The sequence below is a fragment of the Bombyx mori genome, chromosome 11 (assembly GCF_030269925.1).
Source record: "Bombyx mori chromosome 11, ASM3026992v2".
NCBI lineage: Eukaryota > Metazoa > Arthropoda > Insecta > Lepidoptera > Bombycidae > Bombyx > Bombyx mori.
The window spans coordinates 15,367,736-15,498,531 of record NC_085117.1 but is presented as its reverse complement, the minus strand read 5'-3'; the positions used below and the strand labels follow the sequence as shown (position 1 = coordinate 15,498,531).

The 130,796-nt window shown below is 37.1% G+C and overlaps 1 protein-coding gene and 3 long non-coding RNA genes across 6 annotated transcripts; 2 read left to right on the top strand and 2 right to left on the bottom strand.

Moving 5' to 3' along the window:
- Window positions 1–45,574: 45,574 nt before the first annotated feature.
- NGR-A10 (neuropeptide receptor A10) lies at window positions 45,575–103,265 on the top strand (the record flags this gene model as incomplete). Its single annotated transcript, NM_001134235.1, is given in 3 exon segments — window positions 45,575–45,752; window positions 97,840–99,384; window positions 103,205–103,265. A coding segment is annotated over 1 exon segment (1,314 nt). The 5' UTR covers window positions 45,575–45,752; window positions 97,840–98,063.
- On the bottom strand, window positions 85,372–115,172 carry LOC134199732 (uncharacterized). The gene is made up of 3 exons (XR_009974347.1): window positions 114,920–115,172; window positions 114,346–114,530; window positions 85,372–85,814 (listed from the first exon to the last, which is right to left on the bottom strand). It is a non-coding gene; the product is annotated as an uncharacterized LOC134199732 (long non-coding RNA).
- On the top strand, window positions 108,222–109,672 carry LOC119629178 (uncharacterized). Its single transcript, XR_005245244.2, has 3 exons — window positions 108,222–108,303; window positions 109,116–109,180; window positions 109,265–109,672. It is a non-coding gene; the product is annotated as an uncharacterized LOC119629178 (long non-coding RNA).
- Window positions 110,153–113,426, bottom strand: LOC101743707 (uncharacterized). Of its 3 annotated transcripts, none has more exons than XR_005245230.2 (5): window positions 113,056–113,426; window positions 112,665–112,915; window positions 112,055–112,283; window positions 111,613–111,744; window positions 110,153–111,539 (listed from the first exon to the last, which is right to left on the bottom strand). It is a non-coding gene; the product is annotated as an uncharacterized LOC101743707 (long non-coding RNA). The 3 variants fall into 3 exon arrangements; XR_005245229.2 differs by having other exon boundaries at window positions 112,055–112,241; window positions 113,056–113,425; XR_009974346.1 differs by having other exon boundaries at window positions 110,153–111,284; window positions 112,055–112,241; window positions 113,056–113,425.
- Window positions 115,173–130,796: the final 15,624 nt, after the last annotated feature.

Genomic DNA, 130,796 nt, shown 5'->3' with positions numbered 1-130,796 from the left:
TAGTTTCGCAACTAAAGTAAACCGAATCATAGTATATAAAGTAAGTACGATATTTTATCACTGTAGGATTTTATTTGAGATGAGGACGGGTACTGGCGACGGCGAGCCTTCGGCGCGCACTGTGCGGTACCGTGGGTTTCGTGGAGTCGGAGTGGTGGGGCTCGATGGGGTTTAGTCGGTAGTCGGTTTTGCGGGGTAGCTCTTGCGTGGCTGACTGATGCCGTGCAGTGCCTCGCGCTCCTTTCTCAAGGCGTAGTCTCCCGGCAGGAATTGGAAGAAGAGGAGGTCTTCCTTCCCCGGTCTTCTTTTTCTCCCTGTTCTTTTCTGGAGGCGCCGGAGTCCGACATAACCCGGTCTCTTACCCCTCTCGACCGAGTATCCGTAAATGGATTCCACAAAGTTAAAAAAAAATGGATATTAATTGAGTCTCGCTTTAGAAGCCTTCATGGCTTGTCGATTATTATGTTCGGTGTACTCGTGTCTTGGCTATATACTATATCTTCAACTCTATGATATCAACTGCTAAGCATAGGTCTCCTCCTCTTTATGCTATAATATTCGATAGCCCGCCATTCTCATCCGCGTCCGCCCTACCGCCCAGACTGTGTCATCGGTCCTCTTCCATATTCACGTGTAGCTAAACCAGCATTCAAATTCATATCCTAACAAGTGCTCACAAACGACTTCAGTAATTAAGGGATTCGTCCAAAAAAAAATGGTATAGTCCAAAATCTACAAATTTGCGTAAATACTAGTGGTAATGCGTTTCGGCGTACGCGAGGGTAAGAAAAACCTATCGATATCAAACCAATACGCTCAACCTTTACTACTACGAAACACGTGATTTCGATTATTGATTAGATCAATATTTACATAAGCTGTAAGTTTATTTTTATTTTTTTATTATTTAGATGGTTGGGCGAGCTCACAGCCCACTTGCTGTTAAGTGGTTACTGGAGCCCATGGACATCTACAACGTAAATGCGCCACCCACCTTGAGATATAACTTCTAAGATCTCAAGTATAGTTACAACGGCTGCCCCACCCTTCAAACCGAAACGCATTACTGCTTCACGGCAGAAATAGACAGGGCGGCGGTACCTACCCGTGCGAACTCAAGAGGTCCTACCACCTACCATCTACATTCAGAAGGTTACACTTTATGTTTCTAGCATTGATTATAAACTGAAAACACGATCGAAAGAGACAAACGCCGCGTTCATTAACAATCTAATAGGCAGTACGATTTTAATAGGCAACTCTCAAATTTAGAAGGGCTATTACGCGATGAAACACTGTAACTACGTTAATACCCATCAACATGGTTAGGCACGTTTAACCTAATTAATTAACGGACTCCATAACTCTATTATCCAGCTTAAACTTTCTCTGACTGAATCGATTATAGTCCAAGTCGGTATGTCCATTCAAGTTCACGAATTCAGTTTCAATTGTTGAGACCTTCTTAACTTTTCTTTTTTAAATTAAAACTGTATCTTGAAGTCCCTTATATAAAATAATCTCATTTGCTCGCTATGATCACATTGCTTAAACTAATGAGAAAATCTCAAAAATAAATAACTTAAATATCTTATCGACCAACGATATACGACGTACATTGCACCGCCCGCCACCGGAGTAGAGTTCATCCATACTACCTGGAGCCACTGCGGTCATCCACAGTGCGTTTCCAGAGGTCTTTGTTGTCACGTACCATCCGGCTATGGTATGAGCTCCCCTCCACGGTGTTTCCCGAGCGCTATGACATGTCCTTCTTCAAACGAGGCTTGTGGAGAGTATTAAGCGGTAGGCAGCGGCTTGGCTCTGCCCCTGGCCTTGCTGAAGTCCATGGGCGACGGTAACCACTCCACCACGGTGGGCCGTATGCTCGTCTGCCTACAAGGGCAATAAAAAAAAACGTAATTGACGTCGTCGTGGCCTAAGGGATAAGACGTCGGGTACAGTCGTATGTAGCGATACACCAGTGTTCAACTCCCGCAGGCGGGTACCAATTTTTGTAATGAAATAACGTGGAAGTCAATCGTGAACATTTGTTAAGTACAATAAATGCTCATGATTGACTTCCATGGAGAAAGAATAACATCAGGTAATAAAAATCAAACCCGCAAAGCTATACGAGTCATTTGCGTAAATACTGGTGGTAGGACCTCGAGTGAGTCCGCACGGGTACATACCACCACCCTGCCTATTTCTGGCGTGAAGCAGTTATGCGTTTCGGTTTGAAGGGTGGGGCAGCCGTTGTAACTATACTGAGACCTTAAAACACCCATATCTCAAGGTGGGTGGCGGCATTTACGTTGTAGATGTCTATGGGCTCCAGTAACCACTTAACACCGGGTGGGCTGTGAGCTCGTCCATCCATCTAAGCAATAAAATATATTTTTTTATTACTAAAAGCAAAATTATCTGTCCTTTTTTTCCCTATTTAAATACAAAAACGATTCTATCTTTCAGATCTTGCTGTTCGATTTCCGGTGAGATATTCTAAGGACGCCCACGAATAATCTATTCTAAGCAATTTCTGGGAATGTCCTTGTTGATACTATAATCTTGATTTGTTTTATTGCGTGAATGGGCGAATGAAATCACCAGCGACCTATTGAGGTGAAGTCTAAGTATCAATTGTACAGTTATGGATAATGGCTGTCCTATACTTCAGACTGGAATCCATGACTGTTTTGCGGCAGATATAGACAGAGATTTTAGTTCATAGCCGCAACTTTTACAATGACATAGCTCGTCCGTGCGTCCTTAAAAATCTTGAAATAGCCCCTTAGTAGTCTAAGTCTAGCGTCTGACGATTAAATGGGGGAAAAATTGTCATACTTTTAAAGCCTTACTGAATATTATAATATACTAAACGCTCAGCTAACGATGACATGCCATGTCAAATTTCATTATCGTGCATCTATCAATTTTCTAAAACATCGCTCACATTAAGAATTTTCCTCGAAGTTTATTTACGTAATAAAAGCATTGACATCGGGCAATTTTGAAATTATTTTTCTCTTTAACCTTGTATTGGTATAAATGAGCGTCTTAAATAAATTTAGTGCTTTCTTCGGTAATCACGATATACTCAAAACAATATTTACGATTCAATATCACGTTTTTACTGCCATTATTATTGTTTTGGTCGTTTTGAAATACTTCCATCTTTCGTCAGACGACACGTCTACGTCGAATATATTAAGTGTATAATCTATGCGTCTACGCGTCTGTCAGTCCGAAAACTGTTAAATAAGTTTATTCTAAAATAATTGTAAAGAAAAACTTTTAGTATTTAAAACCTTTCAAACTCTTTAGTTTTAAAAGAGATTTGTCTTAGACGGATTCACCTCACCTGCCATTCAGTGAAGAGAGTAGTTTAGTTTTGCATAATATTATAATACTTTTTAAAACATTAATTTAAAAAGAGATTAAGGACTTTAAATGTTGTTTTGTTATTTATTATATTACAGAAAATGCAATTAAGCCTTTTATTGTTAATTCATTCTGGAGTATTTGCTCTCATTATATGTATGTATATAAGTTTTCTTCTCTTATATGAGTAGTACTTCCATTAATATTAAATATAGTAGATTTTCTCAGTCTTCGGTGTGCTTATTGCGAGTTTTTTAACGTTCTCGATAGCGTAAACGTTAATTCAAATTTTTGTATGCAGTTGGAACAGCGCCCCTAGCGGCAAACGTACGCAAACGTTCCAACTCCATACAAATTTGAATTAACGCTTAAGCTGTCGAGAGCGTTAAAAAATCGCACTAAGCACACAAGTTTCAGCACTATCCTTTGCCGATTTTTAGTGGTTCGAAGCATTCGAGACTATCTGATTACGGTAAACTAAATGAGTTCCCCAATGAGTCGGCTAACGTTCATGAACTTTCTTCCTGAATATACCGGCCCAGTCTTGGAATGTATATATTTGCAAAGCAATTAAAGCCTGCAACCTCGATCAATGCAGTCGTTAACGTTGTGGCGTGAACAGACTGCAATCAGAGATGTGAGCTCGTTTGTCCATTTGTGTATTTCGTTTGGCCTAAATACCTCTTTATGATCTGCATTTATCAGTATTTAAATTTTCATTACTAACGATAATAATTAAAAATAACGAGGTTGAACATAGGATTTTCTGCTGCAAAATGCTAAACACATACGAGATAGCATTCCTTCATATTGTGAATAAAAAAACTAAATACCTTCCAAATAACGAACACTATTATTTACCCGTTATCTTGGCGCTTAAAACAGCGCTGAAATATCAAGGACTCATTAAAGTCGTAAGTGGTAAGGACCCGTTAAGCCCGTATATATATTACATAGATAGCTGCGAAATTTTAAGACAATTCGTACCTTTCACGTAGATGCCGACGCCGATCGACATTCCAACTCAAAATACGTATGGAACTTGAGATCTTTAAGCATTTGACAATTGTAGCGATCACTACAAGCATAACAACAAGCTCATTTTTATTTTATTACTTAGATGGGTGGACGAGCTTAAAGCCCACTTGGTGTTATGTGGTTACTGGAGCCTATTGACAACGTAAATGCGCCACCCATCTTGAGATATAAGTTCTAAGGTCTCAGTATAGTTACAACGGCTGCCCCATCCTTCAAGCCGAAACGCATTACTGCTTCACGGCAGAAATAGGCAGGGTGATGGTACCTACCCGTGTGGACTCACAAGAGGTCCTACCAAATTCCAACCACATTCACAGCAGCATAACATATAAACAAACAAGCCGTAAATCTAGGCCATAATTATAATCAACACTCGTTCAAGGGACAGTAATGAGGTGTTTGTAGGCAAATGTAACTGCTTTACGTAAATCTGCGAATGCCAACGACAAACGTTTTGAAAGAAAAAAAGATACAAACAGTTTTAGCATCATTGTTTATTTTTGTTGACAGTTCTTACATGGATGCCTTGTTCGATGGCCGTTATGTCGACAATAATTCCATATATCGTAGATTGGGGGGAATCGGGACCCTTTCCAAATCCAATACAAATTTTCAATGGTTTTTCTTAGGGTAATACCAATAAAATTGAGATTAAAATGGTTGCGGAGGCTTAAATTTTTATATACGATGCGGTATTAAACATAGTTCATTACCACATATACACAAAAACTGAAAAAACCCTTGGCTTTGGGGTTAATCAGGTTACGTATGGGAACAATAGAATTTTTCGATAGGGCTGGCACTATTAAGTTTTTAGGTAGGTACCTAACTTTAGGTAATTATTAACTTTTTAATATATTTAACTCAAACTTTGACGACTAAATTAAACTATTTAATATTCTTAAACACTAAATAAAAGTAATTTTCAGTTCAACAAAGTTATTAAATCTAACAACTCAACAAAAGTATTATGACATCCCAGATTTGTCCCTATTCCGACTCTAGTCTATTGTAGATTTTAGAATAGCAAACAACTAATTACACTATAGTTCAATCTTAAAGAACAAAACTTTCAAACGAATTTACCTATCAGATGAATTGCTAATACTTATAATACTTATATCATCTGATACAGTGGTTATCGTTACGCATAGATTGAGAGGTAGTGTCATTCGTTTCATATAATTGTACGTTATTTTTATATCTTAGATTGATAGACAATCTCGCGGTGGTATATGTAAGTTGGTTAACGGGGCCCATAGACATCAATAACGTGAATGTTGGCACCTTGGGACATGAGTTCTAAGCCTCAGTTCTTTTAGTAGAACGGCTGCCCCGCGCTTTAATCCGACACGCATTATTGCTTCACAGCAGGAATAGGTGGCGTGGTGGTACCTACTCGCACGGGCTCACAAGAAGCCCGACAAACAGTCAGCAAGACGTGTGTCTTACTCAGACTAAATTCTGATTTCAAACTGAAATTCTTAATTACTTTCAATTGGTTAAGCTTGATACTTATGATGTTATGTCGCCATAAAGAAAAAAGTAATTCGGTAACAAAAAATATAATATGAAAATAATTCATAAACCAAAGTGGCAGTAAAACCTAGGACAGAGCCTAAATTAGCGGATTAAGTTTATTAAGCAATAAGACGTTTATCAGCAGCGGGGGTCTGTTATCACGGCTCTTATACTGTCATCGTAAAATGACCTTTATAGCACGACAGAAAATTACGCGCCTAAATTCAGAATATCCTTTGTTTATGATGTAATAAATTAATTTCTATCTTACTAAATACAGAGAGGATGGCTTCTTCGTCAGCAGTAAACAAATTAAAACCGTATACTATATTTTTTGGCGCCGTATGATTGGCGCTGCGTATCTTGGGAGGAAGCTCGAAGTCTTAACACCTTCATTGCGAATAGGCTCATATCAGCCCGCCACGGTACTTTCAGCTGGTGCGGACGAAAAAAACCATGTCTGGCCCTATCGCCTGTTATTTCAGGTAAGAGCTCCACGCCGACATATATATGCTATAAATTGTATAGAGTATATTTTCGCAAAGTTATAACATTTTGATCAAGCCTAGTGTTATTGGGCCGAGAAAGACCTTCCATGCGCTTTTTTTTTTGCTTAGATGGGTGGACGAGCTCACAGCCCACCTGGTGTTAAGTTAAGTAGTTAAGGCTACTGTAGTCTATATACATCTACAACGGAAATGCGCCACTCACCTTGAGATATAAGTTCTAAGGTCTCAAGTACAGTTACAACGGCTGCCCCACCCTGCAAACCAAAACGCATTACTGCTTCACGGCAGAAATAGGCAGGGTGGTGGTACCTACCCGTGCAGACTCACAAGAGGTCCTACCACCAGCGCTTATGGCAATATGGTTGGGGGCGCATTCCGACCCGCCGCCACACCAGATGATAGTTTATCATTTTACTTTCCGCAGCTAGGCAGTTAACAGCATTAAATAACAACTCATCGATTGGGATAGTCTGATTGTTTTGAAGCATACATTACCATGCATTACGTTGAAAACAAAGTGAGCGCCTTACCACAACCTAAGTTCCAGTCATACACTGACATCATTTTGCTATGATTTACAGTTATCAAATTATTCTAGATGATTCCGACGCCTGATTCTGTCATGACACCGTTCGCCATCAGAGCGGAATTCATCCACACTCCATTTCCAGAGATCACTTTTGATATGTATCACACGGGCTTAGAATCACCCCTCTACGGTGTTGTAAAGCGCTATGGCATATTCAGTTTATGAAACGAGATTTAAAACATTTTTTCTTAGGCATTTTTTTTAAATGAGAAACCAATGAAACACTTTGGATTGTAAAATTAAATTTTTCTCGTTAAATCTAGCGGTCGTCGAGGTTAAAATTCATTGGATCTACTATTGTAGGTATTCATGTTTATTTTGAAGTTTCGAAATCGTACAAAACACTCAAAATTAAATGCTCCCTGATTTGAATATTATAATACAGTTAGCTGTGTGGGAAACCCCACAAAACCATTTTAATTACAAGACCTACATACTATTCCAACGAATTCAATTGTTATGATATATATCGATATCAAACGAATGCTTACTTTAATAAATTTATGGGTGATATCGAAATGTTTTCTTAGATTACACGCCTACATATTACTATATGAAACTTTTTCTTGGAATATATTAATTTAAAATTCTTCAGATGAAAAACGGTAATACAATGAACAAAGCTGCTCACCAAAATGTAATTTAAATACTTAACAGGACGTTTTTTTTCTTAGATGGGTAGACGAGCTTCACAACCCACCTAGTATTAATTGGTTACTGGAGCCCATAGACATCTACAACGTAAATGCGCCACCCACCTTAAGACATAAGTTCTAAGGTCTAAGTATAGTTACAACGGCTGCCTCGCACTTCAAACCGAAACGCATTACTGCTTCACGGCAGAAATGGGCAGGGTGGTGGTACCTACCCGTGAGGACTCACCAGAGGTCCTACCATCAGTAAGAGACTGGATATTAGGCGGACAATAAATATTAATTTATTATTATTTACATATATTACGAACAGACAATATTAATCTAAGCAGGTACATGGATAAAATACAGTATTTATTGTACGCTTGTTTCGGATTTATTTATTGAAATTTATTGAATACATTAAAGAAGTTTAAAACAAAAGCATCAAAACCGAGATACATGTAAACATAAAATTATATCAGTTTTCATAGAGCTTGCAAAACAAACACATTTCTGATTTAATATTTACGAATTTATCAAAAACTAGCGACACGCCCTCGCTTCGCTTCGGAAACATTAAAACACACATGAAACAAAAAAACAAAAAAAAAAGTAGCCTATGTTCATCAGGGACAATGTCGGCTTCTAATGGAAAAAGAATCTTTCAAATCGGTCCAGTAGTTTCCGAGCCTATTCGAAACAAACAAACAAACAAATCTTTCCTCTTTATAATATTAGTATAGATATTAATAATAAAATATGACTACAGATCTAAAAGGTTTCAATTTTATAAGGTCTTTTTGTATGTTATTTTTGTATGTTATTTTTCTTGGGTGTTTGTTGCCAAAATATTTTTAATTTTAATTTTAAACACCCTTATACATTTGAACATTTTTTTATTGCCTTAGTAGACAAGTCTACGGACTACCTGATGGTGACTGAAATGAGCATTGCAAGGTATACTGCCTTCAGGTACTTCTGAGTTTTATTGGAGATAATCAAGGTTTGAAATTAAAGCAGCGGCTTGGCTCTGCCCCTGGCATTGCTGAGGTCCATGGGCGACGGTAACCACTCACCACCAGGTGGACCGTATGGCTCGTCTGCCTATAACGGGCAATAAAAAAAGTCAGGCTCCCAACAATCTGCTACCAGAGGATCCTAAGCTACTTCGGCCACATTGCCCGCCGACAGTCAGATAACTTGGCCAAAGTGACTGTGACGGGCAAAGTAGAAGGAAAGAGACCCCGCAGCCGAACACCTAGCCGCTGCTGTGTGAATACTAATTAAAAGTAATTATCGTGTTAAGGATCCGCGTAATAATAGTGTTTATAAGGTACATAACCTCGAAACCTTAAAACAATACGTAGAAACAGAATGTCCTTAACTGTGGATGAACAATAAAATCAAATTTCAAAAATGATTTAGCTTGAATAAAAATTCCAATGTTTCTAATATTTCTTGTCATTTAACGCAGACTATTTTTGATTAATTTTCAGATCCAGTGTGATCTAGTGTAAGATTAATTTTCATGTGTGTGAGGGTTAGAGAAAAAATAAAATAGAATAGGGCTTCGCACGAGTGAATGAAAGTGCTGGAAATACACTAAAATTTAATGTGTATTATTCAAAAATATATACACCTAAATTGTATTTTATAACGGAAATTTAAATATAGAATTTCATACTTTTTTCAGAAACTTACCATAGAAAATTTCAACACCAAATTCGTCCTCTTAGGGATAACTTTTTTAAACACCTCTATTTAATAATATGTAGGAATACATTGATTTCCAAAATCAGAAGTAAGTATGTGAAATTTCATGGTTTAATGTTGAAAATAACGCAACTTCCATACAATCTTTAGTCTCTTATTTTAGGGTAAAATTTCCGAAAATAGATCCAGCATTTAATAAATTTGCCTCATTAGTATATGCTTACTACTTGTACATAAAAGGCATCAAGAGTGCCAAAATTTCATTTTTCAGTTTTGTAATGCAGATATAAGTCGGTAATTTTATCTGTATACATTGCCAATAAAGTAAGTGACTCATTAATATATTTTCTTAAAATTTTATTCTTTTTTTCTAATTACCTTGGAAGGAAGACGTGTGTACACTGCCCACCTAATGGTTGCTGTCACTCCTGGATATCAACAAAGCGGAGAAGCTATCAAGTCAATGCTTATCGCTACAATCACAGACCTGGAAAAATAACCCGGTTTCTCCTTATAAAGCGAATAGTTTATCAAAGCTTTGTCGACTGCAATTTCTTTCAGCTCCTAAATAAGTCGGACTCCGACACTCGTTTCTGAAAAGGAATTCACTTGATATTTCATTTGGTTCTATGCAAATAGAAAATGTCTAACTCTAACTCAGATACAATATATCGCTATTGAAAAAGAATCCGTAATGTCCAGAGTTACATAATTTTTACCTGTTATTACTCATTATAGCTGATCTGATTTTATAGCAATCGGTTTTTCACAGATGCAACGCGAACAAACCTGATGGGAGGGTAAATTTTATTCTAAGACGAATAAATACAACCATCCTGCTTATACGAAACACCAAGCAGTCCTGCATTGCGGTTCGAAGAAGATTATGATGAGCATGGACTCACGAAATCAATTCAATCGATACACGCGTATCTCTTGATATGAGAGTCATGACATACTCTGCCTAACAACGAATAATGATATATTTTTTTAAAAACCGAATTGATGCATTTGAGGTGTGGTGTTGGCGAAAGATGCTAGGAATTCCTTGGATAGTACATCGCACCAACGTGTCAATCCTCCTAGAACTCCAAATAAAGACGAGGCTTTCTACCATCTGCCTACGTAGAGTTCTAGAATATTTTGGCCACTTTGTAAAAAAGGATAACGGCAGCTTGGTGAAGCTAATAGTGACTGGCAAGGTGGACGAAAGAAGACCACGTAAAGGCCCGACACTTTGGACTACCCAGATTCGCACTGCTCTCAACACCACAGTTCACAATGCTCTACACTTGGCGGTAGATAGGAAAAAATAACGTGGAATGATCCAGAATAAACTCTTGTTGCAAGGAGGTGGTCACGACCCTCAGTATTGAGGAAACCGAAGAGAGAAGACGATTTACATAGAGATATAGAGGTATTTTTAAGCTATTGCATAGCTTTTATCGCGGGCTTTGAGCGCGTTGACCGAATCAAGAAATTCCGTAACGAAAATAAAACCTAGCACCCCCCCTACTCCGCCCACCATGTAGCTCGTGTTCAACACATTGACACGTTGCACTTGTGTAGTGTTTATGAATAAGCGCGCGGCGTGACGTCGCACTGTATGCGCATCATGAAAAATCTGCCCATCTCTCTCTCACGCGCTCTAGCTTATGAGTGTGAAGGGAACAGTTAATTTTTTGCTTTTGTTAATGTTTGTAAATATAGTGTGGTCCTATTTTATTATTGTTGTAATATGAAATTATTATTGTCTAATTATAATTGCATAAGTTGATAAAAAATGCTATGCAATAGCTTTGCCGCGGCATTCTCCGAGTGCCACACGTGTTATTTATAAATATTCCATATCTTTTTGTATGCTTTGTATTTTCGAAATTCAATGTTTCTTTGTTACCTACCACGAAAATAGAATTTCAGAATCAATCACTAATTCATTACGAATTAAAGTCCAGACTAAAATTCATTCACGACTTCAAATAAAATAATAGTAGAAAATCTTTTGATTAAATTTCGTCGTGCACCTGAAAAGACTAAATCAACCGCAACTAATTTAAAGGAATGTTGAAATAGCTGCCATGATGTTTAACAGACGGTTTTCTTTGTGCAGTCAGAACTGAGGTCTGTCGCAAAGCCAAAGCAAATACTTGAACACAACGACCCTCAAACGCTCTGAAATTACCTCCACATTTTCTCCTTCACTGATGTTCATTCGCTTTAAAGACAGGAGTTTCTTTTTTGTAAGATTTTCGGAAAATATTTTTTTTTACTAGCACTGTTATTTATCAATTTACTGATTATATTATGTTATATAGTATATTATATTACTAGGAGATATATGGAAATGGTAGTGCAAGGTAGAGGGGGAAGAAGTCGACCGAAGAGTCATGAATTGAGTGTGTGAATGACGATGAGAGAGAGAGAGGAGTGAGTGTTGAGATGACGGCTGGTAGAAGAGAATAGAAGAGAAAAATTAGCTGTGCCGACCCCACCTAGTGGGATAAGGTGGAGAAAAAGAAGAAGATTGCTTATATTATTTCCAACGCTTCGAATACTTAAAAGTTTTTGTGGTACTGACCCTGAGATTAAACCGTTAAAATAATTTTAATTGCATTAATAAATTACGACTGCAAAGGAAACCCAAAAAAATAATCAAAAAATAAAGAAAACGAAGGAAAATAATACTACTATTTTAATGCAACGTAACTTTTGTCTAACTTTCTCTGCCTTAATAATTGACAGTATGGACGTTGGAATGTCTTTGGGGTCCGGTACCTATATACTATCAAAAAAGCGACAAGCCACTCTTCCCGTATAGTAATATACTAGATGATGACGGAGCTTTGGTCGTTTTTTTTTTTTTTTGATAACGCCATCTTGTTATGTCTTTAAAGCGGTTAGTTGCCCTCAATTAAGAAAAATAGTATTATTATTCGCCAATAGATGTCGGGAAGAGTTGATTATTGAAAACACGAATAAAACAAAATTTTCTGAAAATAAATCGTAGTTAGATCGATTTATCGCCCCCCAAATCCCCCGTATACTACATTTTATAAAAATCGTTGGAGCCGTTTCCGAGATTCAGATTATATATATATATATATATATATATATATACGAGATTCAGATTATATTTCAGATATCGATTTATTTTCAGAAAATTTGTATTATTATTATATATATATATATATATATATATATATATATATATATATATATATATATATATACAAGAATTGCTCGTTTAAAGGTATAAGATAAAAATTACAAGACAATATTTTACAAAAATTAATTAAATTTATTGGAACATAGGTACGTCATAGTATGAAACGTATTGTTAAATTAGAATGCTCTATAAATTTAATGACATATTAACACGAAACGTAATAATACGTCTTGTTAACATGTTAATTTATTTTAATTAAGAATTTTCTCTACACCCAAGAGAAAATACGTAATTCAATTCAGTAAGAGCCGGGACACACTACCTACACGTAACATGGTAATGCGGCATGGAAATTTCCTTTTTTTTTTTCATACAAATTTGATTGCTTAAATTTGTGCAAGAGGCTTTATATTGTACCGGAATAGCCAATTTTGTTAATTTATGTTTTAATATAACACGAACAAGCAAGAACTTTATGACGGAGGTAAATAATTTTTATAAAGATGAATGAAGGTCTAAAATATAAAGGAGTCGTGTAGAAAATCCGGGAAAGGAGTCATGTAGAAGTCGTCGTAGCCTAAAGGAAAATACGCCCGGTGCATTCGTATCTATCTAGCGATGAAACGGTGCTCGAATCCCGCAGGCGGGTACCAATTTTTCTAATGAATAAATGTTCACGATTGATTTCCTCGGTAAAGGAATAACATCGTGTAATAAAAGTCAAACCCGAAAAATTATAATTTGCGTAATTACTGGTGGTAGGACCTCTTGTGAGTCCGCGCGGGTGGGTACTACCACCTTGCCTATTTCTGCCGTGAAGCAGTAATGCGTTTCGGTTTGAAGGGTGGGGCAGCCGTTGTAACTATACTTGAGACCTTAGAACTTATATATCAAGGTGGGTGACGCATTTACGTTGTGGATGTCTATGGGCTCCAGTAACCACTTCACACCAGGTGGGCTGTATCCAGAAACAAACATAGCACAGGGAAAATTCTATAATTCTGTTGCTTGGGGCGGACTAATGTACTTTTGTGTAAAAAACTTATTTTTACTACTAAACCTTGTGCCATTGTCTGGTCGAATAAAGCCCCTTGATATTAATAAAATGAAATGAGTGCCTGTCGAAGATTCATTGAACAAGAACGGCTAAGTTTTTGGGTATTCTGAAGTAGGTATAATTATGTACCCGATAATATGCATGCAGAAGTTTCTAATAACATATATTGATGTATACTGTAAATTTTGTATGCGCTGTACATATATTTGATAATGGACAAGCCCTGAGTTTTCCAATTCTCCTCAGCAACTGTAACTCGATTCAACGGTATTAAAGTCACGACGATTTGAAATCGCACGTATAGACAGACCGAGAGCTTTTCGATTTTTATTTTCTTCACTTTTAACAGCGTACCCGTGGACTACCCAAACTTCACTGAATAAAAGAGATCGGTCTCACAGTGTTCTTTAGTTTCATTAACGGATTTTATGAGCATTAGTCGAATTTTTAATGAACGTAACTATTATTTGATTTCTAACTAGATTTTGCCCGCGACTTTGTCCGCGTGGAATAGTTCACAAAGAATACTTTATTTTAGAACAATTTTGGTTAGCATAAAAAACGTTATAGTGAGCCAACCTTAACATATAGATATATGCTGTCGCAGATTTTTTTTTAGATCTTTTAAAGAGGAACAATTCTGTCATACATTATTTTAGCGAAACTTTAACCGTTTCTGCAGCGCACGCAGCCGAAGCTCTCAAAAGGAGAAAAAAAACCCGATTTTGAAACATTCTTCATTGGTGCTCCGCTTGTATTGGTCTTAGCGTGATGTTATATAGCCTAAAGCCTTCCTCAATAAATGAACTATCTGACACTGAAATAATTTTTGAAATCGGACCAGTAATTCCTGAGATTGAACAAACAAACAAACTGTTCAGCTTTATAATATTAGTATAGATGTTTGTTTTACTAATCACCGGCGAGAAAGCAATTTAGAAAGGTGTGAATGGGATTGGCCTTCCGTTTGCCGTTGGATAAACGAAACGCAAATACATAGAACATAGAACAAGCAGTAAAAGAAATTAGCTTTTTTATTTATTGCGTAAATGGTTAAAAAAACTTATCTCCCATCTGGTGTTAAGTAGCTATCAGATGTCACAACTGAACACCGCCCAACTTAAAAATTGACGTTGAACTCTGTCCCACTATTTAACTATTTATTTACTGGTGGTAGGACCTTTTGTGAGTCCGCGCGGGTGGGTACCACCACCCTGCCTATTTCTGCCGTGAAGCAGTAATGCGTTTCGGTTTGAAGGGTGGGGCAGCCGTTGTAACTTACTTGAGACCTTAGAACTTATATCTCAAGATGGGTGGCGCATTTACGTTGTGGATGTCATGGGCTCCAGTAACCACTTAACACCAGGTGGGCTGTGAGCTCATCCACCCATCTAAGTATTAAAAAAAAAAAAAAACAGGACTTACACTGCCGTAACTTCTAGAAAATCATACCTACGTAATTATTCGTAAATTATAATTTTATTACGGTGTTCGTTGATTCCGTATTTTCGTATTACGAACATATGAGTAGGTTGGTATGAAGCTGCCTATTTCTGCCGTGAAGTTGTTTCCAGGGCGCTATGATATGTCCTTCTTCAAACGAGGCTTGTGGAGAACACTTAACAGTAGGTAGCGGTTTGGCTTTGCCACTGGCATTGCTGACGTCAATGGGGCACGGTAACCACTCACCATTAGGTGGGTCCTTTGCTCGTCTGCTTACAAGGCCACGAATCTGTTTGGGATTAGAACGTCAGGGTTCAAGATTGGTGGTGGCATTCGTGACCATGCTATAGCGTTGTCTTCTGAATGAGCTCCAGTAATCACGTGGGCAGTGAACTCGGCTAGCCATCATCAATAAAAAAAACTATGGGGAAAATTGTGACGGCGTCCCATAGTCTTCGAAAAATTTGAATGAATGCCAAGGTCACTGCGTTAAGATCTATCTCGCTTTGATGACATATAAAGACGCTGTATATTATCGCCAGTCGCCAGTACCGGAGATGGAACTTAAGCCGGAGAAATTAGATAACTATGCTCCAAAGTATATTCGTGCAAACAACTTAAAGGTCTTATTGGAAAATTGCGATATGCTATTTTGAGATTTTCGTTACGTTCGTTACGTGCGTTCCAATAAAGTATTATTTATTTACATGTATGTATACATTTAGTACATGTTATAATAGCGCGAATCAGCTAATTCATAAATGAATATTCGGTTAGACGGTTATTCTGTGGACAACAATCATATTAACACAAACAATATCGTTATTTCGTCGGCTATTCACATCACGTTTTGTGGCTGGCAAATTGTTTCACACAGATCCCTTCTCATGAAAACAGTTATTATTCAAAATTCCGCTGATGCACGTTACAGAGACAAATGATTACCTTGTTTTTTTCATAGATCTTGAGACACGGAGTCATATCTCAGATGTAAAAAGGCTCTATTGCCGTTTCGCTGCAGAAATAGGCAGTGTAATGGTACCTACCCGTGCCGGCTCGCAAGACGGGCGCCTAATTCAAAAAGAAAATGTACCAAATTTAAAAAAATTACAGATTCCATTTCGGAATATATTACTATGCGCTCATTCTAAAGTAATTTATATGAGATAATGTAACGGTTTATGTTAGACTAGCGACCCGCCCTCGCTTCGCTTCGGAAACATTAAAACACACATGAAACCAAAAAAACAAAATAAAAAATAAATAAAAAAAAGTAGCCTATGTTCATCAGGGACAATGTCGGCTTCTAATGGAAAAATAATTTTTTAAATCGGTCCAGTAGTTTCGGAGCCTATTCGAAACAAACAAACAAACAAATCTTTCCTCTTTATAATATTAGTATAGATTAGTATAGATAATGTCTTCAATTAGTTATGCTTTTATTTATAGTCTGGCGTAAGCGAAGTATCAAGCTTGTTGTGACACAATTAATTAAATTGCTATTTCAGTGTGCAGTGACGTCACGTTTTCAACGCGAGAGCTTTGCAAGTGAATTATTTTCAATGCTTTTATTAATATAGCACGTTGCACTCTGACGCATTTCGTTATGAACGCACGAGTGGGCCGACAAGAGCCCTTAGTACGGTTCAGGCTATAAAACAACATACGAAAGGTGTGTAGAAACATCCCGTTTTCTATATTCCAAACGTGCTTTGAAAAAATAAAAACAAAATGGTGGCACTCGGGAACTGCCGCGGTAAAGCTATTGCATAGCATTTTTCATCAACTTATGCAATTATAATTAGACAATGATAATTTAATATTAAAACAATAATAAAACAAGACCACGCTATATTAAACACTAATAAAAGCAAAACCTGAACTGTCCCCTTCACACTCATAAGCTAGACCGTGCGAGAGAGAGAGATGGGCAGACTTTTCATGATGCGCATGCAGTGTGACGTCACGCCTCGCGCTTATTCACAAACTACACAAGCGCAACGTGTGAATGTGTTGAACGCGAGCTACATGGTAGGCGGAGTGAGGGGTGTAAGGTTTTTTTCGTAACGGAATTTCATGATTCGGTCGCCGCGCTCAAGGCCCGCGATAAAAGCTATGCAATAGCTTAATAATAAGAATGGGAACAAATCACGCACGGTCATCTGTCCCCAATTTACCTGTTTAATGAGTACCAGAGACTGACAAGCATACTTATCAACGTCTATATATATACACTATAATATATGTATATAAGTACTATATGTCGGAGAAGCCACATTATTAATACCATCGTCAAATATCATAGGGGCGAATAGGGTGATCGAGCTAAGAGAAATATTGAGTACACCAATCACGTTTGTTGTCTTAGAACAATTTAGGAATCTTCTCTTGACGTTAGCAAACGAAAACGAATGACAGTTCTTAGGACGGAGGCATAACTCTTCAAGAAGGCTGGTTGGTAAGTGTTTAATGGCGTCTACGCGCCTCCATCGGCTAGGCTCTGTCGTAGCACGCAGTTAGCCGAGTTCCGACGATACCGCAATCTTGCTGCCATCTCTCGGGAATCGTATTGCGTTTCGTTTAACTACCAAAGTAATGACCGTCTTTAAGTCGGATATATGTATACATATTTATAATAAGCACCCAGTTTATCACACAATGTTTGCCCAATGTGGATATCGAACCGACGACTTTCTTTTTTTAGTGCCTTTGTAGGCAGAAGTTGTTTGTAGGTTGAAGTCGTCGTGGCCTGAAGGATAAGACGTTCGGTGCATTCGTATCGCAATTTTTCTAATGAAATCCGTACTTAACAAATATTCACGGTTGACTTCCACGGTGAAGAAATAACATCGTGTAATAAAAATCAAACCCGCAAAAATTATAATTTGCGTAATGACTGGTGGTGGGACCTATTGTGAGTCCGAACGGGTGGGTACCACCACCCCGCCTATTTTTGCCGTGAAACAGTAATGCGTTTCGGTTTGAAGGGTGGGGCAGCCGTTGTAACTATACTGAGACCTTAGAACGTATATCTCAAGGTGGTTGGCGCATTTACGTTGTAGATGTCTGTGGGCTCCAGTAACCACTTAACATCAGGTGGGCTGTGAGCTCGTCCACCCATCTAAGCAATAAAAAAACCAGCATACGGCCCACCTGATGGTAAGTGGTTACCGTCGCTCATGGACGTCAGCAATGCCAGGGGCCATGCCAAGCCGCTGCCTACGAGTACTATACGTATTTCACTAGAAAAAAATGTACCTGCCTTCAGGATTCGAACACCAACACGGTCGCGTCAATCGATACGAATGCACCGGGCCTCTTGTTCTTTGAGCCACCACGATTTCAATGTTATAAAAAGGATATGTGGTGTCGTGGGACAACGGATAGGAACGAAGTTCCATATAAAAAAAAACAAAAAAAAAACCATTACGAAAAAAAAAATCGCGCGGTGAAATATCGCTGTGCGGAAAACAAGGCCTTATTCCACGGACTTTTTCTTACGATTTTTACTATCACATATTCAGTTCGGTCGCGCAGCAAAATTCCTATCTCCTCCAAGCCTGCCGTAAGGAACTTCGTTCTTCTACAAGTACTTCATGACATTACGTTTATATTGGGGCCGGCCAATATTAAACTTGCTGGATAATGGTTACGAACAATTTTTCTAATACACGACCATTTATATTTCACATTTTGATAGTGATGCAAGACGACCTTGATATAGAGATCGAAGTCTCAAAGCATCCGCTACCTAATGAGTAAAACATCCGGCATGATAATTTTTTACGGTCTTTGTAACCTATCCAAGATTAATTGTTAAATAAAATCTCACTCTAAATTGATCACAGATATTTAAAACACGTTCGAAATGAAAACGTAGGTGTGGTCTATGAATTTAAAAAGTCGTGAATTATTCAGTAGCGCCTACAGCTCATTCAAACCGGCGCCATCTAGGCGGGCTTCGGACAGCCTGCCGACCGAGAGGGCTGGTAGTCGTGGCGCCGACGATCGCTGGCCCGGCGTCCTAAGGGGGAGGATGATAGGAGAGATATGCTAAACTAAGACTAAACGCTTCACTCTCCCCCCTTTGCCTTTTCATGAGTTCTGTCTCATGCGAGGCTTGGACGTGGGTTGTTGAGCGACAGGAGGTTTTAGTCGGTTCGACTCCGACATACCCCGCCCGCCATCCCCAGTGGAGGGTGGGAGTCCGGTGATTTCCTCCTGACCAAAGAAAAAAAAGCGCCTACAGCTATTTCAACGATGCATTTCATTAATTCTCAATAATCAGGAGTTAGTTTTTTAAAATCGTTCGTAACCAAGAACAACTGTAAAACATTTGAAACGTCAGAAATAATAAAATAACATAATGTCAACAATAGAAACGCGAGATTAAGCGTTAATAATAAAAAAAATCGCGCAAATAGCTGGCTATTTAATGTGTGTTCTAAAATTGTACGGATAATTTTTAATACAGAGCCATCTATTAGAGTTAAAGCGAACTAATTTACTGAAAGTTTTGATGTCAACAAGTGGTTTTGACAGCCGCTTTAAGTAATATAACTTTTTCTGTGATGGAGGTCGCTTAAAGACTGAAACAAAATTAAATCGCATTCAAGAAAAAAATAATAGTACGCTCATGATACAATTTGCGGTATAATGATTTTTCCTCTTGAGCTTTATTAGTGGAGGATTTAACAGAACGAATTTAATAAGAAAAACTTATTTTTATCATTGACCTGTAAATTTTTCAGATCTGCGTAACAAAATTACATAAGTGTAAAGGTTTAGTTTAAAAAAACTTTAGGTACATATAATATAGAAAAGTTGAAGAGAAAGAACTTTTATTGTCGGGTACAGTGAGTCTGGATGGGTAGCTGCGATAATCCTGCCTATTTCTACCACGAAGCTGTTATACATTCCGTCGTGAAGGTGCGACCGCCAGTACAAAATAATATTGACGTTTCAACCTCATGACTCAAAAGGGCTCTAAGGGTAACTCAAACTCCTAAGCACTTGAACAACTGCCTAATATTTCTTGAGTGGTGAACTCATCACACCTGTCTATCTATGTAATAAATAAAAACAAGTGACCTTATTATAACGATTCTGTGACTTACCTTCCTGGTTCACCATCAGATCAGCTCGATAATTGTTAAATTTATTTTTTATTTGTTAGACTCATACAACTGGATAAATTCTACACAATATATTAACTTTTAACTCCTTCTTCTTCTTCTTCTTCTTCTTCCTGGCGTTTTACCAGTCTATTACCAGGACCTACTTAAACTCCTTCACTTTTTCCGGTCTTCGGCATGCTTCATCCTTCCTAACTAAATAGAAAAAACGAGTGCAATATTTAATCCACCCTTGTGGATGTAAACACATTCGGCGTAGGGATAGGATAAAGTAATGTGGTATTGTAATTCGAAATACGGAATGATGGTGTAAACGACATTTAGAAATATATTACAGGTAAGCTGAATCGATAGATTCCATTACATTTACCCATACCAATAAAGCCACAGAAATGTAAGTAATTATTTAATAATCTAAGTAATTATTTAGATTCGTGTAGACGAAATTAATATTCAGCGCGACATATGATCTAATGAATAGGTATGTACGGATAAATTTCACTCAACCGAAAATATTAGCTTACCGTAGTAATTGTTAAAAAACAATTACAACAATTCACATACGAGAATAGATGGAGAACGAATTACGCCCGAAATATTTGGGATTTGTAAAGCAAGGCAAAATCGGACACCTCACCAAATGGATTCTCGTTCTTAGCATAACTTTCATTCATTGTCCTGTAAAGTAATTCTGCTTTATACTAATCGCTTAGGGGAGATTTAATATTAATAAACGAAGGAATGATACGGTTGTGCCGTCAGGCCGAGGATGGTAATTTCGATTTATAAACAGGTTTATTTGATATTTGTGTTTTTTATTATTATTTTATTGCTTAGATGGGTGGACGAGCTCATGGCCCGCCTGGTGTTAAGTGATTACCGGAGCCCATAGACATCTATAACGTAAATGCCACCACTCCTTGAGACAAGAGTTCTTAGGTCTCTGTTTTTACAGTACAACGGCTGCCCCACCCTTCAAACCGTAACGCCTTACTGCCTCACGGCAGAAATAGGCAGGGTCGAATCGAATACCAAATATCGAATACTAAATATTCTTAAAAAAATACTGATTTCGACATGAAATCATAATGGATCGTGCCAAAAACAAAACCAAAAGGTCATTATTCCGTTTGAGTAACAAAGCGATTATTATTATGTACTAGCTGACCCGGCAAACTTCGTAGTGCCTCAATCGATAAATAAAAGACCAAAACTTTTGTATAAAATAAACTTAAAACAAACAAAATGAATCCGTCCGACGGAGGACACATCAAAGGAAAAACAAAATTGTTATTTTTATTTATTTCATTTTTATATTTTTATATTTATCTACCTTTTAAACCTTCCCTGGACTTCCACAAATAATTCAAGACCAAAATTAGCCAAATCGGTCCAGCCGTTCTCGAGTTTTAGCCGGACTAACGAACAGCAATTCATTTTTATATATAGAGATAATTCACGTAGCTGACGAATGCAATATGAATAGTATTCACGTGATTAAAAACGCCATTTTTAAATGATAAAGTATGTAGTTTGTTTATTTTATTTAAACTTCAATGATATTTATTCGTACGAAACAGCGAACCGATAAATCGCAATTTCTTCCCGTTTAAATTTCGTGTGCTCATTATTCATACGGTACGATTGATTTTCAAATGAACATGGAATTATGAAAACCATCAGACCATTCGAATCGATGTCCACCTGTTCCGAAACGCATTGTACTGTTCCGATTGTTTTGGGCTTAATTGGTAAACGGATATGCACGCGTAAGTTCGTGAAATTGCTTGCTCCGAGAGGACATCTATTGTGTTTAAATTCTATTGAAATTTTCACTTCAGGAAAAGTCCTACTCTCCTGTTTCGGTCACCGTCCTCGCCAAACTTGCTTGCGAGGGTTCAACGAGTAAATTAACCCATAGACACTGCGCACCGAGTTTCTCGCCAAACCTTCTCAGTGGGTCGCGTTTTTTTTTTATTGCTAGATGGGTGGACGAGCTCACAGCCCACCTAGTGTTAAGTGGTTACTGGAGCCCATAGACATCTACAACGTAAATGCCCCACCCACCTTGATATATAAGTTCTAAGGTCTCAGTATAGTTACAACGGCTATCCCGCCATTCAAACCGAAGCGCATTACTGCTTCACGGCAGAAATAGGTAGGGTGGTGGTACCTACCCGCGCGAACTCACAAGAGGTCCTACCACCAGTAGAGCGTTTCCAATCCGGTGGTATATTCTGCAAAGCATTGCTCTTTCTAGGGCCAGTGTTAGCAACAATCCCGGTTCGAGCTCACCTACTAGTTCGGTGAATCTAGAATAACCCCTCTTGGTTACTAGAATAGACTCTTGTGTTTCACGGTAAACGTCAGAAACGTCAGCTGATAAGTTGAGGTATTGAATTATTATTATTTTAAATACTAAATTGGCGCAATGGTTACTTTAACCTAGAGACATCATAACGCAAATTCCACCACCTACAGTTACCAGTCCTTTTAACTGTACCGAATTAATTATTTCTAGCAGTTAGGGTGGTGGAACTTACCCGTGGAGGTTTATAATACCTCCTACCACCAGTACAAGATAATTATACCATAGATTCATATTTATTGAAATAATGAATATTTTTAAGTTTGCACTCTTTACATAATATATTCCTAAATCATAAATTCGGTTGTTATGAGTACAATAATTCTAGATAAGTCTTCAAGGAAGCTTTGTCATAGTACCATCAACATTTCCAACAAATTCCCGTATGCATAGATTAGCCACAGGCAAGATTCAGGGTACTAGTCCAGAGTCAACTTGTAGTTTTTCTCTAAACACCACTAAATACAAAACTAAAATGTAAGATACATTATGTAGTTACCATCCTCTTTTTGTTGCATGTCGTAATCTCAAAACATATTACCTTAATCGATGCATTAGCAATGCTATTTACAATATAATGCATTGTTTGATTTGTTTTAAATAATATTCGTGCCGTCACAACAATGCCACCAATACAAATAAGGACGCGCGATTGCAATCGTTCAAGCACAACGATTTTATCTACAGCACTTATTACATGATAGATGATATGGCTTTGAAAGCCGCCGGTGAATAAATGCTGTTAGTCGTATCGATACAACAACGTGATAAGATAATACATTGCCGCTAAAAGAATCTATAGACAACCGAATATTAAACATGTCCGTGTTTTTATCTGTCAAAGTACAAAAACGGTTTATGTAATGTTTATATTGTTAGGTAACAAACTTCTGTTATTAGTTTGTACTTGTTGATTCTGTGAGATGATTCTCCATCAGTTGAGACGTGCACTCTGTTCGCTTCTTTGACCAAGAGGTCACGTTGACCACCTCGAGTTTCGCGTTTAATTTTCGGCCGGAGTGTTTCTTAAAGATTCATTGTTTCCGTTTTGTATTCGTAACACGGAAATAAATCGTAACTCAGAGCCGCTGAATTGGAATTTCGGTTAATTAATAATTTAAAAAGCTTTAACTAAAAATATTGAGCAGCTACTGTTTTGATGTTGTATTATTTAAAAAAAACGACCAAGAAGGAGTTTGCGATCTGCAACAGGGATTATCAGTCGCGATTGAAATTTATGGTAAATAAGTAGATATAATAAAGAAAATTTCAACTTGATACTAAACAGTGTGTTAACGAAAATGTACAAGTCTCAAAGCTGTTCAATAATAATGAATATCTCATAGATACAATTGTTCCCGCAAGACTTATTTTAAGCTTTAATCTCAGTTTCCTCAACTAGTGCTTGTCGAGTTAGATGAGGCGATACACTTTTTCAAGGTCAATAGTAATCGATGATTACTGAATTTGTTTTTTACACATAAATTTAATACGATTGTTTTTTAATCTGTCTAGTATATATACAATACCTCATACCCATGTTCTTCTTGTCTATATCCCACATTATGTGAGGTCTCTGCAACATGTCTTCTTATCATCCTACACGATTTGGCATTAGTTTTACGACCTGTCGTCTGCCTGATATTAACCTTCCATATATTACATCTTCTTATTATGTGCATTGCAACGTACCATAGAGAGGGGCTTTTTCTTATTCTTCTTTTGGTGTTTCTTTTAGTTTATCTGTTTTTGATTCTACTATGAGTTGCATCTTGTTATATTTATCTCACATCTTCATCAGATTAAATTCCTAACTCCCAAAAAATTGCCTATATCGTAGCAGATATAACCATTGATCTACCTGTTGGACTTCCCTACGATTTACAACTTACACTGTGCAAATTCGAATTTTTAGCACGAAATCATGACTTAGTCATGGCGGTCATTTGAAGCACGGAAGGTTATTCGTGATATAGTCTGTGCTATGCGAAGACAAGAGATCGTGTGGCTAAAAAAACTCTGGGAAAGGAAGTAGACGGTAACGTGAGGAGGGGGCATCCTAAAAAGACTGAATATGCGAGAAAAGGCTGTGAGCACGGAAATGACGTATGATATACTTGTAAGGAAAACGAAGACATGTTGCGCCGATAAGAAGAAAAAGAAAGTAGTTTCTTAAAACTCGGTTCGCATGTACATCGTACATCTCCATCCTTTAGTTTTTAAATTGGTGCATAATGGTTCATAAAAAACTCATACAAAACATGACTGTAATATTTACTAAATCAGCCAATATTACTGTCGGGAAGTAGGAATTTTGATTGGCTAAAATGAGGTAGATAGAGTGTGGCGAGCATACCGAGTGAGGAATGAGTAACATTTTTTATCTTTAACAAAAATACCCTTTTCAAATTCAAATTATAATTTGGAACATTCTTGCCAAAGAGTATTGTTACGCCAAATTTCGATATTTTTTATATTGTTACACTCTCATCCAGTGTCTAATGTCTTTTTGGTAGAAAACTTATGAATCAGTTAAGCCTATATACTTATTATACAAAATATATAAGATGTTTTTAGAACGAAGTTCCTTACGGGACGATGCGGAGGGGTACCCTAACCGGGAAAAAACGTCCGTAACGTAAGATTTTAATTAGTAATGCACACAGTGTAAGACTTAACTTTGTAATAACGTACAAAAAATAACATATTTTTTTATCATTAATTGACCACGATCTCAGAGCGTTCGTTTGCGCAATACACTAACTCTTATGCAAGCAACCGTGAATGAAGTGTGCCACAATAAGTTCGCACGTTACCGAATGACCGTGGGTTGTTGCGAAACCTCCAGTTTTATTTTCTTTATACCTCGAATAGAACTTAAAATTTATATTTTTATAATAAGGAACTTCGTTCCTATCCAGTGTCCCACAATACCATACATCTTTTTTTTTATATTTTCATTTAATTTGTAAATTAAACAAAACTGAAATTTAATCACTGTTCCACGACTGTTACATAAAAAACAGACAACCAAACGAGGTACTCGAATTAATAATTTTTCTACTTTTTCTATTTGACTACGGAACCCTAGAAGAATAATTTTCCTGTTTGGAATTTGTTTTATTTGAACAACATTGAAAAGGCTGGCTTCCGCCTGAGAGGAAAAGTTTTACAATTATAATTAAAATTCTTTCGCTGATTGGTCAGCGCGTTAACAGTTCAGAAGTAAATTAATGTAATCTTTATTATTTACTTAGAAAAATAAGATTACAGCTAACCCAGCTCTATATTGACCACTTGACAACAGTTGGTTGACGCTTTGGTGGGAATGCGAGGTGAGAACTTATGTAACATGTTATTGTGTCAATTTGATTTGGATTAGATGTTCAATAGTGGCTTAGTATCTAAAAATGCAATATTAAAAAATGGGAAATTAACAAAAATTGCAGTGAAACGGCATCATAAATAATAAAAAAATAAAGATGTTAGATCCTACTAGGCATCGAACGCGGATCACGCGGTATGAAATTCGGGGTCATTAACTACTAATAACTCTTAACCAATACGTCTTTAATAATAATTTCATACGCAACTCAAAATGCTAATTACATTTAACCTCAACTTATAACTCATAAATTACGTTAAAGGTAAACAAACTTAAGATAATACGCGCCTCGGCCATTCACTGGCTATTACTAATTAAACATAAACAAAACGAAAGATCTGTAAACAAATCGGTAAGTGGTCGTCGAAATTGTTTACACTGGTAATTTCAGACTATTGAGCTTTTAACCGATATTGTCTCAAAAGCATTATAAAATTTAGGGAATTTTATTACAAATTATCTGTAAACAAGATCGTGAGGCAAACCCGTTTTTATCCGAAGTAATTTTTTTTTTATTGCTAGATGAGTGGACGAGCTCACAGCTCACCTGGTGTTAAGTGGTTACTGGAGCCCATAGACATTTACGACGTAAATGCGCCACCCACCTTGAGATATAAGCTCTAAGGTCTCAAGTATAGTTACAACGGCTGCCCCACCCTTCAAACCGAAACGCATTACTGCTTCACGGCAGAAATAGGCAGGAATAAATTGCTTGGGTCACTCCGTCTAGTCTATTACCGATCAATATGTTTGTTGGTTCGTAAATATACCTACCGCCATATTTGTTGTAATCGATACACCTGGTATTCATGGGATATGGGATATACCTGGTGTATCATTTACCAAAATAAAAGGTACATACCACATGTGCTAAATGCTAATTATAAACTCTTTTTTTGCGAAATTTCATCTAAATCTTTTGCGTAATTGAGCGACACATTCATAATATTAATATAGATGATCATTATAGTATCTCTTTACCGGTTAAAAGGTCCCGCCGAGTTAGTCTGAATTGCTTCGAAGAATCCGTTGATGTGGAAAACGTGAATGCCCTCTTGGGTATAAAGTTGAAGTCTCAACTAATTTATATTACAGACTGCACTTGTTCCATCCTTCAAACTAAGGCAGACGCTCTAACCATTTCCTTTCAATTTATACAATGGCACAAGTTGCATTGACCCTTCCTAGACAGGTTACCTGCAGACGATTACCGATACGATAATATTCATCAAATTCTAAAGTTTACATTTTTCAAACAAACGTGTAGAATGGCCGACTACCATCTCATTGTAGACATTACTTTTTTTTTAATAAATCACAGCTAGCTTATTCCTGATTCGAAGACAGTTTACCGAATATCAAAAAAAGTACAGCGATAATCGAAGTTGTTATAGAGTGAAAAGTATGTACACATAGAGTTAATAGTGTTCAAATAATCCCCTAACAACTTCCGACTGTCTATTACTTTCTGTTTGCACAAGAGTTTTATTGACAACGTACGTTTTTCGTCAGATCATCGTTTTTCTTTATAATTCCGCTAACAAGATAACTGTCTTTATGATCAACGCGGCTGTTAAATTTTCAGATGGAGATAAACGAAGATTACGGATATTATGCACTGTGTTATCTTGCAAAGAGTCATTAAAATCGTTGTAATCCTTCAACGCATACGCATTTCAAAACGAGGGTAGTTTTATGATGAAAACGGGTAAGATCGAATTGGTTCGATCACTTAAAAATACGATTATCATGCATTTGGCGAGGTATTTCATTAAAATGACTTTTATGGCTTGACCTCGCGTCTCGCGTATTAAATTTCAGATGTTTAAACCACTTTACAGCTTTCTTTGACACTGCGACGAGATTAAAGCGCACTCTAATAACAAAATGAAAAGCTAATGAGTTTTTTTTTTGTCCGTTTGTAAAAAAAGTGCCAAATAATTATACACTTCCTTCACCGAAAAGGAACCAAACCATAAACTGCGAATCGGAAGCGAAGACTGATTGATGCTACATTTATTTACTAATATAAGTAGATGAACTTACAGTCTAACTAAAAAGTTCGTGGACACCATAAGGTGGACATAGGGACCAATTGCTTCGTCCAATTTTTCGTTTCAATACCTCACACATTTATTTTGTGTACCCTCAGGTTCCTAATGCTGTCAAAACTTATTTATATAGCCCTGAACGCAGAAGCATTGAATCACCATGCAATTATTCAAAACAGGTGCAATCCAATCTCCAGAGCAATGAATAGTGTGAGCCCTGGAGATCCGCTTGAATTTCCCCATATATCAAACAGATAAAATTGACGTCAAACCTGTGATTCATAACAGATGTTTATCGAAGCGCTCAGGATATTCGAGACATATTTATTATATTATCGTTGGTGGTATGAGAAATTATAAATAATAGTACAATACAAAAAATAAATCCGACTCCGACGAACGAAATAAAAGGAGAATATCATCAACGTATGTAGTCGACGTCAATTACTACTAATGGAGTACTACCATACTACCTGGAGCCACTGCGGTTATCCACAGTGCGTTTCCAGAGGTCTTTTTTGCCATGTACCATCCGGCTATGGAATGAACTCACCTCCACGGTGTTTCCCAAGCGCTATGACATGTCCTTCTTCAAATGAGGCTTGTGGAGAGTATTAAGCAGTACGCAGCGGCTTGGCTCTGCCCCTAGCATTGCTGAAGTTCATGAGCGATGGTAACCACTCACCATCAGGTGGGCTGTATACCCGTCTGCCTACAAAGGCAATAAAAATATATATATGCACCATTAAGTATAGATAAAACACGACTGGTCAGATCTTCATAAAATTTAAATAGTACCACCAGCTTTTTATCCCCTGTTTATTCGCTGGTAGCCTAAGAAGTAATTCCAGTTCCTTGCGAATTTAGTCGTAGCGAAGTAGGTAAGCTCACGGGTTCAACCTCAGAGAATTTGCTAACACTGGCCCTGGAAGAGCAGTGTTTCGCAGAATCTACCACTGGGTCGGAATCACGACCCACTAAGAACATCCGGCGAGAAAATCAGTGGGTTCCCTTTTTGGGAATAGCACCCCATGAGAAGCACTACATTTCAAATAAAATTAATATCAAATAAAGAAAAAAGTTCCGAAGTAACTAACATAAATAATAACAGCTGTTTTGAGAAAATCCACCATTTTTATTACGTTTTTTAATGTAGAAATTAGCGCTATTTTTCCATTTCACATTTAACGTTTTTTTTTTCAACATTTTACCAGCAAATAATCATACATATGTCTGTACTTACATACATGGTATATACCAAGCTAATAATATCGTCGTAAATTCATTTTTTTTCCTTATGCATATGATGTGTTTATCAACTAAATAATTTATTGCATTAGAATTTCATAGACGTTACTTCAAAACACTTGAGACTTAGATTTTATGTATCACGATGCGTGCTGGTGAATGCGGTCCGTTAGGCACTTAAAAACAGGTGGGTCTTAAACTAGTCAGTACGTCTACAGCAATAAAAACAGTGTGCAGAAACAATTATTCCGAAAAAAAAAACAACAGTACGCTTTAAAATTTATGCGAACAGTAATAATTTTTATAGTTTACATGTGAAATCGATAAATAAGTTAGTTTTCACACACATGCCTAACGTTTTATCATCAAATACATAGCACATACTAACAAACAGAATGTCCAAACATTATGATTTAAGTTCAGAAACTGTTACTATTATAATTTTATTGCAAACCTATAAATATTCAATAGTTTCGAATATAGACGTTTGGTGTTACTCAAACGCGTTATAATTTATTTTCTTTCCACGAGTTGTAAGCTGTAAACGTTTTTTTTTTTTTACATTCCAAAAACTGTTAATAGTGAAAAGTTTATACTGTTTAGATATCGGGTTTGCATGTGCGTATTATCCAATTTTTTTTTGTCGACGTTACAAAGTATGCATTCCGTTTCAAAAAGTAGAAGGACCGAGGGACCTGAACAATTGAGAATTTTACATCATGTATCAAGATGTGAAGTGAAATTGGGACCGAAGAGTTATCGAATGGCGACCGCGTACCGGAAAGCGCTGAGTTGGTAGACCTCCGATGAGGTAGATCGACGACATGCTAAAAAGCGCGGGAATCCGCTGTATTGAGGCTACGCAAGACCAGTTATTGTGGAGAACTTTGGGGGAGGCCTATGTCCAGCAGTGGACGAGCATGAACTGAAAAAAAATTAAGATCGTCAGTTTCATCAGATGCCATATATCGGGACGTCAGGAGTCGGCACTCTTCCATGATTATTGATTCGTAAACTCGTCAGTAATGGATTCCATGGTGGGCGTTGAGCTTCAGAAAACGTTGAAATATATGGACCATAGTGTTGACTGTTCAGTATTTTTTTACACAAACGGTTAAATTACTTAATCGATTAGTGATTGCGAGACTAATCAGTGATTTAGAACCAATGGGTAGGTATATGAATGATTAAAACGTGCGAGTGCAGTAAAAAAAAAAGAATAAATGACTTGGCGTTCCCCCGTCATTCAAATGCTACTTCGTTCGGTGTTACCCGCTCTTAATTATAAATTACCATTTAGTCGAATACGCAAAGTTTAATCGTTATCAAAATAACAGAATAATTTACGAGCGATTTAAAAATAACAAGCGGCCCGCTACGGCTCCGCTCGGGTCTTTAACAAAAATTTCAACGATATTTGACGTGGGTTTATTTTTAAAATAAAAGAACAAAAGAACACTTATTGCGGCATAACTATAATAGTTAGACATATGCTGTTGCCACACTTTTTGTGAATAATACTTTGTTCTACAAAGTCGTAGTACATTATTTTATTCTATCATCAATAGTTTTCGCAGGGCACGCGATGTAAAGAATATTTGAGGTAATTTTTTTACACCTTGGGTTACATTATTGGAGTTTTAGTAAGGATCCCTAATTTTTTTCAAAAAAGATTATAGCGTATGTCACTCGGAAATAGTGTAGCTTCGAAACAGTGAAAGAATTTTTCAAATCGGTTCGGTAGTTTCGGATCCTATTCAAAGCAACCAAACAAACAAATGACACAAAACGGAAGACAATGTCGTGGCATGCTGGTGTGGAATGAAGACTAAAATATTTTAGGTCAGCAATTTATAAAAAATGCGGTACATATTGTTGTCTTCAATTTTACATGTAAGAATTTCGGTAAAGTGGGTCCAAGTGTTGGTGTTTAAGAATCTGTAGAAATAATTCAGCCCGATTCCATTCTAACACGCATTTTTCTTATTTATCTAATGGAATACGTATACTTAAAGCACGATAAAGTAATATCATAGTGGTGAAGTAATATCATACTGGTGGTAGGACCTCTTGTGAGTCCGCGCGGGTAGATACCACCACTCTACCTATTTCTACCGTGAAGCAGTAATGCGTTTCGGTTTGATGGGCGAGGTGGCCGTTGTAACTATACTGAGACCTTAGAACTTATATCTCAAAGTGGGTGACGCATTTACGTTGTAGATGTCAATGGGCTCCAGTAACATCTTAACACCAGGTGGGCTGTGAGTAAAAAAATGTATCTTACATACTATACACACGTATGACGTCCCAACTGTAAGTATCGTGTTTAAATAATCGAATGCAAAGAAGTAGTGTACATTATCCTAAATAATATAAATATTATATATAAGGAATTCTAATTCTTAAGGTGTCTCTGGTCGTGGTCGAGTTCCGATCATGCATCAACACTATTTTTAGTACATACGTATTTCTGGGAACAACTTCTTAAAACATCTGATTTCTACTCGTACCGCGTATTTGCCTAATGCATTTTTCTCGATAAACTTATAGCCTTCACGTATCGAAGGTAATCAATCGTGAAAGTTCGTTCGAGAGATGTTACGGAAAATATAATGCAATCCATACGAAACACGTAAGAAGCGTCGATGTTCATTCAGCATAAGTAATTCAATGTTTCTCAAATTTTTGAAATGTACTTTGTTTTTTTTTGTATTTGTTATTTATTCTTCATATATTGTTCCAGTTTCCAATTTCAAAATTATTATAATATTATTTTTTTATATTATAAATAAATATTTTTTTTTATTGCTTAGATGGGTGGACGAGCTCACAGCACACCTGGTGTTAAGTGGTTACTGGAGCCCATAGACATCCACAACGTAAATGCGCCACCCACCTTGAAATACAAGTTCTAAGGTCTCAAGTATAGCTACGACGGCTGCCCCACCCTTCAAACCGAAACGCATTACTGCTTCACGGCAGAAATAGGCAGGGTGGTGGTACCCACCCGTGCGGACTCACAAGAGGTCCTACCACCAGTAATTACGCAAATTATAATTTTGCGGGTTTCATTTTTATTACACGATGCTATTCCTTCACCGTGGAAGTCAATCGTGAACATTTGTTGAGTACGTATTTCATTAGAAAAATTGGTACCCGCCTGCGGGATTGGAACACCGGTGCATCGCTTCAACACGAATGCACCGGACGTCTTATCCGTTAGGCCACGATGACTACACTTACCACCAAAGTACAGTTTTGCAATAACTGATAACAAGACAATAGTATTAAAGTCTTTTACTGGTGGTAGGAGGTCTTGTGAGCCCGCACAGGTAGGTACTACCACCCTGCCTATTTCTGCCGTGAAGCAATAATGCGTTTCGGTTTAAAAAGTGGGACAGCCATTGTACTGTAAAAAATTTGGCCTTAGAACTCAGGTGTCACGGTATTTACGGTGTACCTAAATCTCTATTCGCTCCGGTAACCACTAACCACCACCGCCACCACCAGGTGGGCCGTGAGTTCGTCCACCCATTTAAAAAAATTAAATAAAAAGGCCTAATCTAATATACTAGTTTGTTTTACTAAAAAGTAATCTAGTGCACTACTTAATAGTAGAGCTCAGTATTCATGCTTAAACAAATTCCACTTTCTGCATAATAAAACTGGAAACACTGTTTAGCAAATACTTTCCACTGATTTACATTTTTATCTGAACGTTATTCAAATTCGTTTGAAATGTCAATAAGTTCAGTGGTAAATTTAGCGGAAACATGAATATGTGAAGCAAGAATGTGTGCGTCTTTCCATTGTGTTTTTAATGTGTTCTTTTATGAGCGTCGATCTGCAGAATAACAAATCACCCACTCGTTTGTGATTAATAAATATAAAGGCGTAAAATTTTAAAGCATTTGCAGTGCTATTCTTCACTTTTTCAGATTTAGATTTAAATTTCCGTATAAATGTGCGAAATGGATATAGATCCAACAGTATTTGGGCCTCGCCTAACAATATCCACGTTATTCGGTTCCGAGTATTTGCCCTTCTGATGTGGAGTCCTCGAGCATCTTTTTTTTGTTATTTTTATTGCTTAGATGGGTGGACGAGCTCACAGCCCACCTGGTGTTAAGTGGTTACTGGAGCCCATAGACATCTACAACGTAAATGCGCCACCCACCTTGAGATATAAGTTCTAAGGTCTCAGTATAGTTACAGCATCGCATCGTATAGCAACAGTATAGTTAGCATCTATTCCTCCATGAGTTTTCCGAGCCGTGCGTCCTGTTAGCAGTGGTGGATTTACACTAGGGGCAGTCGGGGCAAGTGCCCAGGGCGGCAAATTTCTTAGGGCGGCAAAATTATGAAAGTAAAAATTTTTTTTAGTCTTATCAAAATTGCTCAATATAATTAATTGATTATAATAATTAATAATTTTCTTTTTAATTGATAATTCAATAAATTCAATTCATTCATTCATTGTGAATTATAATTTGGGCACTTTTGGTAAAAATGAATAATTAAAATGATTTAATCAATTTATTTCCTTGGTTTCCTTCATCTATATCCTTAGATTTAGAATAATAATCGATTTTTCTATTTTCTGTAATTAAAGAAATTTAATTTAATAAAAGCGAGACATAGACCAAACAAACCTGTTCATCACACGATGTTTGCCCGATGTGGGAATCGAACCCACGACCCTCGGCGCAACAGTCAGGACCGCTAACTACTGCACCATCGAGTCAGTGAGAAATGTAATATAATGGCAGTAAAAAGTGCGAGACCTAATAGTTTTAAAATACATCGATATAATAATATTACACGAGTAGTTTTAAAAAACATCTTGCCATTTTACGGAATGAAACTTTCTGGTGGCTGTGTTCTGTTCTACTTTAAAACCATTGCTACTTTGGTACTCGCAAAGATATGTAAGTTATGCCGCAGGGACGGGCTTATACTGTCAGGACGATAGCCTTAACAACCCCGAGTAATCGTTCGTTATCACGGACGGCTCAGGGGACAGAAACCTGACTAAAACCAATGTCACGTAGACGACAAAGGTTTTACGTTTGCACAAAACTTACTACTTCAAAGATAATGTGGCAAGAAATTTCGAATTCGATTTGTTCAGAAGAATTCGGAATGTAAGAAACAACACGAATACAATTCTATTCATTCATTCTTTTAGAGTTTTTTTTTGTTATACATTATTTGTTACATTACAATTTTATATTATTTACCGCTACCGAAAACTGATTAATGAGTTATACTCATCTTTGTGTTTGTTTTTTCTATTTTTCCGTACCTATTTGTTGGGAGCCTTAGAGGTTATTCCAACTGCGCTATGGCTGGTAGATAGATGTCTTTGTACTTTGGGGGTCGATTGCTTCCCGCTTCCGTAGGTTTAACCCGCGATTCCCTACAAGTGACCCCTGGGTGGTGCTAAACGGGAGCCGAAAACATAATCGGTGGTAGGACTAGTCCGACTGGCTGGCGACCACCCTCCAACTAGAGTCCGCCGCCAAATAGCCTAGCTGTGTTCCGGTGTGTGGGTTGGAGAGCCAGTTTTATTCCTTTCCTTTCCTCTTCCTTGTTGGGGGTGAATCTTGATGACACCTGGAACATGCGGATCAGACGTGCGCGCGAGCTTGCGGGACGTGATTGTTTGACAGGGGTATAGGGAGACCCAGTGAAACGGTGTTTGCCGCCGCCCGCCGGTCAGTAGGGGACCTGAACCCGGGTGTCACTACTAAACTCCGCCCCGGGAAGCTGTCCCGCCAACCGGTGTAAAATCCTGTCGTGCGGTCGTCGTGCCGGAGTCGGAGACCGGAGTGGATCCCGGCGATCGTACGCAGGGTGGACTGGGGGCCCTTCCATGCCCTGCGTCGGACTCTCACGGAACCCGTGATCGACCGCACACTATGTTCCGCGCTTTATTCAGGTGTTGTCATGTTTTCACTCCGAACATCCTACCTCATCTTATCCCACTCTCCAAAAAACAAAATGAAAATAAGAAAAAGAAAAAGGGCTATATCGGCGATCCCCTATTCCACATTTAATGTGGATTTCAGCAATGTCAGGGGCCTACATAGCAACCTTGACGCCGTACACCACCACCTTGAGACGGCGCAGCCTGCCCTACTGTTTCTGACGGAGACACAGATATCTGCTCCGGATGATACCTCTTACCTTGAATACCCCGGCTACGTATTGGAGCACAACTTCCTGCGTAAAGCCGGGGTGTGTGTATTCGTCCGGGCTGATGTTTGTTGTCGCCGTCTACGAGGCCTCGAACAACGGGACCTGTCCCTCTTGTGGCTGCGCGTAGATCACGGGGGTTGTACCCGAGTCTACGCGTGCCTGTACAGGTCCCACAGCAGTGATGCAGGTGCAGCTCTGATAGAGCATGTGCAAGAGGGGACTAACCGCGTGCTTGAGCAGTACCCATCTGCGGAGGTGGTGGTTCTTGGAGACTTTAACGCTCACCACCAAGAGTGGTTGGGGTCCAGAACCACTGACCTCCCGGGTCGGACTGCCTACGATTTCGCCTTGGCCTACGGCTTCTCCCAGCTGGTGACACAGCCCACCCGTGTCCCAGATATCGAGGGGCACGAGCCTTCTCTGTTGGACCTTCTGCTGACCACGGATCCGGCCGGATACAGTGTGGTTGTCGACGCTCCGCTTGGATCGTCCGATCACTGCCTTATCCGTGCTGCCGTACCACTCTCTCGTTCTGGTCGTCGAACGACGACCGGGTATCGAAGAGTTTGGCGGTATATGTCAGCAGATTGGGATGGATTGCGTGAATTTTACGCATCCTACCCATGGGGGCGGTTCTGCTTTTCCTCTGCTGATCCTGACGTCTGTGCGGACCGTCTTAAAGACGTGGTGCTCCAGGGGATGGAATTGTTTGTTCCCTCTTCTGAAGTGCCCGTTGGGGGTCGCAGCAGACCCTGGTATAACAATGCCAGCAGGGATGCTGCACACCTCAAGCGGTCCGCATACGTGGCATGGGATCCTAACATCTCAGAGGAAAGGCGGAAATATAACGCCGCCTCCAGGTCCTACAAGAAGGTAATTGCCAAGGCGAAGTCGGAGCACGTTGCTAGAGTTGGCGAGCGACTAAAGAGCTATCCCTCTGGGAGCCGTGCTTTTTGGTCGCTCGCCAAAGCTGCAGAAGGAAACTTTTGCAGGTCTAGTCTCCCACCACTGCGCAAGTCCGATGACACTCTGGCCCACAGCGCGAAAGAGAAGGCTGACCTTCTGGTCAAACTCTTCGCCTCGAACTCGACTGTGGACGACGAGGGTGCCACACCACCGAACATCCCCCGGTGTGATAGCTCCCTGCCGGATATCTGCTTCACACAGTGTGCAGTCAGGCGGGAGCTCCGACTCCTGGACGTCCATAAGTCGAGTGGGCCAGACGGCATCCCCGCAGTGGTTCTGAAAAAGTGCGCCCCTGAGCTGACGCCTGCGCTAACGCGTTTGTATCGCCTCTCTTATTGCACTAACAGGGTTCCGTCTTCATGGAAGACCGCCCACGTCCACCCTATCCCCAAGAAGGGTGACCGGTCGGACCCATCGAGCTATAGGCCTATCGCGATAACTTCCTTGCTTTCCAAGGTGATGGAGCGAATAATAAACACACAAATCCTGAAGTATCTTGAAGATCGCCAGCTGATCAGTGACCGACAGTACGGTTTCCGTCACGGTCGTTCAGCTGGCGATCTTCTTGTATACCTTACTCACAGGTGGGCTGAAGCCTTGGAGAGCAAGGGCGAGGCTCTTGCTGTGAGCCTTGATATCGCGAAGGCCTTCGACAGGGTCTGGCATAGGGCGCTTCTGTCGAAGCTACCATCTTACGGAATCCCCGAGGGTCTCTGCAAGTGGATCGCTAGCTTTCTGGATGGGCATAGCATCACGGTCGTTGTAGACGGTGATTGTTCTGATACCATGACCATTAATGCTGGCGTTCCACAAGGTTCGGTGCTCTCCCCCACGCTTTTCATCCTGTATATCAATGACATGCTGTCTATTGATGGCATGCATTGCTATGCGGATGACAGCACGGGGGATGCGCGATATATCGGCCATCAGAGTCTTTCTCGGAGCGTGGTGCAAGAGAGACGATCAAAACTTGTGTCTGAACTGGAGAACTCTCTGGGGCGAGTCTCCGAGTGGGGTGAATCGAACTTAGTTCAATTCAACCCGTTGAAGACACAAGTTTGCGCGTTCACTGCGAAGAAGGATCCCTTTGTCATGGCGCCGCAATTCCAAGGAGTATCCCTGCAACCTTCCGCGAGCATCGGGATACTTGGGTGTTGTGTATTACAAATGAAAGTCGGAATTCCAAAGCAGACTGATTTATTTTTGCAACTACCTGCCCTTTTATAATGTGACCTAATATCTATACATAACATTGTCCTCCTCTTAAATTAATGGAATACAAATTCCCGAATGCTGAATAAATGAGAGAACATGGTTGAAACAACGCGTTACATGATATTGCTTACACATGACAGTAAAAACAGGCAATTTCAAAAGTGAGTGTTCACAGGAAACAAATATTGTATGATTATAACTAACATAAAAAATACATATACACAAATGATGTTTATACCGCTATTTCCTAACCAAATAATATGTGAACAATAACCCTATAAGGCTCTAAACACAATTTTCATGTTGTTCTTATTCTCGACATTTAGATTACTAGTATACCTGTCATAAATACAAGTATATAATCTTATACACACATATGTAAATATATTTAGTAATTTTGGTCCTTAATTCTCTGAATACACGTTAAAGCAGCTTTACGGCGCTGACGCGATGGTTGCAAGACATTCGGCGCCGGCGAGTGACTAGGAGTCACAGGTTGTGGACTTTCCGGTCCCGTGTCATAGCTGGAGTTGAGCTCCTTTTCTCCGGTCATACACGGACTTTCCCGAACTTCACCCACACTATCATTTACTGATTTTGTCTCGAAATCAGTGTTTAATTTGGACAAAGAATAACGTGATTTTCGACTATTGTTACTTATTAAAATCTGGTCGATGTGACGTTTGTGTACCCGCCCGTCATCTGCTGTTACCCTGTATGTCACCGGACCTGAGCGGTTTTTTATTGTTCCTGTGGTCCATTTCTTTTTTCCCTGTGTGAAATCTTGCAATAGGACCGAGTCTCCTTCTGCCGCCTCCCTATATCCGGCTGTGCCTGCATTATAGCTTTCGCTTGCCAGCTGTGCTTCTCGTACTATGGAGCTAGTATTTGGACGCAACAGATCCAGTCTTCCACGCAGGCGACGTCCGAACAAAGCAACTGCTGGTTCGCGCCCTGTAGTGCTGTGCTCAGAATTTCTGTACATAAAGAGAAATTTTGTCAAGGCGGTATTGTCGTCTTCCTTTTCAATTAAAGCCTTTTTCAACACTCTTTTTATGGTTTTTACGGCGTTTTCCGCTGCACCATTGCTAGATGGATGATACGGAGCCACCGGTAAATGTTTTATACCGTTTTTACTTAAATATGTTCTAAATTCGATCGACGAGAAAGGTGGTCCGTTATCAGTTACTACCTTTTTTGCTAAGCCAAATCGAGCAAACAATCGTCTGAGACATGCGATTACTGCCGTGGCTGATGTACAGCTCAATTTTTCCACCTCGATCCATTTTGAATGAGCGTCCACTATAATTAAGTAATATTTGTTATTAAACGGTCCCAAGAAATCAAGATTAAGGCGCGCCCACGGCTCTTCCGGCCATGGCCACGAGTGCAGCGGCACCGATGGTGGTGCAGCGCGCTGAGATCGACAGGCCTGGCACTGAGCACATACACGTTCAATGTCTGCATCGACTGTCTCCCACCATACGTAGTTCCGGCTTAATTGTTTCATCTTAACAATACCCGGATGTCCCTCATGTAACTCCTGTAACACAGTCTCTCGCAATGAAGTTGGAATTATTATTCTGTAACCCCATACAAGACAACCGTGATCAATATGTATGGATTCTCTTCTGTTAAAATAGGGTTTTTCTGCTTGTTCTTTACTGACAGAGGGCCAGCCAAACATGACGTAACCGTAAATTTTGTTTAGTAAAGGATCCTTCGTAACTTCCTTTTTAATTTCTTTAAAACTGAGTGGAAAGCTTTCTTGAACGAAGTTTAGGTAATTATACTCCTTAATATTATTCTTAAAATTAGTATCCAGTGGAAGTCGTGATAGCGCGTCAGCCTGGCAATTATCTGTAGAACTAATAAATTCGATCTCAAAATCATACGCAGCTAGCTTTACAGCAAATCGTTGCAGACGACTCGCGGCGGTTAGAGGTATACCTTTATTCTTTCCAAGAATATAACTCAAAGCCTTATGATCACTTCGTAAAACAAAACGTCTCCCGTACAAATACTGATGGTGTTTAGTAACCCCAAACATTATAGCCAAAGCTTCTTTGTCCAGCTGAGAATAGTTAAGTTCGGCTGGCGCGAGAGTCCGTGAGGCACAGCTGACGAGCCGCTCAGTGCCGTCGATGTGCTTCTGAGTGAGGACGGCGCCCAGTCCGTACTGGCTGCTGTCAACGGACAGCACTAATGGCGAATTTGGGTTATAATGTGCCAGTACCGGAGAGCTGCTTAACACTTTTTTAATTCGTATAAATGCTTGTTGACATTTATCTGTCCAACACCATTCTACATTTTTTTTTAACAAATTATATAAAGGTTTCAAAATATCACTCATATTAACAACGAAGTTCGAATAAAAATTAACAAGACCCATAAAACTTCTCAATTGAGTTAAATTCGTAGGTGCGGGGGCGGCCACTATGGCATCAACTTTCTTTTTGTCAGTGTGTAAGCCCTGTTTGTCTATTTTATAGCCTAAATACGTAACAGAACTTTGAAAGAATTTACATTTGTCATAATTAATTCTTAATCCGTTTTCTTTGAGTCTCCTCAACACTGCTCGTAGATTTGATAAATGTTCAAACCTGTTTTTTCCGGTTACACATATATCGTCCGCAAAAATAACGGTTGACGGCAGACCACTTAGAATCTCTTCCATAATCTTCTGAAAGTTTTCCGGAATGCATTTAATTCCAAACGGAACGCGCTTATAGACAAAAGTACCAATGTGTGTCGTGATCGCTGTCATCGGCTGGGATTCTTCGTCTAAGAGGCATTGCTGGAATGCATTAGATAAATCCAATTTTGTGTAATATTCACCACCACCTAAAGTGGCAAACAAATCTTTAATGTGCGGCAAAGGATAGTGATAATCCTTCAGACGTGGGTTTATTGTGATTTTATAGTCGCCGCAAATACGAATATCGCCAGTTGCCTTAACGACTGGTACGATAGGCGTGCCGTAATCAGACCTATCTACTTTGTAAATAACTCCCTCACTTTGTAAACGATCAAGTTCTCGCTCAACGCGTTCGCGCAACGCCAGTGGCAGCGCCCGCGCCTTTACAAATATTGGCGTCTTTTCTTTTAAATGTAATTTTATGCGTGATTTACATGTTCCTAAACCTCCAGCAAACACTTCTGGAAATTCGTTTCGTAAAGCCTCCACCGTCGAGGTCGTCTCAGAAATCGAATGACATTTTAGAAAACTTAATTTTAATATTTTAATCCAAATTCGGCCTAGCAGTGGCGGGCCGCCGTTTTTAATTACATATAGTTTTAATTTGGCGGACTCACGACCACAAGATACGTCTACCATTATATAACCGATAGTCTCAATTACATCGCCTGTATATGAACTAAAATTCAAGATTTCGCTTTGTATAGGAATACACATAAAATGCTTTTCATAAAAAGCTTTAGATATGGCCGAAATTTTACAACCCGTATCAATCTCAAATTTACAAGGAACATTTTGAACAAAAATTTTCACGTAATATGGTCCTTCACCCTCGCTACTGATCAGGTCATTTAAGTTATAAAAACCATTATCACTAGAATCACAGTCACTATGGTTTAAATAGTACTGACCTCGGTTTTTTTCAATCTTTTGGTTACCTTTACGGTTCCGACACATTGATTTTAGGTGTCCCTTCTCGCCACATGAGTCACAGGTGTAGTGCTTGTACCGACACCGACCCTCCGCATGGCCCAGCTTGCCGCAGCGTCTGCAGGCGCAGCGAGCCTCCGCGCGCGCTCCGCCGACCCGATGCATGCCATCGCTCTCGGACGCAGCCTGTGAGCTGCCCCCAGTGCCCCCAGCCGCCATCGCATGTCGATCCGCTGCTTCCAGTGCTGATGCCAACTCAACAGCGCGCTTGTAATCTATATCTTTTTCAGCAAACAGCCTTGATCGCATCTCCTCACTATATAATCCTGATACGAATTGATCGCGTAGATTAATTTCTAATGTGATGCCGAAATTGCAAGTTTTAGCCAAATGTTTCAAACTTTGTAGGTAGGAACGAATGCTTTCGTTATTTTGCTGCTTTCTTTGCCTGAAGATATGACGTTCTGCTATTTCCGATCTTTCAGGTTCTAGATGATCTTTGACTAATTTTACGAGTATGTCGAAATCCTTTTCTTCTGGTAAGTCCGGAGCACACAAGTCACACATTAAGTCATAGCACTCAGACCCAACTAAGGTTACGAGCGTTGCAACGTGAAGTCTCTGTTCAATGTCGTTGAGTTCCATGAATTGTTTTACACGACGAATGTATGTGTCCCAATTTTGAGATCCCATATCAAAACTTTCAACTTTCCCAATCGGCATTATTACAATTTAAGAGAAAACACGCGTCGAAAATGTTTTTAAATGATCCCATCCTCGTCGCCAGTTGTTGTGTATTACAAATGAAAGTCGGAATTCCAAAGCAGACTGATTTATTTTTGCAACTACCTGCCCTTTTATAATGTGACCTAATATCTATACATAACATTGGGGTCGACATTTCGAGTGATGTCCAATTTCGGAGTCATTTGGAAGGCAAAGCCAAGTTGGCGTCCAAAATGCTGGGAGTCCTCAACAGAGCGAAGCGGTATTTCACGCCTGGACAAAGACTTTTGCTTTATAAAGCACAAGTCCGGCCTCGCGTGGAGTACTGTTCCCATCTCTGGGCCGGGGCTCCCAAATACCAGCTTCTTCCATTTGACTCCATACAGAGGAGGGCCGTTCGAATCGTCGATAATCCCATTCTCGCGGATCGTTTGGAACCTTTGGGTCTGCGGAGGGACTTCGGTTCCCTCTGTATTTTGTACCGAATGTTCCATGGGGAGTGCTCTGAGGAATTGTTCGAGATGATACCGGCATCTCGTTTTTACCATCGCACCGCCCGCCACCGGAGTAGAGTTCATCCATACTACCTGGAGCCACTGCGGTCATCGACAGTGCGTTTCCAGAGGTCTTTTCTGCCACGTACCATCCGGCTATGGAATGAGCTCCCCTCCACGGTGTTTCCCGAGCGCTATGACATGTCCTTCTTTAAAAGAGGCTTGTGGAGAGTATTAAGCGATAGGCAGCCGCTTGGCTCTGCCCCTGGCATTGCTGAAGTCCATGGGCGACGGTAACCACTCACCATCAGGTGGGCCGTATGCTCGTCTGCCTACAAGGGCAATAAAAAAAAAAAAAAAAAAAAAAAAAAAAAACTCATACAATCCCACAATCATGAACTGTGTGCATAACAAAATATGTCAGCCTTTGGAATAAACACGGGTACATCGAACCACCTAAATACACAGTTATGACTGATAACATGCTTAAACAAAGCAAGTTGCCGATGAAACAAGAAAATGTCTGAAATTACAGATTTTCTGTATGAGCAATAAAAAAAAATGTGTGCGTGTACTAGTGTACACACGTAAGAAGTGAAACTTATTTATGGCCTTATTTTTCGAAAAATGATCTACATGCAACTTTCTAGAAATTGGTTAAATAAAGTTAAATTAGATAAAGTTTAAACAAAAGGATTTTATTATCATAGACATGAATACAAAAAAGTTAAATTAGATAAAGTTTAAACAAAAGGATTTTATTATCATAGACATGAATACAAAACAGATGGCGCGTAACGGAAAAATGTGACGCGTAACCGAAAAATGTGACGGTAAATTTTTTTCCAACGCCGATAAGGAAGTTTCACTTCAAAAAAAAGTGTTAAGTGAAAACTTAAACTTTGTTTGCCGATGCAATAGTGAAGGCGTAAGTAAAACTAAAACTATTGTGCATAAACAATTTTATTCATTTAACTTCGAACTATTTCAATAAAAAGTTGTGCGATCTCATCACCACAAGGAAACTCGCATAGGGCTGCCATCTAGTGACAGCCTTTCGGACTAATGCTTTTACAGCATAAGAGCATAACTTAAATAATTTTAGTTTAGTGTTGGACAAACTTCGCCTTTCACGTTCAGTGGCTGCATATGAATGGAAGGATATTAGAGCATGAGCACTAATATCTTTGGACTGTAATAAGCACTTAATAACAAGTGGACTCAGTGCTTCAAAAAGCTACCTATTGATTTAAAAAAAAAAGGAAATTCACCATTTAAACAATTATGACAATAGTTCTGCCTCGCGTTAAATATGCAAAATGAATATAATGTAATTTGTTATAATGTTTTTTTGAAGCTCTAGTCTACTGATCACTCTATGATCCCGAAATCTATCCATTTCCACAAAAAAAAAACGTCCTGTCTCTCCAATATGTCGTGAATATCGACAAACAAATTAACTGTTACCTTTTCATAGCATTGCGTTTTATTATTACGAATTCTAAGTTCGGTGTGAATGCACGAATTGAAAGATTTTAGCGAATAAGGCTTTTGATGTAATTCATCGATTTAAATCATAAAAATTCTTTGTAATAAATAGCTACCAGAATCCAACGACATAAAAACGAGAGTCACGTGATTGCTTGCGGCATAAAGGGCGGAACAGCTATGCGGAATAAGGGGAAAGCACACATGCCACCAATCTGAACTCACAATAGCAATGTAATATGAAAGTTATTCTTGATATCCAATAAGAAAAGATGGGTTTATTACACCAGATCCGGGCTTAGGTATAGATTTCATCAACAAGGTTTTCCCAGTGGACGCGACCGCACTTTGAAAAGCGCTGCGTTATGGCGAGCGTAAAATTTTTGCAAGAAAAACCTTGTGCTCCAAATAAAGCAGTAGTGTACTTAAACTAAAACCAGGTACGCTGCGAGATTATCTCTCCATATATCTCTCCATCAAGAACAAAACTGAATATACGAAAAAAAAAAATATGGACAATGATGATGAAAAAATTCAATATTCGATTAACACATTTCCACCGTCGGTCATTACTCGGAATAAATAAATTTACTTTTCTTGATAATTGTAAATTAAACTATTAAAGTCTTTATATTGAGAAAAAAACCTGCATTTTGTTTGAAACCCCTTTCTTTACTAGTAATTCGTTTACGTATAGAGTATAAATAACATTTAATATAATTATTAGATAACATTATTTTGATAAATTAAACATTGAATTATCTTTCGTTTTCGCGAATACGAATACGCGACATTGCACATCAAACTGCCAAAAACGATATTAAACGTTTTAAACTAGCAGAAACTTGCTATGAAACCATAGAAATTCAAGAGTTTTTAATACTCATGTCGTATATGACACTTCGTCTTTTCGCATTAAAAGTCTACAATTTCCAAAAATATTCGAGATATAGGTAATATGCGGAATCATTTGGTATCACCAGTATTTTTCTTATAAATACTATCAAAAGAGCGTTTTTTTTTAGTTTACATATGTTTTGACTACTATTGACAAAATTAATACATAGTTTTATCTTACTTTAAAAGACACATAATGTAACTGGTAAAAAATAAAAAAATAATGTTGCAAAGATGATTAATATTAAAAACTAGCTGATCCGGCAGACTTCGTAGTGCCTCGATCGATAAATAAAGAACCTAAACTTTTGTATGAAATAAACTTAAAACAAACATAAGGAATCTGTCCGACGGGGGACACATCAAAGGAAAAACAAAATTGATATTTTTATTTAATTTCGAGCATTTTCATATTTATCTACCTTTTAAACCTTCTCTGGACAAATAATTCAAGACCAAAATTAGCCAAATCGGTCCAGCCGTTCTCGAGTTTTAGCGAGACTAACGAACAGCAATTCATTTTTATATATATAGATATCTCAGTTAATAAGTTTAGAGATTATACAGTTTTAATACGAGATGATGACTTTTCCTTGATTTTTGCAGTGCCGTAAAATGTTGTGGTATTCCAACCTATTTTGTGTGATCGTACTACCGGCCGGTGGCTTCTGGCTCAGTCTGAGTCGGCACATCGCTGCGTAGATACGAGTTGGCGGGAGACCTGTCGATTGTCGCGATAACGCACCCTATTCGAACTTTGTGAAAATTTAACTTAAATTTCGAATTACTAATCGAAATTTGTATTTTTTCGCGGGAAAAGAATACGTTTTAGCGACTGAACGTTGTTTTAAACTGTTTTTATTATTATTATTATTCAATTAGCTGCAGTACCTGGGTAAGTTCCTCATTTAAAAATACGCTTACATAAATAATAAACAAATTAAAGTATTTTATTTGTAACTACTATTTAGATTTATGTATTTAATTTTTTCCTATTTATATTAATTTATTATTTATAGATAATATATTGGATAATATTTCTTATACATATTTTATGTATTTATTTATTTAGTAGTGGTTTAAATAAAAATGTTGATAACGAGAATTTAACTTAAAGAATGAAATGTATTTTATTAATAATGAATGTATGCTTTTTTTTTAAATATGCTGCGGTGCTATATATCCTAATTGTTTTTTACGTGCTTGTAGTAAACAAGTCAATGTCTTATCGAAGCCAACTGACTGCTCACAAGTCAAATGTAATGTAATCTCGATCAATCGAGATTTTATTGGAGTTTGGTCGTCTCGCAGACGCGGCAATCAACATAATGTAATAATCTTGGATTTTTTTTACATTATCAATATTCCTAAGTTACAGAGTTTTAAAAAATTTTAAAGAATTCAATTGAATTATTCGTTTTTCATATTATTTAGGTACAATATATACCAAAAGTTAATTTAGGTATCTTAAAATAGACGTTTTGTGCACATTTTGTTCAATGACTCTTCTTTATCATGCCTGAGACTAGGAAAAACTCAAATATTTCAATTTATTTTTGTAGCTTCAAAATTACTGTTCCCGATTTCAACGGTGTTCTTTTTTCAATTCATGAAATTCGTGTGATTGCCGGAAGTGCCCATTGTGAGCCCGCACACATAGCTGGGTACTTCAGTGCTGACCATTTCTGACGCGCAGTACACATTGATACAAAAACCCAAGATGCACAGTCTCATACAAAAGTAGCACTCGAAGCTGTCCCCAAACACTCACCAATTATATCATTTACTAGGGTTTTTTAATACATCAATGGCAGTACAGCATTCTAGTTTTGAACGTACGGCAACAGTTACTAAATAATACGACCTAATGTGGTGATGGAGTGATTACATCTGTCAACTTCAATTAACCCATAGGGTACTTTTTATCATCATAAATGACACGACGGGTATATCTACTATTATAAACACTATAATGTAGTCATTCGTTCATGATTCCACGTAGCCATAGATCTACAAATCGATTAGTAATTTGCGGGGTAGAGCAGTAGCAAAAACAGCTCTCTGTCCTGGGATAACTAAACAGATTAATCCCTTCATTTTTGTTAAAAAAATTAAGACAAGTGAAACAGCACGGCGCGTCTTTTATCGGATATTTACTAATGCCAATGAAGAGGTACGAAGTTTGTTTTAAAATAAAAGATTCACTTTAAATAAACCTTTCGCGCTTGCAGCAGATAATAACATTAACAAACTGATTAGGAATACTTAAAAAACAGTTCTATTTTGAATATTGGTGACGTAAGCGAACCATCCATGCATAAGTTATTTATTAGATAGACCCAGCGTAACATTAAGAAACAATAATTAGATCATATAATTTCATGCATTTTAAAAACTCTAACCCTGTTTTTATTTAATTTTTATGTTATGGCTACGAACAGTAAAAAGCTTTTTTTACACACTTTTTTCTGTTATTTCTTTAGTCGGTCAGATAATTTCACATCACGTCTAATGTTATGTGGTTATGTACCATGTATTGACCATGCCATTCATCAAAACAAAATGCAGGCTACTAACGTGACAGACATTGACTTTTTTTTTAAATTTCAGCGATAAGAATCGGCTATGCCATTCCTTCATCCCGTCAGGCGAAAATCTAAATTTTGTTTATTTTCTTACGCCAAAATATTTTTTTGCTTTTAAAAAGTAAATCGTTTTAATTTTTAACTAAATAAAAGCGTCTATTGCAGTGCTAGCCCTCATTAAAATCAAGCGTTCATTACATTTTCACTGTCGTTAAAGCCAGACTTCAATTACAAGTAGATTGCAACAGTGTCAATTTTGAAAACCAATAGGAGAACTAACAGAAACTGTCTTTGGAATCAGTCTAAATCAATATCACGATAAGGAAGATGGTAGGTGGTAGGTGAATTGAGTTTTGTATTTAGCCAACTATAGGATATATTAGTTTTATGTTCTATTTTAGATCAGGATATTAGATACCGAATCACTACCGTATGATTCCAATTTCGATAACAAAAACTAAAATCCTTTGACTGCTTTTCTTATAGATCTAGTACATTAAATGAATGCTAAAACATTTTTTATTTATTTAAAAAAACGTGCAGCGCTGAGAAACGACATCGTCACGACATTATTTATCATCTACGACGTCACTTACCTTGATGAAGGTGAAAGAGTTATTCGTACAATCAATCACAAATGCGGTATTCAACTGGATAAGATGGAGGGTGATTAACTTTTGAAAGAAAACAAGGCATATGTAAACCATATTTAGGGTTTCAATTCGCCGTTTTTTTTGTAAATCTGTAAGAATTTATTTAAAATAAGACTCGCGAAAACCAAAGAAAATGCTAAAAATAAGCCATTGTTTGCTTTATAACGTAACGTCAAGCCTCCAGTACTTACGTCATTGACTCAGTTTTGAATTTTATTATAAGACGAACGTGTCCCAGCAATTTGATGCGGACAAACATGTACGCTATAATTTAATAATAAATTTATTATTAAAAGGATGATGACTATAATAAAGCCAAGTCTTCCAATATCTTCCCCGATCATCATAACAAAACGAAACATTTCATATTAGCAAGTGAGGGATTGTTGGAGCAAGTACATATTTAAGAGTCTCATTAAGGTCACAACGACCTTTCCAACCCCGTTTTCAGGATAGTGCACGTATCCATTTCTGCCGACACAAGGATCAAACTCATCTCGAAGCCGAAAGTCAACTATGGAACTTTGCTAATGCTGCTAAATCAGTCGCAGGATCACGAAGATACACGAAGAGCAATTACCAGACGGTGATCAAATGTTCGATAAATATTCGGCATTTGCAAGAAGCAAATATCAACTTGCAGATAAATCGGATCAGAACTATCTAGCACAAAAGTATATTGAGAGAACCGATTTTCCTGCAGCGGCCGCAGCGCGCCGTTGCCATCAGGATCATCCGTGAATATAGCACCGTCTCCTTCGAGGTGGCGTGTGTGTTAGTAAGGACGCCGCCATGGGAACTGGAGGCGGAGTCGCTCGCTGCCGATTATCGGTCGCGCAGCGAGCTCCGCGCTCTGGGCGTGGCGCGTCTCCCTAAAAGTGAGCTCTAGGCGCGGAAGGCCCATTCTTGGCGGTCCGTGCACGAATAGTGGCCCACCCCAGGCGGGGTCTACGGACCGTTGAGGCGGTTTACTCTGTCTTTGATACTGGGTGAATCGTGGCCGAGGACGCCACAGCTTTCGCCTGCTGCAGGTGCTGACCGGGAATGGTGCTTCAGGAAGCACCTGCACCGGATAGAAGCTGAGCTGACGACGAAGTGCCACCATAGTGGACACGACCTGGACACGGCGGAGCGTACGCTCGCCGTCTGCCCCGCTTGGGAAGTGCAGTGCCGTATCCTGGTCTTAAAGATAGGACCGGACTTATCGTTGCCTGGCGTCGTGGTGTCGATGCTTGACGCCGACCAGTCCTTGAAGGCTATACTCGACTTCTGCGAGCGCACCATCTCGCGGAAGGAGATGGCGGGGCGAGTGAAGCAAAGCTCTCCTCACTACGCAGAAATCCGTCGCCGCCGAGCAGGGAGTCGGGGGTGACCCGGCCCCCTAAGAACTTCTTCGGGCTCCACCTGCTTTGTGCGGGGTGGGAGCCACGCGTGGGGCGGCGTGCCCGGCACGCTCGCCCGTGATAGGAAGTCGGGTGATGGTAGGCCGCGTTCCCCCGACCGTTCCGGAGAAAGGTGCAGCGCGCGTCGGGCGCCGACTGTGAGCGGCAGAAGTTTTTGGTGAGGTTCCACTCCCACATACCCCAGACGCCGGACGGGCGGGGATATTATGATTTTCTCCGGTACAAAAAAAAATTGAACCTACTACAATCTAAATGCTATACTATAACTTAAAGACTCTTCTTCTATCTTCAAGCACAAATTTATATTATTAGATAAAAGATGCATCATATGTGTATAACTATATGTGTATAGCTATATGTCGGCCAACATTATTAAATCTATTGTTTTGTTTACCCCGCCTCTTTCCACACTACAAATAACACTACTTGCTGAAGTTCAAACTGTCCAACACATTATGCAGAAACACACTACTATACACCGCACAGTTTTCTAGTTTAGGTACCGGAAAGAGGAAGTTCGAAGTTCCGCCAACAGTTCAAACCTTATTTGCGGAACATGTTCATGATTAAATCCAAAGTATGCATTCATTAGCGCACATAAACGCACCTTTCAAAACTAGGGTAGCGAGGTCTTTTTAACATGCATTTATTGGATTGACCTACATATGTCTATATCTATACGAGTATATGTAACGGAATCTTTGAACATAATTTTCAAAAATGTCATTTTAAACTTGATTAACATGAAAAACTGAACCTGATGATTCGTAATATAACGCAATAACAATAATTTTATAACTTTTTCCTTAATATCTCGACCTGAATAATCATTATTATATCCTTATAAAAAAATCGGTTGTTTGTAAAGTCGGTTTACTGACGATAGTTGAACGTGACAACGTCATAAGAAAATACGCCTCAGAGCGAGGTAACGCCGCATGAGACATTTTTTTGTGCGTGCAGCCGACTCCATCGAATTATAAGACGTCACGTCAAAAAATATTTAAATTTTTGATTATACATTTTTTCAACTACATTTATATTACAAGATTATTTTACACGATAAATTAACAGTTGCTCTAAGTAACTGTAAATGGCGGAGTATGGAAGGAGAAAATATGTTTCGCCGACTCCAGGAACTCGACGTAAGGAGGAGGAAGTAAGGCAGGAGAATAATGAGGGCGATTTTTACTGGTGGTAGGACCTCTTGCGAGTCCGCGTGGGTAGGTACCACCACCCTGCCTATTTCTGCCGTGAAGCAGTAATGCGTTTCGGTTTGAAGGGCGGGGCAGCCGTTGTAACTATAATGAGACCTTAGATCTTATATCTCAAGGTGGGTGGGGCATTTACGTTATAGATGTCTATTGGCTCCGGTAACCGCATAGCACCAGGTGGGCTGTGAGCTCGTCCACCCATCATAGCAATAAAAATAATAATAATAATGAAATTAACAGTGTCGGAAAGTAAACAATAACACATTGTAATCCTCATTACTGAAACTTAAAACGGTTGCACTTAAAATTATTAGGCCGTGTATTTGGCTACAAGCAGATCGATTTGAAGTGTAGCCAATGGAATCTAGACTTGACTCCACTAATTGGGCTGGTAAATCAAATAACGACTTTAGCCCTGCACGGATAATCAATGTAATCCAATCAATGTGATCAAATCATAATTTTGAAGTCGTCGTGGCCTAACGGATAAGACGTCCGGTGCATTCGTGTTGACCGATGCACCGATGTTCGAATCTCTGGCGGGTACCAATTTTTCTAATGAAATACGTACTCAACAAATGTTTACGATTGACTTCCACGGTGAAGGAATAACATCGTGTAATAAAAATGAAATCCGCAAAATTATAATTTGCGTAATTACTGGTGGTAGGACCTCTTGTGAGTCTGCGCGGGTGGGTACCATCACCCTGTCTATTTCAGCCGTGAAGCAGTAATGCGTTTCGGCTTGAAAATAATAAAAAATAAAAAAATCCAAACCCCAACGTACAAACTTAAAACATAAATTGCTTCGAACCTCCATAAGAAAAGTCGAATAAACATATTAGTACGTACGTACTATGTACGTCGTGTATGTTTGCACTGCCAGAAAACCGCGTTCCGACCGCAACAGCACCTGCTTCATGTGAAACTCGCATTTCAGTGTGTCAAGTCAGAACAATCAAATTTCAAATCACGATACAAAAAAAAACAATAGTTTAAAAAAACTAACAAAATACACTTTTATACGCTATCAGTAGTAAGTAGTACCATGCACCCCAGGTTTTTTTTACAATAAAATCATTTTTTCTTACACTATTTTTAATTCAAATTTATTAAAATTTATTTTCTATTTTTTAGTTGGATTTTCTATAAAAGCGTATTTTGTTAGTTTTTTTTAAACTATTATTTATTTTTCATTGTTTAGTTGAATTTCAATTTTTATTTTTATATTTTTTTTATATTGAATTATCATCGGTCCTTAATAAGTATACCAAATTTCGAGTTAATCCGTCGTTTTGAAGGAGATCAAAATAATGTTCAAAGATTCCGTTACAAACATACGTCTGAAGCTAATAAAAGCGCATTAATTAAATAATTGATCCACATTCGTATGTATGTACACAAAGCACTGTTGTTTAAAAAGCATTTTTACAATCTAACAAACACAATGTGAACTCTAGCAAGATTTCAGAAAATACAATTTTTTTAACGTGAACATTCTAAATATGCGGAGTTATCACTGTAATGTTGATTTTCTGATTAATGCTAATCTCATTGAAACCTTCGAAAAAGGCTTGTTGGAGTGCGTCAACATTTTACGCTTACGAGAACCAATTTTATATTGTTGACGCATCGTACATTTTTGTTTGAAAACACATTAAAAATACTAAACTAGCCGCGTTGTATTGATAAAATGGACGAAAGCTCTGGGATTTGCTTTTTTTCTACTGCACTGAGCTGCTGTGGAACATTTACAACCGATAAAGCATTTTCACATAAACTCAGTCAACATGATTTAATTCTTGGTAGTAATACCAAGATTTCCTGCTTTTATTTTACTGATAACCGGTTACGAGCAGAAAGAAGTATGGTTACACTAAAATAAATCTATTACTTTTATTTAGCTCAACTATTTTTTTTACAAACGAAGTATGTATATATCAGCTTTAGCTCGATGGGTAGATTAGTTCTCACAGTCCACCTTGTACCATCCAGTACCTTGAGACTTTCGTCTTTTGAATTTAATTATACCTAGTCAGGTCATAAATTCTGTCACATGTTTAATGTAAAATAATTGAAACAAGTTTATTCATTATGTAATCATTCATATACCAAAATGAACTTAACAAAACATAGATTCTTATGATACTAAAGTTTATTCAAAATGACCTCCGTGATTTTGAATACAGGCCTTCAATCTGCGCGGCCAGTCGTCTATCGCAGCACGAAAGAGATCCCTGTCAATATCGGCGGCTGCCTTAATCAAGGATGTCTTGAGTGACTCCAAATTGGGATGAGGCTTTGAGCACGCCTTTTCCTCCAAGTGTTGCCATATCTTGTAATCTAACGGATTCAAATCTGGACTGGAGGAGGGCCAGTCTTCGTGCCGGATGAAGTCGATTTCACGCGCCGCCAGCCAGTCTTGTCTGCTCTTCGCTCTATGAGTTGGCGCCGAATCTTGTTGGAATACCCAGTGCCTGTTATTGAATATGGTATGAGAAACAGGTTCCACAAGGTTCGTCAGGACTGTATTTTGATACACAACTGCATTCGTTTTTACACCTTTCTCACAAAAACGTACCTCTGTTAAGCCCCAATAAGAAACTCCCAACAATACCATGAGCGAGGATGGAAAATGACCTCGTTGGACAAGCGGAATACGGTTGCTCGCTTCTTCACTACTGTGTGCGTACACCTTATCATTTTGTTTGTTGTAGCTCTCTTCTACGGTAAATTTTTTTTCATCCGAAAAAAGAATTTCGCGATATTTTTTTCCCGCGTACCGCTTCAACAAAGCGCGGCATCTCTTCAGTCTCAGGTCCATTAGACGAGCATTCAAACGATGTCCTGTTTTTCTTCGATATGCCCGAAGCCCTAAGTCTTCATTTAACACCCTTTTCACCGTGGTTCTGCTTAACCCCATCTGAAGGGCCAACAGTTTCTGCTTACGTTTGGGATTTCTTTGAATTCGCACCTTCACAGCTTTTATCACTGCTGGAGTCCTAACAGACCGAGGGCGACCACTTCTTGACCTGTCATCTACACTAGAGTCTTCATTGTATCGTTTGATGGTACGATAAACGAATCTTTTGGTTATATTCAAATTTTTCAGTATGTTAAAAATTTGAATTGGCGCGTAACCGCAACGATTGAACGCAATAACTGCAACACGGTCTTCTTTAAGCGTCCACTCCATATTTAAAAATGAGTAAAATTCTAAAAGTATACATTTTTATTTTCATGAACAATTCGAAATTCGAATTCAATAAACTTTTTTGTGGCCAGCATTCTAAAAGAAAAGTTTTTACTGTGTGACAATACTTATGACCTGACTAGTTATAATGACCCATTCATCAATTAATATTATTATGATTAATACACGACACGTGATATATACCATACGGCCTCAATAAATACAATAAATGCGTTAAATGAATCTCGTGATCGTGAATGCGTTGTAAAAAGGGATGTATAGAGAAAATAAAATAAATAACTTTATGTCTATTGAATTTCAAAGCAAATACGGATAAGTACATATAAGTAGTAAAATTATAAAATATAAAACAAATCCACGTTTAAAAAAAAACTATGTTGTAATTAGTACTTTTATACAAATCTATTTTATTCATTGCTTGAACAGTTCGATGACAGCCCTGAATGAAAATAACAAAATCATTTCAAACAATGAATACTATTATACCAAAAATGCAACCATATTAGGTGCCTTATAAGGCTCAAATATTCAAACAAACAAATTTCAAACTTATTGCGGCGAATTTCACTAAATTTCACCTTTATTATAAAGACAAAAGAAGCTGTTTGATGTCCCAACACAAACGAAACAGCTAGCGGCGCCAGCAGAGTCTTGTAATTCAATCAGCCGACGTCACGTGACCGTTTTTAGTTCTTCGAACTCAATTAGCTGGCCGCACCATCGCGTTTCCTTCAAACTCCCGAAAGCAATCCGAAGTTGTTCAAAAAAAAATTAATTTGTTTTTTGGCTCCGGTAACCATTTAACACCAGATGGGCCATGAGCACATGAACCCTTCTAAGTAATAAAAGGACAATAATCGCATCTTTTCATTAATGGCCAGCCTTATTTTTTAGTACGAATCATATTACAGTCCCTTACGTAAAACACAATTCAAGGGCTGGCAGAATAATAGTTTGCTCGTAATGTTCAAGTACTCTGTATTCCAAAACTATTTACTTAGGATTTTTGTTTTCATCGAGTACAATCTTCTTTCAGAACACTATCTACAGTTTTCGGCTTGATTTTAGACCTTTGTGGAACACCCCGTATATATATTTTTTTTATGGAAAATAAGTGAATTGTGTGAATACGATTCCTGTAATGTTGGAAATAACCTATTCTTATTCTCTTAATATCACGCACGCTTTCTATTAAATTAATTCAGTTCAATGAACATCCAGCATAAGTCGTCAATCAATCATGCGTCAATGAACATCAAACATGAGTTAATCATCAATCATCGTCAATGCCTATTGTAACACTGGACGTACTGTTAATCTACCTAATTCTAATTTAGAACATGGCATATTTGCGTCTTTTATTGGTCAGCAGAAATATAAGTGCTTTAGTTGCGATAAAATTTATTATTATTTTTGAATGACAGATATTTTGTTACTAACAAACGATTTTATTACCTATCTATCAAATTTTCGTATCAGGAGCTTTAAATGAATACAATGAATACATAAGGAGCACACTACCATAAAATTTACTAAAATTTATTAACTAAAAAAAAAAGACGTGTGGTGTCGTGGGACACCGGATAGGAACGATGTTCCTATCCTATGTTATTATAAAATATTAATTTTAAGTTCTATTCTAGGTATAAAGAAAATAAAACTGGAGGTTTCGCAACAACCCACGGTCATTCGGTAACGTGCGAATTTATTGTGGTAACACTTCATTCACGGTTGTTTGCATAAGAGTTAGTGTATTGCGCAAACGAACGCTCTGAGATCGTGGTCAATGAATCATAAAAAAATATGTTATTTTTTGTACGTTATTGCAAAGTTAAGTCGTACACTGTGTGCGTTACTAATAAAAACCTTACGTTACGGACGTTTTTTCCCGGTTAGGATACCTCTCCGCATAGTCCCATAAGGAACTTCGTTCCAAAAAAAATTGTAGACCGCGTCTCAGATGTACCCCTGACTTTTGACGTGCATGAGCGACGGTAGCCATTCACCATCAATTGGGCCGTATGCTCGTCTGCCTGCAAGTATAATAAAAATCAGGAAGTTATAAAATTAAAGTAACTTTACAACTTTAACACAAATCGGTCTACTCAGTGCTTAAGATTAGGTTAATCTTTAATTTACTCGTGTTCTTAGAATGTTGCTACAATTAGTTCTGAACTATAGTAGCGCATGATCTCATTGGAATAAGTCCACGTTGCCATCAGCGAACATTCCCTTTGCCTTGCGAAACCGAGGCAATCCAAACAACATCCTGAACGTATTATTTTGCGTATTGTATTGCATCCGTATAGCCTAATGTGTTTGTCATCCACAAGCGGCACGACTATAATGTCAGCCAATAGGTTCGAAATCAATTTGGTTTTATTTGTACATCGTGCCACATGCAACAAGGCCATGGAATCGCAGATTTTAGTGGAATAATTTTCACTTTTGCCTATAAAAATAGAATCATTTGTAAAAATATGGTGTTACCGAATATTTTTTTTAATTTTCATCAATACTAAATAAGAGATAGTAAAATAACAAAAGAACACGTTAATTTTAGTTTAGGAACATTTTTTTGTTCCACAAACAACTAATGACTTTAAAAGAAGACAAAGTTCTCGACAAGATTTCAACAGATTTTATTTTTGTCAGCAGCCAACAATATTAATATTGCGCCTCTGCAATATCATCGCGTTTAAAAAAAACAAGAGGCCTTTTCCTCATTAAAGAATATTAAGTGTAATACTTTTTTCGTCGTTTACAAATGTAAATGAAAATAATTCAACAACAGAGGAAAAGTCTTGTTCAGAAGGAGGCGGCGTCCTTAAAGAAATCAGTTTTTATTTCATTTTTTGGATTAATAATTTTTAGATTATCAAAAGAAACTTCCTTACTTAATTTTATGTATTTCTTCTGTTGTGGGCACTGAAACTGGTTTTGAAGAATACTGAAATCATCATTATAATACACCGCCTAATTTTATACAAATTCTATTTACATATTCTTAAATTGTTTTTTATTACTCATGGTGACGGATGAGGTGAGGGCTCACCTATTTATTATTGCTATTGTAGGCAGATTAGCATATGCACTATTGGATGGTGAATGACTTTCAAAAATAATTTTTTTTTTTAATTTATGTTTTTTTAGAGTGAATGATTTTAACCATGGAGATACGGAATACCTCTTAGATAATAATACCCTCTCATTTGACCTTCACGTCCGCTAAGAAATCATAAAACCCACGAATTCATTCGAGTGCCAAACAACGTCATAACGAGACAACAACAATTTTGCTCAATTTTATTGCTGGCATGGAATTGTACTGACTATTATATCCCCTAGCTGGATTACGGTTATGTTCAAACACATTATCATAATTATAAAAAGGTCCTAACGAATATTAAGTATGCCGAAAAACCAACGTATTAGTGTATTACTTACACTTTGTGAAAAATTTGCTTAATTTCACTTGCTTAAACACTTTTTTCTTACCTACATTTTTGACGTGACAACGTCTTATGATTCGATGGAGCCGGTTGCAGGCACGAAAAAACATGACTCATGCGGCGTTACCTCGCTCTGAGGCGTTCCACGATCACGTGGCTAAACTGCCAATAAATTTCTCCAATTATTTGACGACAACAAAAACGCGATTATGGAACGCCCCAGTCAATTCGAGTCTAATTTGAACATTGAAAACGTCATGAGAGAAATTGAAGCGTCACGATCAATTCAATAGTGATTTCCGTTTACCTCCTCTATATCCATACAAAATATCTATCAAACAAATAAAATTAAAATTTTCTTTTGAAAATGAAACCATTCCATCAGTATTTTCTTATGACGTTGTCACGTTCAACTATCGTCAATAAACCGACTTTACAGACAACCGATTTTTTTTTACCTGGTCATTTTGGCTATTGAAAAATATTACATTAAAAAAGTCTCTACGAAGTCCTCCCGCATCATTTCTCGTATGTTAATGTTACTACATATAGCAAAAACTTTCATTGAAGTGCTACTAATGTTTGTACAAAGTTCCAACTCAAACGTCCAAGCGACGTGCGAATTCATTGAAGACAATTCATTATGAAATTCAGCTGGAATTGGTTAATTCCGAACACACTCGGCCGTAACAATCTCAAAATCTACGAATAATACCCATTTGCTAAAACTGCCCTTGGCCACTTTTTTTATGGCCTAAATGGGTGGACGAGCTCACAGCCTACCTGGTGTTAAGTGGTTACTGGACCCATAGACATCTAAAACGCCACCCACCTTAAGATATAAGTTCTAAGGTCTCAAGTACCTAGTTACAACGGCTGCACCACCCTTCTAACCGAAACGTACTACTGCTTCACGGCAGAAATAGGCAGGGTGGTGGTACCTACCCGCGCGGACTCACAAGAGGTCCCACCACCAGTAAATTTATCGACTGTTAGTGGCACGTGGCTAGAATCGTCTAAAGTGCCAACAACAACTATAAAGTTTAACAGAATAGGATAAGACTTACCCGAAAGCACCAAAACCCAAAAATGTTTTTAATTTTATATGTATCTGTACTAATATTATAAAGAGAAAATATTTGTTTGTTTGTTTGTATCGAATAGGCTCCGAAACTACTGAACCGATTTGAAAAATTCTTTCACTGTTTGGAAGCTACACTATTCTCGAGTGACATAGGCTATTATAATATTTTTGGAAAAAAAATAGGGATCCTTCCTAAAACTCCAATAATGTAACCCAAGATGTAAAAAAGTTACCTAAAATATTATTTACATCGCGTGCCCTGCGAAAACTACTGATGATAGAATAAAATAATGTATTACGACTTTGTAGAACACATTATTATAAAAAAAGTGTCGCGTAGTTATGCCGCAATAAGTGATATTTTATTTAAACTAATAAAACAACGTCAAATATCGTTGACATTTTTGTCAAAGACCCGAGCGGAGCCGGAGCGGGCCGCTTGTTATATATATTTAGATTTATATTAAATTATTTTATGTATATTTTAAATTTCTATATTAACGATCATTTACAGTGAAAAATCTCTATATCCTCAGTTACAAGTAGCAATTACTTTATAACGAACTCCATTGTACCTACATAAGATAATGTCATAGTTACTATATCCTACCGCTTCATGGTATTCCAATAAAACAAGCGCAAAGTTCTCAAAGTAAGGTTGGAGATGCTAAATTAATCAAATCCTTAGCCCTCTTTGTGATTTTATAAAAATATTTGTTCTTGTAATTTTAATATTGTGAATTTTTAAGAATATGTTCAATGTTCAATGTTTGTAAGCTCTCAATGAATCATGCATATTGCAACGAACACAATGACAACGTCTATAGTTTGGTAGAAACTTATTCGTTACAAATTTTATTGAACTTTCTAGAAAATTCTGGTATATTTAATAGATTAGTTCGACATAAAACGATATGACCTAACTAGATGTAAGCGGCGTGTCTTAAAAATAGAAATACCCTCTTGAATATTATGAGAAATGAACACGTCTAATACTTGAGCTCGGAACTGGATATGAAAATTGTTCCTTTATTTTTTAGAGCTAAGCTAAGGGAAACAATTACTGGTGGTAGAACCTCTTGTGAGTCCGCACGGGTAGGTACCACCACCCTGTCTATTTCTGCCGTCAAGCAGTAACGCGTTTCGGTTTGAATGATGGGGCAGCCGTTGTAACTACACTGAGACCTTAGAACTGATATCTCAAGATGGGTGGCGCATTTACGTTGTAGATGTCTATGGGTTCTAGTAACCAATTAACATCAGGTGGGCTACGAGCTCGTCTACACATCTAAGCAATAAAAAAACATAGCTCGGTAAAAATATACCAAAATTATGATCTTTAGACTAAAATGTTAAATTTTGCAAATTAAACAGGTAAATGCGATTAGGAGAGCCTTGTTTATGTCCAAAACCGATTATGTACGGTACACCCATCGGTCGCACGAACATAATCTGGCCATGCACAATAAAAAGAGTACTTTTCTTAAATTCTAACATGACTAACAAACTAGATTTGACGACTAACAGTTCATCTTCACAATTCCGTGCAACAATGTAACTTTAATTAACTGATCAGACGTATAAAGTTCTGATTAAAACATAAAATGTAACTAGTTTTAGGAGGACTGTAAAGTTAACATCATTTAGTTGACGAAGCGTTGTTTTATATACGGATACGCATCTGTGAATCGATCCGAGGGCAGCTACCAATCAGGCGATTCCACAAACAACTTTCCGGATGAAAGACTAACATCATGGATATTGTCGAGATAAAATCAAACATGGAATATATTGGAATTTGACGTACCTAACTCGCATTACTTTGTTCCGCCATCCAGCGTGCTTACATTAGAAATAATATTGCAATTTGAAAAGCGTAAGCCGTAATGTCGAAATTAATAACGATTTTAACTCAAATCTCACTCGACTACCTTTCTTTTTATTGTAGCCGCTTAGCCGTCTTGAACCTCGTACCCGTAAATAATAAATAATCGTACAATAAATAGTAACAGATATTAATTTAATCAATTTCACATTCGCATTATTTTTACATTATTTTGTAGCTTGAACATTCCGTTGAATATAGATGGTTAATGATGAAATAATCTTGATTATTAAGCTATGATCACATTACGTATCGTATGACTATTGAACTAGTCCTGTATTAAAAATGTTGGCTTATAATTTTATCTTCCCAGAGGTGGGTGACATTTGGGTAAAATTGATTTGGGATGACTTAGAATATAATAAACTCTAGCAAATAAAAGAGAAGGTGTTAAACTTTTCGTGAAAACATTTACAGATATAAATCGATTTAATATTATATTTTTATATGCATTCTAGAAGTATATACGGCATGACCCGAAGTCGAAATTTCAATTGGACTACATAACGCATGCCTCACCATACAAACTCGAACATATCACTATTTGATTAAAACCACTTTTACGGTTCAACCCCGCGTTTATTATAGTTATTATATTATTTCGAATATTTCAAATGCTCAGTTTTCGTGGTCACGGATTAAATGTACATAGATAATTATGTCTAGAACTCGCGGAAACCGAAGAAAGTAATGTATGACGGCTTCCCGCCAAAAATATACAATAGCACAATAAAACACAGCGCTGGAAATTAATGAACTTCGCTTTTGCTACACGATATTCTATATATTATATGTAGAAGTCGTTCGAGATTACAAGCCAGTTACGTATTTATAAAAATAGGATCTGAACAACTGCATAGACGGCAATAAATTTCACGATAATAGCGACAGAAATTCATAGGGGAATTAGCATACAATGATACTTTAACGACACTAGATCAACATTGATTTAGTATTGTGTAAATTTCACTTGACCCACTTCCACTTTTTTTGTTATTCAACATTAACATTGAGAAACATCGTAAAATTTCTTCCTATTTTTGATTTGGTCTGTTTTTTATTTTAGTAGATTTTAGTCTAGTCTTGTCTTAACGTGATTTGAAAAAAAGAAAATCACTGAATTGCTATATGTTTTTATAAATTTTAATGTACATTATTTAAGGTCAGTACCGTTGTAAATTAATTTTTAATTATTATTTTAAGTTTCATGAAAAACAGCGACTTTACGAAATAGAAATGTTTTTTAAACGCCATAATCTTATCATCGAAACGGAGTCTCCAGATAAAAAAAACAGCGGCAGTTCTGCCCTAATAATTTATTTGTTTTGAACAAATATTGTGCAAAGCCGACATTTTCAATCTTGCAAATCAAAAATGTGTCACATGTCTACAGAAAACCCAATTTCCTTTTAATCTTGGAACAACAAGACAGGTATTGAGTCTATCAGAAGCTTCCAATGTCACCTCGTTTTACCCTAGAATTAAGGTAAATCTCCCCGAAACAGTTTGACATCCGTGGGCTGACTTCGTTCGTATATTTTAATTTTAAAACAGGTCATGCTCGCGTTTACAAATCCTCGTTACCATGTTAATTTTTATTTTAATTATAATTTGAAATTACGCATAGGTTGTTAAGGTTTTCACTTCTACTAATGCGATCACACAACTTCAGACATGTGGATGAATTTGTAATTTTAGTTTTTACACTAAAAGCAGAAATAAATTGAATAGTCGTGGACTCAGATAACATAATATAGTTACATACCATGGACAACACTTAATGAAACGCTACAAACTCATATATCAATATACACAGAGGAACAACAATACAGATAAAAGTACAACAACACTTAATAAGCACAAATTCTTTTCTATAAACAAAAACTAATGTGTTTGATGTTCTTTTTAACCGACTTCAAAAAGGAAGAGGTTCTCAATTCGACTGTATGACTTCGACTGAGTGAATCGATTTTGATGATTCTTTTTTTATTAGAAAGCTGACGCTTCCCGTGTGGTCCCATTTCAATTTAGTCCAGTCCTGAAAATGGTTGCATTAAGTACGTGCGCGACAAATATGAATAACTCAATAATTCAATATCACGCCAACCGATTTCGATGATTATTGTTTTTTAGTGTATATTAATTTGTTTTGGAATATCTTTTTTTTGATATTTGAAGTCGGTTTTCGTTAAAACTTGTATATTTACAATTATATTATTAATTCGTGTCGATAATACTCAATGGCAAGGGTCATAGACTCTCTGAATAACCTTCGTTTATCCACCGCTGCGTGGATATCATTGTAGACTAAGGCGTTGAAGGCAAAGCGTATCTCCTCCGCCCAGCTTATTGGTATTAAACAGTTAAATAAACATTATTTGAATAAGCCATTCAGTGTCCTTTTCAATCGACGTCCCCTAAGCACGTGCGTGAAGCCATACGTAAACTAATTAAAGCAAAATCAAATTACTCCCGTAATTCGAATCAATCAAACTTGGATCTTAGAAAGTCGTTATTGTACTGCACATGTCAATACACAAAGGACTTGGGGTAATAACCTTAGTTCTGCGTGTAAAATCTTCAGTTAACATCTTGTTTTGTTTTATTAATTTGCTTAAATGTTGGAATTTTTATGCGATGTTTCAGAATGAAATTTTTCTCGATCAATGAATAGCCTGATGTTTCAATAATGACTTTATGCCTATTGAATTTTAAGGTACAAACAAGTGAGAGTGTTAATAAAAGTGCTTAGTTGGGATTGTATTTTTAACGAATTAATAACTTCAGTTATTCTTATCTATATAATTTAAAACGTCATGTTTTTTTTTTCTCAAAGCCACTGCGTAGACTAAGTTAGGTCACGATAAGATATATTTTAATTACACTTAGGCTAATCTATTCTCAACTTAGATGTTTAATCTTTTTATTATTTTAGGTTAGAAAAGTTTCAAGTAGTTGTGGAACTAGTTGGTTTTTTAATGGGGATGAAATTACTGACTGGAATGGAAAATATTTTACGAAGAAATACGTTAATTCGTATCTGCTGTATTAGTAATAATAATAATAATAATAAAGCTTTCTTTATTCCTGGAGTTTCTATTAACTGGAGCTTTCTGCTGGCTTTGAACCCAACGTATTCGCTTCAAGTAAGCCGTCCTATGTTTGAAACCATAACGATATAGATACTGAATGGTGTTGGACTATTGAATGAAAATGATACAAATAACCTAGGTTCCACTTAGGAGGCCTAACGCAGTTTAAAGTACCCCGATCCACGATCCCACGTAATGGATCAGCGCTGCACTTACCTACCAATTTGCATTTGATAGGTATTGCCTCATCTGAAATGCTGATAATGCCTTGATGCTGGAATTTTTTTGCAAATACAATTTTTATTGCATAAAACTGTTTTTTACTGGCAACGTAAATCACGGTCTCTTTTAAGAAGGTAGAACCCATAGATCAAAGCATGATATATTTTAATTGCATGAGGTTTAAAACATTGTAACTGTTAATGATATTTACATATGAGTCGACTATTATCAAAGCCGGCAATGTGACTTTTGGACAATTATTGGTAAATCAGAAAAACGAATTATTGACTTTGTATTCCATTGGTAGTCACAAAACTCTTCTGAACGACATCTTAGATAAATAACAGGTTAAGTATTAACCTTTATTTAATGCAGGTTTTGAACCGTATTCTTTGAAGGAGACGATTATATTCAAATCAATCTGTATTGACATATCAATAATTTTTTTTTTGTTCAAATGCACAGATTGCCGCCTTTGATAATAGACGACTCATATATAATCATATGGTATGGATTAGAAGAGGTCTATGTCCGGCAGTGGACGACTGTAGGCTGTTGATGATGATGATAGTTATTGATTCTTACATGCACTTAGTATCGGAAGGTATCGGCAGGTTCGGTTGTTTGCACACAAAAACTAGGCAGGTAATTGGTTTAACCCATAAGGGCTTATGAACCATAATGAGATGCATCGTATTTATTGCGCCTATTTCGGTCGCTAAACACATGTTCACGTTCACATGTTACACGTTAAATACACGTTCTGCTTTGATAGGAAACTTCGACCTCAAGTGACAAGTTGGAGGGAGAAATTTTATTGTACTGTCTATAGACCCTTTCTTTTTTTTTCGGGCAGGGGGCCAAACCTCTTACGAGGTTCCGTGCTTAGAGGGCATGCAGGGTATGTGGGACTTGACAGTCTGCAGATGTTTGGAGCAGACCGCGGGCCCAAGGATATTTTTAGGGCCGTACCAAACGACTTGCACTCTCTCAACCGAAATCTGATCACCAGCCGAGGTCAAAGCCCAGTCTGTTTAGGGAGGTTCCCGTGGTCAACACTACAACCAGACTCGCGGCGCCACTTCTAGGAGACCAGACCGACGGGTCGTCGAGACGATAGTCGACGACTCCCTTGGTAAATAAGCAACAGAAGATGAATAGTGACCAGATTGAAAAATAGTACAATAAAACAATATGATTTATCCTTCATTTGTCGAGCAGTCCGAATATCTGCTACGCTGCAACAAATATCTGGTAGTAGCGAATAGTCGTAAGAAAAGCGACAAACATCAAACGCCCAACCTTGATATCGCTGAGCCATTAATGAATCACACTTGTTTTTGACTGAAAGTATCTCTGTTTGATGCAATACGGTCTTTACCTATTTGTAGATGAGTATTATGAGTAAACTATTGAAACATATCTTTAAAAACGTAACATTCTATTTGCATTCGTGTTTTTAAACTAAAATCTTAAGAGCGTGGGCTGTATAAATGTGTGTGCAGTACAATAGTGTTTTGCCTATAAAATAGATTTAAACAATCTCATTTAGAGAGTTATATAACAATTTGATATTCATACACCACTTACAACTGCATTTTCAAACTCTTTTTAATTCATAATGATTTTACGGTTTCCCTATATTTTGTCTTTTTTCGAACTCCAGATCGCGGCCACTAATTTAGGACAGTGGTTCCGGGAGTAGCGCATCGACATCGATTCCACCAAAAACACAGTCGTGGTCTCCAAAGGGGTCGCCCTCCCGAGACCACCAGTGCCAGTATCTCGTCACGACTTACTCCATTCCCGGCATCAAAATCTTTGGCCAGCGCATACTATGGGCTTCGAAGTCCTAGAACCCAGGTGTCACCCTCGACAGAGGGATGAGATTCGGTCCCCACATAACTTAAATGCACACATAATAAACATGCACTAAAATTCGCATGTCAAACAATAACAAAGCATACACGCTGCTTTTAACTGATGTAATAACTCATTTTCAGTATGCTTAGCGAATTAATGATTTCTTTCTTTCTTTCTTTCTTTCACATTAAACCAATACGCGACCGAGCTGTGTTCCTACTCGGTCGACTCTACCACATAAACTGCAAGCGAAATAAATTGTCTTTTCGCAACAAGGTGACACTCTACAAAACTTGCACACATGGAATTTCTTACAACTCAATTTATTAAAAAAATTAATGATGTACCTCACTGTGAATGTTTATCAAATAAAAGTAATTTTGATTGAAGCAGCCAATTTTAAAGTAGAAAAACAGGAGGCAAATTGAAGTGGAAAATACCATTCAAAAAACGATAGAAGTAAAAATCTACGGTATCTTTAAGATGTAAAATTTGGACTATCTAGTGTATAGATAGCATTCCTTCATAAGCCATGGAAGCTAAACGAAATGGTTTCAGATGTAGAAAATTAATATTTTACTATGCATTACGTAATAGAGTACGTCGCCTCTAATAATGCTGTCGTTTGTAATAATGCCACAATAAGCGCGTTAACGGATTTTCTGTGTCAGCACACAAAATTATCAGATAAACGAATACGCTATATCAAAATGCAGACCAATATAAATTTTATTCCTCTATTAGATTGTGGTTTTATTAGCTGGTAATGAGCGGTGGCAATTTTATGCGTTATTTTAGTTTTTCAAGTAGTTTTTTACTTTGTTATCTCTACTCTGTTATAACGTTGTAATTAAAGTTGAAATGTCTCCAGAAAGAGAAATGGGCGCTATAAATGAAAAATGTATCGGTGAATAAGCTAGGTTTATCTTTCCCCCGGTCTGGTTCGGATGAGTTCTGCCTCATCTGAGGTCCGTACGCTCTGTTGAGCGACAGAGGGTTTTAGTCGGTTCAATTCTGACAAGCCCCGCCTACCGATCCCAACGCGTCGGCGGAATTCCGACGATTTCCTCCTTTCAAAAGTTAACATCTTGATTAAAAGTAATTTTCTTAAAAACGGCATTTTCAATTTAATTTTTTTTAAAAATAACAACCTATCATCCAATTGTAACCTTTTTAGTAATGGTTTTAAAAATTTCAATTCTAAAACTTTATTATTATGCCATTTCAGATTTTGTATTTTGCCAACAATAAAATTAGCTTAACTTACAAGTTCTTCTTATTCTTAATTATTTCTTAATTGTTCACTGCTGAGGCTCGTGACTCCATAACATCGTTTCAACATTATGCCTCCATTTGACGGAGTCAGCGACCTGGTGAAGTGCGATGCTAATAGATATATCCAATCGGTTGGATAACTGATACGTCCAAAGTGTTGGGCTCCGACCTCTTGGCCTTTTTCCTTCCACTTTCCCTGTCACTAATAACCGTTCCAGCTAATGAGGACTGTTTGGTAATTTACAATACAATTGCGGTAGGCAGCGGCTTGGCTCTGCCCCTGGCATTGCTGAAGTCCATGGGCGACGGTAACCACTCACCATCAGGTGGGCCGTATGCTCGTAGGCCTACAAGGGCAATAAAAAAAAAAAAAAAACAAAAAAAAAAAAAAAACAAAGAAAAAAAAAAAAAAAATCGCTTTACATGCTTTAGGAAGACTGATGCGGACGTTGACAGTTTTATATACATATATGTAAGACCTTCAGAATCGACACTTTTGCAGTGAGCTGTCCATCGTATCCTAAGCCATATACGGCAACACAACAATTCGAAAGTGTCACTTCTTGCCTATATGCAGCTTTTGACATCCACATCTTAGCTTAGCATCCAATTAACTAAAGCCCTCGATACTTTTGAACAGCGTCGATGAATTAAATTGATCCGCCATCAACATGTAAGTCGCTTTGTACTCATAATTTAATTTGTACATTGCCTTTCATAACCGAACAGTATGTAAATCGATTCAATTCGTGCGTCATGTATTTGTTAAAGCGAAAGTCTCGTTTTATTAACGTATATCAATGGAATCGTGCAAACAATGATAGCTATATCGTATTCGGGAACGTTTCATTGTCAACAGCAAAATTTCCATTCGATGACGTGGGCAAAGTAACATTTCTGTTCTGCCAATATAAAATTTAAAGCGTGTTTAATCTTCATTCGAGATAAAAATTAATGCAATCGATATCACTGTGTGATAGGACTTTGAATTGGAAACAGTGAAAAAATGTATTTTAATAAATGTTAAAAGTTAATTTGTTTCCCTGAAACCTTTTAAATCGATCGATTTTTGTCCATTTTGTATTTTTTTTTTTAAGGAACTGGAAGTGTCTCTTTTGGCCCGGGGGCCTTTTTAATTTCACTAGGACAGGCAGACGAGCACGGGCTAAGCTAGGAGGGGTGGGATTTACTAGCAGCCGCCCGAGCGCATCCGAAGGAGACTTAACAGCTCAAGGACAGCTACTTCGCAAATGTATCTGCTACTGGATCGGAATCGCAACCCGCTGAAAAGACCCGGTGAGAATCTCAACGGGCTGATGTATACGTTAGGTTGTACGTCGAACTGCATGCCTGTTCCTAATGCTATAGATGTCTGTGTTTAAAGATATTGGATCGAATGAATTCAAAAGGACTTGTCTAGGGTGTCGACGGTGACTAGCTCCTGCGTGAGCTAGAGTCGGAGAATAGTCAGCGGCGGTATCAATGTCGCGATTATCATGACGCATGGCCTTATCGAAGCACCATGTCGACGCTGACTTGTTTCTTGATCGATTCAAGACCCAGATCGTCGTACAGGTCGACGTTCCTCTCGGACTACGACGCTAACCTGCAAAAACGAGATTGGAGCGATTGAACGGTATCTATGCGAGTCCGGACCGCGCGAGCGAAAACCAGTTGCGTATGGTATTGTAAGTCGTGAGCTAGTTTTGTAAAGGTTCATCTTGCTGTGAAGGCACATTATACTTACTTCTCTTACAAATCACGGGATAAAGTTTGCGGATGATAAAGTCGCACATAGACTTTATGTGTGGGTGAAATGTCATATACGCACCCAGATTCATCCACTCCCAGATATTTGACCTGACCCAAGATGTAGTTTGAATGAAGAGAGTGATCGAGGGGCTGAAATGCATACCATTTACTGCAATGTAGGATTAACAATTTTTTTTTTATTGCTTTGATGGATGGACGAGCTCACAGCCCACCTGGTGTTAAGTGGTTACTGAAGCCCATAGACATCTACAACGTAAATGCGCCACCCACCTCGAGATATAAGTTCTAAGGTCTCAGTATAGTTACAACGGCTACCCCGCCCTTCGAACCGAAACGCATTTAAATTAAACTGTGTCACACATTCACAGCGAGATTCAGGGAACTAATAATGCCACCTAAATACTAGGTACTAGGAACGCGCGTAGTTTGTTAAAACTTTAATATCGTTATAATAAACTAGATAGAGGATTAAGAGTTGCATATGTCACTCACAATGTAATGTATGCACAAGTCCTAAATATATGTCGGAGACGGTCATTAGTTTGGTAATTAAACGAAGCGTAGCACGATTCCCGAGAGATGGCAGCACGATTGCGGTATCGTCAGAACTCGGCTAACTTCGTGCTACGACAGAGCCTAGCCGATGGAGGCACGTAGACGCCATCACACTTACCAACCAGCCTTCTTGAAGAGCGATGCCTCCGTCCTAAGAACTGTCATTCGTTTTCGTTTGCTAACGTCAAGAGAAGATTCCTAAATTGTTCTAAGACAACAAACGTGATTGGTGTACTCAATATTTCTCTTAGCTCGATCACCTTATTCCCCCTACGATGTCTGGCGATGGTGTTAATAATGTTGCTTCTCTGAATATATCATGGCAACTTTTGCCATGACTATGAAATGCTATTATGTATAATGCGATGGAAAATGAAAAATTTTGAAGTTCTAGAAGGCGTAGTTTAGAATTCACTTGAAATTCATTATTCCTAACTATATATCACGATGATTTAGGCAGCGGCTTGGCTCTGTCCCTGGCATTGGAGATTTCGTGATGAGTGACGTAGTTTGCTTACTGGAATTCAAAAAATCCAAATCTCTAATCACTGTTATGAAGCTGAACCAATTAACTTGAATTCCTTAATATCATGAATAATTAAATTAAAAGATTCTATGGAAACTTTATTCTTAAAAACTTTTATTTATTAATCAAAAATATTTTCAATCATTATTAAAAGATAATTTTCGAGACGAAAGCGTAATTTTCCGGCTTGGATTTGTTTGTAACATAAAATTCTTTCTTTTTTCCATTACCTCACGTATCCCATCAAACGAACAAATTGAAAGATAGCGCAAAAAACCTTTTTATCAAGATAGAATAAAGTATCCTACATCGGTTTCTCCTATCAGGAGCGATGTGGCTGTATAAATTGCATGCGGTAGGTATTTGATGATAAATTATTTCGAAAATACAACTGTATGCATAATAGAATTATGTTGAATATTGCTAAAAACATCGCTTAGTCCATGCATGGGTTTTGCGTTCCGGTTCAATGGTAGGACCGCCTTTATACAGTATAATTATGACTTCGACCCCATGTGTCAAGCTGGGTAATGGCAGTCACGTTTTGTTTACGAGCTTCGATAACGATTTAACATTCAGGGAGCCATGACCTCATTAACCTTTGCAATAAATAAATAAATATTACACAGGAGCTGTGTGGGAAAAAATAAAACATCTTCAGAGCATAAGCATTTAAAAAATTTGCGCTTAAGAAAAAATCGTCTTCGGTTCTTTTTTGTCACGATATATTAAGATCAATCATTCGAAGACCAAAATAATGGTAATAGATAGAGCGCAACTTCTTCCACGTTCTGATGCACTCAGCGGCCTCAAGAAAGTAGCGGATTTCATATATCTTGGGTCGCAAATAACGTCCGAGGGGAGAAATACGCCGAAGATCCGGTATGGCTAAAAGTGCGATGGTCAACCCCGAGAAGATCTAGAAAAAACGTAGCATTCGCTATAAAACCAAATTGCGCTTAGTACGGACACTAATTTTTCCCATATTCCTCTACGGATCGGAGACACGGTGCATGAAAAGTCGCGATCGCAAAAAGATCGATGCCTTTCAAACGTGGGTGTGGCAAAGAATACCGTGGACTGCTTTGAGAATAGGAGAACCAACGAGTCCATTCTAAGTTAGCTAAGCATCCGAAAAAGGCTCTTTGCTATCTGCCGGGAACGTGTTATGAGCTTCTTCGGACACGTCATGCGGTCTCCCAGACATGAATTAGAGAAACCCATAATTTCGGGTCGCATAGAGGGCAAGCGCGCCGTTGGCACAACACCAGCCAGATGGTCAGATCTAGTCAAGAAAGCACTTGGTGGTAGTCTGTACCATGCGGTCCATACCACCCATGATCGAACACTGTGGAGGAACGTAACATATGTTATGGTCTGTTATATACCATATGGTCGCGATCCTCAGCAGTGAGGGAACGATATAGAAGAAGATATTCAATGAATATTGTGTTTGAGTGAAAGAGCTAAGAGCAAGACAACTAAATTTAAATTGGATCTTGGCCGGGAAGAGAATTAAATGAAAAAATATCAAATTTTTATTCATTTTTTCATTTATTCATTCTCCTATAGCTCTTAATTCTTTTGAAATGCAAACATGTATCGAAGGTTTTTGTACAATGTCTTTGGTTTTCGGCATTATTTTTTTGTATCTAGAGGTACATAATAATATAGTGAAACGGTTTAAGTCCCCTTAAGGATATTTTTGGAATGGTATGACATATTGTCTTTCCGAAGAGCCTCAATGAGAATCTTACTTTACATTATTTGATTATTTTTGGTACTTACGTATTAACGCCACCGCGGCAAAAATTCTATTCAAAAACCGATAAAAAGCAATCTTTATGTTTTTATATAGTAGCCTATCCTTTGGCTTTCTTATTGTTTTTTTTGCAAAAATAAATGCAACCACCCACCCACCTTAAAGTTTAAGACCGAAACGTCAATTGTATTTCGTAAATGCAGTTTCACCCTACAAAATAAAACATAAACCCCAATTCCATCGATAACGGTAACCACATTCAATCAGACAGACTGCATAATAATTAACAAAATATTACATATACATAATATGTATATTATTATCTAAGTACAGATTCATTTACCCGTAATATCTAAGTAATAAAAAGTCAAGTTGAATTTCAACGCACGGTTGACTGACAAGTTATTTCATAATGTATATTAATTGAAGTATATTGTACGAATGGATAGGATGATTTTTTTTTTGATCAGGAGGAAGTCACCGGACTTCCGCCCTCCACTGAGTATGGAGGACGGGGCATGTCGGAGTCGAACTGACTAAAACCTCCTGTCGCTCAACAACCCACGTCCGAACCTCACATGACACAAAAATCATGAAAAGGCAAAGGGAGGAAAGCGAAGCGTTTAGTGCGGAGCACATCTCTCCCATCACCCTCCCCCTCGAGACGCCGGACCGGCGGTCATCGGCGCCACGACCACCAGACGAATGGATAGGATAAAGTGTTAATGAAAGTAAATGAAATCGAACAACGGGATTTAAAATGGCTGAGAGTCGATTATGTCTGTGACGTTTTCAAATATAAAAAGTCGATCTTATTCATTTATACGTCGAAACTTTTTTTATAATTTTAAACAAATTCTCTTGTAAATTGATTGCAAGTTTTACTTTCAAATTATTTATGAGGCTTCAAATTATGTTTGTGATCAGGGCGTGATTACTTTTCTCCGAAAAATGAATAGTCATCTTCAGAAATTTTCATATGGTTTCAGAAACGCTATCGAATGAATACGAGGCCAATTCGTGTTAAAATTAAAATAGTTGCCATCCCATGCTATGCATCGAAACTATGAACGCGCGTTTTACTAATGACAGTATTACAAAAGAATAACAAAAGTTACAGAAGTGTCTCATAACTGAGGACTTTTTGGTGGGAACGCGAGGCTCTTCTGTTGTATGAATTGTTTTATTTTGTTAACTGATAGTTGCTTCAGATTTTACTGTGTAATAACGGTAGCTTATTAACTGTTCATTATCTGTGAAAGGGCACAAATGCGGAAAAATGAAACAAAGCTTCTTAAAATCGACTGAAAAATTCTCAGTATATAACCGCTATTTTACTGAGACTATATTTCATCCTATATCATCTCGTTTCATTTAATTTCATCCCAATTGATTAATGTGTCAAATTAATCAAATTCATATCATTTTTCATAATACAAAATGTAGGGAGTGATACCTTCGCCTTTCCAGTTTGAAAAATAGAACTACTTTCCTCACATTTAAAACTCAAACGTAGCTGCATAGTAAATTTAAATCATAATTAGAATATGTTTGGAATTATTATTATAAAACCAAGTTAATACCTATAGTGTATAGCATTTTCTTTTTTTTTAGTTAAATCTAGCGTTCTTTATTGTCATTATATTATTATTTCCAGTGTTTCAAATATTTAACAATTTTCGTGGTCACGGACGACGACATAATAATATAATGACAATAAAAAGGCGAGATTAAACCGTAAAAGTTGTTATAAAAAGATAATTCGTAGCCAAATTCAAACGTAATTTCGTTTGATTGAAAAATTCGTAGCTCTCTCCATGATTCCGAATAATATTCGTAAATTCGAAATTCGAATTATAAAAAAAATTGCACGGAACTAAACCCAAAAAAAATTTAATCGTGGATACGACTCCTGAAACTTCTAGTGGATCCTATAACTTATCTTGTTATATTCAATTCAGAGGCGAAGATAAGCATAATACAACCTTCCATTGTTCAAAGGGTAATTCGGAAAATCTTGCCATCGAATTTCGGTTAATTTTATGCCTTACTTTCAGAGACATTAAGATCGTGTAAAAATGTGAGAATGTCTTTATGATTATGAGCAATGAATCATCCTCCATTGGAGTAGCATTCTCTTTTGGAGTATTATTATGTTTATTACATCAGCATTTTTTTCCGTTTTACGGCTTGGCTTTCTGTTGTTATTCTTTAAATTCTAATACTCAATAGGCGTAAAGTAATAAAATTATTATTATACTTTCGAGGAAATGTTATACTTATAAAGTTAAAAATATTACCACATTTAATTAACGTGTCAACACATTCAAGTTTTAGCAACATTGAGTGGTTGATTACATTGAAGGTAATTTTTTAGTATCCCAGTAAAAATATCAGCGCTTTAATAAGATATTCATAAGTAAGTGCAATAGTATTGTATTATATTATTTCTATACTTCTATATTGTATTATTTCTAAATAAAATAGTGTTGTATCTAGTTTTTGGTGTCGTAGTTTAGTTTATTTTCTAATTGTTTTTATTGCATTTTTGAATTTTGATAGGTACACTAAGTTTTTGGGAATGTCGCCCACTGAGTTTCTCGCCGGATCTTCTCAGTGGGTCGCGTTTCCGATCCGGTGGTAGATTCTGCACTCTGGATGCAAGCACTGCTCTTCAAGTCAAGTTTGAGCCCCGTGAGCTCACCTATTTGTTAGGTCACGCTGACATAGCCTCTCAGGGCTATTATTAGCTTAAGAAGGAAAAAAAATGGGAATGTTGCTGTTAAGTACTATGGTTTGGCTCGGTCATATTTTTAAATGAGTAATTAATTTGTAAAGGGGAAAGAAAACTGTTTTTAATTTCATTGCCCTTGTAGGCAGACAAGTATACGAGCAATGTGAGGGTCAGTAGTTACCGTTGCTCATGGACTTCAGCAATGCCAGGGGCAGAGCCAAGCCGCTGCCTACCGCTGAGGACGTTCTGAAAACTTCATTTGAAGAAATGTCATAGTGCTGAGGATACGCTGAGGAGGAAATTTCAATCTGGATTTTACGTGGCAACAAAGATACTGGAAAGGCACTATGGATGCGAACGGAGTGATTCTAGATAATATGGATGAATTCTGCTCCGGTGGCGGATGGTGCGTTGGTAAAAAGGAGATGACTAGGTCGAATCGAAACAAATTTTCAGAGCACTTCTAACGGAACCTGCGGTAAAAAACTCGGAGAGAACCGAAGTCCCTCCGTAATCCCAGAGGTGCCCAAAGATTTTTTTTGTATCATCATATGGAAAGAGGTCATATTACTCAATCTTTGGCCAAATTCTTTGTCATTTAAAAATACGTTCTTCACCCAAATTTAATAGTTACTTCCACAACAAACCCGACCAGTAAGTTACAGCACTAAGAGTGCAATTAAGTGCCTTTCAACAAGAATCGTTTCTTCAAAGTCGTTTTCATAGTTTATTCTTGGTACAATTCAATTTCAGTCGGTGCTTAAGCTCAGCCTTAGCTTCGTGAAATTGAATTAAAAACACCGGTCTACTCTTCAACAAAGACTGGAAATAACTTCATAAGTGGTGGGTTAAATTACTGGCCCCGTTTTGCATAATGGATTCCATTAAAGCAGTTATTTTCAGAATTTTGAATTAAGAATCTTCTGCATATATATTTTTTGTAATTATAGCATTAAACGAAGTGAAAGTAATAAATGGGAAACCTGAATGTTTCTTTTTTTATTGTATTTTTTTATTGCTTAGATGGGTGGAGCCCATAGACAACTACAACGTAAATTTGTCACCCACCTTGAGATATAAGTTCTAAGGTCTCAATTTAGTTACCACGGCTGCCCCACCCTTCAAACCGAAACGCATTATTACTGCTTCACGGCAGAAATAGGCGGGGTGGTGGTATCTACCCGTGCGGACTCACAAGAGGTCCTACCATCAGTAAAAAGTTCCACCGGTTCTCCAAAGAGACTCGCATTTACTACATTGTCTCCCTCCTAATCTGTGTATACTGTTGATAAATTTATTACAGAGTCATTTGAGAGTCTATAATTTAGGTACCTTAAAATATTTTTTCGCGTCTCTTTCCGTAGGTGTCGCAAAACACGACATGTGTGACAGGAGAACGTACTGTAGCATTCTGCGAAAACCGTAATAAGCATACTGCTATCACCAAATAGCATTTATCGGAGATAAGGCGTATTACAAACCGCATTGGTAGGTACCACGAACTAGCACGTTTCTACCGCGAATAAATCTTTTTTTTTATTGCCCGTATAGGCAAACGAGCGTACGGCCCGCCTGATGGTGAGTGGTTACCGTCGCCCATGGACTTCAGCGATGCCAGGAGCAGAGCCAAGCCGCTGCCAGCCGTTAAGTACTCTCCACAAGCCTCGTTTGAAGAAGGATATGTCATATAAGGTTATATAAGGGTATATAATTCTATTCTGCCTATTTTTGCCGTGAAGCAGTAATGCGTTTCGGTTTGAAGGGTGGGACCAGCCGTTGTAACTATACTTGAGGCCTTAGAACTTCTATCTCAAGGTAGGATGGTGCATTTACGTTGTAGATGTCTATGGGCTCCAGTAACCACTTAAAAACAGGTGGGCTGTGAGCTCGTCCACCCATCTAAGCAATAAATAAATAAAATATTATATGTTACATAACCGTTCTATAATAAAATTAGGACTACGACCAACAGCAATCTTTTTACACCGGAATGATCTTGAGCTCATGCACTAATCTACGCAATAAATAAGTTAAATAAAAAAGCTTCTCGATTCTCACGTCGATGAAGCGAAATCAACAAAAGTACTATCACGAAAGTCTATTCAATAAACAGACTATGGCTACGTAACCTGTCACGTGCACACCCGCAATGGATCGAGTGGTTCGTTGACCTTCTGTCTACAACGTAACTCTTTCCATTTTTTTTATAGAACACAAATATTTAACTCTAATATATTATGCTCTTCCTCAAAATGACATTAAGGGTCAAAATAGCAAGGCATAGTCACACTTGGCTATTCGACGGAAGTTGCGTCTGCCGTGAAGCAGTAATGCGTTTCGGTTTGAAGGGTAGGGCAGCCGTTGTAACTATACTGAGACCTTAGAACTTATATCTCAAGGTGAGTGGCGCATTTACGTTGTAGATGTCTATGGGCTCCAGTAACCACTTAAAAACAGGTGGGCTGTGAGCTGTCCACCCATCTGAGCAATAAATAAGAAAGAGTAACATCTATCAGTTCCAATACCATTATCATGCCCATGAGATTATGATCGATTGCGACTTTAGGCTTGTCTATAGCAGTAAATACATCTGTAGATAACTACGACAATATTTGGGTGTGAAAAGTTTTTTTTTTAAGTCTTTTAACATTTATAGAAAAGCTGAGTTTCAGCATGCTAATTCTTTAGTCCAATTTCGTACCACTGTAGTTAATAGAAGTACAATTGACATCTTCTAAAGGGCAAGGCCGGGCAGTCTATGGTCGTTGATCTGATGAAAAGAACATCTGCCGACACATGGCAGATTGATATGAATGGCCGTTTCATCGAATTGGACTTGAGAATGGAATCTTCTTAATGACTATTTTGTATTGTAGACGCAAGGTCGGTTTGACGGTTAGAAAAATAATTGGGGTGTGGTTAAAACCAGTTTCGTACAATTCATTGGATTCAATTCTCCTAGAGATTAAGTGAATATATTTTAGTATGTTATTATTTCAGTATAAATATTAGATATGTATACGAGAACCCATATAGTCCCCCTCGTAATTGAAAATACTTATTTAAATACTAGAATTTTATTCCATAATATGGTAAATAATCTTATTATTAATCTTAGTATCTACATAATATATATTAATTACCGAAAACATCAAAAACTCAACGCATTATGTTCCTAAACATAATTATGAGGATATGTTTGAATTAAAACCTGCTGGATTTTCTTTGTTTTTATTAACACTAAGCGCTTTTATCGCAAAACCAAAGTATTTAATGAAATAAGAAATCGAATTCTCGTAAGCAACGGTAGGAAAACTAAAAAGGTATAGTTATTATTTTGCATCTTCAAAAATTTTAAAATCTATTCTGAGAATCATTTTATGTTGTTATTTTCGTTCTGGTCGTTGACCTGAAATCGTAATAAAGAATCTACAGATTATGAGAATATTTCCATAAGCGTTTTGTAATATCTTGAGATTTACAAATAAGATCCAATGCTATAAGTATTTAAAAAAAAAAATACTACGTTGACTTTTATTTTGTGTTCTTAACTGGCACACGATGATGCAATCAATAGAAAATTGGCACAAAGTAAAAAAATATATCATAGTTTAACTGTTTAGAATAATCGAACGATTTCCAGAGCATCGTCATGAACAGCGCTACCCGTCTTAAGACGCAAGCTTGAAGTCCCAATTAATGCAATAGTTGTCCTCATAAATCTTCCCACGATCTCTTTGATTTCTTCTAAGTAGATATATAAGCAATAATGGATCCTACTCTATATCCGTCCTATAATAATACTTTAAATATACACATATTTGTCTACTTTCTATGTGAGACCAATAAATACTATCACAGACAGGAAAATGGTAGCAGTAATATGAGAATCCGATACCATACCTACCTTCTCATTTCTTACCTTAACTATACTGAGACCTTATATCTCAAAGTGGGTGGCGCATTTACGTTGTAGATGTCTATAGGCTCCAGTAACCACTTAATATCAGGTGGGCTGTGAGCTCGTCCACCCATCTAAGCAATAAAAAAAAATACCATACAGGCGGTTATCATTAAAAACCACTGACCAGACATAGAACTGCTAATTATCTAAAGCTCCTATTGTAATTGTACTATAATGATGAACCTTTCTATACATTTCAATGATCAGGGAAAATGTTTAAAATAGCTGATTTAATATTGTTATACACTTCAGCTGACAAGATCCAGTGCCAAATGACTATGACTTTGGCGAAGCGAGAACAAAACTGCCAAACATAATTGAAGTAACAGTAATAAGTAATCCTTGACGTTTATTAATCTATATATATAAAAATGAAACCCGTTTTCCGTTGTCACGACATAACATGAAAACGGCTTGACCGATTTGGCTAATTTTGGTCTTGAATTATTTGTTGAAGTCCAGAGAAGGTTTAAAAGGTTAGATAAATATAAAAATATTCGGAATTAAATAAAAATAACAATTTTGTTTTTCCTTTGATGTGTCCCCCGTCGGACGGATTCCTTTTGTTTGTTTTAAGTTTATCTTAAACAAAAGTTTAGGTCTTTTATTTATCGATTGAGGCACTACGAAGTCTGCCGGGTCAGCTAGTGTTTTTATAAATTCTGCTGATTAACAATTAACAAATGTTGATATAAGTTATAGATAGGGATCCGTTTAGCGGTTTTAAAGATTTAGGAATTTTCAGAACTGTTGTATTATTTCATACATGTAATGTGTTTTGTGATGACACAAAGAACCAAGTTGTTGCTCTGCAAAGAATTTTTTATTATTATTATTTTATTAACTTATTTCTACACTTACAATTATTATAATTATTTTCGAACCTGCAAAGAGAAACAACACTGAAAGCTATTGCTTCAATATTTAGACCTTTTTTTTAAATCTGAAAGTTTTTTTTAACCTATTAAAGCACGTTATATTTTTGAATGTCCAAAGCCAGAGAGCAAATCCAATTTTAGAACGAACATAGCTTCCCCCATAGACAATACTATTATGATAGTCGAAACTAATGCGCGGGAAATTTAAATGTAATGAAGGGCCAAGAGAGCTTCATTTAAATCTTCCCCTCCAGCTTTTCAAAATTCTACAGGTACTCATATAAGTTTGGTAATATGAAATAAGTTTGATTCTAATTTTTTGTAGCCCGTAGCTTCATTTACATACATAACAGAGTCAGTAATTTCACAAGTTAACTAACGTAATAACGTCTGCAAATCTAATAAACAGGAAGTCATTTATCTCTTCCCGCCCCAAGTATTTGTAGGTCAATTGATTCCAAATTACTCGTTACAAGCTCTTAGATGTTTAATAAGTAACACAATCCATCACGGCTGCCTGTTCGGATTGTTGTCGTTCCGAAACACATTAATCTACATGTTAAGACAGAGATGTTTGGAACAATTCCGTTCCACGCTCTCTGTCAGTCAGCAAATAACCTGAGAGCTCCTTCAATAAAGCTCTCAGTTCACGTCTCGTAATATACGTATGTTATACGCAAAACAATTAGGGGCTATTAAGGCTCATCACACATTAACCGAAAATATTGTACGAGGCATCATTAAATATATTCGATATGTCATCATCAAAAAGTATCTTATTTAATCTTGACTGAAGCTTTTTTTTCTCGTTTATAGTTTTTTGGAAAATTTCTTTAAAGCTGCCTAAGAATGCCGGCAGATACCTCACTTGTGCATCTTCCAACCGAAATCGCAACCTCCTGAAAAAATGTGGCGAGTGAATTAATCGTGCGCTCAGTGTCTCTTTCAGATGGCGAGATTATCAGTAATTGCTGAAGAGATTATTCAGATACGGATTATCTTCTAGTATTAGGTTTTTTTTTATTGCTTAGATGGGTGAATGAGCTCACTGCCCACCTGATGTTAAGTGGTTACTGAAGCCCATAGACATCAACGACGTAAATGCGCCACCCACCTTGAGATATAAGTTCTAAGGTCTCAAGTATAGTTTGAGCGGCTGCTCCACCCTTCAAACTGGTAGGTAAGTATTAGAAGATATTATTTTTTAAAATCCTTGAAAATTTAAACTTATCTTTTTATCTAGATTGAGTATTATGCAACTGTCTTAGTGCATAATGTGACGAAATGTACGTGCCGAATATCTACTATAGATATACAGACAGAAATTAAATAGCAGCGGTTATGCTGCAACATTTGCATTTCAATGTCTCGTTCACTCAAATATCTTACATGACATTCTATGAGAGCAGTAAATACTATGAAGGTTGATGTTAGCTATTTGTATTCTCTTGCTAAACCTACACAACAAACACGGCTTAGCATCATTAAAATATGATGTGAATACAAAATATGATTTTGTTCGACTGGTCGTTCCATTTATTTGTTATACAGGGTATCCAGAAAGGGTATCGGGTATTTGTAAGTATAATAAAACAAAAATTATCTGTAAGTATTAAAAAATATTGTATATTGTTAGCGTTTAGCAATTGGAAAATTATTTTGAAAAGATGATGTTATCCAAATGATGACAGTTACGTTGCTGGCACTGTTCTAAACGGGAACGAAAATTAGCGATAACACGTTAACACATAGCTCTCGATATTGCTGCCATTTCTGACCTGATATTTTGCTTCAATTGGGCTAGGTTTGTCGGATTATTTTGATAAACCTTGCTTTTAAGGTATCCCCATGCAAAATAGTCAAGCGGGCTAAGGTCGGGGCTACTGGGAGGCCAGTTGATGTTACCCCTTTGCGAAATGACTTTATTAGGGAATAATTGATTAACAACTTCCATGGAGACATTTGAGGTATGGCAAGTGGCCCCATCTTGCTCCCCGAGTACTGGTCCGTCATGACTAAAACTCCACAAAATGGCGGACGCCACGAACCCCTCCCCGCTCCCTTTCGTCGCCCCGTTTCAAATAAGGCACAAAAATAAATACCCGTTACCCGTTCTGGACACCTTGTACTTGTCTAATCTTTCAGACATTTGCCTTACTCATTAGGCTCTAGGAATTCATACATTTTAAATCATCTTGCGTATTTTTTGGAACGAAGATCCTTATGGGACGAAGCGGAGGGGTACCCTAATCGGGAAAAAACGTCCGTAACGTAAGATTTTTATTAGTAATGCACACAGTGTACGACTTAACTTTGTAATAACGTACAAAAAACAACATATTTTTTATCATTCATTGACCACGATCTCAGAGCGTTCGTTTGCGCAATACACTAACTCTTATGCAAGCAACCGAGAATGAACTGTACCACAATAAGTTCGCACATTACCGAATGACCGTAGGTTGTTTCGAAATCTCCAGTTTTATTTTCTTTATATCTCGGATAGAACTTACAATAAATATTTTTATAATAAGGAACTTCGTTCCTATCCGATGTCCCACGACACCACACATCTCTTATTTTCATTCTAAACTGGCAAAAAAGACACAGATTACTGAGAGCATTATAACGTCAACTATAACGGGAACAGCCCGACACCTTGAGAGATAAAGTTGAAGTACATGAAATAAATTACTGTTCTGACGCATTATTGCTACACAGTAGTTGTATGTTGGTATTTCAAAAAAAATTATATCTGTTCGGTACATAAAGCAAAAGTCAAACAATATACCTATAAATAAACAAACTGAAACTTATTATTTTTTTTTATTGCTTAGATGGGTGGACGACGAGCTCACGGCCCACCTGATGTTAAGTGGCTACCGGAGCCCATACACGCCTACAACGTAAATGCCACCACCCATCTTGAGACTTGAGTTCTAAAGTCTCAGATTTTACAGTACAAGGGCTGCCCCACCCTTCAGACCGAATTCATAATCTGAGTGTAGAAACCATTCATTATGACACCACAACGGCTGGAGCGAAATAACTTCAAAATTATAAATGATAGTTGAATAGCTGCAAAATGTTAAAACATTCTGCATTTGTGAATGAACTTTTAAAAGTTGAGAACATCTGAATGTTTCTTTAATTAAAGTCTTATTGGAAACCTTACCCTGTAAAATATATCATACGATTTTTTGGGTGTATTTTGAGTTGCATTAATATCACTATGTACAAAAAAAATAGCGTAGTTTTGTTGTTTCTACTACCTACTACCTACTAAATTATAATTTGCGTAATTACTGGTGGTGGACCTCTTGTGAATCTGCACGCGTAGGAACCACCACCCCGCTTATTTCTACCGTGAAGCAGTAATGCGTTTCGGCTTGAAGGGTGGGGCAGTCGTTGTAACTATACTTGAGACCTTAGTACTTATATTAGCCCACCTGCTGCCATAACCTATAATTATGAGAACGGCGTGCTTACGTGCCCTCAATGCGCAAGGAGTTTTGCCGCAAAGATAGGCTATATAAGCCATCTTCGAGCGCACGAGCGCCAAATCGACGGATAGGAGTCAAAGTGGTCGCCATGGCCGAAATCGGTCGGATGAATCATCATCACTTATATCTCAAGGTGGGTGGCGCATTTACGTTGTAGATTTCTATGGGCTCCAGTAACAACTTAACACCAGGTGGGTTGTGAGCTCGTCCACCCATCTAAGCAATAAAAAATAAAAAATAAAAACATAGACTTAGTTTTTCTAAACAAGTTTACACACAATTTTAAATAATTATTTTCAAGCATATTTTAGTACTTATTAACGATGACAGAATGAAAAGTGCGTTATCGCAAACAACACTTGGATTTAATTTGCTTTGAGAATTTCGCGATAGTCCGGTGTGGCACAAAGGTACCTACGCTTCGCTACAAAAGCATTCTTGGCTTTCGAGTATGTCTTTGCTAGCTTTATTAATATATCGTATTCTGTCACCAAAATTTATTATTACTCACAATTCAGATACGCACTGTGATAGATAATCGCTTAACCCCAGTGAGTAATTAATGGCAATAAGATGTTGACAATACCACTAGTCCATATTTTCTCGTGGATGTCAAAGCAAATTAATTTTATAGTTCTCGTGGTTCGTTTACATTTGAATTTTTTTTTATTGCTAACATTGGTGGATGAGCTCACAGCCCACCTGGTGTTAAGTAGTTATTGGAGCCCATAGACATTTACAACGTAAATGCGCCTTGAGACCTTAGCTATACTGAGACCTTAGAAATTATGACCCACCTTGAGATATAATTTCTAAGGTCTCAGTATAGTTACAACGGCTGTCCCACCCTTCAAACCAAAATTACCGCATTACTGTTTCACGGCCGAAATAGGCAGGGTGGTAGTATCTACCCGTGCGGACTGATAAGAGATCCTACCACCAGTAATTACGCAAATTATAATTTTGCGGGTTTGATTTTTATTACACGGTGTTATTCCTTCACCGTGAAAGTCAATCGTGAACATTTGTTAAGTACGTATTTCATTAGAAAAATTGGTACCCGCCTGCGGGATTCGAACACCGTTGCATCGCTCGATACGAATGCACCGGACGTTTTATCCTTTAGGCTACGACGACTTCATAAGTACCGTCTATTTTTCTATAATAAATATTTCTGGACATATAAGAAAAGTACTGGATATAGTTGCTTCACTCGAAGGGAACATATCAGACAGTTTACCCATTTGTTTAGATGCATCGATTACCCGAACGCACGTGCGTCATCGACCTCCGCTTAGACTAGGCCACTGATCCTGAGCATCAATTGCGCATACATTGCATATAGTATAATAAAAAAATATATAAGTAACTCCTTCATTGTTTTTGGTTCCTTCCCTTAAGGTTTTCGTGAATGGTAATGGTTTAATAACAATCACCAATTATATTTGCAAAAACCATAAATTAAAACAATTTAATAAACTTATTTTTAGTGAAAATAAAAATCTTCGTAAAAATATAATAAACGAAAAACCCCGTCCAGTTAAATAAAGCAACAACAATAAGACTGTTTCTTCATAACAACCCTTCACCTTCACAAGAGAGTAATTTTAAATCAGCCGCCTAAATTAACTCTTGTCCGTCCGAGGCATAAAGGACCCTTATTTAAAACGGCCGGAAAGAGTGATTTAAAAAAGTGACTTTGTAAATTTAAATACACCTTTAACGCTCCGAAAATAAGACTCCTTTTCTAGTTTACGAAGTCACATTTCAGGCAACTTTATTGCTTTGGTAACTTGTTTACGTTTCGGTAAAATGTTGTTTTTTGTTACCCTTTATTTGAACTGAATTAACGAGTGCGTTTGAATCTTTTTCAGAAGCCTAATATTTTTTTACTATACTTATATGTACTTTAAGGTATTAAGGTAATATGCTCGTAATTGATAAATGTAATTATATTACGAGTTAGCTAAACGTTGTTTTTAAATGTCAAAGTAAACTATCATTTTACCTCTAACCGTGAAAAAAAAACACGGCCTTGCAGTTACCTCAATTAAAAAGTAGAAAATAATTGAATATAACTTCAGAAATAAATAGGATGTTTAAGAAAAAAAACTAATTTTATTATAAAAATTAGTGAGGATTATTGTATTGTCATCGGTCCTTAATAAGTTTTAAATCCATCCGATGTTTTCAAAGGAATGAAAATCACGTTCAAAGATTATGGCATCTACATATAAATAGTCAAGGATCTAAAATTAGACATGTAGTGAAATAATCATCATCTTTTTAATCTTATTTCGTTAATGCAGCGCAGTAATAAAAATAAAGATACTTTCATTGAGAGCAAATAAAAATCATTAGCCTCCACTCTACTGAACATAATGGCCAAATATTGAACCTCAGAAACCCGAACCACTTTAGCTTGGAACTCGAGTAGGCAGGCACGTTAGAATAAATTTGTATTAACTAATAAAATTTGAATTACTTCGTAAGGCTTCAGTGAGATCCCGCCGCTCATTCGAGATTCGATTGCCATTTCTAAGTGCCGAGACTTAACAAATTCTTATTTAAATTAGCCTCTCATTTAATACTTTCTATTCTTTGGGTACCATTGTTTCGTTTTTGACATAAGCGGTTTCTAGAACATTATTCTATAGCAAGATTTTGCACACAAGTGAATCATGTACCTGTACCATATCGATTCGAGACAGGCATAAACTAAAGCTTGGAGGTTCGACGTTGATGCCAGCATAATATTTTCACTCTTATAAGGTCTTGATAATTTCTATTATTAAGATCGATTTCTATCTATTAAGATCTTGATAATTGTCATAAAATTATATATTTCATAATTAGTTTAGCAATAAAAAAATCTTCTTCACTAAACTAAACTTCATTAAATTTTTACACGGTGGATTAACTGTGATGTTTTTTCAGAAACATATGGCGTTCTTCAAACGAAGTTAGGTAAGTATTTAGGCAGGGTTTGCATTGTCAAGTTTATGCTTATGTGCGTTTGCAATTGAGATCTAATTTCCATATTCCATACTCCCGTATGTTGGATAGTTTGTAGATTAGACGGGTAATATATACAAGAGGCATCTTCCTGTGGTGTTCCAGCTCATCCAATTACTCTGCCAGTCTCTTGGAAAATGACTTTGGTAACTCTGGTTCTGAAGATTACATATGAAATGTGATACTTATGTACACTCCAGTTGAATCGACAGTAGTTTTTCTCTCACTTCTTACATAGAACGTTTATACATTTATTGATACCGACATTATTGGTTGGTTGATTGATTTCTCCTGTGTTATGAAGACTGTAAACAAGACAGTAAAAGCACACCGAAAACTCACTATAGTTTATAAAGGCCTAATGATTGCCAAATTAGTTGCAAACGCCCCACTTTCGCTCACTAACACCTCAAGATTAGATTTCTTTAATGTATTATTACATTTCCTCTCTTATTGTACTAATGACATTTTAAAAGATGATATAGTCAGTTAGAAGAATATTGAAACTTTTCAATAACTATGAAATACATAAAAGAAAAAAGAAAATATTCGGCTATGAAACAGAGAAAAATGTTTCGTATCTCTTCTGTTTTATCAATTTAAATTATATAGATATGGCTGATGACGAAATTAAAAGAAGAAAATAATCGCTTAATATATCTAACAGGATGATTGCTATTGCGTCAGCCAAACTCACCTCATGTACGACGCAGATTCAAACAACTTAAAATGTTCTGTTTATTTTATTTTAAATAACGTAATAGGAACTCGCGATCGTAAAAGTTTGAAAGAACGTAAACATAATTAAAAATAGATCAAAGATGACAGTGAATAAATCGGTGTCTGAAAACATCGCGCGTGCAGCGGTAATTTAAAATTCAAAACGAGATAACTACTTCAAATACTCACATTAATTATATTCAAGGGATAAAATTACACAAGAATATTTTTAATTACGTTCGAAAATTCTCTCAATAGCTTGTTAACTGGATTTATTTAATATTCTATAATATATCACTACATAGTATAAAATAAAGTCGCTTTCTCTGTCCCTATATCCCTATGTATGGTTAAATCTTTAAAACTACGCAACGGATTTTGATGCGGTTTTTTTAATAGATAGAGTGATTGAAGAGGAAGGTTTATGTGTATAATAACATCCATTAAATAGTGGAAAAATCAATAATAAATTACAGTTTCTGAAGCGAAGCGAGGGCGGGTCGCTAGTTAATATTGTAAAAACTTTCAAGGTGCGTGTGGAAAACGACTTGAATGATTGTGTGCTTACTTATCGATCTATTTTATCTAATACCAAAATAATATTTTCTACAAACCGAAACATCGGAGATGATACGGTGAAATTGAACCACAAAATATTTCCAAAGAATTAATTATAGTGATGAGGGGACATAGCAGCCGAAGTCACTCTTCAAGGTCACGCCAAGGTCAAGCGTTACATAGTCCATCGAGAACTTGACCTAAACGAGGCATGAAGGATGTCCTGTGTGCTAAACAGCGGCATTTCTTTCTTATCTTCTCCCTTCCAAATTCTTGTAGCCCCAACCCCGTTATTTCTCTTTCTTTAAGTCTCTCTTATATTAATCTTTATATTAAGCATACCGACTTGAACAAGTTACTCTTCTAAAAAATATAAGTATTTATATAGTCGTTATATATAAAATCGAAGTCGTCGTGGCCTAAAGGTTAAGACGTCCAATGCACTCGTATCTAACGATGCACCGGTGTTCGAATCCCGCAGACGGGTACCAATTTTTCTAATGAAATACGTACTTAACAAATGTTCACGATTGACTTTCACGGTGAAGGAATAACACCGTGTAATAAAAATCAAACCCGCAAAATTGTAATTTGCGTAATTACTGGTGTTAGGACCTCTTATGAGTCCGCACGGGTAGGTACCACCACCCTGCATATTTAAGCCGTGAAACAGTAATGCGGTAATTTTGGTTTGAAGGGTGGGGCAGCCGTTGTAACTAGAACCTTAGAACTTATATCTCAAGGTGGGTGGCGTTTTTACGTTTTAAATGTCTCTGGACTCCAGTAACCACTTAACACCAGGTGAGCTTTGAGCTCGTCCACCGATCTAAGCAATATAAAATAAACAAAGATATATCACCATAGTTATTCCAGAATTTTCATATGTTAACCTTATATTAGTTTTGTACAACAATGGTTGGTTCAAAATAAGTCTACCAAACTATTTTAATTATTACACTCATGCAGGGTTAAAGCTTGTCAAGACAATACTTACTGTCAATGAGTAACTAATAATTACGTAGCAAGTTGAGTTAACTAAGACAACTTCACAGAACCAATTGGAACATTGAGAATGTTGATAACACGAAATTCCTTTCAAATCGTGTTTTCAGTTTGAATTATAGCCGTTTGAAATGTATGTTTAGCAAGTGAGAACTCGTTAATGTTTCTACGATATTTAGCAAGTGAGAACTCGCTAATGTTTCTACGATATTTAGCAAGTGAGAACTCGCTAATGTGGCTACGATATTAACTTTTGCCCTCTCTTTAAAATGTAGTAGTATCTATACTAATGTTATAAATGTGAAAGGTTGTATATTTGGATATTTGTTTCTTTATCAAGTAAAGGTCACAAAACGGATCCGGATGAATTTTGCACAAAGGTATTAAATCAACCTAGATAATTATATTTGATGGTTATCACAAACGACACGGCCTACGACGGGTATCTATGTTATGGCAAATATAACAGTGTTTTTTTATTTTTTATTGCCTTTGTAGGCAGACGGGCATACGGCCCACCTGATGGTGAGTGGTTACCGTCGCCCATGGACTTCAGCAATGCCAGGGGCAGAGCCAAGCCGCTGCCTACCGCTTAATACTCTCCACAAGCCTCGTTTGAAGAAGGACATGTCATAGCGCTCGGGAAACACCGTGGAGGGGAGCTCATTCCATAGCCGGATGGTACGTGGCAAAAGAGATCTCTGGAAACGCACTGTGGATGACCGCAGTGGCTCCAGGTAGTATGGATGAACTCTACTCCGGTGGCGGGCGGTGCGATGGTAAAAACGAGATGCTGGTATCATCTCGAACAATTCCTCAGAGCACTCCCCATGGAACATACGGTACAAAATACAGAGGGAACCGAAGTCCCTCCGCAGACCCAGAAGCTCCAAACGATCTGAGAGGTTTTGTTGGTTCGTGATCGTTTGTAAATTGTGATTTTGCGCACTAATAAATCTACAAATCGACTATTAACAAGTACAAGTTTATAGAACAGAGATTGATTGACACGAGCAATTCTTTATTTCAGTACATAAATGCAACGTGCTTAATTCTTTCTGTATTATAAATTTAAGGCTGGGCAAATCGCGTTGAATACCTAGTAAATACGTAAAAATAAATAATTAGAATAAAATTGACATTCTTAAAAATAAAACCTTAATCGTCCGTGATCACAAACCCTCTAAAATGCTCCAGGTTCTTTTTTTCTTTTTCTTATTTCGCTTTCGGAATATAATATCATTATATAGTAATAGTAATTTTCTTATCACTACCACCTTTCCCATTTCCGCAGCCGTCACACATTTTTTTTAATTGCATAGAAGTGTGGACGAGCTCACAGCCCACCTGGCGTTAAGTGGTTACCGGAGCCCATAGACATCTACTACATCACAAACATCTAGTTACAACTGAACTTCGACCTCATATCATTGTGGCGCCATTAAGGTTGTGGTGTATAGCCTCCGATATCCACTTAACATAAAGTGGGCCGTGAGTGGGCCAATGCTCTATTAAGTGTTTTTACACTCAACAAAGCAACGGCCCATAGCAATAAAAAAAAAACTTTATAAATACAATAACGATATACTGGTATATTCCACGATAATTTCTTTTATCGCTCAAACAAGTGGTATTCACTTACCCTCTTTCCATTTCAAACAAACCAGAAGAATAAATAAAACCATCCTTTAGGCATCTTACTAAACGATATCGAAAAAAAATGGGCCCATCTTTTTTATTGATCCTACGAATTTCTCGAACGATTTGGAACGATCCAACTTACACTATTTGAAGTATTGAAAACAATCGTTTGCAGGGTGTTCAGAAAATAGAATTTTATGTGATAAGGTGAGCTATATCTTGAATCGAATGTAGAAATTGGTCTTTCGAAGTGCTCAATATTACTATGTGAATATTTCTTTTGCAACATAATGTCGTAGAAATGGCATTCTAAAAGATAGACTAACAACTAAAACGTGTCCCTTAAATTCTTTAATGTCAATATTAAATGCATTTACTGATGATCTACCTATATTTTCTAGTAGGTTCTAGAAGATCGTATAAAGGGACTTGACTGGTATTCGAGTTGGCTTTTTGAACGGATTTTGTCGAAACAATTTTCGATTTTGTTAAATTATACCATAGCTAAACACAACATTTCGACTATCTGATTTGGATATGGATGTGATTCCAATGCAATCTGAGCAAAGAGACAGCCAAAATTTTCGTCCACACAAATGGAATTAATCTAAAAAAGCTATTTACACACACAGATGCATGAAATTTTTGTATTTGTCATTATATTTTGGAACGAAGTTCCTTATGGGACGATGCGGAGAGGTACCCTAACCGGGAAAAAACGTCCGTAACGTAAGATTTTTTCTATTTAGTTTGTTATCAACAGATGTCGCTGCACGTAAATTCAACAATTCCTGAATCGCGGTGACGAGATGTTACACAGTTGATAGATGTTCTCATATTTCTCTTGCTAAGTCCTACTTACCTGGCGTAGAGAATACCGTAATCATGCACGTGGTTCCCTCAGAGCGAGGCTGCTCCAATGCACTGCGAAGTGGTTGACCCTTGCGAATATTTTTATCAATAAAAAAAATCATAATAAAAATGTATACCCGAATAATTATTTTCTTTATACCTCGAATAGAACTTAAAATTAATATTTTTATAATAAGGAACTTCGTTCCTATCCGGTGTCCCACGACACCACACATCTTTTTTTTTTAATCTGTTAGTTTGAAATGCGTTATAATCGTTATAATACTAAAACAAAACGTTGTAAATGAATAATTACCAACAATAATATATTGTTCGTGTACCTACGAAGTAACACCACAAAGTCACAAGAGACGTCGTAATATTTGCACTGTGAATTCTCGTGCTCGTGAAAATTAATCGTTTAAATGCACCGTCATAAATAATGTTGAAAACGTAATCTTTTTATCATTCTCGTTTCTATGAGGACTTTACGACAAAATTTGATTATTATATTATCTTAATATTCGTTTTTATTAAAAGTTTTATTGCTTGAATGGCGTGATAATTGAAGCTATTGGAATTTTTCGTGTGCAATATGAAAGTGAAAGGCTGATGACCCCCTCTTTATATATGAACAGGTTTTAATTTTACTTTCAAAATTCAGATGGATCACTATTTTTGTTGACCAAAAATTAAATACGCGAATTAATTTTAATGATCGAAAGTATTCATTCAAAGTTTCAGTACAATTACCTGTTAACAATGTACAGCATGCTAGTCTGAATATATCATTTGGAATATCATAAAAACAACAGCGTTGAAGGTTCATTGTGCGATGTAAATATTAACTACTTAAAATAAGTCTTCTTCTTTCTCTCTACCTTATCCCACTAGGTGGGGTCGGCGTAGCTAATTTTTCTCTTTCATTCTCTTCTATCAGCCGTCATCTCAACACTCGCTCCTCTCTCTCATATCGTCATTCACACACTCCATCCACGTCTTCTTCGGTCGACCTCTTCCCCCTCTACGTCCCCCCTTAAAATAAGTATAAAAACTACAGATAATAAAAACTACTGTGTGTAACTGAACTAGGACAAGCGCCTGAATTATGACATTGCTGTATTCTTGACTTCTCTAGCACACATTATGTGTTATTGATTTTGATAAGAAAAGAAAATCAACCGATATCTTATTGGATTTAATTTTGTTTTAGTATGAAATAAATTTTGATTATTATTGTTCAACTTTATCAGATATTAGTAAAGTTTACAGTATCATTAGTACGTCACATAGCATGAGTCTACAATAAATGTTTATTCACTACGTAAAAATGACGAAGGTGATTTTTGTTTGATCTAAAACTTATCATGCAATTATCATTAACCTTTATTGATGTAATAAAATAAATAATTGACTGCTGATCTAGTATAATACATGTATAAATACAAAGGGTAATAATTTTTGATTCGATTTTTTATTACAAAGACTTAAATGTGTACTATTTTCCAATTCTACACGTAACGGACTGCGTCAGCCTAAAATTACTAATCATAAAGACTCTTCACTCTTGAATTTTGAAGTTTTAACTACTGCTTGTGCTATTTCATTCGTTCTGCTAATATTAAAGGTAAATATACGCTCTCTGTTCATTAGAATAAAATATCTAAAACCGTTACAGTAAATAAATTCAATTCCATTTAATTATGGCTTGATTTGATTCAATTTGGCTATGGTTTCGGCAATTTTACATCAACTGTGTGTGTAACGATTATGAAGTTGATTCAAAAAATCATTATGCTAAAAATAACAAACTACTTACAATATCTATCACACCGACCGCTAGTATTTTTTTTTGATCTTTGAGCCCGAAGTTCCGAGATCGGACTGAGTTTACGTAAAGATTCACGTTGAGGGCCACTTCGGAAGATCACAGTCGTGCTGTTCGCAGAGTCAACCCCGATCATTACCTACAATTATATCGACAGGTGAAAGGCGACATTTTTGGACCTTTACGGGGAGCCATTTAAAGTTTGAAATTTAGAAAAAATATCTAACCAAAAAACCTTCTTCAGCTATTTGAATAATAACTAAATCGAAGTTCAATTAAAAACATTTAACTGTTGATGGTAGAATCAAATAAAACGCACCTTTAATTTAGACTTAGATTTAACAAAGATAAATTTAGTGTATTAAGGCAAATGTCGCTTAAACTAAATAGCCTTTCACTCCTCGATATGTGACCATGTATGTCATCATCATCATCTTAGGCCTCATAGCCCAGGGTGGGTCTTAGCCTGGTCCGGTATGTCTCTCCAAACTGCTCTGTTCAGGGCTTTCTCCTTCCAGTTCCTGGTACCGATAGCTTTGAGGTCGTGCCCTACGCCATCTAACCATCGGAGTTTGGGCCAGCCGCCACTTCTGCGGCCCTCTGATTTTTTATTTATTGCTGAGATGGATGGACGAGCTCCACCTGGTGTTTACTGGTGGTTTTGTGGTTACTGGAGCCGATCTACAACGCAAATGCGCCACCCACCTTGAGATATAAGTTCTAAGGTCTCAAATATAGTTACAACGGCTACCCCACCCTTCAAACCGAAACGCATTACTCTTTCACGGCAGAAATAGGCAGGGTGGTGATACCTAACCGCGCGGACTCACAAGAGGTCTTACCACCAGTAAAGCCATAAAGTAGTTGTCTTGGCATTCTGGTCTACTCCATACGAACTATATGTCCTGCCCATCGATATGTATGTACCTCCTTCCTATTTTACATTGGCACGCTCCAACTTGTCCCTGTTTCAAACCTATATCACACTATTATAAATTATTCATCAACATAAATTAATTTCTCGAAATCTAAACGCATACGTCGTATACATTGTATAAGCAAACCAAATAAAAATGAGGTCAATTTCAACATAAATCCGTTTTGAAATCAATTTAAAAAAAAAATAACATGAAAACACGGGATGTTTGACGACACTCCATTAACCGGATTCTATTCAGATCTCTTTAACGAGTTCCTGAGCAAACATTTCTCAAGATAAACAAATTCTTAAGACATTATATTATATTTTAAGAGTGTTTATCTTAAAAGAGTTATTTACGTTTTTTTTTCGCAGGATTAGCTCCTATTGTGCTATTTTTAGCTGGAGCTAATAACCAAGGATGGCTTAATAGTATTATCTACAAGTAACCTTTACGTTACTGGTCATTTGAAATGTTATTTATGTATAGGTTGCAATAAATTCTAAATTCAAATGAATTTTATTTGGAAAACATGGAAGTCTATTTTCAAATTGAGTCATTAAATGTGTTTATTTATTAGTGTTTTGTTTTCGCTGCATTTGTGTATTTTTCATTAATATGGACATTATAAGAATATGAATAACTAGCGGCCCGCTCCGGCTCCGCTCGGGTCAACAAAAAATTCTATGATATTTGACGTGGTTTTATTTTTTGAAATAAAAGAACACTTATTGCGGCATAACTATAATAGTTAGACACATGCTGTCGCGACACTTTTTGTAAATAATAATGTGTTCTACAAAGTCGCAGTACATTATTTTATTCTATCATCAATAGTTTTCGCAGGGCAGGCGATGTAAAAAATATTTATGTAATTTTTATACACCTTGGGTTAAATTATTGGAGTTTTAGTAAGGATCCCTAACTTTTTTCAAAAAAGATTATAGCCTATGTCACTCGGGAATAGTGTAGCTTCCAAACAGTGAAAGAATTTTTCAGATCGGTTCAGTAGTTTTGGAGCCTATTCAATACAAACAAACAAACAAATCTTTCCTCTTTATAATATTATTAGTATATTAGTATTAGTATATTAGTATTAGTATATTAGTATAGATTATAGAATACGAGTTCCGTCGCGGTAGCAATGCACAACATTAATGACGTGTACGGAGTGAACACTAGAAACGAACGCACCATTCGTTATTGATTTGAACGCGTCCGATATGGAAATTATGATATTAAAAATGAACCCCATGATCGCCCGAAAACTAAAGCCAATAACGATAAATTAATGGCGACACTGGAAGCTAATTATACCCAATCTACCGCTAAGTTATCAGCAGGCTTCAACGTTCGCACCAAATCAACTTTAAATATGAATTACAAAAGTAACAACAAAAAACTCATGTATTTTCAAGGATTACAGACTACCTTAAAAATATGAACTACGCATTACATTGAAATATATTCCACAGACTAGATATAAACTAGATGTTATATTCATTAAAATACTCGTTAATAATGACACAGTGAATAAGTTCACGAACATGTAAATATGAATTTTACTGAGTACACATTTAGTGAAATACTTAATTCTAAAATAAGTTTTAATTAAGTACTATTTACACACACAAAATACGTCACATATATCAAACATTTCCAATTACTTAAATTAGTTGTATACATAATACACATTATATTTATAAAGTATTTACAAAGACTAGAAAATAGACATAAAATTTTTCATATAAACTCATCACGTCTCCTATGTACCGGACTCCTTCAAAAAGGCATTGAAAAGCTGGCAAAAATGCATGGATGCTATAGGTGCATATTTTGAGTGATATATTTAAAAAATATTTAAATAAATGACTTTAAATTTCCGTATACTACCTAAACGGCAATTTCTAAGATAAAGTTCACTCATAGGAAGAAATCATTAAGAATAACTGAAATTCACATCAACAATATTAGTAAGATTTTTTTCTGATGATAAATTATAGGCCCTGTACGGATAAAGTAATGATACTCATTAAATACCGTTCCTTTTATAAAATAATCTGTTTGAACGAAAATTCCAAGCGCAAACTCTGTAGGTACAACCCAACAATTCGGATTCAGTACGTATTTGGTCCCCGAAATTTCGAACAAAAAATAGCCACAGCTAGTTTCCCGGTTGGACTTACAAAGCTATTACTCAGTCATTACCTTTCTTTGCGTAGTCGACTAAAAGGCTGGATAATTTATGCACTCAAATAAATTGTACCGAAGCGTAGGCAGGAACATTTGTTCTTACAAAATCATTACTCCGCATTACGTATGTATGTATCAGAGTGAATGGAGAGAGGAATGTTTTATAAATGAACCTGGAACTTAATGATAGCAATTTACCGATACGTAATGGAAATTCGTAGCCAGTAAATTGTTGTTTCGATGAAAAAGCAATCAGTGGAAAGCAATGAAAACAAATTTAAACTAAACTCAAGGACGATTTGCACAGACTATTTTGATGTTAAAAAGCTAAATAACACGTTTAGATTTAGAAAACTGAAAATAAGAAATGGCTTTCGAAATTCTTCCTTTAAATTTCTCGATTAATTCAACAGAAAACAGAACAAGAATTTCATTTAATCATAAGTTTTCTGAAAAAAAGAAACACTAGTAGTAATAAATCACTCTATTGTTCGACCGTTGTTAGAATGGATTCTTGATAAGTCGGGATCGAACGAACGAAGTTTACAGTAACGTTGAGTTTACGATAAGAAAAAAGCTTTTTTGCCCTTCTAACGAATAAAAAGTAATAAATCAAATAAATATTTTAACTTACAATAAATGTTAACATTAAATTTTAAGTGATTAAAAAATACTTCTGCAAGACAATAGAAAATATATTGTAACATGATCGCATAGGGCTATGACGCAATTAAACTAAACTAGCCGTACTCACCCGCTTCGCTAGGCATTTAAAATTAACATTATTATGTATTTATTGCCATTATTGTTAGGGAGTCCAACACTCATATTAGCCTATCCTTTAAGTACATTTATTTTCTACATGGATACCAAGTTTCAAGTCAATCCGATGCATGGTTCAGTAGTAACGAAACATCCGTAAAAACCACTGTAGATTTATATAATAGTATAGATTCGCGTTCGCATCAAAGTCAGTAGTAGCTAAGTCAACAAACTGACATTCAAAGCCAAACCAGTTGATTATGTTTCCCTGCTTCACGGCAGCTACCAGAATGCGATCATTGACTCAGTGTATCTAGTCAGGCCATCAGTCAACGAATTATATGTACATTACTTCCCCATTAACGTGATGCGAGACGTGCGGGCTCGTATTACCCACCTACCCATTTATGTTGCAAAACAATCACACGCTCCGGATAAGAAGAAATATATGTTGAAGTAGAAAGATATATAAGAAAAAAGATATACAACAAAATATACCGAAAGTAAGCAAATGCTTGTTTTAAAAGGTCGCCTTATCGAATTTTGAACATCATAGGCTCGATCATTGTCAAACTTCCCATCGGCGAAATATATTGAAAATTTATTACCAAATAAATCTGCTTCTGACACAAATGTAATTAGATGAGATCGGATCATGTCGGACATTGTAGTTTGATTTATCTTACATTTTTATGATTGATCGCCTGTTTGACGTCAACTAGAACTTTTCAAATTCAGACTTACAATAGGAACAGAAGGCAAATCGACATCAAAATTAATGACCCTCCCATTGACTTACAAATAAGAAGATATTGATAATACCAACATGAATGGGAAAATAGCAACCTAACAATATGTAACAGTATTTAACAATATGAATTCGAATAAAAATTTTCAAAATTTTCAAATAAATTATCTTGATGAATTCGTGCGCGTTTTTTTTATATTCCTAACTATTATAATAACAATAAAAATATAAAAACTGGAACAAATTACGCACGTTCATCCGGCCTCAAATTAGGATTCTTTGTATTATGGGTTCCGAAGACTCGGTTATGGGTACTTATATGAGACTAAATAACATATTATATAGATAATAAGCACTCAAAGAGCAAAGAAACCGAACATCACACGAATGTTTGCCCGATGTGGAAATCGAACCCACGACCCTCGGCGTAACATTCAGGGACGCTAACTACTGCACCATCGGATCACCATTTAAATATATTTATCTCTATCATATATTAGGCAGGATTTCAATCTCATAGAAAAGCGCGGTTAATCATGACAGATCTATATCACATCGCATTTTAATTTTTATTCGAGTCCATTTCATGAAGAAACAAAACAGATGCCTACAAATTCTGATAGTTAAGAGCTGAGTCGCACCAGCTTGGAATGATGCCATGCATATTCATAAAGCCAAGAGGATCATCAATTCAAAGTGTAATGTATTCCAAACAATATGTTTGGCTTCTGGATAAATCTTATTACTAGTTTTTAGTCAACAAAAATGATACTTTTTCTGTTTTCCGGAAAATTAAAATCTTATTAGATTTCTATGTCATATATATGATCCATACTTTTATACGTTTATCCTTTACTAAGCAAACGTATAATTACACCTTCTAAAAAAGCGCTCCCAAGCAAAATGGTTAATGACCGTTCTAAATCTTTTACGGATAAGTCATTAATCCAGATGAGTTGATTCTGAACAACTTTGCTTTCGATAGAAACTTAAGGAAAACGGACAAAATATTCGATAAAAAACAATTTCGTATAATTATAAATGTGTCAATTAGTGTTCTCGTTTATATTTTGTAGATCTATAATAATACTCTTCATTTGTTCCAGGTAAATTCAACAAACGGAGATAGCATGTCGTCTAATAAAGAAGGAGCATGATATAATGTATGAAAATCTACGAGAATAAAATTGAAATACAATTTAACCACAAATAAGCTATGATATGCTTTAAACGGATACCAAATAAAAACATAAAAACTACAATTCAATTTAAATATGATAAGAGTAAACCAGCCACGTTCACAGTACCGAGTTAAGAAGACTTCAAAACTATGCCGACCGAAACATGGACGTCTAACGACACAACAGCATACAATGGAACATCAATCACTGTTAACCATTCTAATGATAATGTAAACGCATCTTTCAGCGACCTTATCGAGTATAAAGGAGTTCAGGCAGCCTTCTGTGTTGCGTACACTATAATCTTCGCAGTAGGAATATTCGGGAATGCGCTAGTATGCTATGCCGTCATAAGAAATCGGGCAATGCAAACAGTCACTAATCTCTTTATCACGAACTTAGCGTTATCGGACATTTTGCTCTGTGTGTTTGCTGTACCGTTTACTCCTCTTTACACGTTCCTGGCGAGATGGGTGTTCGGCAGTTTGTTATGCCACATCATGCCTTACGCGCAAGGTTGCAGCGTTTATATTTCCACGTTAACTTTAACATCAATAGCCATAGATAGGTTTTTTGTTATCATTTACCCATTTAAACCTAGAATGAAGATTAAAACTTGTTTAGGATTAATTATTTTCATTTGGTTCTTCGCATTATTAGTTACTTTTCCATATGGCTACTACATGTCTCTCACAGACATTTACTGTGAAGAGAAGTGGCCTTCAGATCATATACGAAAAGCGTTTGGGGCTATTACCACTATTATGCAATTCGTGATACCTTTCATAGTAATGGCATTCTGTTACACGTGTGTTAGCATTAAGTTGAACGACCGATTGAAATCTCGACCAGGAAGTAAAAATAGTAAAAAAGAAGATGCGGAAAGAGAACGAAAGAGAAGAACTAACAGAATGTTGATAGCAATGGTAGCAATATTCGGTCTTTCCTGGTTACCATTGAATCTCATCAACATGAGTACTGACTTTTACTCTTTGACTGAGATCTGGAAGTATTACATGCTAGTATTTTTCTTGGCACATTTTATTGCCATGTCTTCCACGTGTTACAATCCATTCCTCTATGCTTGGCTCAACGAAAACTTCAGAAAAGAATTCAAGCAAATACTTCCATGTTTGGGTGCTTTCGTTACAAAGAAATCTAAGAGAAAATTTAATCAATCCGATCGTACCGGAATGTACAGATCAGAAAAAACTTGCAACGGCAATGACACGGTACAGGAGTCCCTCTTAACATCAACTATAAATAAGATACCTTCAGTTAGATATAAAATAGAATTCAATGATAAACTGAAAGGATACGACGAAGAAGCCGTAGATAATATTAGTCCAGATGAAAAACCTGAAAGCAACCCGAGTCCCAACGAAGACTGTTTAAATATGTACATGTTTGCAGATAAATCTGTGATTTCTTCAGACAAGGAACCTATAGTATCAGCGCTATAGAACATAGGTAAGTTACTTGGTATCACAATTAATCTACTAATTTAGTAAAAATAATTGATCAGTCCTATTAAATTCATAACGACTCCTATTGAAACTTGTGATGATGACAATAATTCACTCACAGACTTAGATACAAGGACCTTTTTACTAACACAAATGGATGAAACATTTTGTCTTGAGATATATAAGATATACCGGAACGAGAAATTACAGGCATGAGCTCAAAGTCCTATTTGTAATGGAATAACGGCTATCCAATCCTCTAAACGGAGAGCATGATTACTTCGTGGCAAAATTCCACAAGAACTTTATATAGAAAAGTGGAAAAGCTGGGTAGGAAAATGAAATGAGAATCTATTACTAAATTCGGAAAAGGTATGCCGGGTCATTTTGTATATCCTCTACATAAGTAGCCAGACAGACTAAAATCGTGAACTTTCTTTAGACTTCAATTTCGTACAACCGAAAATGCAGAGCCAAATGCTAAATCCTGCTAAATCACCTCGGTCTGATATGTGTGAGCATATCGACTACCCATTACAAACACTGTATTACAACATCAAAAACGAATACGCACATGATAAAAGATCCGAAATTCATTCGTTCGCTCGTGAAAATAAAAAAGAGAGCCCAGAAAATCCACTTACAATAACAGCTTTGATACAACTGAGGGTATCGCAATAACACGGACAAAATCTTGCCTAAAGCAATAAAAAATCTGGTTTTACTACCGACGATAATGTTATTTACGATTGTAAAACCACTCCGGTTTGTATATTGGTCTGGTTTTACATGCCACAATGCGGACTTAGATTGATGTTGCATTTCCTGGAAATATTATTTCTAAACGCCATCAAAACGACGGTCGTTATATAAAAAAACATGGCGGCATTATATCATTCCAATTCATTTTATTATCATGAAATGTACTCAGAATATCCTATATTGACAATATTCTATACCATATCCGATACGTCGACAGCAGCAACCACTAGCTACTTCTTCAGAGCTCTTTCAGTTATTCTATAATATTATAGTAATAGCTCTCTCTTCGGTAACATTCATCTTTCTAAGCGATTCCTATTATCGGTAGGCAGCGGCTTAGTTCTGCCCCCCGCATTTCTGAAGTCCATGGGCGACGGTAACCGCTCACCGTGTTACGCAGGTGGGCCGTGTGCTCGCCTGCCTACAAGGGCAATAAAAAAAACCTCCCTAGTCTTAGCGTAAAGCGTTTTGTAGTTTAGAATAATCGTATTAAAACATGGCGAATACTTCCACTTTATATCTGCGGATAGCCATTGATTTTCACACCACAAACTAACAGAATTAAAAGCTTTCGGCTAGACCTAGAATTATATTTTCCAATCACTTATATAATTTCCATATAGCAAAACTTATGAAATTACAATTTGTAAAGGTGTTCAGAAAATATTTATAAAATATTCGAAACCTCGAATGCAATACGATCTTGAATACATCCCGATACAAAGTTTGTACAACACAAAACATTTTTTTTTTCTATGATATCTTGATTACTGGTGTCCCGGAGGCCTTTCCAGTTTCACCAGGACATGTGGGCGAGCAAAGGCTCAGCCAGGAGGGGTGGGATTTGCTAACAACTGTCCGAGCGCCTCCGAAGGAGACCTAACAACTCAAGAGCAATTGCTTCGCGAATGAATCTACTACCGGATCGGAATCGCGACCCACTGAGAAGATCCGGCGAGAAACTCAGCGGGCTGATGCATGGGTTAGGTTGTACGTCGACCTCTTTGTCGATTTCGACGAGTACGGTTACCGGGGTTCCTAAGCCTACTCCTAGTGTTAGCGCTGAAGACGTGTAATACAAAGGTTATTGGATCTGATGGATCCGTAAGGACGTGTCTAGGGCGTCGAAGGTGACTGGCTCCTGCATGATCAGGATTCGGAACACAAAACTGTGAAACCTTTAAGATCAAAATAAAAAATCCTCAGAAAATAAATAACTTTATTTTGTCATCATAAAGTTATATGTATTTATTATAGAAGACATACTCATTCATCTTTGTCGCAACATAGTCAATGAATATCAATTGGACCGAATCGAAAATTCGCGGACGGCGTATCAGCTTCCGCTGTAATAAAATAAATTACCACAACATGTTCAGTATTAGGCCTTACTGAAAGAAATCCGTAATTTCAATCGCAAAAACCAGACTTACAAAACAGAGGAATAATAAAGCCCAATACAGTAAATATATTTATTTAGTCGGTTCATTTGGGAATCAAGTGATTATCTGAACCAACAAATACTACGTCTTTTCCACTGTTCAGATCGGAACGCACGGTTACTTGGCGGACAAAACAAGAATATTGGTGGAACAAAACCAGCAATGGTTTCTAACATTAGATATTATTTTTGAGCTATCAATAAAACATCAGACGCGACTATAATAACGTCGTCCAGTAAACTAATTTCCAGAATGTTGTTTCCAATCACGATATTCCATTCGACCAAACCACACATCTTTTGATAGATTTATTATTTCCTCCTCTATTTATTATTCCCATGTTGAACGAAATACGGCTACGTTGGCTATTTGCTTATCGTCACGAATATTGTGTTAATAGAGTCATTATTTTAAATAAAATTGTAAATTGAGTACTATTTACTTATTTCTCAAAACACATGCCAACCAAATATATTAACTGCTCATTACATTTCCAAATAATAAACTTGTTCGAATTATAAATTATACTGTACAGTTGTCTCAAAAACATGCACAAATTCATTTAAATGATAATTGGATTGCTATTTTTAAACACCAATTAAAAGTCAGATATAAATATTTAATTTCCAACCAATTTTTGTAATTAAATAGGTACTTAACAAATGTTCACGATTGACTTCCACGGCTAAGGAATAAAATCGTATAATAAAAATTATAACTTGCGTAATTACTGGTGGTAGGACCTTGAGAGTCCACACGGATAGGTACCACCACCCTGCCTATTTCTGCCGTGAAGCAGTAATGCGTTTCGGTTTGAAGGGTGGGGCAGCCGTTGTAACTATACTGAGACCTTAGAACTTATATCTCAAGATGGGTGGCGCATTTACGTTGTAGGTGTCTACGAGAGTGGGCTGTGAGCTCGTCCACCCATCCAAGCAATAAAAACTTAAAATTCGAACGCTTGTGATAGGTTCATTCATAAATTAACGCAATTGCTGGTAAATATTAATATGGTAGAGAGTATTTTAGGCACTCACAGGTAGATACCACTATCCTATTTTTTAGCATGACTGTGTTTTGCAGTAGGCAGTGACTTGGCTATGCCGTTGGCATTGCTGTTGTCCATGTGTGATGATGATTACATGCCATCAGGTTGACCTGGTACTCGTGCTACCTAGAATATTCTATATAGTATTGATATCAATTAAACGAATTATTACACAATACAATTGTAACCATGTTTTCATGTCACACCACCATGTATGCAATAAATTAGAAATATCTATATTGCGTATATGCTTAATACGCTTTTAATTGTGCGGGTTCGGGGGGGTTTATTCGGTGTCCAAACACATATGTACCGTCATTCTGCCTATTCATGACACTTATATTCATGTAACTATACCTGAGACCTTAGAACTTATGTCTCCAGGTGGGTGGCGCATTTACGTTGTAGATGTCTATGGGCTCCAGTAACCACTTAACACCAGGTGGGCTGTTAGCTCGTCCACCCATCTAAGCAATAAAAAAAAAAAAACTTCTGAAACATTAACTATAAAATTTCAGAAATATCTTTTGAAATAAATTGTTATAATTCTAATAGAAGTTATTTTTTCGCAGGTACACAACTCGAATCTTCCAAAGCTTCAAAACATGAAAACTTTAAAAGCACTTCGATTTAAACAATCAGACAAAACTTTAAATATTAAGTAATCGTTTTTAAATGAATACAAATTTATTTGTAAAAACTATTGTAATAATTTAACACTATATTAAGGGATGGCTAATTGTTATAAATAAATATAGGCACAAAATATAAAAGCATTGCCAAAAAAAAAAAGCTGTAACGAAATTAGAAATAAATTAGTAGAGTATCTAAAGGCACTCTAAATTTGTAAATATACATCTAATATATAAAATTCTCGTGTCACAGTTTTCGTTGCCATACTCCTCCGAAACGGCTTGACCGATTTTGATGAAATTTTTTGTGCTTATCCGGTATCTATGAGAATCAGCCAACATCTATTTTTTATCCCCCTAAATGTTAGGGGTAGTCCACCCCTAAATATTTTGTTTTATTTTTTAGACAAAATTTTTAATTTCTATTTTTTTATGATACAACATACAAAAATACATACAATCCTCAATTATCACCCTTCTACGATCAACCCTTATTTTTTATTTGCTAATTAAAAACTTTAAAACTTTTTGCGAGAATTTTGTTTTTATTTTGTCATGACGTAGAATAATAAAATTCATATTACTCTGAAATTTTCACCCCTCTACGATCAACCCCTATTTTTTATTTGTTAACTTTAATTTTTTTGGCAAGATTTTCATTTTTATTTTGTCATGAATTAAAATAAAAAATCTGATGTTACTCTCAATTTTTCATCCCTCTATGATCACCCCCTTTTTTATTTGTTAATTATAAACTTAAATTTTTTTGTCAAGTTTTTTATTTTGTTTTGTCATTACTTAAAATAAAAAAAAATCATATTACTGTCAATTTTCACTCTTATACGATCAACCCCTATTTTTCCATCCCGATTAATATTTTTTTTATTCTATGCACAAATCCGCAATAAGGTTGCAAGATGGCAATCAAATATTATAATTGTAGTACGATAAATTCTTATTCAGAGTTTATAATTTCAAGTTCCTTAAATTATGTTTTTTTTTAAATTGAATTTGATCTCCCGCCCTCGCCGGTCGACTACTGATCAACTATCAATCGATCAGCTATCCCCGCCAGGTGTCACCACTCATCCAGCAAACATTACGTAGTAGGGATGAGGACGAAGCCGGTCTCCTGTCTTACGTACTCACTATACATCATAGATTATACACCTAATATATTTGAGAGCTATACAATACTATACATTATTCAGCCATGTTTTTTTGGTTTTATTTGTGTATCAATAGTATGTTCAGTAGGTCTGAGAATCGGCTACTATCTGTTTTTCATACCCCTAAGTGAATTTTTTTGGATATTTTTTTTTGTTTATAATGAGGTATTATGTGGTCAAAGGAGGTTTTTTTTTCTACAGTAGCATTTCCCTAGAAACTTATTTAAGGCAACACAACGTTTGCCGGGTCAGCTAGTATATTCTAAAATAACTCGTATACCAATATTCATAGAGGTAGTAATTAAACTTAAAGAATTAAAGTATTTACGTCAATTAACCGTTCGTAACGAACTTTGAGCCCATTGACGGAATTACTTTTTTCTATAAATGTTCTTAGTAATATAGAAAGTTAGCTGTGTTAAAACTATTTTTATAAATATACGTATTAAAGGAAAAATGTAAATAGAGTTCACTAAGCCTTATAATTTAACGTCAATGTATGAAATATGTGCAATTTGCTGTTCATCAAATAAAGAATACCAAAGATAATGACTATAATATCTTCGTTTATTTTGTCCTGTGAGTTTTTAAGCTATTGCATAGCTTTTATCGCGGGCTTTGAGCGCGCCGACCGAATCAAGAAATTCCGTAACGAATATAAAACCTAACACCCACACTCCGCCTACCATGTAGCTCGCGTTCAACACATTCACACGTTGCATTTGTGTAATGTTTGTGAATAAGCGCGCGGCGTGACGTGGCATTGCATGCGCATCTTGAAAAGTCTGCCCATCTCTCTCTCGCGCGGTCTAGCTTATGAATGTGAAGGGGAAAGTTAATGTTTTGCTTTTGTTGATGTTTATAAATATAGCGTGGTCTTATTTTATATTATTGTTTTAATATTAAATTATTATTGTCTAATTATAATTGTAAAAGTTAATAAAAAATGCTATGCAATAGCTTTACCGCGGCAGTCCCCGAGTGCCACACGTGTTTTTTTTTATCAGAATGAAAGCTGTTCCAAGGCTGTTGGTGATAGGTGTACACAGATATCAAAACTTGAATAGCATCGGCTATCTTGAGACATCAGGCCAATATAACAAACTTTTTTTAAAGTAAAAACGTACCGATTTCATTTCCATGAAAGATTTCGACAATTAAAGTATAACTTCGTGTAATATAATAAGATGGTGTAATGAGTGATAGCGGTGGCGTACTGTGTGAGTGGATACCACTGTTCTGTCTAGAGACAATTTAGACTTCCGCCTTAAGGTGAATGGCGATATTCTAATTGTAAGGTGTTCTATCGTCCCCAGTAACTACCTTACATTAGAAAGAATAAAAAAAAGACGTGTGCTGTCGTGGGATAGGAACGAAGTTCCTCATTATAAAAATATTAATTTTAAGTTCTATTCGAGGTATAAAGACAATAAAACTGGAGATTTCGCAACAACCCACGGTCATTCGGTAACGTGCGAACTTATTGTGGTACACTTCATTCACGGTTGTTTGCATAAGAGTTGGTATATTGCGCAAACGAACGCTCTGAGATCGTGGTCAATGAATGATAAAAAAATATGTTATTTTTTGTACGTTATTACAAAGTTAAGTCGTACACTACATTACTAATAAGAATCTTACGTTACGGACGCTTTTTCCCGGTTAGGGCACCCCTCTGCATCGTCCCATAAGGAACTTCGTTCCAAAAATTACTACATTTTCACTGTTTAATTTTATAGGAATTACGAATTTGAATATTTGAAACAATAATGTTGATAAAACATAAAATACAACTAGTGAAAGCACACAAGCCTTCAGAGCTTTCCCATGCTAAAACGACGTTCCTAATTAAAAGTATTCGAGCTTTAATAACATAGTATATAAAGGGAAAACAGTTTTACAGAAGCAAAAATTCTGAAAGCTCCAAGATACGTGTCTGATCGGCGAAGTTCGCACGTAACTCTTGCGTGACCACTTTTCAGATTCAGAGAACGAACGCTTTATAAAGTTCAGGAATTCCGTTCAATCAATCTACAATTCGCTTTAGATTATATGCTTTCCAAACGATTTGCTTTCGACAATGCGAATATCCGCTGAAGAGATTCTATTACGCCGATTTCACTAATATAATAATGTGCCAGAATTCGTAGTTAGCAAGCAAGATTGAAACATATCTTATGACTGACTTACTTAATCAAAAGGTTACATAGATGAGGCATTAAGATGACTTGGCGCTGCTGTCAAAGATTTTTTTTCGGCTTTTGGTCCGGGAAGTTGTCGTTGCCTAAAGGATAAGACGTCCGGTGCATTCGTTTTTTTTTGTCGACTTCGACGAGTACGGTTACCGGGGTTTCTAAGCCTACTTCTAGTGTTAGCGCTGAAGACGTCTAATGCAAAGGTTATTGGATCTGATGGATCCGTAAGGATGTGTCTAGGGCGTCGACGGTGACTGGCTCCTGCATGATCAGGATTCGGAGAGTAGTCAGCGGCGGCAACGATAAGGCGATTATCATGACGCATAGCCTTATCGAAGTACCGTTCCGACGCTGATTTCATGTATTTCTGGACTGATTCGAGGCCCAGGTCGTCGTGTAAGTCAACGTTCCTCACGAACCACGGAGCTCCAACGGCTAACCTGCAAAAGCGGGATTGTAGGGATTGGAGGGTGTCTATGTGTGTGCGGGCCGCGTGAGCGAACACCACACTCGCATAAGTTATGACGGGCCTTATGCAAGTTTTGTAAACTGTCACCTTGTTCCGAAGGGTAATTTTACTCCGCTTACAGATCATGGGATAGAGTCTGCCGAGAATAAATGCGGCACGATCGCGGACTGTTTTTATATGCGGGCGGAATGTCATGGATGTATCCAGGGTGACACTTGGTGGTACTTGACCTTCCTGGCCCAGGGTATAGGTTGGCCGAAGAGGGTGATCGGGGGAGTGATATTTCTCCTCCTAATGTGGGAGGAAATAAGCGGTGAGTTTCCCCTTTGAAATAATACTGCTGTGCTTTTCGCTGGGTTGATGTCTATGCGCCATTTTCTGAACCACTGTCCGAGGGTTAACGCTGCGCTCTGAAGCTTACTCGCGATTAGGGACTTTTTTCTACTTGAGTAGTAAACGGTTGTGTCGTCAGCAAATAAGGCTAGCTGGGTCGGCGGCGACCGGGAAATATCGTTAATAAATAAACTAAATAGAAGCGGAGAGAGAACGGAGCCTTGCGGGAGTCCAGCCGTGAGTAGTCGCGGGGAGGAGCGGGTTCCCTCTACTCGATATCGAAAAGAGCGGTTAGACAGGAAGTCCCGTATGATGAGCACGAGACTGTCCGGCCCCCTGATCACGTAAAAATTTGCGACAGCCACAATTTTGCAGATGTTGTGCAGACGCGTCGCGACCGATCGCAAAACGTCAAATTATTTCGTATCACGTACCGCGATTGTTCGCTTACCGCTTACTGCAGTTTTCTGTCATACAACTAGCGCCAGTCGCAATCGGGTAGCAATAATTGGCACTAAAAAGCCACATTACTTTTTTTTTTTTTGCTGAACAAACCGGCAAATGAATTTATAAAAGCGTGTTACATATAAACATTTCAAAATGTTTAAGTGGAATTCACGTTTGAAACGCCAAGTGAGAGCTGCTAATTCTGTTCTTTTCGATGAAGCGTTACTAAAAATAAGTGATCTAATAATATTTTTTGCTTTATTTTGAATAATAGCTAAAAATGTAATTGTGTCATGTCAAACACTGATAACATTTTTTTTTGTAATCGTTTGATAATTTGTAATATAGTTGTTTACGTTACGAACCTATTTTAAAAAAGAATGGATCAAAATTATAGCCTAATTTATTAATTTCATTATCAATTAAGTAAGTACATCAGCTCACAACCCATCTAGTGTTAAGTGGTATAGACCTCACAACGTGAATGCCGCCCCCACCTTTAGAAACGAGGTCTGAGTTTCAACTGTATACCAAAACGGCTGCCCCATTCTTCAAATTGCAACGCATTACTGCTTCGCGGTAGAAATGGGCGGAAGGGTGGTCTTGCGGGTTAATCAAACGCCCTACCACCAACGATTTCTTAAAGAATATTTGCTATTTGATTTTAAATAAAAGATGAATGAATCCTTAATCATGGAAGTCTTCCATGTATATATGTCAAATACGTGTTTCATTGGATTTATTGATATCTGCCTGCGGGATTCTAACACTGGTTCAGTCGCATCTTTATTAGAAAGTCGGCCGTCTCTACTACACCGCTTAGGCCACGACGATTTCAAATTAAATAGTAAATTCTAGAATAAATGAGTTCGTTTTATGGTTTTATCAATAATAACGTGTACAACAGATCCATCTCACGCCGACAACGCTAGAACAACCAGTCGATGATATTCTAGGCGAGATGCTGCTATTCTTTATCGAGTAATAGATAGTGGATTCGTTTGACTTGGCAAGAGTAGGCGTTGATTTGAATACCAGAAATATAGTGCACTCTTTCACAGCTTGAAGGGAAATAAAAGCTGTGCAGACTATTCAAAATAATGTTCACCCAAGGTCATGGGCAATATGACGTGAATTGAAAACTGCATGTCAGACATTAACTTAATGTTCTATATTATTTTTAAACAAATGAATCTAATATTTTAAGACAACAAATAAATATTTATTTTTATTATTAGCCCAGTTTTTCGTCGACGAAGCCATCTTAAGAGAAGCTTCATTGCAAATATCAGGCCGATATTTAGTAAGTTATTTTTATTCAACAACCAGGTACTCTTTGCACTCACTCACTGCAGTAAGAATATTAATCAATCATTATATTATCTAGACTATAGCGGACAACAAACAAGAGTAGACACATCGTGAGCTGTAGTTGTAGAAAGAGGAGAAAATGGAAACTAAGGCGAACCACTGGCTCATGCAGCTTTCATTTCAGCAGAGGCTGCTCGTACGCAGGCAGAGGCTGCGCATCTTCCAGCTGAGATATATAAAAAAATTCAAGGATTTGACCAATATCGGCAAAAACCTTGTTTAAAATAATAAGTTCAATTTTGTTTTAATTTTAGCCGAGTCCGTAATAGTTTATATTACCATGAAAACGAAATAGCGCTTGTTACAATAGTCAAGCAAATCCAAATATATACGTTTTACTTTAGGCTGGTACTACAGTAAATTTTATGACACTAATGAGTATATTTTACGCTAATAAAACTACTCTCAACTTAGCATTTCAAAATGACTATTTATTTTTTTTATTGCTAAGATGGGTGGACGAGCTTACAGCCCACCTGGTGTTAAGTGGTTACTGGAGCCCATAGCCATCTACAACGTAAATGCGCCACCCACCTTGAGATATAAGTTCTAAGGTCTCAGTATAGTTACAACGGCTGCTCTACCCTTCAAAACGAAACGCATTACAGCTTCACGGTAGAAATAGGCGGGGCGGTGGTACCTACTCGTGCGGACTCACAAGTGGTCCTACCACCAGTAGAATACCAGTATTTAGTTTCATTGTATATTTTGTATTCACAGTATTTGGCATGTTCTGCTTCTAGTCTATAGGGTTATAGAGCTATCACCTTGTTATCATCCTACTTACCTCGGCCCCAAGTTCAGTTATGTTTCTTTGAAGTTATCGGCAGTCGATATTTTATTTCAATTGTGCCTTCAATTTCATGCGGCAAGAAGTTGGACATGTATTACAAACAAACTACGATTTCCTAATTTAAGAATTATTATTCAAATAAAACAAAATTAAACAAAAATAATTATTATCAAACTTATCTAACGGCCGTCTGGTGTAGTGGTAAGTGACATGGTCACTACACTAGTGGGTCGCGGGTTCGAATCCCGCCAAGGGAAGATATTTGTATGATAAATATAAATGTCTTTTTCAGGGTTATGGATGTATATTAAATATATGTATGTGTATAATAAAAATCCTACATTTATTTCCGTTATCTGGTACCTGTAACAAAAGTTCTTTACGAACTTATCACGGGACCAGTTAACGTGGCGTGATTGTTAGTAAATATTTATATTTATATTATTATTATTATTATCACAATGAACAAATATCAATGGTGGTTGATCCACATTTTGTCTAAATTATGAATTATGTTTTTCATTTTGTAAGTAATATTCATGTAAGTATCCAACAAAATCTAGAAGAATTATGAATTACTAGTCGATTTGTTATTCATTCTATTCTATTATTTAAAACAGCAGTATATACAATAATATATATAACAATACAACATACAAACGGGGTAAACATAAAGATAAAATGATACAGAACAAATTGAGCACGACAGATTAAAACATTGTCTTAATAAAACAACCTCACAATTTTGCTTTCAAATAGTTATGAATCCATCCTTTACTATAAACACAAAAATGTTAAGGAAATATGTATATTTACACTAAGCACAATTAAAAAATTATAGGCAGAAATAATTAGGCTATTCTTGCCCTCTCAGTTCACATAATTAAGAACAGCAGTTTTAAAAATATCTACATAAAATTACTAGAATACAGAGGTTGGACTAAATTTAATGTCTGTTCTCCACAATCCAATTGAACCACCCTTGAATGTTGACATGGTGCTAAGTGCTGTGTTTCCTCTTCTCTCCCAAAAAATACAATGTTATGAATTTGATAAGAAATATCAATTTCAGCATCTTCGTCAGAGAGTTGGGGCACTGGAAACCCATGTGTGTTTGCCATGTTATGCAATACAAGCTAACAATTATGGTCTTGGCTATCATATGATGATCATAATGCAGTACTCTATGTACCAACAAGCATCTCCAACTGGCTTTCAATACTCACAATGGTCAACAGTGTTCCTGGTATGACAATAAACATTACTATAGTACTATATATTAACGGCCTTCCCAGTTTTAAACATACTTTTAGATTGAGTATTATTTTGTAGTCAGGTTACTGAGACAGAGCTCATGATGTTTTACTTGCCTAAAAACCAAACTTTTTCACTATTATGGTGCAGGTCCTGCATAGGCATATTCAGTTGTGTTAAGCCAGACAAATGTATCATGAAATGTTGCATCAATACTTAAAATGTTAAGATCCCTATCACAGATCTGAAAAATTTAATTCTTTAGATAAGTACTATCAAATGTTTGTTATTGTGAATGATAGGCTTCAGCAAAATACTATCTGCACATTCTTGAAATTATAATGCTTGCGGTTCTAAAACCTTTCTTCATATACAGAAGATCTGATAAGTGCAAATGAGTGCCATCTATACACCCCGAAACCCCAGGAAAGCCAAATTTATTGTAAAACCTATAATGAAAAGAAATTTATTTACTATTATATTATGTTTTCAATCACAAAATTATTATTGTTCAAATATCTATGTACTATAAAAATAAGACAAATTTTGAATTAAAAAAAAATTATGTAGGAAAGATTAATGGTGGCCTGAAGGCCTTTCCAGTTTCACCAGGACTTGACATTTCTCAGAACTCTGTTTAAAATATAGCTATAGTTATAAAGCTTCAAGAATATAACTGATCTATATGATTGACTCGTGGAAATTGTAAAATCAGTGGAACTCTTGTGCTCTATACTATAAGATAATTAATGAACTTACCCATTTATAATAACTTGTGACCCATTGTACTGTTTGCAGAAACTTTAAATGTTTCAATAAAACTGGAAGATTGTTTAATGCCATAGCCACTTCCCTAATGGCATTGGATTTACTACAGTTTAACTCAAAATGCAAAAAGCTCATTCCCACAGGTTTCTGGTATGAAAATTTGCAATGCTGTTAACACCTGTATAAACAAGTTATTTAAAACATTTAGTTAAGAATAAATCTGAAATCAAAAAAACAATGCTACTTTTGAAGACAAGATTTTGTGAATCTTTTATTTTCTTCATTATTTATTAAAATGTTAAATTGAATATATGAGTCGTCTATTATCAAAGGCGGCAATCTGTGCATTTGGACAACAAAATTTTATTGATATGTCAATACAGATTTATTTGAATATAATCGTCTCCTTCAAAGAATACGGTTCAAAACCTGCATTAAATAAAGGTTAATAGTTAACCTGTTATTTATCTAAGATGTCGTTCCGAAGAGTTTTGTGACTGCCGATGGAATACAAAGTCAATAATTCGTTTTTCTGATTTACCAATCATTGTCCAAAAGTCAGATTGCCGCCTTTGATAATAGTCGACTCATATATAAGTACCTTGCATTTTACTTTCTATTCTTGTTCGTCTTGATGATCTAGGTTATTAACGGCTTTAATTCAGAGCACAATTGTAAATATTGATGTTTCGAAATTCTGTAATGTGTTCTGAACAAACTTTCCGATAGATTAAGGGGTCAGGCTTGATCACGAAGACAGCGTCGCAAACGCACTGATTCGTATGTATCCGACCTAATTTCCTTAGACTCCAAAGCCCCATTTATTATTTGAGCTCTGTCCATAGTACATACCTAGAAGAAATATTAATTTGTAAAAAATAAACTTTATAACCTCAACATTATTAGTGTACTTAAATTGCCCAGCGTGGTATTTAATGTTAATACTATGGAAAACACAAACACAAATAAAGATCTAAACTAATTACACTTACCTAAATCAAGTTAATTAATTTAATTTCACAAATTTTACACTTGCAGATAGTTAGCAACAATTCAGCACCAGATACAAAAGGTGTCGCAAATTTGACAAACGAAATTGCTAAATATCTGCTGTTGTGTGGCAGACAAAAGCATCCGTAATACCGACTTTAAGCCAGTTGTTGTTAGTTGTATGGAAAAGAATGCACTAAAGTTTCACAAATCGCTCTGCAGAGGCAGCACTAGTGATGGTCCGCGATCTGCTTTTTTGTTGTAAGTCCGTAATACGAAATGGACAGTTGACAGCAATATTTGCACAATATTTGTCTTCTGCTAATTGTCTGCGAAATACGTGATACAGCTGCGGTACGCCCATGTTGAAAAGTTTGAAAATCAAACCGTTGTGCCAGACTTTGTCGAACGCTTTTGCGACATCGAAGAAGAGGGCTCCCGTGTAGATCGGCTTTGGTCGGTTAAGTCCTACGAGAATGTGCTCCGTGAGGCGGTGCACCTGTTGTACACATGAGTGATTTGCACGGAACCCGAATTGTTCATCGATGAGAATGCCCTTGGATGAGACGAAGTCTCTGAGGCATTTGTAGAGCAGACGCTCATACAGTTACAGCTAATCGGGCGATAGCTCGTCGGATGATTTTTTGGTTTACCGGGTTTATGTATGCCGATAACGTCCGCCATACGGCATTGAAAATAGATGCCAACATCACGATGAGTTGGACGGGTAGAAGCTTAATAACGCGGTTGGATATACCGTCGGAACCGGGAGCCTTGCGAGGACGTAGGTCTTTGATCAAGTCTTTAACTTCCATCGGGGTAACGGGTGGTAACGCATCCGAGGGTGGCAAGGAGGCTCTGTGCATTCGTATCGAGCGATGCAACAGTGTTCGAATCCCGCGTATCAATTTTTCTAATGAAATATAATACGTACTTACCAAATGTTCACGATTAAATTCCACGGTGAATGAAAAACATCGTGTAATAAAAATCAAACCCGCAAAATTATAATTTGCGTAATTATTGATGATAGGATCTCTTGTGATTCCGCACGGGTAGGTACCACCACCCCACCTATTTCGCCATGAAGCAGTAATGAGTTTCGGTTTGAAGGGTGGGGCAGCCGTTGTAACTATACTGAGACCTTAGAACTTATCTCAAGGTGGATGGTGCATTTACGTTATAGATGTCTATGGGCTCCAGTCACCACTTTAACACCGGGTGGGCTGCGAACTCGTCCACTCATGTAAGCGATAATAAAAAAATAAAAAAAATAAAAAAGAGGACCGTACCTTCTACGATGTCCATGCTAGGTGACGCGCCGGTATGTGTGGCACTTAACGATCTGTAGATGTTGGGAGCAGACCGTGGGCCCAAGGATATTTTTAGGTCCTTACCGCACTAAGCAATTCCCGTGCACTCTCACACACGACGTCCGATCTCCGTCAAGGACACGCCCTATTAGTGTCAGCAACGTCTGATAGAAAATAAACGTCAAACATCAACAAACAACGTAAAAAAATACTTTAAAATTTTTGTTCTAATCAATATTCCGTTGGTAACATGTTCGATATCGGAATTGGACCAAAACGTAGGATACAAAAAAAAAAGACAGGAAAATAAACTTACAACCTGAAGTTGTACACTAAAAATATATGAAAAATAGAAATTTTCGATTTGGTAATTTTGAAGCCTACTGATAACTTCTGTCACTATGTAAATCTCGAAATTAACTGAATTACACTATTATATATTTCCTATTTCGCAGCCTAAATGTACAGATCACACATCATTATTGTACTGATATTTCGTCACAAAACTGTCTGGTTAAAGATAATAATAGTATTACATTAGAAGAAAGCTTACATTGAAAACGCGCCCAGAATTTTCGTTTCAATAATAAGTAACCAAAGCTTTGGATTATTAATATTTGGCTCAAGCGTTGTCATATCGCCTAAAGGAAGGAGCTTGCCAAATTCGATATCTTAAATTAATGATTTTAATTAATAAACATCGTCTCTAATGAACTCCAGTTTCTATTGATTTGAATACGAGAATATGTATCGCGATTTACGTAAATAGAAATCGGTGTTCGGGCTGTAATTAAATTGTCATTGAAACCAGAGGGCTGCTACTGGAAATTTGTATCTTTCATAAAATTTTGTTGTAATGTGAGTTTTATATACATACCTACACACAAGCTATTTATTTCACTTTGTTCGAAACGCGAGTTTAGTAATCACAGACTAATACTCCGGACGTAGGTAATGAAATGGATTTCTTACCATGGATTTACTAAATCTACGAATCTTATTGAATATTTACTGTTTAAATACACAAATGTATGTTAGTATTTCGAATTTGTTGTGTTGTATTGGGATGTATGGGAATGAGGGATGTATGGGAATGACACACCATCTATTCATTCCAAGTCAACCTCACCTGCCCGCGGTCATCCTGCTGATTAACGAACGAGGCTCTGGCGACCGGCTGATAGCGGTATAGCGCAGTCTAAACTTGGCACAACTAAAAAACCTGATCACTGACAGGCAGCAGTGTTAGTGGTACAAAAAAGAGCTGTGTCTCTGCGATCTCCAACACGCCTGCCCAGCGTGGAGATTATGGGCATTTCCTCCATGAAAGACACACAAAAACGACGGTCCCTAGTTCCCGGTCACCCTGCTATTCCTAGTCACGGTAGCGACTATGGTAACGGTAGGGTAGGGGGTGCTAAGAATCCCCGGGTTACGGCAGGCTACCATAAACGATTGACCCTTGCGACGTATAATGGACGAACGCTACGACTAGACGAGCACTTGGCACAGTTGGAATCGGAGCTCAGTAACATAAGGTGGCATATACTTGGGTTGAGTGAAGTTAGACGTGAGGGAGAGGACACTCTAACACTAGAGTCGGGCCACCTTTTTTATTTCCGTGAGGGTGGTCAGCAATCTCACGGTGGGGTGGGGTTTCTCGTTAATAAAGTCTTGGCTCATAGCGTTGAGGAAGTCTCCAGTGTGTCGAATAGGGTTGCGTACTTGATCATTAGGCTTTCTGGGCGCTATAGTTTGAAGGTCATCCAGGTTTACGCACCAACTTCGGCACATTCGGATGAAGAAGTAGAAGATATGTATCAAGATATTAATAAAGCACTTCACAATACCACTAAGACTCACTTCAATGTAGTCATGGGAGACTTTAATGCCAAAGTGGGTGTACAGATGTGTGACGAGTCGAGAGTGGGACCACATGGATTTGGAAGCAGGAACGATAGGGGGCAAATGCTCGTTAACTTTCTAGAGCAAGAGGAGCTATTCTTAATGTACTCATTTTTTAAAAAGCAGCCCCAAAGAAAATGGACATGGCGAAGCCCAGACTCTGTAACGAAAAATGAGATTGATTTTATCATTGCGGATAAAAAACGGCTATTTAGGGATGTCTCAGTGGTCAACAGGTTTAACACCGGAAGCGATCACTGGCTAGTAAGAGCTACGCTGAGCATAGACGCTCGATTGGAAAGACACCGCATGATACAGTCTACACTCCGACCTAACCAGCTCCAAATCAGTGCAGGTTCAGAAGCTTTCCATAAAACCTTGGAAAATCGATTTGTCAACTTGGAAACCACTAATGATGTTGACGAAAACCTCAAAAATCTGGTCACAGTCATGAGGGAAGAGGGTGCAAAATTTTTCAGCGGGAAGCGAACGGGAAAAAAATCCGAACTCTCAGACGAGACGTTGCGACTCATGGCCATACGGCGTCAGGACACATCCGCTTCTCCGTCAGAACGATCGGCTCTCAGCAAGCAGATAACGAAATTGGTTCGACGTGACCTTCGACGCTCCACTACTCGAAGAATTGAAAGAGCCATTGAACAAAACCGTGGGTCAAAGGTATTTAACCAGCAGCTTAAGAGAAGTCGTTTATCGAAACTCAAGACCTCCGATGGTAACGTCATTATGTCGCAGACGGGGATTCTCGCTGAGATTGAAAAATATTACGGTCAGCTGTACGAGTCCTGCACCACCCGTTCTGTACAGAACTGTCACGATTGTAGAGCCCCACTCACGCGCCATTTCACCGATGAGCTGCCGGACGTCAGTGTGGACGAAATAAGATTGGCTCTGAGACAACTCAAGAATGGAAAAGCCCCCGGAGATGATGGTATAACAACTGAGCTATTGAAAGCAGGAGGAACACCTCTCTTAGTAGAGCTACAGAAGCTTTTCAGCCACGTCATCCACCGCGGGAGAACTCCGAAGGCGTGGAACAACAGTATTGTGATACTTTTTTTCAAAAAAGGAGACAAAACTCTTTTAAAGAACTACAGACCAATCTCCCTCCTGAACCACATCTATAAGTTGTTCTCACGAGTCATCACAAATCGCCTGGCAAGAAGGTTCGACGAATTTCAGCCCCCAGAGCAGGCTGGGTTTCGGAGCGGCTATGGAACCATAGACCACATACACACAGTGCGGCAGATTATAGAAAAGACCACAGAATATAATCGGCCCCTGTGTTTAGCATTCGTGGATTATGAGAAGGCTTTCGACTCCATCGAGACTTGGTCTGTTCTGGACTCTCTGCGGCGATGCCAGGTAGACCATCGCTATGTCCAGGTGTTGAAATGCCTCTACGACTGTGCCACGATGAATGTTCGAATACAGAATCAGCAGTCTAACCCTATCCAATTGCGTAGCGGAGTGAGACAGGGGGATGTTATTTCCCCGAAACTGTTTACCAACGCATTGGAAGATATGTTTAAGACGCTGGATTGGAAAAAGATGGGCATAAACATTAATGGTCAGTACATCTCACACTTGCGGTTCGCAGATGACATCGTTCTCATGGCGGAATCGTTGCAAGATCTGCAGCAGATGCTGAACGGCTTAGCAGATTCTTCGCGACGAATTGGACTCCGGATGAATATGGATAAAACCAAAGTGATGTTCAATTGTTACATTAGCCCGGGTCCGATCGTCGTGAAGGGCTGCCCGCTTGAAGCTGTTGATGAATATTTATACCTTGGGCAGACGCTGCAGATGGGTAAACACAGCTTGGAGAGGGAAATCAAGAGAAGGATCCAACTGGGCTGGGCGGCGTTCGACAAACTGCGTGGAATCTTTTCATCGCACATCCCACAGTGCCTGAAAACGAAAGTTTTTAACCAGTGCGTTCTACCGGTAATGACTTACGGAGCCGAAACGTGGACACTCACAGTACGGTTGGTCCGTCAGCTCAAAGTCGCTCAGCGAGCCATGGAAAGAGTCATGCTCGGAGTTTCTCTGAAGGATAAAATCCGGAATGAGATTATTCGACAGAGAACTAAAGTCATCGACATAGCTCAAAGAGTCAGCAAGCTGAAGTGGCAGTGGGCTGGCCATATATGCCGTAGGACTGACGATCGCTGGAGCAGACGGGTTCTCGAGTGGAGACCGCGCAGCGGAAGACGTAACGTGGGACGCCCCTTGGCTAGATGGTGCGATGACCTCCGCACGGTGGCCGGCAAGAAGTGGATGAGGAGAGCCGCAGACCGGGCTCAGTGGTGTGGATTGGGAGAGGCCTATGTCCAGCAGTGGACGACTGTGGGCTGTTGATGATGATGATGATGATGATTTCGAATTTTAGAAGTCGTGGTGGCTTGCTGCTTTTGTTGCCTGTTGCATTGGTATCCAACGATGCGACAGTGCCGGTATTCCGATCCCGCAGGCAGGCACCAATTTTTCTAACGAAATACATACTTAACACATTAACTGCGGAACTATTTTAGGGATTTTTAGCCAGTGCGTGTGAGGTCTTTCCGAGACAGGATCCGACTTGTTTACGACATGAGACCTGATAGGCCTCAAAAATACCGTTTTCGAATATCCCATACGTATAGAAATGTGGAATTGAAAAGTTTTGACTGCAGCATCAGGTGGCATGTGGGCCTTTTAAAGTCGCATAACGCAGTTAACGTGTTAACGAATATTCACTATTCATCTAAATCAAACGTGGTAGAGCGTCTTGTGAGCCCGCACGGTTAGGTACCACCGCCCTGCCTATTTCTGCCGTGAAGCAGTAATGCGTTTCGGTTTGATCAATGGAGCAGCCGTTGTATTATAAAATTGAAACTTTGAACTCACGTTTCAAGGTAAGGTGCGGCATTTACGTTGCCAATGGCTCCGGTAACCACTTAACACCAAATGGGCCGTGAGTTTGGGCACCCATCTAAGCAATAAAAAAAATCATATTTTTAAGTATGCTATTTAGTAAGTAAAATTCCCTTTCCTATTGTTATCGTAACTGAAGAAATGGAAGCTTCTAAGTACACTAAAGCTCTGCAATCGCCCATCGACATTATTAGTGGAACGTATTGTGAGCCACCTCCACTGATAAGTAACACAATATTGTCTATTTTGTAGCGTAGCAGTCACGCATTCCAACTTGAAAGGTGGGGGACAGCCATTACATAAAACAATTGACATATCGACCTCACATCTCAAGGCAGGCGGTGTCATTCACAGTTATGATGTCTATAAGCCATGGGAACTACTATATACTAACTGGGCTGTAAGCTCATTACCAATTTACGTAATAAAAAAAACGCCAAATTACAACAAACATACTGAGATTAACTGACACAGTGAGTGCTCTAATTATGCCCATGTTTACATTATACATAGCAATATAAAGAAGCATTTGCAGACTCTGTAATAAAGGAAATGATATGTGCGTAAGTAACACTATTTTTCCAATAAGCATCCCTAGTCCGAAAACCAAACAGAATGTAGATACATTACATCACAAATAATATATCAATACGGGAAACCAAAACAAACTATCGTGATAAAATAGCATATAATACGTAATACAGATCCGGAAAGGAAATCTGCTAGAGGGGAAAAATATGGCGATGCTTCTCCACAGATTTTTCACGTAAATAGAATCCTGGTTAATAAATTATGTTGTAATTATCGACTGCCTAGTGGTTATTGTGAATGATAATAATAATAACAAAATATTTTATTTTAAGGTGTCGATCGATACTTTTCACTAGTAAACTATACATCGACATAAATACGAGGACAATGGTGATTAGATCAATATGACACATTGCTGTTAGCTTCGTGAGCCAGATCTAAATGTTTTATCAATATATACATACTTGACCGCATTCACGAGGTTCTCGTCTTAAGGAACGGTGATATGAACAACAATGTGACCAATCTGTTCTCGTTTAATCGTAAAAAAAACCTCTGAAGGTTTCACCTGGCAATGAGCAGCAGCGTTATCTGTATTATCTGGCTGTAAGGCGTATTGTAAGCCCATGGGCAGATGCCACCATCCTGTCTATTTCCACCGCAAAGAATGCCTTTTGGTTTGGACAGACCCCAGTTATACAATACAGTTGATACTTCGACATCTATGTCGTATGTCTATAACTTCACACCCAGTGGAATGTGGTTTCCCCATCTACACGAAAAATATTTTCTCGACTCACATTAATTTATTATGTACCTTCTTAATTATCATGAGTTCAGATTTAGGGGGCGACAATAGTTCATGAAAATAGGTCGGATCCAACGGAACGTATCATGACAATTTTCAACGACTGACTAAGATTGATACTGGTACATCGCTACACTGTTGTCGAAAAAACCATGCTTCAAAGCATATTGTTAACAAATAATTCTATTCTAGTCACTCGTTTGTGTCCATGCAAGTTCTCGCCATCAACAAAACGTTAATTACGTAAAACAAGCATAAGCCACACCCCACAACGGCGTGCAACTCTTAAAATAACGACAGAAGCCATTTACTATTCTGTCGACGTAGACAAATTTATGGTGAACTCCAGTATTACATACACTACTTTTATTAGCAAAAATCTTAAACTCGAATTATTTATTATTTACAAAATCAATAATGCTCAAGATTTTAGAGAAGTTTATGTTTAAGCTGTCTCACTAAATTATCGAATCTCAATAGAATTGAATCAACAAAACGTCATTCCGAATCCTCCCGATCCGCTAACAGTGCTTTTAGGTACCTCAAGCATCGGCCATCGTTCCCGTCGAACCGGTCGCTTGCGACTCAGAACTCGACGAGTAAATTAACCCACAGACACATCCCACTGATTTTCTCGCCGGATCTTCTCAATGGGTCGCGTTTGCGATCGGGTAGTAGATTCTGCGTAGCACTGTTCTTCAGATCAGGTTTGAGCCCCGTGAGCTCACCTGTTTGTTAGGTCACGCCGACATAGCTTCTCAAGTCTATCATCAGCTTAGGTAGCAAAAAAAATCAATAGTTCATAGAAGATAAACGTAATTAACGACATCAAAATTAGATGACTGTGTGAGACAATGATAACGGAGGCACGAACGCAAACATTGGACATAATATAAGGAACGTGCCGTATCCTGTCTCGGAAAGATTTTATTTTAACCAGTAAACGTAGATTATATTCAGTACCGAGGACTTTCAAAACAAAAACCAATATCTCGAAAGAATGAAATGAAGATGAGGAAAGAAAAAAAAACGGGCCGTTAATTCTAAACTTCGACAATGAACTATATATACAAAAAAGAATATTGATGCTACATAAGCTAAAAGATCAAAGTTTCATTCAACTTAAAATTTCCTTCTTTATTTTTATCAACTACAGATTATTATTTTTTATTAGCTAATACCAATAGCGGAACTCACAGAGCAGTTAAATTGCGCATATACAACTTAAAATGGCAACTCTTCAATTATAAGATTTCATTTTCGATTACATTGGGATTGGCTGTAAGTAAGTCAATTCAAAACACAGGGATACTTCGCGAAGCAATAGATGGTGATAACTGTGTGAGCGATGCCATACAACCTCTATCTCTAAATAGTATATGGCATGTGGGAACTGGTGGTAAGTGTAAAAATTAATAAGGCTACTAGTTTTATGGAAGAGAAAATAACGAAGACAATATGACCGTTAAAACCCTCAGACTTGACTTAGTTACTCGATTTATTCGTTTCAAATCCATTAGCTAGCAATACCACTCAAACAAATTGGCTTGATTATCACGAAAGTCATTTACTTAACTAGGGCGTGGGCCTACACGAGTCTATACCATCGGGTGCATACTTTTTACATTGTACTGCTTACGTCTGTCGGGAAATGATCATGTGGACCGATTTTTACAACAATTAAGTGGTATAGTCGTTATTACCTTGTAATAACAATGATTCAACTTTATGTATCGAAGAGTGATTTGTTCCCATTGTAGTGTCTATCGGTATAAGGTTTAACACCAGACGGAAATTCTTTCATACATCTAACTAACGTTAAGTAAGGTCTTAACGCTAGTAAGGTTCACAGAAATAAGATATTTCTGTGGTAAGGTTACTACTTAACGTAAGGTTAGTTGTCCAGATTAACAAAAGAAATATGTATGAAACAACATATGAAACACGTATCTAAAGAAGCTGAAAGATAAATATTTAACTGTAAAGGCTTCTAAGTACATACTTTGAAACGAACTGCGGTTAACGTAAAGGGAGGTTCATTATTGATAAACATTTACTAGCGTAATGAACAAATACAGTTACAGGAGAACTGGCAATTGAGTTTTGCATAATTCCCATTCGCAACCAAGCTTACATCCTACTTAATGACAAATTGAAAATAGTATTTCAATTTGATGGTGTGCCTGACTTGGTATTAATTTTGTAAGCTTTTATTAAATTCCCTAATGCTTACTTCCCTGACGAGTTTCTCGGGAAAGTAGTTGCAATAGTTTCCCTTTTGCACCGGACTTTTGGGTTATTTGGACCCCAAGGCCTCTGCTGACCACTGTTCAGAAATGTGGTTATACCGTCACTGCTCTGTAGCCATTACCTCGTCCGCTATTTTGCGGTAACGCAAAATGCCGCCGCATACGATATGTTGCCCGCGCGTGCAGTTGAAGTTGACAATTTGGCCCGGAAAGAAGTCCGCTTTCCCGTTTCCTTCCTTACACTACACAATGATCATGACCGCTCTGTTATGAGTGAGAAGAAGAAGAATAGAAGAATTAAATTTAATGAAAACGCAAATGAATTAATAAAATTAAAATTAACTGCTTCAAATTGTAAAACCTTGTTGTGGATTAATTATCTGAAACATAATGTAATCTGGCGTCACAGATCACAAATGTATTTATTTTATTTTTTACTTCTAGAAGATACTTCTTCACATTATATAACTATTTATATCATGGTTTATTTATTTCTTCTTTACATAAAGTATAGTTTGAATTTCATATTAACTTTCTCATATAGATCTCATAGATATTGTTACGTAGCAAAAATTTATTCATTTAGTGATTTGTGAGCTTCTTAGAAAGTTACTGGAGTGCAAAGGCTTAGTAGTGATTTAGAGTAATAATATATTACTAGAGGTCCCGCAGTAGTCGAAATTCGACTATAATTAATTGTAATTGTAAGTTTGTACACTATTATTATTGTATTTTCAACGCCAAGACTACACTATAGAAAAATATTAATAAAGACAAACAATATTTAATCTATTCTCAATTTGACCACAGATGTCAAGAACAAAAGTTTGACAATAAATAAATAGTATGCATGCACACACGTGTCAAATACATGGTAGTGTGTGTAATGTTTTCTTTATTTATTTAATGTATCTTTTATGCATTATTTAAAAAAAATATTAGCATTCTGCACTTCTTCTCTATATTCTCTATAAGTGTGGAAAATTTCATACTCCTCGGTCCGCGCAATTTTCGTAAAAAGGGATGCAAAGTTTTTGCTTCACGTATTACTATATAGATATCTCCCCTTAAAGTAGTGTAGTACAAAAGCTATTGAAGTCGATGAAAAATGTATCTGAACGGTTCGATTCGGTTAAATTCAGTTCGGTACTAAATCACACATCGTCATATTTGTAATTTGTATGTAGCGAAAAGCTCTCCGTCGTATATAATTTTATATTTATTGCCTCGATTTGAATTGACAGGTAACCGATATTTCGTTTTTTGCAAATAAGGTTTCGAATACATATGTATTTGATACATGTATTGCAAATTTCAAATAAATTGGCTTAATATCGGATTACAAGATACGAAACAGAATATAAAACATTTTTGCTAGGCAGATCTCTCTGTTTGGGAACAGATGAGGAAAAGTATGGAATAGCGCCTGCCATAATCTAAAGTTATTGACTAAGGCTTTGATATAGGATCGAAGTTTCCAATAACTAACCTTTGTTAATCGAACCTACTTTGATATTCAAACCACAATGAATATCAAAGTTGGAAATAAACTTTCCGGGAATGAATCCATTACAACGAATTAACTTCACTCAAATGACGAATTCAAGTTTAGAGGTAACAACAAAGGGGATATCTTCCGCCCAGCGGAGGAATTTTCTCGGTAGACCCACGTTCCGAATTTTATTATTCTGAACTTGTATACGTGCAAAAGTATCTTGAAAATATTGCTAGTGAAATTCAGGAATCTATCAAACATCTCATGTTCTATCATAGCTACCGCCCAAGTAACATAACTAACTCCTTGTTACAGTGATATTTGAAGGTAATCATTTTTGGGTATGTCAAACGCAATGTTACAAAATTTTCGATTTCATTTCCTCGAGACATTTTCCTTTTTTTTCCAAGACCGCTATTTCTGTCATTTTTCTTTCTATATTTGGTTCGCTTTCCTGAGAAAAATAGCTACGGTCGAATCATGAACGGATAATTCCCTAATGGAACAATAAGCCGTGGAGAGATTTTCACGGAAAAACATAACAGCCTGTGGACTGCCAAATTTACATAATAATTAATTATTTGGGTTCCCTATAAAGTGGCAGCAAATATTACTTAAATAAATCGGCCTACTTCGAAATTTTATTTCAATACATTATACAGCAAGCACTGTTTGCAAAAATCAAACATATTACTATAAATAATACTTGCTTTCTGGTTTTTTTTATTGCATAGATGAATGGAGCCCACCTGGTGTTAATCCTTCACCCTGGAAGTCCATCATGAACATTTGTTAAGTACGTATTTTATTAGAAAAATTGGTACCCGCGTGCGGGATTCGAATACCGGTGCATCGCTACACACGTATACACCAGGCGTCTTATCCTTTAGGCCACGACGACTCTGCTTTACTACATCATACGTGAAATATAAGTACTCAAGAAACATCAATGCTATTTTATCGAGAAAAAAAAACATAGACGATGGTCATGTTATCCGAAACATAATGACACGATTAGCCTGGGGACCAAAACCTCAACTTTACATAATGTAACATTCCGACATAGAAAGAGGTCAAGTGCGGTCGCATCTCATAGAGCCTTCATATCCCCTCGTTAAGTAGGCACTCAAAAATTGATGTTTCATGGTCATTTCGTAGTTGGGTAATGTACGTAGTACGTATAGAATCTAGCTTATGTAACTCAAATTATAATAACAAGTTGTGCTAGTCGTAAGACGCATTGTGTGCCCACAGAATTTTAAATTTAGGTATTATTATATTTAAGTTTATAGATTAAGATTACAGGCAGCGGCAGAATAACAGCGATAGTTTCAGCTATCACAAAGCTGAGCCGCGGCCTTTTTATTTCCACTGTGATAGTATAATATATTGTAATATTGTTTAGAATTAGAATTTTTATCTCATGCTAATTGAAAATTTATTTGTACTAGTGGTCCCCGTAGTAGTCGAAATTCGACTATAATTAATTGAAATTAAAAGTTTAAACATTATGATATTCTTTATTGTACACACACAGTTAATATTACAGTAATTGCGTAAGATATAAAAAATGGCGAGCTTAACTCAACAATTGAGTTTTCTACCAGCTAACCATTAAACTAAACTAAACATTATTATGGTTCTATTGTCAAACGCTATTATACTTCTATAATTCCCAGCATTAAACTACTTCAAATCCAATTATGAGGCTCTGAATAAAGACTTAAAGCAGGTTGATTGGACCAACTTACTACAAGAATCATATTCTGTGGATACAATGGTTGACCATTTTTATCAGACGATCAGACCGTTAATCAATCAGCATACTCCACTCCGCTTCCAACATAACGATCGTTACCCAATATGGTTTAGTAATTCCTTAATAAAAGCTCTTAAACATAAACGTAAATTTCACTCCAGATACAAAAAATACGGAAACTTAATGGATAAGCTGCAATTCGATATAACAAGAAAGCGATGCGATGTAATGATAACTGAATGTTATTCCAATTTTAAACAGAATGCTCCCAATCATCTCAAAAACCGTCCGAAATACTTCTGGAAAATTTTTAAGGATAAAACAGCTAATAGTCGTTCTTTGCCTAACGAAATGAAGCTTGGTCGGGTAGAGGCTAAGGGAGGACAGGAGATCTCTGAATTATTCTCTCAACATTTCCAAAGTGTGTATGATTCCAACATTAATCATGAAACAAGTTGCTCTTCTCATTATTGTAATGTGTCCGGCAATGCATCATATAATATCGTTGAAGTTAATGAAACCGAAGTTTTAAATCAGCTAAAGCTTTTAAATGCGGACAAAGGACCTGGCCCTGATTTGATACCTCCTATATTCATAAAAAAATGTGCTCTAAGTTTATATAAACCTCTAGCCAAAATTTATACCAAATCTCTCCAAAGTGGTGCTTACCCCACTCAGTGGAAATTAGCGCACTTAACACCGATCCACAAGGATGGGAGGCTGGATGATATAGCCCAATATCGACCTGTCTCCATACTGTCTGGGTTTGGCAAGGTATTGGAAGCCATAGTTAATAAAAAGTTGATAACTCATTTCAAGCAATCTATAGACACAAATCAACACGGCTTTCTGCCATCCAAATCGACAAATACTAACTTAGTTAGTTATGTTTCTGATATAATTGATACTATGGACGGAGGTGGCGAGGTGCACTCTATCTACACCGATTTCAGAAAGGCGTTTGACCTAGTTAACCATAACTGCCTATTACACAAGCTTGCAGAACTGGGCATCCATGGATCGTTACTGAGATGGTGCGAGTCGTACATACGCAACCGCTCGCAATTGGTAAACATTCAAGGGTTTAAATCTAGAGTGCACATGGTCCCATCAGGGGTCCCTCAAGGGTCTCATCTCGGTCCTTTCTTTTTCCTAGTCTACATCAATAACATTAAGCATGTCATCCAATCTAAATTTAAATTATATGCTGATGACTTAAAAGTGTATCGTGCTGTTGAAGACCATTCGGATATAATGGCTCTTCAGTCAGATATCAATGCGATTTACAAATGGAGTACGCAGAATTACATGCACTTGAATTTGCAAAAGTGTAATTTTATTAAATTTACAAGAAAGAGGGTTCCGTTTCAAGCCACATACTTCATAAACAACACACCCCTTCAAGAAGTCAATACTGTTCGGGACTTGGGCATCAACTTGGATAGCGCATTGAGCTTCAGATCCCATATTGATAACATAATTAGCAGGACCTCTCGGCTTTCTGGTTTTATAAATAGGCAAATGAAAATATTCAAGCAACCTAGCTTAACTATTCTTATTTATAATACGATTGTACGAAGCATTTTAGAATATTGTTGTACAGTCTGGAGCCCTGGCTATCAAGTACATGCAAACAGGATAGAAAGAATCCAAAAACGGTTCCTTTATCATCTCGCTTTTAATGATAATAAGTGTCACCAACTGAAATCATATAAGGAACGCCTTTCGTTCTATCGGATCCAGTCATTAAGCACCCGACGTAAAGCAGCTGATTTTGTGTTCCTTTACAAGCTTATACACAGCATAATAGACTCACCAGAAATACTTGAACGTATTCACTTAAGCGTACCGCGCTTGGGCAGCCGCTTATGTAATCGGAAAACTTTCCACCTACCAAAAATCAAAAGTAATCTTGGCCAGCACTCTCCTGTCTATCGTATGACTTCCCTGGCAAATAGTATACGTGATGAAATTGACATATTTGTTTGCCATGCTTCTCTAGCCTCACTTAAAATAAATTTAAGTTCCGTGATCCACACCGAGCTGTAGACCAATCACATTTATTTTTATTTCTATAGAACATTAATTTCCCTCTTTTAATTTTTTATTTTCATTGTTTTTTATTTTTTGTATGTTTGTATATGCAGTTTTTTGTTTTCTTTGTCTTGATTTAATATTAGTTAACGATATTTTTATTTTAAGCACAAACGCTCTTAAGCAAGATGTGTTCACATCCAAAAGGGTGAATTCGATAATGTATTATTTTATGTAAATAAGTTCAATGTTTATGTGTGCAGTTTTCATCCAGTTGTGTGAACCTAATAAAAAAAAAAAAAAAAAAAAATAATATAATCACAGATATTAATATATTCTATATAATACAGATTTCGCCAAAACTACACTATAGATATATAATATTAAAGACAAACAATATTAATCTGTTCTCAATTTGACCACAGACTTTAAAAAATAACAAAAGTTTCACAATTGACAATCCACAAAGAGTATATTTATACGTATGTGTTGTGTCAAATACATGGTAGTGTGTGTAATGATTTCTTTAATTATTTAATGTATCTTTTATGCATTATTTTAAAAAAATATTAGCATTGTGCACTTCTTCTCTATAATCTCTATAAGTGTGGAAAATTTCATACTCCTTCGTCCGCGCAATTTTCGTAAAAAGGGATACAAAGTTTTGCCTCACGCATTAATATATAGATTTGTACTGTGGAGTAAATAAACGTAATTATTATTATTATTATTATTATTATTATATGTAGAATTTATTTCTGCCGCGAAACAATCAAATCATAGTCTTTACTCTGAGGAGCAATTTCAAATTCTTCGTGTTTTTAGTATAAAAATTTTGAGGTCATCGAAAAATTTAAGAAAACACACTTTGCTACGCACATACTATTATTCTCTTACTATCCATCCACGCCCGCATCTGAAATACTTTTCCCGTTAGTGATCGGTACTAATCGGTAGCCGGTGCTTATAATAGGTTCTAGCAGCAGTAAATAAGGATACTGCTACTCCTGACCGGATATATAGCCACGAGGCCCGCTCCATACCTCCTTAAGCGGCATGACAGCCCCTTTGGAGATGTTTCAGGCGGTTCTCCTCTGAAATTCACGTTTTAGAGCACCCACGGTATAAGGTATGTTGGTGCTATTTTAGGTCATAAAGTCTTAAAATAATCTATATATTAATACGTGAAGCAAAAACTTTGTGTCCCTTTTTACGAAAATTGCGCGGATGGAGTAGTATGAAATTTTCCACGCTTATAGAGAATATAGAGAAGGAGTGCAGAATGTTAATATTTTTTTTAAATTATGCATAAAAAATACATTAAATCAACAAAAAAAACCATTACTCACACTATCACGTATTTCACACACACACGCATGCATACTATTTGTTTATTGTCAAACTTTTCTCATTGCTTATAGTCTGTGGTCATATTGAAAATAGATTAATTATGGTTTGTCTTTATTAATATACAGTCAAGGCAAAATCTGTAATTATAGAAGTATAATAGTCTTTGAGAATAGATTCGTAATAGTGTACAAACTCATAATTTCAATGAATTATAGTAAAATTTCGACTACCGGGAGACCAGTAGTAATAATATAATAAATATTCTAAAGACATTTTTATACCTTTACCTGAACTGTACAATTCACGTAGTTACAGTTCACTACAGTTCACTGGCAACCCAATTGTTTAATAAAACACCCAGACCATTGAAAAGGCAATAAAGTTTCATTGTCGAGGTTCAATTTATAGCCTGAAGGTGTCGGCGAATTCATAAAAACACAAGACTTTTTTGTGTTGTAAGAAATTTGTAGATTACGCTTCAATCTGTTTTTATGTTAGCAATTTTTGGCCTCTTTTACTGACGTCAAAAAAAGTAGAAACATTATACTATATAGAAAGTACCGCCTCAAATAAAATCATGGCTTTTCTAGTTTAAAAAACACTACCAATTAATTTCCTGGCAGTCATTTTTGAATTGAATGAATTATAGAATCAAATATCATTGATTCTGCCAAAAAAATATGTTTGTTTAGTAACAAAGTTTTCCTACATGCGTGAAGACTCAAAGCCTATAAAGCAAACAAATTGGGCGGAATGCTTAATGGTATTTTCTATAAAGAAACTCTTGACATCTTAGAAACAATGGGCCTGTTATGGTTACGATGGTGGCTTAATGTGGGACCATAGTTAGTAGTAGTAGCTTGTGTTCAACTGCGGGAACAACCGCAATCTGTACTAATGACGCTCTCATAGTGTCAGTATGAAGGCAGTAGTTCTGTCGTAGATCACCAGTTTGAGCAACGTCAAAAGGAAGAGGTTCCTCTAAGCGGGTGTTTTGGCTTGGTAGATCAATTGATCTGTTACTAATGATGTTTTTACCCAACTGCTGGGAAGGGGAAAGCATATATGAGCATATGTATGTTTAACTAATTCTTTGGCACGCTCTACAACCATGCATGGATGAATGAAAGTTCTTTATTGCACAAAGGCGAACTTAACGCCATGCAGGCATTCTATCCCAGTTAACCCTCCTTGATGAAGTGAAAGATTCAAGAAGTGCGGAGCTGTGATGAAGTTAATACATGAAGATAAATTAAAGAATTACAGTAGACATGAGTAAAATGAACACTAGGTTATAATTACATTGCCAAAACAAATGCGTAGATAGATACATACATACAAATACATACAAAACATTCGATT